Consider the following 143769-nt stretch of genomic DNA (forward strand, 5'->3'; position numbering starts at 1 on the left):
TTTCAGATGTTTTTTTTTTTTTTTTTTTTTTAATTTGCCTAAAAACATTTTTTCAGACTTGTTTTCCAACATTTTTCAAACTTTTTTTTCAGACATTTTTTCAGACTTTTTTTTTTGTTGTTTTTACCTTTTTCAGACATTGTTTAGACTTTTATTTTCCAGACATTTTTCAAACTTTTTTTTTCAGACTTTTTTTCAGACATTTTTATTTATTTTTTTTTTTTTACCTTTTTCAGACATTGTTTAGACTTTTGTTTTTCCAACATTTTTCAAACTTTTTTTCAGACATTTTTCAAACTTTTTGTTTTCAGGCATTTTTCAGTCTTTTATTTATTTATTTTTTTTACCTTTTTCAGACATTTAGACTTTTGTTTTCCAACATTTTTCAAACTTTTTTTTCAGACATTTTTTCAGACTTTTTTTTTTGTTGTTTTTACCTTTTTCAGACATTGTTTAGACTTTTATTTTCCAGACATTTTTCAAACTTTTTTTTCAGACTTTTTTTCAGACATTTTTATTTTTTTTTTTTTTTTACCTTTTTCAGACATTGTTTAGACTTTTGTTTTTCAGACATTTTTTCCAGACTTTTTTTTTTTTTTTTTTTTACCTTTTTCAGACATTGTTTAGACTTGTTTTCCAGACATTTTTCAAACTTTTTTTTTCAGACATTTTTCAGATGTTTTTTTTTTTTTTTTTTTTACTTTGCCTAAAAACATTTTTTCAGACTTGTTTTCCAACATTTTTCAAACTTTTTTTTCAGACATTTTTTCAGACTTTTTTTTGTTGTTTTTACCTTTTTCAGACATTGTTTAGACTTTTATTTTCCAGACATTTTTCAAACTTTTTTTTTCAGACTTTTTTTCAGACATTTTTATTTATTTTTTTTTTTTTTACCTTTTTCAGACATTGTTTAGACTTTTGTTTTTCCAACATTTTTCAAACTTTTTTTCAGACATTTTTCAAACTTTTTGTTTTCAGGCATTTTTCAGTCTTTTATTTATTTATTTTTTTTTACCTTTTTCAGACATTTAGACTTTTGTTTTCCAACATTTTTCAAACTTTTTTTTCAGACATTTTTTCAGACTTTTTTTTTGTTGTTTTTACCTTTTTCAGACATTGTTTAGACTTTTATTTTCCAGACATTTTTCAAACTTTTTTTTTCAGACTTTTTTTCAGACATTTTTATTTTTTTTTTTTTTTTACCTTTTTCAGACATTGTTTAGACTTTTGTTTTTCAGACATTTTTTCCAGATTTTTTTTTTTTTTTTTTTTTTACCTTTTTCAGACATTGTTTAGACTTTTGTTTTCCAGACATTTTTCAAACTTTTTTTTTCAGACATTTTTCAGATGTTTTTTTTTTTTTTTTTTTTTTTACTTTGCCTAAAAACATTTTTTCAGACTTGTTTTCCAACATTTTTCAAACTTTTTTTTCAGACATTTTTTCAGACTTTTTTTTTGTTGTTTTTACCTTTTTCAGACATTGTTTAGACTTTTATTTTCCAGACATTTTTCAAACTTTTTTTTTCAGACTTTTTTTCAGACATTTTTATTTTTTTTTTTTTTTTACCTTTTTCAGACATTGTTTAGACTTTTGTTTTTCCAACATTTTTCAAACTTTTTTTCAGACATTTTTCAAACTTTTTGTTTTCAGGCATTTTTCAGAGTCTTTTATTTATTTATTTTTTTTTACCTTTTTCAGACATTTAGACTTTTGTTTTCCAACATTTTTCAAACTTTTTTTTCAGACATTTTTTCAGACTTTTTTTTTTTGTTGTTTTTACCTTTTTCAGACATTGTTTAGACTTTTATTTTCCAGACATTTTTCAAACTTTTTTTTTCAGACTTTTTTTCAGACATTTTTATTTTTTTTTTTTTTTTACCTTTTTCAGACATTGTTTAGACTTTTGTTTTTCAGACATTTTTTCCAGACTTTTTTTTTTTTTTTTTTTTTACCTTTTTCAGACATTGTTTAGACTTGTTTTCCAGACATTTTTCAAACTTTTTTTTTCAGACATTTTTCAGATGTTTTTTTTTTTTTTTTTTTTTTTTAATTTTCCTAAAAACATTTTTTCAGACTTGTTTTCCAACATTTTTCAAACTTTTTTTTCAGACATTTTTTCAGACTTTTTTTTTTGTTGTTTTTACCTTTTTCAGACATTGTTTAGACTTTTATTTTCCAGACATTTTTCAAACTTTTTTTTTCAGACTTTTTTTCAGACATTTTTATTTTTTTTTTTACCTTTTTCAGACATTGTTTAGACTTTTGTTTTTCCAACATTTTTCAAACTTTTTTTCAGACATTTTTCAAACTTTTTGTTTTCAGGCATTTTTCAGAGTCTTTTATTTATTTATTTTTTTTACCTTTTTCAGACATTTAGACTTTTGTTTTCCAGACATTTTTCAAACTTTTTTTTTCAGACTTTTTTTTCAGCATTTTTCCAGCATTTTTCAAACTTAGTTTTTCAGACATTTTTTGCAGACTTTTTTTTTTTTTTTTTTTTTTTAACTTTTCAGACATTGTTTAAACTTTTGGTTTCCAACATTTTTCAAACTTTTTTCAGACATTTTTTTTTTTTTTTTTTCTACTTTTCCTAAAAACCTTTCAGGTTCTTGTTAAAAATTTGACTCAAAAGAGCAACAGCAGTTACTCTGACAAATACAGTTCTACCAACGTTTCAGGGTTTTTAACCCTCTAGTTATATCATGCTGCATACGAGTTGTTCCAGGTCCAGATACATATGATGGTGATGAAGCTGACAAGGATGAAGACAATGTACCAGCCGAACAGCAGGCGGTCGATGACTATCCCGATCATTTGCCATTCCTGCGAAGTTTTGCTCCCCTGGAAATGTTTGTCCATCTGGAGGCGGATGGCTATGAGATCTCTGCTCAGTTTCCTCAGTTCCTCCAGGGCCGGCTCCGGAGGGGTCGGAGAGGGTTTCTCAGGAGGTGTATCACCAGTGACGCGCTGAAGATCAATCGCTGAGATGTTGGTGATGCTCAAAATTTTTGCTGTTTCTGTCAAAAACAAAGAACAGCTTGTTTGAATTCTAATGTATTTAAAATAGCTAAATACCAATCATATAAAACTTCAAAATCTTCAAATTCAATTCAAAATATATATCAGAATCAGAATTGTGTTTATTGCCAGGTGTAAGAGATTTACACTAAGAATTTGCTTTGGTTATGTTGGTGCAAGTCAAACAGTATAATAACAAAATAGATAAAAACGTTAGAATAAAATAGAATTAAAAAAAATTTAAATTTTAAGAATATACAATATACAAAATAAGCTTTAAACAAAAATATTTCACCTATATTAGGTTATCCAATAGAGTATTACCCATAGTGTCCACTAGAGAGCGGAGCCAGTGTGAGTTAGAATGTGTAACCTTTCAGGTCCACTGTGCAGGACATACCTCAAGTTCCCACCAACGTGAGTCAGGTGCCAACAAGTATTGTGATAGACAGGACTTAATAATAATACAAATAATAATATACCTGTAGCAGATGGGTTGAGGAAGACAGTTTTTCGGTTGCTCTTTGTCTTTCGAGGGAGACAAACTACAACAGCTAGATATCGTAGCACGAGGACACTGAGCCAGTGAGGCACCGCACTGTACTGGCTGGAGCTGTACTGGATATTAGTGATAAACACGGTCTCCAACAGGCTGGCCACCATCAGAGCGAGACTGATGGAGAAGAAAACGTCTGCAGGAAAGAGAACAGGGAGGATTCAGTACACTTTTTCTTTAAGTAGGCAACCTTTTTAACCAACTTCAGTCATATCCCGGTTATGATCTCATTTGGGAAATGCTCTTTACATTAAAACTTAAGAGACCTGTTATTCATTCTGGTGGAGGATGTTGAACCCATCACCCCCCCGGGCAAAAATGTGCAAACTTAAATTGACATTGTTTACTCTTTAGTCTGTATGTATAGGTTTCCTACACAGGGTAAATATCAGTGTCACACTAAGCCTCAGTAATTGTCCTACTTCCGTTGCGGATAATCATCTCAAAACTTGAAGCTTTTGCCACTACAGTTCCCATTCATTGGGGGCTTTGGGGTATGTAAACAGGAAGTACAAGTAGTGAGTTAGCTGTGGGTGACAACTTGAACCCTTTCTTTTTTTAGCCCATTTTTTTTTTTACATTTTGGCAAATTAGCACTATGAAAAGTCTGACGAATTAGCTTTTAGCAGAGTTATGATAAGCGTCTTTTTTCTATGATTTCTGAGCCGATTTTTGGGCATTTATTCGCGATGGACATCGGGATAATGACATCCCCACTGAGCATAAGTCTCACTGAATCTAAACATATACTGGAAAAACAAAGTTCGGAAACTTGTGTTTGGTGGATTATTTCTCTGTTGTTACAATGCTAGTTGGCATTGTATTTTACATCGTTGGAAAGCCTGTTTATTTACCTTCACAATGATGTCCAACTTGTAAGGATCATGCATTTGTGGGATGAGCAGCACAGCTGATTATGTGGGTAGTGCCCAAAATAAATTTGCCAAAATGCTCTGTGTATTCTCATAAGACTACCAGGAAGCCTGCAATGACTGCCCTTCACCGTCAGGCCCATTTGCGCTGGTGTCGACAACACAGAGAATGGAACCTGAACATGTAGGGGAATGTCATGTTCAGTGATGAGTCCAGGTTCTGTCTGCGAAAGTTGGATGGCAGGGTCAAAGTATGGAGACGACGTGGAGAACGCTATGCTGATTGTTGAACCGATGGAGTAACAGCTTTTGGTGGGGGCAGTGTCATGGTGTGGGGCGGCATCTCCCTTACTGGCAAAACAAGGCTTGTCATCATTGAAGGCCATCTCAATGCAGTGAGATATTGATGAGATTCTGCAGCCAGTGGCGATCCCATGTCTCTACAATCTGGGACCTAACTTCATCCTCCAAGATGACAACGCTCGCCCCCACAGAGCCAGGGTTATCACAGACTACCTCCACAATGTGGGAGTAGAGAGAATGGAACGGCCTGCCAAGAGTCCACACCTCAACCCAATTCAACACTTGTGGGATCAGCTTAGGCGTGCTGTACGTGTTAGAGTGATCAACACAACCACGCTGGCTGACCTGCAATGAATCCTGGTTGAGGAATGGAACGCCATCCCACAGCAACGTGTGACCAGGTTGGTGACCAGCATGAGGAGGAGGTGCCAGGCTGTTGTGGCTGCGTATGGATCTTCCACCCGCTACTGAGGCTCCTGACATATTGTATTAAATGAATAAAGTGTAAAATTGCAAATATGTCTCGTTTGTTCCTTGTTACTGATAAAGAGTTCATTCCTTCCAATCCACCAAACAACTCAAAACAAGAGTCAATACCAACAGGAGAATACACTGTTTACCATTGACGGAGCATTTTGGCAAATTTTTCTTGGGCGCTCCCCACATAATCAGCTGTGCTGCTCATCCCACAAATGCATGATCCTTACAAGTTGGACATCATTGTGAAGGTAAATAAACAGGCTTTCCAACGATGTAAAATACAATGACCATTAGCATTGTAACAACAGAGAAATAATCCACCAAACACAAGTTTCCGAACTTTGTTTTTCCAGTTTACATAAAAAAAAATCAATATTTTAGACAAAACAAATGTGGACAACAATAAGCCCCCTCGCTCCACCCAGAAGCTGGGAAACCAGACACAGGAAACGTATCTTGGTCTTGAGGAACTTCAGTATATTTATGCACAAACCGCTATCCTCACTGACTGTATAGTACCACCAGATAACTTTACCGTTAAACTCCCCTCTGCTCCAATCACTAACATTTGTCCACTTACACTGCATTCGCCGTCACTCTCTTGCTCGACCAAACACTTGCTACGTACACACACTACGTACTGCTTACGCACTGAGCTGTTCTCCAAATGAGCGACACTGCTCTGACAACACAAGGCTGCAGCCCAGAAGACAGAACATAACCAAGGTTGCAGAGTAAACAGGATAAAAGAGGTTGCCATGCAATTCAGCAGCACATAACAAACTTCAGGACAGATTGCACAATACACACACACAATTGGATTATAGAATATTATCAATATAATTATTTTAGACTCCAAAAAGTAGTACAAACTTTAATGCAACTTGAGGCAATAGTCCATATTCAGAAACTTCATAATAAACACTTTCCTCCCTTGTTGACATTGCCACTGAGTTGTTCACTTGCCTGCAGTAAGAGACGGAGCTCAATTAAGTCCCACCCACACCGGAGGGGAAAACAATTCATCGCTCTCCATTGACTTTGTATTGTGTGAAGGTGCCTCCTTTCAATTCTGTCAGCTTACAAACAACAGAAAAATGCATAAAAGCTGCTGTGTGGTGGGATGTACTACCAACAGGGTAAAGAACCCAGAACTCAGAAGTTTTTAGAAGCTGCCGAATGGAAAAATAGAGCTATTAAGAAGACAAAAGCGGAGAGGAAGGAAGATGTGACGCATCAGCAGGAGGAATGGGAAAACCTGATCCCGATGCTCAGTATGCCTACATGTGCAGCAAGCATTTTGTCCAAATTTCAGTTTTAGGCCAACTATATTTCTATAAGTTAAGCTAAAGCATTTAGACAGTATGCAACTTGTCAGTGGCGAACTCCATAGGAACTTTCATAGGAATGAACGAGGCCCCGCCTCCAACGCTGTATCAAGTTCTCTTTATACATCCATGTTTTGAAGGTCGGCATTTTGGAGTTCGTCATTTTGGCTGTTTTTTGGCTGATCTTGGTTTTTGGCAGTCGCTATTTTGTTTTTTTGCAACCAGAAGTGACACCTGAGGGTGGAACTAAGTACAACCGAACGCTGAATAAGGCATATTTAGGCAACCAAGAAGGTTATTATTAACTTTAATGAACTGAAAACACACTGTGAAAAGGTTAAAGTTCTAAGATGAAAACACATACAACTCCCAGACCGGACAACGCCGTGGTAGCGACCTGTCAGCCACAAAGTAGACACACTCTAAAGCATACCCTGCTTTATCGTTTATTCTACTCTAAATGGGACCATAATTCACTAAATGAACATCATGCTGTATTGAAGAAGACTTGAAACTAGTGATTGAGACCATAAACTCATGTTTACAATGTTTACTGAGGTAATAAATCAAGTGAGAAGTAGAGTCATTTTCTCATAGACTTCTATACAATCAGACTTCTTTTTGCAACCAGAGGAGTCGCCCCCTGCTGGCTTTTAGAAAGAATACAAGTTTAAAGCACTTCCGCATTTGCTTCACTTTTCAGACCCGGAGGTTGTTGCCTGAGTACAAGTGTGTGGCTAAACTAAGCAGCTCTTAGCTTTAAAATCACATGCAGCAATGAATTTCATAAAGAATGAGTATGTATGTTCTTCAACCTTCTCAGGAATAAAATAAGTAACACTATCACAGGTGTCACTCACTGATGAGAGGTGTTGTCTCCCCAGTGACAGGCAGCAAATCGTTCATGATGAGCAGGAAGACGGTGTAGCCCAGGATGAGGGTCATCTTGAAGGAGGAACGGTCCACGCTATGGGGAGGCAGCATGAAGCTGAAGAGGTCCACTGTGACGAGGAAGCAGCTAGGGATCAGGAGGTTCACCACGTAGAGGAGTGGCCTACGTCTCAGAAGGATCTTGGGAAGAGATGGGTACAACGCCTCAACATCACATTTTGAACATTTAGCTTCATTTCTTTCTGAATTTGGATGCAACATGATTCACCTTAGGTTTCTTGTCACATTGGAAGTGTGTTATGCTATAAATGCTGACATTTTTTTGAAGTGATGTGTATGGCATTTTCACATTTTTACTTTAATAAAACACCACAGAATAAATGTATATATTAGTTATTAGTGTAACTACTATGAACGTTGGCGAACAACAAAATCATGCATTACAACTGGCAAACTACTGAGATGTGGGACAGACAGCCCAGTCACTCCTGTTTGTCTCAGCAGGTTAACACAATGTTCCCCAACTCTGAGGAGTGTTTTTTCCAGCAGGACAGTGCTCCATGCCACACAGCCAGGTCAGTGAAGGTGTGGATGAAGGACCACCAGATCAGGACCCTGTCATGGCCAGCCCAATCTCCAGACCTGAATCCCATTGAAAACCTCTGGAATGTGATCAAGAGGAAGATGGATGGTCATAAGCCCTCAAACAAAGCCCAGCTGCTTGAATTTTTGCGCCAGAAGTGGCATAAAGTCACCCAACAGCAATGTGAAAGCCTGGTGGAGAGCATGCCAAGACGCATGAAAGCTGTGATTGTAAATCAAGGTTATTCCACCAAATATTGATTTCTGAACTCTTCCTAAGTTAAAACATTAGTATTGTGTTGTTTCAAAATTAATATGAACTTGTTTTCTTTGCATTATTCCAGATCTGAAAACACTGCATCTTTTTTGTTATTTTGACCATTTGTCATTTTCTGCAAATAAATGCTCTAAATGACAATATTTTTATTTGAAATTTGGGAGAAATGTTGTCAGTAGTTTATAGAATATAACAAAAAATTTCATTTTACTCAAACACATACCAATAAATAGTAAAACCAGAGAAACTGATAATTTTGAAGTGGTCTCTTAATTTTTTCCAGAGCTGTACATTGTATACTTACGTAGTATTCAATCTCAGAGAAGCTTCCCTCCTCTAAATCCAGGGTAGAAGGAATTACACTGATACCTGCGAGCTCCCACTCCCCGTTGGTCTCCAACACATCTTGGGACTCCTCCAGGATCTCTTCAGATGTGGCGCCTTGAATCATCCTTATGTCTGCAGCTTGAATAACATTTAATTGCAGAGTTTTGTTTTTAGTTATGTTAGAGATGCCACAAGTGAAGTTTTATTTTAAAGGCAGCCAACTCCTTTCCAATGAAAGTAACTAGCAGCTTTAGCTGCTGACTAGCTCCAAAAGTCCCTTAATCTAGAGAGAAAGTCGCCAAGTCAGCAACACTGAAAACCTGCCACTCCAAGCCTCCATCCAAAGCCACTCCCCCACTATTATCATTACCATCGTAAACATATCATAATGAACGTGAACGGCAAACATGGCTATTGTTAGTACTCATAGATTTCAAACTAGCATCTGGTGGAAGACTCCGGTGACACGCAATGAGTTTGTGTGGGCAGAGAGCACGCAGGCAGGCAGACAGGTAGTTCGTCCAATCATTACATTCGGGCTGAATGAAATGATTGGACGGGTTTATTACAGTCCTGCGACAGCCACAGATACCGGATTTTATAATTTATTTTGTCAGAGCATTTGATTTATTGATTGCTGTCAGGATGTAATGAAGCTGTTTCTACAAATCTTTACCAACCCTGCCTTTAATATCCATCCATACACGTTGGAATATTTGAACACTTTAAAGGGCTTTTCACCGTTGAAATTGTCAAATGATCTGAAAAAACTGAGGCCTAGAGTAACCTTGTGTCACACACAATCTCCAGTCAACACTTCAACACTTCAACTCCAATCACTGTCACATCAGACATTATGTAGTATACAAAACTGCATTTTAGCCTGTGGAGATTTAAAAAAAAAAAATGCATTCCCTGTTAAAGTCTGACAAACTCTCCACCCAAGTCATGCAGTTAAAAAGGGACTATTTGTAACTTTCAGAAATGCTTCTTAACAGCGACACCTGTGGCTGTGAAATCAACGAAAGTCAGCGTCGGGCTCGTGCTTGTGCTCGCTCTAAATGGACATGAACGAGCATCGCTCAAAACAGTGAGGCGACACACGTCAGCTAAAAGCACAATATCACTCTATATTTCAGCTGCTTGGCAGTAATGTTAGCTGACCAGACGAAGGTCTCTCCATGAATCAATGCTGATACTGTGTTTGCTTCTCCTGCCTCAGTGCAGGCTCAGGCAGCGGGGCTCCGCAGCGAGAAACTCGTCTCCTTCCGCCCGCAGCCGGAGAGAGCAGGAAGACACCGGCAACCGGTCGGTAACGAGACGGTAACGTTTCTCTCTGCGGAGCCCCGTTACTTCCCAAGACACGGGAAACCTCTGTTGGTCTGGAGGAGCTGCAGCAGTTATTTCTGCACAAACGTCCACTGAACATTCACTAGATATTCTCAGAGCTAAACTAACTCTTCTGCAGTGTGGAGTGAGCGCGCGTTCACGTCTAGAGGTGGAGCGAGTACGCGAGAACGCGCGCGCTGTCTGAGTGAAGGCGAGCAGGCAGAGGAGACGAGACAGTGGCCACACGCGAGCGCACATATGCGAGCGCGCATGTGTGCCGACCCGCTACATTTATACGCTTAGAAAGTTACAAACAGTCCCTTTAAAAGGTCAGACTTTTTAAGAACTGTATTTTATATTTAAGCAAGCTTACCAAAATGTAGATATGATCCAAAGGTCAGAGTGCAGTTTTGGACATCGAAGGGAAAGGTATAGATTACTAATCGGCAGGAGCTGACCACTCTGATCGGCTTATCATCATAAACATGACCTGTGTTGTATAAGTAGACATACGGAGTTTGGGGAGAATTGTCCTCGTCCATGCTGGAATAGAGTGGAGAAAAAAAAACATTTTAATTGTTAATTAACAAATGAATAGATATTTTAAAAGGAGAGAGGAATACAAAGAAATTCAAATTTGTATTATATGTTTAACTAAAATGAGTTGGTCTTTTTATACTTAAAAAAATTATAATTTTTGCATAAAATGAGGAACAAAGTAGATTCCTTTAAGCTCCATTGTACCAAACACCTGTAATACTGTATACCTGCATGGAGGTTTACCTCTCTCCTCTCAGGTTTACAGCATTTAAGTTTGCTTTCCAGCTGCTGATATTTCAGGTTTTTACTTTAAAAAGTTCACAGACTACTGTACATCCTTTTAACGTACAACTCTGCGATATGGACGTCTGGGACCCAAAGCAGTTCTCGAGGGACAGAGACTCTTTTAGTTCCACATTCCTCCTCATCCCAGCTCAGTCCTTCGATATCCCACTCCTACATTAAACAGAGCAACACAGACGGGATGTACAACGAAGAAAATGCCATCCATTTCAGCTGTGTCACTAATGAAATATTAATAAAGATGATGTAATCACATAAAAAATCTGCACATAGTGGATTTAATTGCCCTGAGAACTTACCAGAACTTGCCAAATGAGTGTTGTCATGGTCTGGGATTTTTCATTCTGTGGATGAAACATATGTTTAAATGAATTAGAACCTGTTATACAGGTTAATTATCAATTTGGATCAATGACTGTTAAAAAAAAAGCAAATGAAGTTGTGCATGCTCATGTGCAGGCATGAATAGGTGTTTGTGTAGACTCACCACTCCTATTATTCCCACCACAGTGATACCGATGGTTATGTTAATTGGAATTGAAAAGCTTTTTACAGGTCGTAGTAGTTTTTTAGGGAATAAATTCTTCTCAAGTGCACCGAACAAAGATTCAGGAGTCGGGTTGGTGCAGTTCAATGCTGCTACAAAATCTGAGTTTAAAGAGAAAGTAGAAAACAACATTTGTGAGATAGTTCAACCGTATTACTGCAACCGTGGCCGTTCTCGGTTTCTGCATTATGGTAGGAGAATAATGCACTAATACATAAATGGCTTGTAACTGGTCTATTAGTAAATGACACATTAGTTATGAGTTTTGACCTTTGCTGCATCTCCCTTCTGTCAATAATAAAGACATAAAAATGCCCCCAAAATAGTTAATAAAATAAATGCAATTTAATTTTGTATTTTATTTATAAAGGGTGCTGTATTAGAAGATAGGTAGTACTGCTTTTATAAATCACATATGTGCCTGATAACTCTGATAATCTTTTAATATCCAAAATAAACAGATGAATTCCTTGATTTTCTTTTGGAAAGTAAAAGCTGGAAATATTGAATGACTAATTCATAGAAACAAGGACTGAAATAGTATTAATCAATGTGCCAGGTAGCTGTTATAAACTGATGACATACTGTATATTAATCTGTTTGTTTTCTTGTGTCTCATAACTATATTTATGTATAAAGTGAGAAAAGGCAATCATTTAATTGTATTTGACTTTAGTTTATAGTTTAGTATCTTCTGACAACAAACCTGATGATACATTTTAATAAATCTTTATCATTATTATTTGAAAGAGGTTCCCACTGTACTGTACAGGACCAGAAGTAACTGAAGTGCCCCCTTAACTACCAACTTAACTTTAACAGATTATCTTCTTTGCTCATGGATAGTCAAATGTCTTCCCGTCTTACCGTGAAGCAGCATGAAACAGATGAAGATGAGCACAGCGGGCTTTACATCTGCCATTTTCAGTCTCAGTTTAGCCTTTATCATGACAAGTGCCTCAGATGAGAAAACAAAAGGCAGCAGTCCGCTCCACCAGATTGAGACGATCTGCTGGAGCAACATGAATTTATCAATAATTAAATGAAATGTGTAACCTCTTACAGAAGCTAATATTGACTGTAGAGTATGGTAGACTGCAGCATGACTTACTGTACGCCTTTGGGGTGTTCTCATTTGCTTGGAGACAGACACTCATCCTATGACTGTGTTTGGATAATGAATGTTTGGATTGTACCACAGGTTTTTGAATCACCTTCATGTGGATTTGTATTAGATGTGTCAACAATTCAACAATTATTGGTGTAAGCTGAGGCCAAGGCAAACACAACATTATGCACTTGGCTGTAATCATTGGATGGTTTAGCATGTTAGCATGCACGCATTTGAAATTTAGCACTAAACTCAAAGTACAGCTGAGGCTGATGGGAATGTCATGCAGGATTTTTTAATATAAACTAAAATATTGTGAATCAAAACTTTGACCTGATTATGGTGTTAGGTGAAAAGTTATTACAATTTATCTTAAGGGGGAACATAAATGTCTGCACCAAATATCAAGGCAATCCATCCAATAGTTGTTGAGAGTTGTTGTGTTTCACTCAAAACCACAAATGTGGACCTCATGGTGGCATTAGTGGAAAAATCAGGGAATCACCGAAGTCATGATGATACATTGTCTGGGAACCATGATAGTCTGTACAAAACGTCGTGCCAATACATCCAGTAGATGTTGAGATATTCTGCAGGATAAGGGGATATTTTGACCTGCTGGTGGTGTTAGAGGGGCAGTCAGAGGATCATCAAAGTCATTAGGATTCATCATGGATCATGAATGTCAGCACAAACTTCCATGACAATCTGTCTAATAGTTGAGATATTTCAGCCTGGACCAAAGTTGTGGAGCACCGTCCGACAGACTGACATTGGCATCCCTCAAGCCGCCCTGCTAACAGTCATTTTTAATCAACACTAAGGCTCTGTCAGCCAGCGAAGAAATAAAGTCAGAAAAAAAAGTCTGAATGTCAGATGTAAAAAAAAATGTACATAGAAAAAAAGTCTGAAAAACAGTCTGAAAAATGTCTGACAAAAAAGTCTGAAAGATGTCAAAAAAAAATGTCGGAAAAAATAAAGTCTGAAAAAAGTCTGAAAAAAAAGTCTGAAAAAAAAGTCTGAAAAAAAGTCTGATAAAAAGATCTGAAAAATGTCTGAAAAAAATCTGAAAAAAATATCTGAAAAATGTCGGACAAAAAAGTCTGAAAGATGTCAAAAAAAAGTGACGGAAAAAATAAAGTCTGAAAAAAGTCTGAAAAAAAAGATCTGAAAAATGTCTGAAAAAAATGTCCGAAAAAAAGTCTGAAAAAAAGTCTGAAAAAAAAATCTGAAAAAAAAGATCTGAAAAAAAAATGTTGGAAAAAATAAAGTCTGAAAAAAGTCTGAAAAAAAGATCTGAAAAATGTCTGAAAAAAATGTCCGAAAAAAGTCTGAAAAAAAAATCTGAAAAATGTCTAAAAAAAATCTGAAAAAAAAGATCTGAAAAAAAAATGTTGGAAAAAATAAAGTCTGAAAAAAGTCTGAAAAAAAAATCTGAAAAATGTCTAAAAAAAATCTGAAAAAAAGATCTGAAAAATGTCGGACAAAAAAGTCCGAAAAAATGTCTGACAAAAAAGTCTGAAAAAAAAGTCTGAAAAAAAGATCTGAAAAAAAGTCTGAAAAAAAAGTCTGAAAAAAAGTCTGAAAAAATGTCTAAAAGAAATCTGAAAAAAAGATCTGAAAAATGTCGGACAAAAAAGTCTGAAAAAAAAGTCTGAAAGATGTCAAAAAAAATGTCCGACAAAAAAGTCTGAAAGATGTCAAAAAAAATGATGGAAAAAATGAAGTCTGAAAAAAGTCTGAAAAAAAGATCTGAAAAATGTCTGAAAAAAATGTCCGAAAAAATGTCTGAAAAAAATATCTGAAAAAAAAGTCTGAAAGATGTCAAAAAAAATGTTGGAAAAAATAAAGTCTGAAAAAAGTCTGAAAAAAAATCTGAAAAATGTCTAAAAAAAATCTGAAAAAAAGATCTGAAAAATGTCAAAACAAATGTCTGACAAAAAAAGTCTGAAAGATGTCAAAAAAAAATGACGGAAAAAATAAAGTCTGAAAAAAGTCTGAAAAAAAAGATCTGAAAAATGTCTGAAAAAAATGTCCGAAAAAATATCTGAAAAAAAAGTCCGAAAAAAAAGATCTGAAAAAGTCTGAAAAAAAAGTCAGAAAAAAAGATCTGAAAAAGTCTGAAAAAAAAGTCTGAAAAAAAAGTCTGAAAAAAAGTCTGAAAAAAAAATCTGAAAAATGTCTAAAAAAAATCTGAAAAAAAAGATCTGAAAAAAAAATGTTGGAAAAAATAAAGTCTGAAAAAAGTCTGAAAAAAAGATCTGAAAAATGTCTGAAAAAAGTCTGAAAAAAAAATCTGAAAAATGTCTAAAAAAAAATCTGAAAAAAAGATCTGAAAAAAAAATGTTGGAAAAAATAAAGTCTGAAAAAAGTCTGAAAAAAAAATCTGAAAAATGTCTAAAAAAAAATCTGAAAAAAAGATCTGAAAAAATGTCAAAACAAATGTCTGACAAAAAAGTCTGAAAGATGTCAAAAAAAAATGACGGAAAAAATAAAGTCTGAAAAAAAATTCCGAAAAAAAAGATCTGAAAAAGTCAGAAAAAAAAGTCAGAAAAAAAAGTCAGAAAACAAAGTCAGAAAAAAAATATCTGAAAAAAAAGTCCGAAAAAAAAGATCTGAAAAAGTCTGAAAAAAAAGTCAGAAAAAAAAGATCTGAAAAAGTCTGAAAAAAAAGTCTGAAAAAAAAGTCTGAAAAAAAGTCTGAAAAAAAATCTGAAAAATGTCTAAAAAAAATCTGAACAAAAAGATCTGAAAAAAAAATGTTGGAAAAAATAAAGTCTGAAAAAAGTCTGAAAAAAAGATCTGAAAAATGTCTGAAAAAAATGTCCGAAAAAAAGTCTGAAAAAAAAATCTGAAAAATGTCTAAAAAAAATCTGAAAAAAAAGATCTGAAAAAAAAATGTTGGAAAAAATAAAGTCTGAAAAAAGTCTGAAAAAAAAATCTGAAAAATGTCTAAAAAAAATCTGAAAAAAAGATCTGAAAAAATGTCAAAACAAATGTCTGACAAAAAAGTCTGAAAGATGTCAAAAAAAAATGACGGAAAAAATAAAGTCTGAAAAAAAATTCCGAAAAAAAAGATCTGAAAAAGTCAGAAAAAAAAGTCAGAAAACAAAGTCAGAAAACAAAGTCAGAAAAAAAAGATCTGAAAAAGTCTGAAAAAAAAGTCTGAAAAAAAGTCTGAAAAAATGTCTAAAAGAAATCTGAAAAAAAGATCTGAAAAATGTCGGACAAAAAAGTCTGAAAAAAAAGTCTGAAAGATGTCAAAAAAAATGTCCGACAAAAAAGTCTGAAAGATGTCAAAAAAAATGATGGAAAAAATGAAGTCTGAAAAAAGTCTGAAAAAAAGATCTGAAAAATGTCTGAAAAAAATGTCCGAAAAAATGTCTGAAAAAAATATCTGAAAAAAAAGTCTGAAAGATGTCAAAAAAAATGTTGGAAAAAATAAAGTCTGAAAAAAGTCTGAAAAAAAATCTGAAAAATGTCTAAAAAAAATCTGAAAAAAAGATCTGAAAAATGTCAAAACAAATGTCTGACAAAAAAAGTCTGAAAGATGTCAAAAAAAAATGACGGAAAAAATAAAGTCTGAAAAAAGTCTGAAAAAAAAGATCTGAAAAATGTCTGAAAAAAATGTCCGAAAAAATATCTGAAAAAAAAGTCCGAAAAAAAAGATCTGAAAAAGTCTGAAAAAAAAGTCAGAAAAAAAAGATCTGAAAAAGTCTGAAAAAAAAGTCTGAAAAAAAAGTCTGAAAAAAAGTCTGAAAAAAAATCTGAAAAATGTCTAAAAAAAATCTGAAAAAAAAGATCTGAAAAAAAAATGTTGGAAAAAATAAAGTCTGAAAAAAGTCTGAAAAAAAGATCTGAAAAATGTCTGAAAAAAATGTCCGAAAAAAAGTCTGAAAAAAAAATCTGAAAAATGTCTAAAAAAAATCTGAAAAAAAAGATCTGAAAAAAAAATGTTGGAAAAAATAAAGTCTGAAAAAAGTCTGAAAAAAAAATCTGAAAAATGTCTAAAAAAAATCTGAAAAAAAGATCTGAAAAAATGTCAAAACAAATGTCTGACAAAAAAGTCTGAAAGATGTCAAAAAAAAATGACGGAAAAAATAAAGTCTGAAAAAAAATTCCGAAAAAAAAGATCTGAAAAAGTCAGAAAAAAAAGTCAGAAAACAAAGTCAGAAAACAAAGTCAGAAAAAAAAGATCTGAAAAAGTCTGAAAAAAAAGTCTGAAAAAAAGTCTGAAAAAAAATCTGAAAAATGTCTAAAAAAAATCTGAAAAAAAAGATCTGAAAAAAAAATGTTGGAAAAAATAAAGTCTGAAAAAAGTCTGAAAAAAAAATCTGAAAAATGTCTAAAAAAAATCTGAAAAAAGATCTGAAAAAATGTCAAAACAAATGTCTGACAAAAAAGTCTGAAAGATGTCAAAAAAAAATGACGGAAAAAATAAAGTCTGAAAAAAAATTCCGAAAAAAAAGATCTGAAAAAGTCAGAAAAAAAAGTCAGAAAACAAAGTCAGAAAACAAAGTCAGAAAAAAAAGATCTGAAAAAGTCTGAAAAAAAAGTCTGAAAAAAAGTCTGAAAAAAAATCTGAAAAATGTCTAAAAAAAATCTGAAAAAAAAGATCTGAAAAAAAAATGTTGGAAAAAATAAAGTCTGAAAAAAGTCTGAAAAAAAAATCTGAAAAATGTCTAAAAAAAATCTGAAAAAAAGATCTGAAAAAATGTCAAAACAAATGTTTGACAAAAAAGTCTGAAAGATGTCAAAAAAAAATGACGGAAAAAATAAAGTCTGAAAAAAAATTCCGAAAAAAAAGATCTGAAAAAGTCAGAAAAAAAAGTCAGAAAACAAAGTCAGAAAACAAAGTCAGAAAAAAAAGATCTGAAAAAGTCTGAAAAAAAAGTCTGAAAAAAAGTCTGAAAAAAAAATCTGAAAAATGTCTAAAAAAAAATCTGAAAAAAAAGATCTGAAAAAAAAATGTTGGAAAAAATAAAGTCTGAAAAAAGTCTGAAAAAAGATCTGAAAAATGTCTGAAAAAAATGTCCGAAAAAAAAGATCTGAAAAATGTCTGAAAAAAAAGTCTGAAAAAAAAAGATCTGAAAAAAAGTCTGAAAAAAGAGTCTGAAAAAAAGTCAGAAAAAAAGATCTGAAAAATGTCTAAAAAAAATCTGAAAAAAAAGTCTGAAAGATGTAAAAACAAATGTCTGACAAAAAAGTCTGAAAGATGTCAAAAAAAAATGACGGAAAAAATATAGTCTGAAAAAAGTCTGAAAAAAAGATCTGAAAAAAGTCTGAAAAAAAATCTGAAAAAAAAGATCTGAAAAAAAAATGTTGGAAAAAATAAAGTCTGAAAAAAGTCTGAAAAAAAATTCCGAAAAAAAAGATCTGAAAAAGTCAGAAAAAAAAGTCAGAAAAAAAAGTCAGAAAACAAAGTCAGAAAAAAAAGATCTGAAAAAGTCTGAAAAAAAAGTCTGAAAAAAAGTCTGAAAAAAAAATCTGAAAAATGTCTAAAAAAAATCTGGAAAAAAAGATCTGAAAAAAAAATGTTGGAAAAAATAAAGTCTGAAAAAAGTCTGAAAAAAAGATCTGAAAAATGTCTGAAAAAAATGTCCGAAAAAAAAGATCTGAAAAATGTCTGAAAAAAAAGTCTGAAAAAAAAAGATCTGAAAAAAAGTCTGAAAAAAGAGTCTGAAAAAAAGTCAGAAAAAAAGATCTGAAAAATGTCTAAAATAAATCTGAAAAAAAAGTCTGAAAGATGTAAAAAAAAATGTCTGACAAAAAAGTCTGAAAGATGTCAAAAAAATGTCTGACAAAAATCTAAAAGATGTAAAAAAAAAATGTCGGAAAAAATGAAGTCTGAAAAATGTCTAAAAAAAATCTGAAAAATGTCGGACAAAAAAGTCTGAAAAAAAAGTCTGAAAGATGTCAAAAAAAATGTCTGACAAAAAAGTCTGAAAGATGTCAAAAAAAAATGACGGAAAAAATAAAGTCTGAAAAAAGTCTGAAAAAAAAGATCTGAAAAATAACGGAAAAAAATGTCGGAAAAATGTCTGAAAAAAATGTCCGAAAAAAAAGATCTGAAAAATGTCTGAAAAAAAGTCTGAAAAAAAGTCTGAAAAATGTCTAAAAAAAATCTGAAAAAAAAGATCTGAAAAATGTCGGACAAAAAAGTCTGAAAAAAAAGTCTGAAAAATGTCAAAACAAATGTCTGATAAAAAAGTCTGAAAGATGTCAAAAAAAAATGTCGGAAAAAATAAAGTCTGAAAAAAGTCTGAAAAAAAAGATCTGAAAAATGTCTGAAAAAAATGTCCGAAAAAAAAGATATGAAAAAAAAGATCTGAAAAAAAGATCTGAAAAAAAGTCTGAAAAAAAAGTCTGAAAAAAAGTCTGAAAAAAAATCTGAAAAATGTCTAAAAAAAATCTGAAAAATGTCGGACAAAAAAGTCTGAAAAAAAAGTCTGAAAGATGTCAAAAAAAATGTCTGACAAAAAAGTCTGAAAGATGTCAAAAAAAAATGACGGAAAAAATAAAGTCTGAAAAAAGTCTGAAAAAAAAGATCTGAAAAATGACGGAAAAAAATGTCGGAAAAATATCTGAAAAAAATGTCCGAATAAAAAGATCTGAAAAATGTCTGAAAAAAAGTCTGAAAAAAAAGATCTGAAAAATGTCGGACAAAAAAGTCTGAAAAAAACTCTGAAAAATGTGAAAACAAATGTCTGATAAAAAAGTCTGAAAGATGTCAAAAAAAAATGTCGGAAAAAATAAAGTCTGAAAAAAGTCTGAAAAAAAAGATCTGAAAAATGTCTGAAAAAAATGTCCGAAAAAATGTCTGAAAAAATGTCTGACAAAAAAGTCTGAAAAAAAAGTCTGAAAAAAAAGTCTGAAAAAAAAGTCTGAAAAAAATGTCTGAAAAAAAGTCTGAAAAAAAGATCTGGAAAATGTCTAAAAAAAATCTGAAAAAAAAGATCTGAAAAATGTCAGACAAAAAAGTCTGACAAAAAAGTCTGAAAGATGTAAAAACAAAATGACGGAAAAAATAAAGTCTGAAAAAAAGTCTGAAAAAAAAGATCTGAAAAAAAGATCTGAAAAAAAAGATCTGAAAAATGTATGAAAAAAAGTCTGAAAAAATGGCCGAAAAAAAAGATCTGAAAAATGTCTGACAAAAGTCTGAAAGATGTAAAAAAAAAAATGTCGTAAAAAAAAAAGTCTGAAAAAAAGATCTGAAAAATGTCTGAAAAAAATGTCAGAAAAATAAGTCTGAAAGAAAAGATCAAAAAAATATCGGACAAAAAAAGTCTGAAAAAAAAGATCTGAAAAAAAGATCTGAAAAAAAAGATCTGAAAAATGTCTGAAAAAAATGTCCGAAAAAAAAGTCTAAAAAAAGATCAAAAAAAATATCGGACAAAAAAAGTCTGAAAAAAAATATCTGAAAAAAAAAAAAAAAAATGATCAGAAGAATGTCTGAAAAAAAAAATCTGAAAAATGTCTGAAAAAAAAGATCTGAAACATGTCTGAAAAAAAAGAGAACAGAGAACTATATGAAGATCATGAGAGTACATGATGTTTATGCAAAGATTTACACTAAATGTGTCCTGAAATAAGAAAATTAGTCAATTTAAACTCCATTGCGGTCCTGCATCAGGATGTCTTGGGTGTTACCAATAATGGTGAGAAAGTGTTTAATAACTTAAACATAAATAAATGAAAAATGCAAAAAGCAAAAAACAATGTATTGAGGACAGAATCACACTTTATTTTTGTATTAGATGGGTTTATTCCCCAATTCTTCTTAAAATTATTTTACATAAAACATTTCATGTTATCATCCTGTCGACCCATAACTCATGCCCCTCTCTCTCTTTTATCTCGAAACAAATTAATTCTGGTCAAAATGTCACATGGTTGTCAGCAGTCGGTTTGATCTCATGAAGTTATTGTTGCCTGTCAAGGGAAAAAAGGGACTGGACAGATTGACTTGCAGCCTTTGATTGTAAGATAACAGAAATAACAGAGAAGGTACGTCATATTATCACATAAAACACTAATATTACTGTCATATCAACATTATTTGGCTTTGAACAATAGAGGTTCGTGAATCGAGCCCTGAGGGACTCCACTCCAGAAGAGGTAATGTAGGATTGTGTGATAGGAGTGGTAGAAGATAATCCTACTTTAGAAATATATCTACACAGACGTATCAAAGACTGCACTACCAGTAGCAGTGCCAGAACTAATGTTTTACCTGCACCAATATTCAAATGTGATATTTAATATCTTTATCAGAACGGTCTGGATGCTGTGTTGTGGATGCTGTGATGCACCTCTTCCTATGAATTGTCCCTGAATTGTCCCCTTAGCTGGTCAGTGGCATGTTGATTGTCCATGTGGTCCAAGATAGTGTGGATAATGTTCGAAGAGAGCAGCCGTGTTCTGCGAAAATTCATCTTTATGAAACTCTCCTATCATGTTTTTGTTTCGTATTTGAGAGAGTAGCTTTTGTCTTGCTTATTGATGTATTAATATAAAGTGATAAAAGAAACATTTCACTGCATTCACTTTATTTTTTTTAATACAAATCATCTTTGCATTTCATTTGGTTTCTTCTGCATCAAATAAGTTTGAATCCTCTGCTAAACCAAGAAATACTGCAACATGTTATAATTGATTTCATTTAATCTTTCTAACTGTAAACTGGCTGCCGATCAAACTTTAATTGTGAGATTAAACTCTCCCATCAAGTCAACTCTAGCTCCAGAGACATATGATGATGATAACACAGACTGAGATGAAGACAATATACAAGCCAAACAGCAGACGGTCAATGACTATCCCGATCATTTGCCATTCCTGCGAGGTTTTGCTCCCCTGGACGTGTTTGTCTATCTGGAGGCGGATGGCCGTGAGATTACTCCTCATCTTCCTCAGTTCATCCAGGGCCGTGGGTTTCAACGGTGGTATATCACCAGAAACACTCTTAAGATGCTCGATGATGCTGGTATTCATTGCTGGATATGCAAAAAAAAAAGAGCGGTAGTGTGACATATGGTGTGTCAAGTATATTAAATATTAATTCTGATAATCAAATTATAAACAATTGATAAATCAACAACTTCAGAGATCCTGTCTTAAAATGTAGTGAGAAAAAATGTAAGCAATCTAAGCACCTTATATGATATGTAATAACAAATATAAAACTTTGGCTGAAAATCATGGGTTTAAATGGAGCAGTTACTTCAAGGGCATTCTCTTCCTACTACAAAGCAACGGCCCTCTTAGTTACTGTTGCTATGCCTGTCAAGATTTCCATCCATCCCTGCACTGCAGCTTACAATGACAACAGTGGGAGATTTACCATCGAAATTAACAATAACTTTTGAAACAATCGGTCTTACATTTTACCGACAGAAGTAAAGAAAAGCCTCTCATTTCTAGATGTGAGTGTGGATTCTGTTGGCTGAATTGATGACTGTTGCTGGCAGATTTCATCAGCTGCAGCTAAGTAGTGTAAGCTAATACTGACGATAAAACTCCTGGGGCCAGATTCATAAAACTCGGTGTAAATTCACAATCAAATTAAAACTAAGTTTATAAATGTGCCTTTGATTGATATTTGAAAGAACGCTGTGCAGCCTGCAAAAAAAATAATAAAGCAATCAGTGAAATTGGCAAACAACCAAAAAACAAGGTTACCCGTCTCTCAACTTGTTCTCCTCCTTAACAGATTTTGAAACAGTACCAAACTATACCTCTAGCAGGTGGTCGAAGGCAGACTGTGACGCGGTTGCTCTTCTTTTTTGGAGGGATACAAACGACAACAGCTAGATATCGTAGCACGAGGACACTGAGCCAGTGAGGCGCCGCACTGTACTGGCTGGAGCTGAACTGGATATTAGTGATAAAAATGGTCTCCAACAGGCTGGCCACCATCAGAGCGAGACTGATGCAGAATAAAACGTCTGCAGGAAATAAAAAAAAGAATGGATAAGAAATAAAGAGTTAGTTCATTCAAACTGTATTCATCAAGGGTAACAGATTGACTCACACACATATATATATACTGGAAAAACAAAGTTTGGAAACTTGTGTTTGGTGGATTATTTCTCTGTTGTTACAATGCTAATGGTCATTGTATTTCACATGGTTGGAAAGCCTGTTTATTTACCTTCGCAATGATGTCCAACTTGTAAGGATCATGCATTTGTGGGATGAGCAGCACAGCTGATTATGTGGGGAGCGCCCAAGAAAAATTTTCCAAAATGCTCTGCCAATGGTAAACAGTGTATTCTCATAAGGCTACCAGGAAGCCTGCAATGACTGCCCTTCACCGTCAGGCCCGTTTGCGCTGGTGTCGACAACACAGACAATGGAATCTGAACATGTAGGGGAATGTCATGTTCAGTGATGAGTCCAGGTTCTGTCTGCCAAAGTTGGATGGCAGGGTCAAAGTATGGAGACGACGTGGAGAACGCTATGCTGATTGTTGCACCGATGGAGTAACAGCTTTTGGTGGTGGCAGTGAGATTTGCAGCCAGTGGCAATCCCATACCTCCACAATCTGGGACCTAACTTCATCCTCCAAGATGACAACGCTCGCCCCCACAGAGCCAGGGTTATCACAGACTACCTCCACAATGTGGGAGTAGAGAGAATGGAACGGCCTGCCAAGAGTCCACACCTCAACCCAATTCAACACTTGTAGGATCAGCTTGGGCGTGCTGTACGTGTTAGAGTGACCAACACAACCACGTTGGCTGACCTGCAACCAATCCTGGTTGAGGAATGGAATGCCATCCCACAGCAACGTGTGACCAGGTTGGTGACCAGCATGAGGAGGAGGTGCCAGGCTGTTGTGGCTGCGTATGGATCTTCCATCCGCTACTGAGGCTCCTGACGGTGGATTCAATCAATCAATATGTCTTGTTTGTTCCTTGTTACTGATAGAGAGTTCAATCATCCAATCCACCAAACAACTCAAAACAAGAGTCAACACCAACAGGAGAATACACTGTTTACCATTGACGGAGCATTTTGGCAAATTTTTCTTGGGCGCTACCCACATAATCAGCTGTGCTGCTCATCCCACAAATGCATGATCCTTACAAGTTGGACATCATTGCGAAGGTAAATAAACAAGCTTTCCAACCATGTAAAATACAATGACCATTAGCATTGTAACAACAGAGAAATAATCCACCAAACACAAGTTTCCGATCTTTTTTCCCCCCGGTTTATATAAATATACAGTATATATATATACTAATATACATTTTGTGAAGAACATACAGTAGTATTATTATAAAAGAAATAACATGAGAGCCATAGTTTGTCACATTTTAAATCTACTTATATCAGAGGTGTCACTCACTCATGAGAGGTGTTGCCAGCTCCCCAGTGACAGGCAGCAGGTCGTTCATGATGAGCAGGAAGACGGTGTAGCCCAGGATGAGGGTCATCTTGAAGGAGGAACGGTCCACGCAGTGGGGAGGCAGCAGGAAGCTGAAGAGGTCCATTGTGAGGAGGAAGCAGCTGGGGATCAGGAGGTTCACCACGTAGAGGACTGGCCTGCGTCTCAAAATTATCTTGGGATGAGAATTAAGTAAAAGCCTCAAGGTTTTAGTGAGACTTTAAGGTATCGGTCTAATTACATTAATAAATGAGACCTTTGCCAAGAATATTGACGTCCTCCACCAGCCCCCATAAAATTTCAACTAACTTAACAGTGACGTTAAACAGATAATTATCGGTATTCATCATGTGAATACAAAATACAGCATAAAATAAAATAACTTACATAGTATCTGATCCCAGAGTAGCTGCCAGCATTTATTTCCAGGATATTTGAACCTATTTCGATATCTACAAGCTCCCACTCCCCTCTGGTCTGTAGCGCGTGTCTGGATTCATTCAGGGCCTCTGTAGGTGTCTTGCCTTGAAACAACCTGATGTCGTCCACTGGAATAACATTTAAGGAAAGTTTATCCATATTAGATGCCCAGTCTGTGTGAAGTGTTGTTTGTGGTGCAAATGAGTATAGAGCTAAGTTGTCAACATACAAGTTGAGTGCATGGAAGTTCAGCACAAAATATACTTTTGTCATTTTTGAAAATGCATAACTATTGTAAATTAATTAAATTGTAATTTAAAGGGACTGTTTGTAACTTTTTAAGCGTATAAATGTAGCGGGTCGGCACACATGCGCGCTCGCGTGTAGCCGCTGCCTCTCCTCCTCTGCCTGCTCGCCTTCACTCAGACAGCACGCGCGTTCTCGCTCAGCTCGCTCCACCTCTAGACGTGAACGCGCGCTCACTACACACTGCAGAAGAGTTAGTTTAGCTATGAGAATATCCAGTGAATGTTCAGTGGACGTTTGTGCAGAAATAACTGCTGCAGCTCCTCCAGACCAACAGAGGTTTCCCGTGTCTCGTGAAGTGACGGAGCTCTGCAGAGAGTTACGTTGTCTTCTCGTTACCGACCGGGTGCCGGTGTCTTCCTGCTCTCTCCGGCTGCGGGCGGAGAGAGCAGGGAGACACGCTGCAGAGCCCCGCTGTCTCAGCCTGCACTGAGACAGAAAAAGCCAACACTAGGATCAGATCTAAATCATTTTCATGGAGAGACCTTCGTCTGGTCAGCTAACATTACTGCAAAGCAGCTGAAATATAGAGTGATATTGTGGTTTAAGCTGACGTGTGTCGCCTCACTGTTTTGAGCGATGCTCGTTCAGGTATATTTAGAGTGAGCCCGACGCTGACTTTCGTTGATTTCACGGCCACAGGTGTCTGTTAACAAGCATTTCTGAAAGTTACAAATAGTCCCTTTAACTCAAATGACAATTTTCAGTGTACTCAACTGTAGAAACCTGGCCTAATTATAATGAAAGAAAATGTGAGGAGGACTTTCAGTTCTGAGATCAGAATTTGTTTTATTGTTTTTTTGCGCAAGCTTACCAAAATGTAGATGTGATTCAAAGGTCAGAGAGCAGTTTTGGACATCGAAGGGGAAAGTGTAGATTAGTAATTGGCAGGAGCTGACCACTCTCATCGGGTTATGATCATAAACGTGACCTGTGTTGTATAGGTAGACAAAGGGAGCTTTGGGAGACTTGTCCTCTTCCATGCTGGAAAAGAATGAAATAGAAAAACCTTTTAATTGCACATAAATAACTGAAAAGGATTCATGATTCATGTTCCACTCAGCTGACTCTTTTCCTTGGTTTTGGTAACTAATACTTTATTATAAAACTGAGCACAGTTCTTGTCTTTACTGTTTGTAATATTTCCATATGGCAATATGATCAAAAGAAGTTTAAAAGATGAACCACTCTGTGGCCAAAACAGAACAATAGCTTCAAAGCTGTACAAAAGTGCTGCAATATACTTGTGTTGAAGGACATAAGGTCTATTGGTGGTGTGATTCCTTTTGTTTTCCAATTAATGAACAATTTTACAGACTACTGAACATCCATTTTTACTTACAACTCTGTCATATGGATGTCTGGGTACCAAAGCTTTCCTCGAGGGATAGAGACTCTTGTAGTTCCACATTCCTTCTCATCCCAGCTCAGTCCATCTATACGCCACTCCTACAGTAAACACAACAACAACCACTTTAACTGTGTCACTACACTTAACATACTCTGATTAAAGGTAGGGTCCTTAATGCTGAGAAACCAGAAAGAGTTTACTAGATTTTAAAAATGATCTGACCAAAAAACCCAGCCCAGTGTTGCCAACTCTTTTCCAATAAAAGCAGCTAGCAGCACTAGCTCCAAAAGTCCCTAAATCTAGAGAGAAAGTCACTATGAGCGTAAACATATCATAATGAGCGTAAAAAACGAACTGTTCCAGACGTAATAACGCAAATCCTAAAGATCAATAATCCAGCTTTGGACCATGGTCCGTGTACTCTCCGTCCAAAGCTGTGTTCAACGTGTTTGATTATAGGATAAACAAATATACAATGCATCAGCCTATTTTGTTTTTTCATTTTTTGGTGTGAATTAAAAAATCTGAAATCCGTTTTTGTCTTCAAATCGGCAATTGGAATAGAAATCAAACCAAAACCACAAAACCAAAAAACAACTAGTTTTTCTCTTTTATGGATATATATATAGGCTATATGATAGCCCATACTGCATATAGATTCAACTTGTTTGATTCTTCTTTTCATGTGAATTAAAAAAAACGGAAATCCACTCGGTTCGCATTTTTGTCCTCAAAGACAGACCGACAGACAGACAGCAGTTACAACAAAACCACACACAACACTTTGGGACACGGTCCCAAAGTCTTGTTCATTATTTATCCTACATCACTAGCTCTGAGTGTAGCATATTTACGCAGATGCGTTTGCATTACAGTCAATACAGAATACATGGCGTACAAATGACACGCCAAAAGCGACCGGGCTGTTTATAGATACCACTGATCAAACTATTTCGAACGAATACCAGCCGATAAGGATCGGTGGCCGTTTGATCGGAGCACCCTTAGAACTTGATCATGTAAATAAGCCAAATTTGAGGGCAATCATGCTCTGTGTTGGACAAATACAAACGTGCACATTCCTAAGGTCATGATAGGTGACACTCATTGCCCTTAAGGCCTATATCTGTTTCAAAGTCGGTCATCTAGTCAACAAACTTGTAGCGCCTATTTGAGGACAAGTAACCCTAAAAAGGACAGAAGTGTCAGTCAGATAGACAATGTGAGATATACGACTGTGAGCATGCATGCAAGGGTGTAAATGTCACGAAACGGAGAGACTCAGGGCTCTCAGCCCTGAACATTTATGTTGATGGTTGTTTGCCCACATGCAAGTGCTTATTAAACCTTTAAAAGACTCTCTCTTGATTTTCGAGTCCTTCTTTACAGAAATTGCCTCCACATGCTCATTGTTCTTTGTACCATTTAATCATTACACATTTTGGTATTAATTAATGCATTTAGGCTACAAATTCATGTTTTGTCAGTGCTCTGAAAACTTACCGAGTGTAGCCATAGGAGTGTTGTCAAGGACTGGGCTTTTTCATTCTAGGGATGAGACATATTTATGATCATTCATGACGAATAAAATTCACTTACAGTATACTTAGTTGAAAAAGTTACATGTGTGTGTGCAAACACAAATAGATTTTTGTGCAGCTCATAAACTCACCACTCCTATAATTCCAACCAAAGTCATAGAGATGGTTACGTTCAATGTATCTGAAAAGCTTTTTACAGGTCGCAGTAGTTTTCTAGGAAATAGTTCCTTCTCAAGTGCATCAAACAACGATTTAGGAGTTGGGCTGGAGCAGTTCAATGCTGCAACAAAACCTGAGTTCAAAAAGAGAAAGAAGAAATCGAAATTCATGAGATTGATCAAATAAATGTATTTTTTTTTTATTTGTATTTGCTTCATATCAGCTACACAGTACCTGCACTTATCCATTTTCAAAACTTGCATCCACACATAGCCTACGGCGGGGGTCTCCAACACGTCAATCGCGACCAGTAGCTCGCGGCCCATAGCTCATGACCCGTTTCTGAGTCGCTCGCCAAAGGTACAAAAAATATGTAAAGAAATTTGATAAGACAAAGTCACTTGGTAAACCTACATTTCTGTCAAATCCAATTCACAGACATCCCGCCCCCTTTCTGACACAAACTGATTATTTGCCAATCAGCTGTCAATTAAACGAGTTACGCTGCTGCCAAGTTTGGTTACATCAGTGATGCCGTAACATTAGGTGATGTTAGCAGTCTAGCAAGCGCACACCAGATTTGACAATGACCGCGGAAAAAAGCCAGGCCACACAGAGTTTCTTTCACGAATGTGAATGACAAGTGTATATGTCTCATTTGCGGTGTGAGCGTGTCAGTCGGTAGAAGATGTAACGTTGAGCGCCACTTCAACAAAGTCCACGGCAACTTTTCACGGGACTTTCCGGCTGGTCTGCTACCAGCCGGAAAGTCTTGTGAAAAGTTGTCGTCTTCTCTGTCTATGAACAGAGAAGGTAAAGGAGCTGAAAACAACGCTTGAAAGACAACAGTCTCTGTTTACCAAACAGACGAAGAAGGCCAACGCAGCAACAGAGGCTTCATTTAAAGTGGCGCATATCCTAATGAAGCACAAAAAGCCCTTCATTAATCAAGGGAGGAAGATACCACCCTGATGTCTGATGCTGAGTGGCTACTTGATTTTGCATTCCTGACGGATGTAACTGAGGAACTGAATCACTTGAACCTACAGTGTCAAGGCGTTCAAAGCAAAACTGTCATTTTACATTCAGCAATTGAAAACAAAAAGGTTTCAGCACTTCCCTCAGTGTCAAAGATGTTGGAAAGCCAAGCAGGGGCAGCTGATGTTGTGAACGTGCACAAGTATTGTGACATACTGTCCAAGCTTGGGCAGGAGTTTGCAGACAGATTCAGTGACTTTGAGAAACTAGAGCCCTGTGTGACATTTATTGCCAACCCCTTCATGAAGGTGGCCATAGGTGAGATTTCAGGACAGATGGCTGAACTGTTCTGTGTCAATCCTGTGGAGATGGAGATGGAGGTTATAAACCTCCACAATGATGTCCAGCTAAAATCTCAACAGCATTTCTGGAATACCTCCTACAACCCCACTTCAAAACACTCAAACTATCCCTTTAAATACTGTCAGGTGGTAGTGCATCATTGGGAAAATTCCAGTGTTATGGTCTCCTATTTACCATACTCATAAGCACAAACTTTGCATTCTTACGGCAATTTGCATTTCTACTTGGGAAATCTTCAAACCTCAATGGTGACTGATACATAGCAATATGAGTGCATTAAGAGTGTTACGTGACATGTAATTACCCATTTACTGTAAATATAATTCATAGTATTTTGTTACCATGAATCCAGAATGATATATGTTTTAGTTTTTCAATAAAGTTGAATGTATTCTTGGTTTAATATCACTCTACAGCACTCTACTGTTGATTTTTTTGTATCTTCTAAATTTGGCTGTCTTTTCAGAATGAAATGGTGATCCACTACAGTGGACATGCTGTAAAATAGAAAATAAAAATAAAAATTAAAAAGTCTAAATTGTAAGATTTTCTTTTAACCCTAAATAGGAAGGAAATCACATTTGTTTCACTCGGTCCCCATGAGTTTCTCCCATGGTTCTCACTGAAATTCTTAAGATTTGTAATTCCACTGCTTTTTCACAAACAGCACAACTTCACTAACATGTCATGACAGTAATCATGAATGTTCCACAAAACTGTTATAAAACTCATATTCGGTCATACATTCAGTTCAAGGCAGCTATCATCATATTATGAAAGTCTACTATAATGTATTTGTTTTGTATTTTAACATAACATAACGTAAGATAACATAACATAACATTTCGTTGTATTCACTGTATTGTTTTTTACAAATCATCTTGAAAGTTAAAGTTTCTTAAATCGTTATGGGAATATGTTTCTTCCAGCTGTACTATCTACCAGCTTTTAACAGATCATCTTCCATTAATCTTTTTTATTTTGCTAATTTAGTAGTTTGTAAAAATTCTTTCTTCCTTACCGTGAAGCATTGAAAAACAGATGAAGATGAGGCCGGCTGTCTTTACCTCTGTCATCTTGTCTGTCAGCTCGACTACCTTCATGACTTGTCCCATCGATTTCAAAGCAACATGTCAAACATTCTGAAGAAATGGTGTATCTTGTTTCTGATTGGCTCAACTCAACTCACAGCTTTCCCGTCTGAATAATTTGCATGAACTGAATGTCTTGTTTATCCAAACAACAGTGTTGCTAAATTTAAGTAAAACTAACCAACAAGGATGTCTGCTGTTTATGATATGGTTGTTTTTGAAAGCTATCTCAGGAGTTGGTTTCACTTGTTTAGTCAGTTTAATTTGAAAGTTTGCAAATATTGTTAACACACACTTCAGCATACAATGAGCCTGAAAAAAACGAATTACTTTTTAACTTAATTTATCTGCTCTGTACTCATGTTTACTCATTTGTCTAAATGTAATCAGATGTAAATATAAAAGGACACACACAAGAGATGGTTTTGTATAACATATCAATATGAATTTCAAATTCAAAGGAAGGACAGTTTTTGACTTCTCTTGTGTCTTAGTGCTGCATATTTCAAAGAAGTACCGTCCTGGCCTTCATTTGCTTATACCCTTAAGAAAAAAAGCAAATAGAAGAACACTCCTCCAGGGTAGAGTGATTTTCTCAGACAAAATGGTTTGTTGAAACATGTAAATATTTGTTTCTTGACAGCACATTACTCACGAGGAATATGAGTCAACAAATAAAAGTTAACGAAATCCTCCCAAAATATGCACCCCAGCAGATGTGACGTGTGGTTCAAGTAGATGTAAGAAACATCATAATCCCCACTGGCAGGGTTGGAGATGGAGGAGTCAGGGTGAAATAAAATAAACAGAAACACACTGACATGAAAAAACAAAAAAAACATTGAAAAAAAATCCCCAAACCGGTCTGAGCAGGGATTTACCAGGATCAACTAATCCCTCTGTTATGACGCAACATGAAAATAAGCCTCCTCTTTTCCCAGCTCCAAGAACCACCAGCAGCAATGACTCAAGCTCTCACGTATTAGCTCTCTTAAGTATTAAATCTGCTGTCGGTAACTTTGAGCAAATATGATAACAAATTATTTTTATACAAGAATGGCATTTGCAAGATTTCAACACACCCACAGGAAAACAACCAATCAGAGCTGAGCAGTCTCTAGGCAGCTGTCAATCACTGCTCGATAAACTCGCAAATTCCGATCAAACTGTCAAACTAGGCAGCGCTGAACAAATATGAATCAAGACTGAGTGTGTTCCAATCCACGTACTTCCAGAAGTACACTTCAATGTAGTGCACTGTGTGCACTCTGCACTCACTTGAGTGGTGAGTAAATTTCAACGGGGTAGGGTCGTCTCAAATCGAATACTCTGCGGCGCACTGACCGGAAATGACGATCACAACATTTGACCGCGGCTCGCTACCCGCCAAAATATCTTCTGAAAAAAAATGAAAGCAGAGTGGAAATTACGTTTCCAACGTCGTCGCCTACGCCTACGATGTGTCCTCCTGTTGGCTGAAAATGCACCGGTATGTTTACGTATTGTATTGTTTTATTCTGTTATCTACGTATATTTGAATAGTGGTCGTGGCTCCGCCCCTTCCGCTACGTAGCCAAGATGGCGACAGTTGAGTGTGGAAAGTGTCCAGCGTTCCACACTCAACGATCTGACCGTTTTGAGTACAACATCCGGGTACTTTGAGTGCACTGCATTTTGCCGTACTTCCTAGTGTGAACGCACTTATGCACTCAAAATAGTAAGTGTAAGAACAGAAGTATGCGGATTGGAACACACCGTCTATCACTGTGATGTCTATTTCTTGCCTAAAGTGTCTTCAGAAATATATTTTAGTGTACTGTTTAGCTGTAAAGTGACAGAGTTTGCTCCGGCCGTTGGGCGGTGCTTGGTTTTGGCTCGACTGTTTTCAACATGGCGGCCAGGGCACAGACGTTTTAATTTTACAGCTAAACACTACAAGATGTAAATGGTCAGAATGGTCTTGTTGTTTTGTTGTTTTGTGGCTCGGTCATAAATTAAGCGTCTCACCACTTAGTGCCCTTAGCGCCCTTGAGAGGTCACATGCAGTTTCTGAGAAAGGGGTTTCAAGAATTAAGGAATAGCATTTGTATTTTCATCTTTCGGTATTCTTTGTCTTTTGATTGTCACGCTATAGGTATTAAAATGATGGTTATAACATAATCAATGTGAGCCTTTGAAAAGCCCTGATCTAGATCATAAACACACACACAGGAAATACAGGATTTGTTCAACATAGGGGTGTTGTGCTGCTCATCCCACAAATGCATGATCATACAAGTTGGACATCATTGTGAAGGTAAATAAACAGGCTTTCCAACGATATAAAATACAATGCCCATTAGCATTGTAACAACAGAGAAATAATCCACCAAACACAAGTTTCCAAACTTTTTTTTCCCAGTTTATTTGATGTGTTGAGTCAGCTTCCATTTACCTGCAAGAAACACGCTGACCAGAGTGATTTTTATTCATCACATAAAAAAAGTTGAACAAAGAAATACTACAACATGTTATAATTGATTTCATTTAATCTTTCTAACTGTAAGCTGCCAGCCGATCAAACTTTTGCTGATGATCAATGTAATTGTGCGATTAAACTCTCCCTTCAAGTTAACTCCAGATCCAAAGACATAAGATGGTGAGAAAGCAGACAGAGATGAAGACAATGTAAAAGCCAAACAGCAGACGGTCGATGACTATCCCGATCATTTGCCATTCCTGCGAGGCTTTGCTCCCCTGGAAGTGTTTGTCCATCTGGAGGCGGATGGCCAAGAGATCAATGCTCAGCGCCCTCAGTTCATCCAGGGATGGCTCCGGAGGGGTCAGAGGGGGTTTCACTGGCGGTATCTCACCAGAGACGCTCTGAAGATCTCTTGAAGAGATGATGCTGGTATTCATTGCTGGATATGTAAAAAATCTAGATTAGAGTGATAGTGTGACATATGGTGTGACACACACACACACACACACACACACACACACACACACACACACACTGTTGTGTTTTTTAGTTTAAGAAAGCCTAGAAAAAGACACCATCTTCCAAACTCTATAAAATGCCATGTCACTATTCGCATGACCTCATATAGGTATTAAGCTACAATAGAACAATTGCCTGTCTGTAGTTTCTGTATACTTGGTCCGAAATTACAGTTATTTCCAGAAAACTGTGTGCCGAGATCCTTTTCCCAGAGTTTTAAAGCGCATCTCCATGACAAGTGAAAAAACTCCATTGCTGATGAAGAGCATGGGATGCAGTCAGAAGCTCTGGAAAAAGCTAGTTAGTCGACCTTGTGTTAATTTTATTTTTTCACTATTTCCAAGCTCAAGAATGAAGGGTAAACCCTCACGCTCAGTTTACTTTTCCTATATAGTTATTGTGATTAGAACTTTATTCAAATGAGTTGCATACACAATGATTGCAATAAGATGTATCAGCAGGAGTAGTGACAGAATTAATGATAAAAAATACATGATGATAATGTTATTATACCTCTAGCACTTGCTTGAAGGGAGACTGTGATGTTGGTCTTTTTTGGAGGGATACGAACAACAACAGCTAGATATCGTAACACGAGGACACTGAGCCAGTGAGGAGCCGCACCGTACTGCCTGGAGCTGCACTGGATATTAGTGATAAACACGGTCTCCAACAGGCTGGCCACCATCAGAGCGAGACTGATACAGAATAGAGTGTCTGCAGGAAACAAAAAAAAGGAATGGTTATGAAATGAAGAGACTCCGGCTGCTGGGCGGTGCTTGGTATTTCCTCGACTCGTCTCAACATGGCTGGCGGGTCACAAACTTTCTCATTTCACAGCGAAACAGTACACTACAAGATGTTTCTGAAAACATTTGAGGTGAGAAATAGGCATCACAGTAACAGAGTATTGATTTATTATACCCCCGCGACAATGTATTCGGGGGTATATAGCGCTCCGCGTGTCCTTCCGTCCGTTTGCGTGTCACACTTTCGTTTCCGGAGCAGAACTCGAAAACTATTTAAAGGTACTATTTGTAACTTTCAGAAATGCTTCTTAACAGCGACACCTGTGGCCGTGAAATCAACGAAAGTCAGCGTCGGGCTCGTGCTTGTGCTCACTCTAAATGGACATGAACGAGCATCGCTCAAAACAGTGAGGCGACACACGTCAGCTAAAACCACAATATCACTCTATATTTCACCTGCTTGGCAGTAATGTTAGCTGACCAGACGAAGGTCTCTCCATGAACATGATTTAGATCTGAGCGTGTCTCCCTGCTCTCTCCGCCCGCAGCCGGAGAGAGCAGGGAGACACCGGCACCAAGTCGGTAACGAGATGGTAACGTTTCTTTCTGAAGAGCCCCGTCACTTCACAAGACACGGGAAACCTCTGTTGGTCTGGAGGAGCTGCAGCAGTTATTTCTGCACAAACGTCCACTGTACATTCACTAGATATTCTCAGAGCTAAACTAACTCTTCTGCAGTGTGGAGTGAGCGCGCGTTCACGTCTAGAGGTGGAACGAGCTGAGCGAGAAGCCGCGCGCTGTCTGAGTGAAGGCGAGCAGGCAGAGGAGGAGAGGCATCGGCTACACGCGAACGCGCATGTGTGCCGACCAGGTACATTTATACGCTTAAAAAGTTACAAACAGTCCCTTTAACTTAGGAACTTCAAATTTGGTATGATGGTTGACAGTGTGGTCTAGTTGTGCCTTTTGGGGGTTAAAAGTCCAGGGTGCCCAAAGTTTTTCCAATTTTTACAACAGGGCAAAACCTTTGGCCCTACTTTAGCAGGGGTCAAGCAGTGAGCAGGGGTATATGAGCTATGCTCACTTTTTCCTTGTACAGTATTTGATCAGCGAAGCCTAGTTTGACCGGAGTTATTGAGCCGCGAGTGATTAACTCGCGGCTCTCATAGATGGAAGCTGGACTGCAGACTCCAGATTAGCTCTGACTGGTTGTTTTCCTCCGGTTTGTGAAATCTTGTAGAGACCATTGTGAGCACACCGGAGGACACAGAGGCACATGATTTCTTTCATATTACCTGTTTCATGCACTACTGTCAGGATATAGTGATCGTATTTGCTCCAATTCGACCCACTGCAGCTTTAATTAGCCAACAATGGGATTTTGGTCAGAAAGAAACACTAGTATGAATATAAAAGAAATAGAAATGCCATCCATCTCGATAATAGCTATAGTTTGGCAAATTTTAAATCTACTTATATCAGAGGTGTCACTCACTGATGAGAGGTGTTGTCATCTCCCCAGTGACAGGCAGCAGGTCGTTCATGATGAGCAGAAAGACGGTGTAGCCCAGGATGAGGGTCATCTTGAAGGCACCACGGTCCACGCTATGGGGAGGCAGCAGGAAGCTGAAGAGGTCCAATGTGATGAGGAAGCAGCTGGGGACCAGGAGGTTCACCACGTAGAGGAGTGGCCTACGTTTCAAAATGACCTTGGGATGAGAAACAAGTACAAAGCATGGGCCCGAGCACCGACAACATCGGGCCAGCGAAGGCCCTATTGAAATTGTAGTGTTTATTCTTTTTCACAAAAATGAATCGCCTTTTTGATTACCTTAGCATGCCCCAAAGGTTGTTAAACTTGGCACACTTATCAGACGCGGTGAAAAATTTTATATTTTAAGGGTCTCGGCCTTGAGTGTTGTAAAATGGCTCGCTAGCGCCCCCTAGATAGTTGGAAAAATTGAGCCCCTCGCTCCTGTTACACCTAAATGTATACAATTTTGCAGACAGATGTAACATGTGGAGACGCACAAAAAAGCCTCTTGGAGGTATTCCCAAAACTCAACAGGAAGTCAGCCATTTTTAATTTAATATGCGATTTTCGCACATTTTTGGAGTTTTATAGGCCGTGTACTTTAACAAACTCCTCCTACAGATTTAATCAGAACAACTTGAAATTTGGTCAGGACCATATTTAGACCTTGAGGAAGAAAAGTTATCACTGAATGACCTGACCATGGCGTGGTGGCCGTTTTGAGCCATTCGCCATGAAACAGGAAGTTGTTGTAACTCACCTGTACTTAGTCCGATCTGCCCCAAATTTCTCAGCCATGATGGTGGTCCAGGCCTGAGGTCATTTTCATGTCAATATAGAGTCATGGCCCCGCCCCAAGACGATAGCCATGCCCCCTTTTCATACCTCATGAACCGTTTGTCGTAGAGTCTTGTGGGAGGTGTCATATCACTCAGCAGAGTTCCTGTTTCATTGGTTAAGGTTATCCCCGCCCCCTACACATCAGCCACGCCCCCTTTCATAACTCGTTAACTGTTTGTCGTAGAGTCTTGTGGCAGGCGTCATGGCGCTCGTCAGAGTTCCGGTTTCACCGTGCCCAACAACATTAGTCGCCGTCCCGCCAGTACCCCTGACGCGCGAGGAGGGGCGAGGGCCCGTTCATCGCTGCTCGCAGCTTTAATTTACTTTTGTTATTTTTTTTTTACCAGTGGAACCATTGACACTACCTGCCACTCCAACCTGGCATACTGAGATGACAGGGTTGTAAACATGGACTGCAACAAGTTTTCACTGAAATGTCTAAATTGACTACAAACAAAAATTTAATCAGAATAATTTCATAGATCATTATCATCATAGACAAATAAAATCGACACAGTTTCTTTAAGGTATCACAACTAATTTAACAGTTATGTGAAACAGATAAATACTGGTATTCATCATTTGAATACAAAATGCAGAATAAAATAAAATAGCAAAAATAGCTTACAAAATATCTGATCTCGGAGTAGGTTCCATCGAGTATTTCCAGAGTAATTGGAGCTGTTTCGATATCTACAAGCTCCCACTCCCCTCTGGTCTCTATCACTTGTCTGGATTCCTCCAGGTCTTCTTCAGGTGTTTTACTTGGAAGCATTGTGATGTCTCCAGCTGGAATACAATTTAAGGAAAGGTTGTCCATATTGGATGCCAAGTCTGTGTGAAGTGTTGTTAGTGGTGCAGATGAGTAGAGCTAAGTTGTCAACAATAAAAGTTAAGTTCATGGAAGTTCAGGACAGAAGATATTTAAATGAATCATCTGGAAATGCACAATTAGTGTAAAATTGTAATTAAGCTCAAATGACAATTTTCAGTGTGCTCCAAGTACAAATCTGCCATAATTATAATAAAAGTAAATGTGAGGTGGACTTTCAGTTCTGTGATCAGGTTTTATATTAGATTTATATTATAGTTTTTGCATGGGGCTTACCATAGTGTATATAAGATCCAAAGGTCAGAGTGCAGTTTTGTCTATCGAAGGGGAAAGTGTAGATTTCTAATCGGCAGGAGCTGACCACTCTGATCGGCCTATCATCATATACACGACCTGTGTTGTATAGGTAGACATAGGGAGATTTGGGAGATTTGTCCTCGTCCATGCTGGAAAAGAATAAAATAGAATTAAAAAAAACTATAATTATACATACAAGGATAGGGTTCATGTTCCACTCATTTAACTCTTCTTTGTTTTTTTTAAAGAATATATATTAAATTACCAAATATTTAAAACCGGGCACAGTTCTTTTTAGTGTTTCTAAAATGGTGACAATATGATCAAAAGAAGCGTAAAAAATTAACCAAAATGACACAACAACTATAATGTATACAAAAGTGCTGCTAGATACTGTATGTGTGTGTGAATGAGATAAGGTCTATTGATGGTGTGATTTCTTTTGTTGTCTAATGAATGAATATGTTTACCGACTACTGAGCATGCTTTTTACTTACAACTCAGAGATTTGGACATCTGGGACCCACAGGTTTTTTCGAGGGATAGAGACTCTTTCAGTTCCGCATTCCTTCTCATCCCAGCTCAGTCCGTCTATGTACCACTCCTACAGTAAACAACACCAATGTGATGTACAGCTTAGAACCAACTATTTTAACTCTCACTACATACTTTAAAGGGACTATTTGTAAGATTCAGAAATGCTGCTTAACAGCGACACTATACTTTAAACACATTTCTGAATTAATTCATGTTTTGTCAGTGCTCTAAAAACTTACCAGGACCTGCCATATGAATGTTGTCAAGGACTGCTCTTTTTCATTCTAGGGATGAGACATATTTATGATCATTCATGACGAATAAAATTCACTTACAGTATACTTAGTTGAAAAAGTTACATGTGTGTGTGCAAACACAAATAGATTTTTGTGCAGCTCATAAACTCACCACTCCTATAATTCCAACCAAAGTCATAGAGATGGTTACGTTCAATGTATCTGAAAAGCTTTTTACAGGTCGCAGTAGTTTTGTTGGAAATAGTTCCTTCTCAAGTCCAGCAAACAAAGATTCAGGAGTTGGGCTGGTGCAGTTCAATGCTGCAACAAAACCTGAGTTCAAAAAGAGAAATGTAGGCGGTATCAACATATTAAAACATATCTTATCTATAGGCTATAGATCTACAGGCTATCAGACTTGGCACGGTAAGAGCATTATTATCATACTGTTGGTGACGTGTCAGTGTTTTTGTTCCAGTGCTCTGCACAGAGCTGACAGCAGCGTCGACACGGAGGTCCCTGGGGCCAGGCTAGAAAATAACCTTAGAGTTTTTATTTTAGGGCTGTCAAAGTTAACACAATAATTACACGTTAACGCCACTAATTTCTTTAACGCAATACATTTTTTCAGAGATTGTAGAGGGCTCGGTTTTAAAGCTAGAGTGAAGATACTGGTATCATATGAAACTAGACCTAATGCTAAGGAATCCATTGGTACCAATCACGTCATACTCGCTTGTCAGGAAGGAGGCTGAATAATGCAACAAACTCATGGCCATTTTCAAAGGGGTCCCTTGACCTCTGACCTCCAGATCAGTGAATGTAAATGGGTTCTATGGGTACCCACGAGTCTCCCCTTTACAGACATGCCCACTTTATGATAATCACATGCAGTTTGGGGGCAAGTCATAGTCAAGTCAGCACACTGACACACTGACAGCTGTTGTTGCCTGTTGGGCTGCAGTTTGACATGTTATGATTTGAGCATATTGTTTTATGCTAAATGCAGTACCTGTGAGGGTTTCTGGACAATAGTTGTCATATGTTTCATTTCACCTAAGTAATCCATTGGTACCAACCATGTCATAGTAGCTTATCAGGAAGGAGGTTAAATAATGCTCCAAACGTGCGCAAAATTTTGGCGACCTCAAGATATGTGAATGGAAATGGGTTTTCTCTTGGTTGTACCTTATTTATACAGCTCATGACAGCACACTTTCATCATTTAAAATACAGTTTTACAGCCATCTTCCAGCTTTTAACAGATCATCTTTATTTTTATCATCTTTTTCATCTTCTTTTCTTATTTTGCTAATTTAGTGTATGGTCAAAAATATTATTTCCTTACCGTGAAGCAGTGGAAAACAGATGAAGATGAGCCCGGCTGTCTTTACCTCTCTCATCTTGTCGGTCAGATCAACTAATAACTTGTCCCATCGATTTTAAAGCGAAATGTCAACGTTCTGAAATTCTGACCCGCCAGTCTGAACAGATGTTGTATTTTGGTTATGTTGTGTTTGTCTTGTTGCTGATTGGCTCAGTCTCAACTCACACCTTTTTTTCCTGGATGTGTCTTATTTGTCAAAGCAACATGTTGTTACGATATTGTTGTTTTGAAGTTCGTCTTAGGAGTTGATTTCACTTGTTGTGTACAAAGAGCCTGAATCAGAACTCAAATCTGTAGCAAACGCAATGGCTACATAAGGGTCAAAACAAAGCTATAGAAGTCATATAGAAAAACTTTAATGTGTGATGGTTGAAACATGGTGGTGCACAACATTCTCTCCAATGAGAGTTTATACAGTCTATCAACAGTTTCTAAGTTAGTGTCCAGTGTGAAGCATTACTAAGCTCACTCATACTCACTCATTTATCTGAACATAATCATATATTTAAAAAAAACACACACAAGACATGTTTTTTGTAACTGCATTACGACATTTGCTTATAGAAGAACAAATAGAAGAACTTTAAAGACACGTGTTGTCTCAGTTACCTCAGAAACCTCCAGGGTAGAGCCATTCTGTTCAGATGGTTTGTTGAAACATGCAAATATTTGTTGTTTAACGAACTGACAATGCAACAGAAAGGTTAGCAGGACATTCTCCAGGAGATCCTGTAGAACTGGTTATATGTTGCAAACATTGTGTGGTAGAAAGTTATTAGACATGAGGGAATGTATGATTTGTTCATTGTCAAGGTTTGGTATTTTGAGAGGCCTCAGAGTCCTTCACTCTTGGCGTACTTTATGTGATGAGGCTCTGGGTGTCCAGGAGGTAAAGATAAGATGAAGACATAAGCAGCTTGTAGTTTTATGGGTCTCTGTTCAGTGTCCGATGTTACTGGTGTATCCAGCTCACCACTCCCATTTGAACGTAACAGATTCTGTATTTAAAGGGACTATTTGTAACTTTCAGAAATGCTTGTTAACAGCGACACCTGTGGCCGTGAAATCAACGAAAGTCAGCGTCGGGCTCGCGCTTGCTCGCTCTAAATATACCTGAACGACCATCGTTCAAAACAGTGAGGCGACACACGTCAGCTAAAACCACAATATCACTCTATATTTCACCTGCTTCGCAGTAATGTTAGCTGACCAGACAAAGGTCTCTCCATGAATCACTGCTGATCCTAGTGTTGGCTTTTCCTGCCTCAGCGCAGGCTCAGGCAGCGGGGCTCAACGAGTTACGTTATCGCCTCCCGACCGCAGCTGGCAGCCACAGGGAGACACCGGCACCCGGTCGGTAACGAGACGACAACGTAACAAGTGGAAGAGCCCCGTCACTTCACAAGACACTGAAAACCTCTGTTGGTCTGGAGGAGCTGCAGCATTTATTTTTGCACAAACGTCCACCCATTCACTAGATATTCTCAGAGCTAAACTAACTCTTCTGCAGTGTGGAGTGAGCGCGCGTTCACGTGTAGTAGAGGTGGGGCGAGTACGCGAGAACGTGCGCTCTGTCTGAGTGAAGGTAAGCAGGCAGCGGAGACGAGGCTCCGGCCACACGCGAGCGCGCACATGCAACGCGCATGTGTGGCGACCCGCTACATTTATACGCTTAAAAAGTTACAAACAGTCCCTTTAATGGACAGCAATAAGTATTTTGTGTCTCTAATTTTTCTCAGCTGCTCAGTAAACTGTGGACAAAACTGAAAGTAAAAGCCACTAGCCGCTGCTCCATGAAAACTGTTTTACTTTTATAAATCTCCATTAAAGCATCATGTTTCGATCGCATCCAGTAATCACCTGACCTTCCCCAACCACATACTCCCCTGCATCCCATTTCCCTTATCAGCCTTTCAGTATTATACCATCACTTCTCCACAATTTCCTGCCAGATTTTCAATGATGCTTATGCCTTTGCTTTCCAGCCTTTGAAATTGAATCCTAGCCTTAACCTCCTTCTGTTCATACTGACCATTTTCTGCATTTAATTTGGTTTCTTCTGCATCAAAAAAGTCAAAATTTGAATCTTTTACTAGAGGAGAAAACCAAGATATACTACAATATGTCATTATTAATTTCATAATCTGCCAACCGATCAAACTTTTGCTTATGATTAATATAATCCTGTGATTAAACACTCCCATGAAGACAACCTATGTACGCGTTACTGCAGATCCAGAGACTTACGATGGTGATTATGCAGACAAAGACGAAGACAATGTACAAGCCGAACAGCAGACGGTCAATGACTATCCCTATCATTTGCCATTCTTGCGAGGTTTTACTCCCCTGGAAGTGTTTGTCCATCTGGAGGCGGATGGCTTTGAGATCGCTGCTCAGCTTCCTCAGTTCTTCCAGGGCCGGCTCCGGAGGGGGTGTCACTGGCGGTGTATCACCAGCGACGCGCTCAAGATCTCTTAAAAGGATGATGCTGGTATTCATTGCTGGATATGTAAAAAATCAAGAGTGGAGTGATAGTGTGATATATGGTGTGATGCATTTTTTAAAAAGCCAGATGCTGATATTGATTCTGATAATCACAATATAAATAATTCAGCCGTCTCATAAAAGTGACATTCCCATACAACAAAACTGCATTGTGTAATACGTTTCGAAGGGAATCATATTTTGTTGCGTATTATGTTTTTGACGTATCACACATATGTTTGTAATGATAGTCCACAGAAGTCTGCGTAGGAGTGTAGTAGTGAAACCAAAAGTCAACAATGTTTTTTTACTAAACCTAACCAAGTAGTTTTGTTGAATTTTTTGTTTTGTTCTGTTTCAATTTACAAAGCTAACCACGGGTTTAACACAACCGTAATCCGGGAGAAAATAGGTTTCCCTCGAAACGTAATTGAGAATGCAATTCTGTCGTATGGGAATGTCATTTTGTAGGAGACAGGATTGAAATAAATATGCTTTTGACTGTATAAACAATGTAGAGTCCAGAGAGAGACACTTTCAATTCATTCCAAGCTTACAATTCAACAAATAAACAAATACAATCTTTCATAAATGAATAATGCTGATGCTAGGTCATGACTAGAAAGTAAGTTAGTTAGACAGGCATGCTAAAATTTGCAGCAACGTTTTTTTTTTTTTATTGCATTTCTTATTTTTGCTGTTATTTTTTTGGTTTTGGAAATTCCAGAAAACAGACACCATCCTTTATAAAATAAAGTATAACTCTTCCTGCAACCTCCTATGCACCGCTTCACTGTGTAGACAGTTGCTGTTCAGTCAATTAAACACAATTGTCTCTGGTTTCTGTATACTCAATCTGAAATTACATAGTTCTTCCCAGGAAATGTCCTAGAAAATTTGTTTGCCAAGATTATTTTACCAGCATTTTCCAGAGCTTTAAAGTGCATCTCCAGGGCAACTGAACAAACTCCATTGCTGATGAAGAGCATGCTCATCACCTTCATGCTCAATTTTCTTATACACCGTAGTTAATGTCATTAGAACTTTTTTTCAAACACATTGCTTACAAAATTATATTTTCCAAAAAATAAATTGGAATGTTATTATACCTCTATCAGTTGGTTGAAGGGAGACTGTGACGCGGTTGCTCTTCTTTACTGGAGGGATACGAACAACAACAGCTAGATATCGTAGCACGAGGACACTGAGCCAGTGAGGAGCCGCACCGTACTGGCTGGAAGTGAACTGGATATTAGTGATAAACACTGTCTCCAACAGGCTGACCACCATCAGAGCGAGACTGATGCAGAATAACACGTCTGCAGGAAACAGAAAAAATTGATGGTTAAGATATAAAGAGACATTTTTCATTCAAACTGTATTCATCAAGGGTGGGTAACATTTATAGACATGTATATTGAAGAGCTGCAATGAGGCTAGATGTACTCTCATTGGTTAAGTTAAACTTGAGAGCAGGAGAACCATCAGAGGACAAGGAATTAATTGACCGATGTGTTGGAAAAATACAAACGTGCACATTTCTAAGGTCATGACAGGTGACACTCATTGCCCTTAAGGCCTATTTCTGTTTCGGTGTCGGTCACCTAGTCAACGAACTTGTAGCGCCTATTTGAGGACAAGTAACCCTAAAAAGGACAGAAGTGTCAGTCAGATAGACAATGTGAGATATACGACTGTGAGCCTGCACGCAAGGGTATAAATGTCATGAAACGGAGAACTTCAGGGCTCTCAGCCCTGACCATTTATGTTGATGGTTGTTTGCCCACTTGCAAGTGTTTATTAAACCTTTAAAAGACTCTCTCTTGATTTTCGAGTCCTTCTTTACAGAAATTGCCTCCACAGCCGACAATGGCATTTGATAAATAAGTAAAACTAGTATAAATATAAAAGAAATAGCATGACCTCTGTCTCGATAGAGAAGCGCCAGAGTTTGGCAATTTTTTTTATATTAGAGGAGTCACTCACTGATGAGAGGTGTTGACTCCCCAGTGACAGGCAGCAGGTCGTTCATGATGAGCAGGAAAACGGTGTAGCCCAGGATGAGGGTCATCTTAAAGGCACCACGGTCCACGCTATGGGGAGGCAGCAGGAAGCTGAAGAGGTCCAATGCGAGGAGGAAGATGCTGGGGATCAGGAGGTTCACCACGTAGAGGCTTGGCCTGCGTCTCAAAATTATCTTGGGATGAGAATTAAGTAAAAAGCCTCAAGGTTTTAGTGAGACTTTAAGGTATCGCTCTAATTACATTAATAAATGAGACCTTTGCCAAGAATATTGACGTCCTCCACCAGCCTCACACCAGATAATTACCAGTATTCATCATGTGAATACAAAACACAGAATAAAATAAAATTAGCTTACATAGTATCTGATCTCAGAGTAGCTGCCATCATCTATGTCCAGGGAAGTTGAAGATGCTTTGATATCTACAAGCTCCCACTCCCCTCTGGTGGTTATCACTTGTCTCGACTCCTCCAGTATCTCTGCAACTGTGACGCTTTGAAACACCGCTATGTCTTCAACTGGAATACAATTTAAAGAAAGTTTGTCCTTAGATGCCCAGTCTGTGTGAAGTATTGTTAGCGGTGCAAGTTAGTTCATGGACGTTCAGGACCGAAGATATTTTAATTAATTTATATTTATGGGGGTAAATGGGTAAAGTATTTACTTTTCATTTTTGAAAATGCTTAATTATCGCAAAAAAGTAATTAAACTAAACTAAATAAAACAAGTGACAATTTCAATTGTAGTCCAAGTACAAACCTGCCAAATAATGAAACTGAATGTGAAATGGACAGATTTTATTTATTTTTTCTTATTGTTTTTTGTGCATGCTTACCATAGTGTAGATATGATCCAAAGGTCAGCGAGCAATTTTGGATATCAAAGGGGAAATTGTAGATTTCTAATTGGCAGGAGCTGACCACTCTGATCGGCTTATCATCATATACAAAACCTGTGTTGTATAGGTAGACATAGGGAGATTTGGGAGACATTTCCTCTTCCATGCTGGAATAGAATAGAATAGAATTAAAAATAAGTAATTATTATTATTATTAGATAAATTATGTTCCTCTCAGCTGACTCTTTTCCTTGGGTTTACTAACTAACAATCAACACCAGCCGTCAGTGGATTAGGATCAACAAATCTCTCCATTATGTCAGATAGTGATTGAAAAATGTTTTGCCAATATGTTGTCATACTTGGACAGTGCCAGAACATATCAGTACAAATATATTTGTGTGACTTACAGAACATAACTTACAACTCTGAGATTTGGATGTCGGGGATCCAAAGCTTTTCTCGACGAACAGAGACTCTTGTAGTTCCACATTCCTCCTCATCCCAGCTCAGTCCCTCTATATGCCACTCCTACATTAAACAGAACAACCACCATTATAACTGTGTCACTCACTACATACTTTATCGACTGTAATTTAAAGGATAAGTCTTGTGATATTCTATATTTTTCTTCTTGTCAACAAATCCCATGGAAAGACCACAACCAACAATACGGCCGACTGTTCTCAGGCCATTAAATAGGCGTTATCAGTTGCTATAAGCACCATATATGGGTGATTAGGGGCCTACTATGCCTAATACGTTGTAAAAGTGAAAGTGAAACTTAAAAGCAACACGTTCTAACATAAAACTGAATGAAACGTCACGTTTTGAACACAAACAAAAAGGCTTCTTTAGGTTTATACAACAAAACTACAACTTGGTTAAAGATGGGGTCGACGATGTTGGAAAGCTAGCAGAATTTGAAAGTAGCATCGCCTCAGGAGCTCCGTCTAAACCCCCCTCCCTCCTCGCTCCTTCCAATGCAATGCCCCCCACACACATGCACGAGCAGCGCCGCGTCGTAACTACTTCACAGACACAGAGCGGAGAGAGGACCTCAACTCAACAACATTACCTCATGACAAGTAACCGAGGCACTGCTACTTTTGGCTGAGCTTTCTCTTCCATTCTCCAGTAATCTTGCGGCAGCGACACACTTTGAGTTCTGGCTGGTGCACGCCAAGGGTAGAGTACGAGCAAGGAGGCAGGGAGGCATCTGATTGGTTCTTTCCAAGCAGACCGCGAAGCAGTGATTGGTAGACGTTTTTACAGGATTATAGCAGTTAGAGTTAAGCCGTGGGCACACTACCCGCATCAGGCGTCTGCGTCGCGTGGTGGCTGCGTGTTGGCTGCGTGTTGGCTGCGTGTCGGCTGCCTGTCAGCTGTGTTTCTGCTGCTGCTGTCAGCCCTTTCTTTCTGCATAGAGTTTGCCTTTTAATGGCCATTTAACTTCATGATAAATATAATTTATATTTATTTTAGACAGAGAAAGGTTTAGAAATGTGTGGTAATTAGTAAATAATAGTAATAATCCACAATTAAAACTCCGTTCTGTATTCATTTATTGTGCTTTCCAAGTCACTGCTTGTTCCACATCACTGTCCGGCACATATTTCAGAATAAAAGCCTTGTGTTAACAAATGAAGGGATTCTGTCTATAGAAAAACGCCTGAGGGCTTTTATTTTGAAATGAAAGCAGGAAGTGTTGATTTAAAAACAAGTTTACTTAACTTTACTTTTTTTCATCTCCGTAACATATTCTACAGATAAACCTCGAAACTGTAGTAAAGTCTTGCTGGTATGACGTTAATATACAGTCACTAGATCACTTTCACTGTCTGTGACATATTCTACAGATGTCTAGACATGTAAACTGTATTATGTAGCTGATATGATGTCCATATACTGTCAATAGTAGACGCGCGTCTCATGCGGGCAGTGTGTCCACTCTAACCTGTTAACACGGATGCCGAAATAAAAAACAAGCCGCCATGCGAGCCTCACGCGAGCCTCATGCGGGCAGTGTGTCCACCACTTTACAGAAGCTAGTGGGCTAGCCCGGACATGACTGCACTTTCTGTTTAGACTATTTAAATATCTGGCATATGGGAAAAAGATCATTTCTGTGTTTGAGTTGGCTTGTTATTGTACATCTTCTCAGCATGTTGTCATTTTCAGAATGAAACTCTTCACTCTTCACGTCAGTGCTCTGAGAACTTACCAGGACCTGCCATATAAATGTTGTCAAGGACTGTTCTTTTTCATTCTAGGGATGAGACATATTTATGATTATTAATGAATGAAATCCACTTAACTTAGCACAAAAAGTTCTGCATGTTTATGTGTAGGCATAAATATATGTTGCAGCTCATAAACTCACCACTCCTATAATTCCCACCACAGTTATTTCGATGGATACGTTCATTGTATCTGAGAAGCTTTTTACAGGTCGGTGTAGTGTTCTAGGAAGTAGTTCCTTCTCAAGTGCATCAAAAAAGGATTCAGGAGTTGGGCTGGAGCAGTTTAATGCTGCAACAAAACCTGAGTACAAAAAGAGAAAGAATTCATCTTAATTCATGAGATTGATCAAATAAATGTGTATTTTCTTGTGTTCGTATTTTCTCAAAGGCCGATTTTTTGTGAGCTGTACAGAATGGGCTGAGACTTCAGGAACTGTTCAACAAAATTCTTCATATCAGATACACAGTACAAACATTGATCCGTTTAAAATTCAAGGCTACTATCATCATACAATTAAAGGGACTGTTTGTAACTTTTTAAGCGTATAAATGTAGCGGGTCGGCACACATGCGTGCTCGCATATGCGCGTTCGCGTGTAGCCGCTGCCTCTCCTCCTCTGCCTGCTCGCCTTCACTCAGACAGCGCGCGCGTTCTCGCTCAGCTCGCTCCACCTCTAGATGTGAACGCGCGCTCACTACACACTGCAGAAGAGTTAGTTTAGCTCTGAGAATATCTAGTGAATGTTCAGTGGACGTTTATGCAGAAATAACTGCTGAAGCTCCTCCAGACCAACAGAGGTTTCCCGTGTCTTGTGAAGTGAAGGGACTCTGCAGAGAGTTACATTGTCTTCTTGTTACCGACCGGATGCCGGTGTCTTCCTGCTCTCTCTGGCTGCGGGTGGAGAGAGCAGGGAGACATGCTGCAGAGCCCCACTACCTCAGCCTGCACTTAGGCAGGAAAAGCCAACACTAGGATCAGATCTAAATCATGTTCATGGAGAGATCTTCGTCTGGTCAGCTAACATTACTGCCAAGCAGCTGAAATATAGAGTGATATTGTGCTTTTAGCTGACGTGTGTCGCCTCACTGTTTTGAGCGATGCTCGTTCAGGTATATTTAGAGCGAGCAAGCGCGAGCCCGACGCTGACTTTCGTTGATTTCATGGCCACAGGTGTCGCTGTTAACAAGCATTTATGAAAGTTACAAATAGTCCCTTTTAAAGGCTGCTATTGTGTATTTTTTTTTTATTTTATACAGTATATTTTCTTGTGCTTATTTCTGTATGAACATAAAGCTAGAAAAGACAGAAATATATATATAAATTAATATATATAATTTAGCTTGTATTGTCTTACAAATAATCTTGAAATAAATTTTTTTTTAATCATGACTATGGGAATATGTTTCTTCCAGCTGACTATCTACCAACTTTTAACAGATCACCTTCTATCAATCTTCTTGCATTTTGCTAATTTAGTAGATTGTCAAAATTCTTTCTTCCTTACCGTGAAGCATTGAAAAACAGATGAAGATGAGCCCGGCTGTCTTTACCTCTCTCATCTTGTCGGTCAGATCAAGTAATAACTTGTCCCATTAATTTTAAAGCGAAATGTCAACGTTCTGAAATTCTGACCTGCCAGTCTGAACAGATGTTGTATTTTGGTTATGTTGTGTTTGTCTTGTTGCTGATTGGCTCAGTCTCAACTCACACCTTTTTTTCCTGGATGTGTCTTATTTGTCAAAGCAACATGTTGTGACGATATTGTTGTTTTGAAGTTCATCTTGGGAGTTGATTTCACTTGTTGTGTACAAAGAGCCTGAATCAGAAATCAAATCTGTAGCAAACGCAATAGCTACATAAGGGTCAAAACAAAGCTATAGAAGTCATATAGAATATGTTTCTTCAAGCCGACTATCTACCAACTTTTAACAGATCATCTTCTATCAATCTTTTTTCATTTTGCTAATTTAGTAGATTGTCAAAATTCTTTCTTCCTTACCGTGAAGCATTGAAAAACAGATGAAGATGAGCCCGGCTGTCTTTACCTCTGTCATCTTGTCTGTCAGCTCAACTACCTTCATGACTTGTCCCATCGATTTAAAAGCAAAGTGTCTGTAGAAATGGTGTATCTTGTTTCTGATTGGCTCAACTCAACTCAAAGATTGCACCTCTGAATTACTTTGCGTGCATTTCCTGTTTGTCAAAATAACTGATGCCAACTGAAAGATAAAAAACTGGTTTGACCTCTTAGGGCTGTTTAATTTAACAGTTTGTCCATCCTGAACAAATATTAAAAAACACACCTCAGCATCCAATGTATATGGAGGCCTGAATCAGCACTCACATTTGCATCAAACACAAGACAAAAGCTTTAATGTATGCTGGTTAAGGTATGAAATTCTCTGCAGCGTAAAGTTCTTTAAGTTTAATCAGCTGGTTTTAAACGTTTCAGTGTAAAGTGCTCTGCACACAAAGTCACTCATTTATCTGAACGTAATCATATATAAAGATAAAAAGACACACACAAGATGATTTTCAGAAAGACCATGACAGATAGTTTTATTACTCTCAAAATTAATGTTTTTCTACAATGGCAGACACAGTTGAACTGCCTTATTACATATTAATATGAATATTAAATGCAAAGGAGTAAATGGGAGAGTTTATATTCAGAAAGTCCTGGACCCCGTTTCCCAAGTTATAAGAGTTTTTTCCACTTCTGCGAGTTGGTACAAGACACTTGTTGATCTACGATCATCAGTGTCATCAAGAGTATGCAAATATCTGTTTGACTGCTTGACTGTCAATGCAAGAGAAGATGTGCTTCAAAATCTCTCAGATGTTTGTTTCAGAGCTTCAAGGCCCTAAAACATAACTATTAACAAGAACATTTTCAATAAAAGAAAATAAAAACATTAAAATGAATTGTGAAAGTGGGACGGTTCAGTGGAGATGTGTGATGTAACATATTACTTTCAAATGCAAAAATTCAACCAACCTTAATGTTCCCTCAGTAATTGACAAGGAATATGAGAAAGCATGAATAAATAAATATTTAAATAATAATTCAGAAAATCCCCCAAAGTATGAAAACACCAAACTCAAGAGCAAAATCAGTATGACTGCACCCAGATAACGCTGATGGTAATGAAGCTGACTGATATGAAGAGGATGTAGAAGCAAAACAGCAGGCGGTCTATGATGAAGCCCACCTGGATCCACTCCTCAGAGCTTTGACTTCTGCCCAGCCGCTGCTCCACCTGAAGGTGGATGGCCTGGAGATCCTTACCCAGGCTCCTCAGCTCCTCCAGGGCCTTGTCCTCATCCAGCGGCCCCTTCTGTTCTGGACCCTCGCTGTCCTCGGCCACCAGAGAGGAGACTTTCATTTCTGTTGCAGAGGATATGAGGGGGAAGGTAATGGCAACTGTGACTGTTTATATGGACTTGTGCATAATGATAGCATGAATAGTTTCACCAGTGTAAAAACCACATCCCAGGTCTCACATACTACCTTGTGCGGCAGGATTTTGGATGACTGTGTCCTCCAAGTCTCTGGGCTTTGGAGGAAGCCGTACCAGGCGGCCCAGGATGTGAAGGACAAACACTCGGATACAGCGAGGGACTGGAGAGTAGTGAGCGGAGCCACACAGCAGGTTGGTGATGACGATAGTCTCCAGTAGACTAGCCACCATCAGAGCCAGACACAGACACAGGAACACATCTGGCAGAATAAGAATAACTTAAAAATAAATTAAATAAATAATACATTTTTCTTCTTTTTTTTTACAAAGCTGCTCCACAGACAATACAAGTTAAATCCAGGCAGAATAATCCAAGAATTAAAGGCCATTGACATTATCACCTTTTAAGTTGATATGGCGAATGTGCCAGCAAACAACTGCTTTTTACTCATCAGGCAGCCACGGAGTAACCTAAGCATTCATTTAGAGTAGTGTTTCGATCCTTCTGATGAATGTAAGTCCAATATTCACTTGCCTTTCAGCTCTGTTTCGATCAAGACCAAGGGAAATATTTGTTTCTTGTGTTGGAAAAATACAAACATGTGCACAATCCTAAGGTCATGACAGGTGACACTCATTGCCCTTAAGGCCTATTTCTGTTTCGGTGTTGCATACCTAGTCAACGAACTTGTAGCGCCTATTTGAGGACAAGTAACCCTAAAAAGGACAGAAGTGTCAGTCAGATAGACAATGTGAGATATACGACTGTGAGCATGCACGCAAGGGTATAAATGTCACGAAACGGAGAGCTTCAGGGCTCTCAGCCCTGAACATTTATGTTGATGGTTGTTTGCCCACTTGCAAGTGTTTATTAAACCTTTAAAAGACTCTCTCTTGATTTTCGAGTCCTTCTTTACAGAAATTGCCTCCACATTTCTTCAGTTGCTAAATGCTCCACTATATTCACCAGCTAGTTGCTAGTTTTTTTTTTTTTTTTGCTTTTTCACTGAAAACAGCTTCCTGTTATGGCTGAAAACAACACAACGAGAGCGTTGAGAATGAACCAAAATGGTAAAGTTGAAGGCTGTAAAACCAAAACAAAGAACTGAGATGTACTAAAACGCTCCGGGAAACTGCAGAGTTTATGATTATAATGTATAATTGCTTTAGGAGCAAGAGGGTTGCAGATTCAAACCCGGCTTGGCACTCTTCTGTGTGGAGTTTGCATGTTCTCCTCCGTTTACTCCGGCTACTCCGGTTTCCTCCCACAGTCCAAAGACATGCAGGTTAGGTTAATTGTTGACTGTAAATGGATGGATGGAATTCTTTTAGGAGGATACTCCCAATATAAACCCAAACGTGAGACTGGGACCCAACATTGCATTTACTCAGTGATCATTATAAAACATAATAGCCTACATTTCATTTTCAGATTCTTTTGGTAAATGGACTTGCTTTTATATGGCGCTTTTCTAGTCTTCCGACCACTCAACGCACTTTACACTACAGGTTAGTATTCACCCATTCACACACACATTCACACACTGATGGCAGAGGCTACCAAGGTGCCAACTTTGCCCATCAGAATCTAATCTAAACACTCATTCACACACACCGATGGCTATGCCTTCGGGAGCAATTTGGGGTTAAGTGTCTTGCTCAAGGACACATCGACATGTGAGCCGGGGATCGAACCACCGACCTTACGATTGGTGGACAACCTGCTCTACCCTCTGAGCCACAGCCGCCACTTTTGCTCTTGTAGAAGGTATTGTCAACTGACTTATGAGAGGTATGGTGTTTCCGGTGGTAGGCAGCAGGTCGTTCATGATGAGCAGGAAGACGGTGTAGCCCAGGATGAGGGTCATCTTGAACAAGGAACGGTCCACATTCTGGGGAGGCAGCAGGAAGCTGAAGAGGTCAACTGTGATGAGGAAGCAGCTGGGGATCAGCAGGTTCACCACATAGAGGGTGGCCCGACGCCTCACCGACACCTGTAGCAGTGTCAACAGCGGGTATTTAGCTCTCTTTTGATTAAAGAATTAACAATTAAAAAAAGCTGCACATGCCTGTACAAAATCATCACAATAAAGAACATCTAGTTAGTGAAAGTTACTACGGTACATCCTAAAACACAGGGACATGTCAACACAGCATACACAACTGTACTGCCAATTTATGACGTAAAAAACATTTGGAGTGCCTCGAGTATAATGGTTTTACAGAGAGTATTTATGTTATATATGACTGTGTATGATGATGGTCATGCATACCCTCATTAGGGTAACTGTTATTATACGCTGTGATGCATTCATATTTTCATTGTTTTATTTAACCTTAAAGGGACTGTTTGTAACTTTTTAAGCGTATAAATGTAGCGGGTCGGCACACATGCGCGCTCGCATATGCGCGTTCACGTGCAGCCGCTGCCTCTCCTCCTCTGCCTGCTCGCCTTCACTTAAACAGCGCGCGCGTTCTCACTCAGCTCGCTCCACCTCTAGACGTGAACGTGCGCTCACTCCACACTGCAGAAGAGTTAGTTTAGCTCTGAGAATATCTAGTGAATGTACAGTGGACGTAAGAAATAAAAGCTGCAGCTCCTCCAGACCAACAGAGGTTTCCCGTGTCTTGTGAAGTGACGGGGCTCCTCAGAGAGAAACGTTACCGTCTCGTTACCGACCGGGTGCCGGTGTCTCCCTGCTCTCTCCGGCTGCGGGCGGAGAGAGCAGGAAGACACGCTGCAGAGCCCCGCTGCCTCAGCCTGCACTGAGGCAGGAAAAGCCAACACTAGGATCAGATCTAAATCATGTTCATGGAGAGACCTTGGTCTGGTCAGCTAACATTACTGCCAAGCAGGTGAAATATAGAGTGATATTGTGCTTTTAGCTGACGTGTGTCGCCTCACTGTTTTGAACGATGCTCGTTCAGGTATATTTAGAGCGAGCAACCGCGAGCCCGACCCTGACTTTCGTTGATTTCACGGCCACAGGTGTCGCTGTTAAGCAGCATTTCTGAATCTTACAAATAGTCCCTTTAAAGGGAGATTTGTCAAGTTTGTAATACTCTTATCAATGTGGGAGTGGGTAAATATCCTTGCTTTATGCAAATGTATGTATATAATTATTACTGGAAATCAATGTTTCAGTGTGCTGTCTTGACTATGACTTGCCACAAACTGCATGTGATTATCATAAAGTGGGCATGTCTGTAAAGGGGAGACTCGTGGGTACCCATAGAACCCATTTTCATTCACTGATCTGGAGGTCAGAGGTCAAAGGACCCCTTTGAAAATGGCCATGGCAGTTTTAACTCTGTTATTCATCCTCCTTCCTGACAGGCTAGTATGACATGTACCAATGGATTACTTAGGTTTTTTTAGTTCCATATGGTACCAGTATCTTCTCTCTAGCTTTATTCTGCTACAACGTCTGAAAGATCGATTGCGTTAATGTGTTAAATAAATTAGTGCCGTTCAGATTAATTTGCGTTACTATCGCGTTAACTTTGACAGCCCTAAATAAAATATTTGGTAGACTAAAACACTTCCTAAACAACTTTTCAATCCTGTTCATCCTTAGGTATATTCCTCAAATCTTTATTGTGTAAATTAAATAAAACATTACAATAAGGTTACTGTCTAGAGTACTTTCTTACAAAGAATCGAAGCTCTTGGTACGTTTCACCTTGCGCAGCAGATGGTAGTAGGAATATCTTCGCTGTGAGTCCGACTAGTTCCCACTCACCCATAGTTGTCATCACTTCTCTAGAGTTTTTTAATATTTCCTCTGCAGGTATTGAGAGGTTAAGCTGCAGATCTCTAACTGAAATGAAAATATAATATAGTCAATGCTTTTGTGAGATTTATTATAAAAGTATAATGACATTAATTACAAAAATCTATCTGTACCATTCAATTAACAGATTTTGTATTAATAAATACGAAACAAACATATCAATCTGTATATCTCAAGTATATTACAAAGATAAGATTGGGTCAGTTTCCACTTACAAAGGTGTAAGAAGGAGTTGAAGCTTAAAGTGCAGTTCTGGATGTCAAATGGAAATGTGTAGATGTCGAGCCTGCAGGAGCTGATCACTTTGACGGGCCGTTTATCGAGCACGGTGCCGTCAGAAAACAGATAGGTGTATGGGACGAATGGAGCTGAGTTCTTATCCATACTACAGGACAAGAAAGGACAAAGAAGCCAGTAAATATGATTAGTAATATCTGATTTCTGTGTAAGAACACGAATGGCTATATTTGTAAAATATATTCTTCTTATTAAAGGCCCTCTCAGTAAAAATCACAAATAACATATATACAGCTTTTAGTAGCCTAAATTACAAAAGAATACAAAAGGAATGAAAAGTTAAAAGTATAATATTCAAGAATTAAAGGGACTGTTTGTAACTTTTTAAATGTACCGGGTCGGGACACATGCGCGCTCGCGTGTAGCTGCTGCCTCTCCTCCTCTGCCTGCTCGCCTTCACTCAGACAGCGCGCGCGTTCTCGCTCAGCTCGCTCCACCTCTAGACGTGAACGCGCGCTCACTCCACACTGCAGAAGAGTGAGTTTAGCTCTGAGAATATCTAGTGAATGTACAGTGGACGTTTGTGCAGAAATAACTGCTGCAGCTCCTCCAGACCAACAGAGGTTTTCCGTGTCTTGTGAAGTGACGGAGCTCCGCAGAGAGACACGTTGTCGTCTCGTTACCGACCGGGTGCCGGTGTCTCCCTGCTCTCTCCGGCTGCGGAGCCCTGCTGCCTCAGCCTGCGCTGAGGCAGGAAAAGCCAACACTAGGATCAGATCTAAATCATGTTCATGGAGAGACCTTCGTCTGGTCAGCTAACATTACTGCCAAGCAGCTGAAATATAGAGTGATATTGTGGTTTTAGCTGACGTGTGTCGCCTCAATGTGTTGAGCGATGCTCGTTCATGTCTATTTAGAGCGAGCAACCGCGAGCCCGACCCTGACTTTCGTTGATTTCACGGCCACAGGTGTCACTGTTAACAAGCATTTCTGAAAGTTACAAATAGTCCCTTTAACTAAAAAACAATGTATGCTCGGGACGCTTCAGTTTATCTGCAAACAGAATTTCGGTACCACCTGGGGGTGTAACCCCGGGCCAATAACAGCCCGCAGGGTGTGCACCCCGTTCAGGTGGTCAAATATCGCCGCTTTGTCACGCCCAACAACTTCTGATAGAAGCGGCCGTATTTGTCATGGATGAGAACGGGTTGTGTTGCGTGTATGTGTTTCAATGATCCCCCTGCTCCTCTCTGTGCTGTGAGTGCAGCTATGATCGGTGTGTGTCTGTAGTTTGACGAGAGCAGCGCTGAGCCACAGCCAGGAGACGGGAAGCCTGCATTCATTCAAAATCCGGCAACTCGGCACCTTCCCGCAGGATTATGGGGAGTTGTGCGGAGTTAGTTGCGTGATTATTTGTGTTTTCGAATGTAACAGCTGGGAAACAATCAGAAAATAAAATGTGATATCTCCAATTTGCTGCTTTGTTCTCATTAACGCCGCTCTCTCTCTTCAGTCATTCTCTAGCTTGCTTGACCATCGCTGAGCTTTGGAGGTGTGGCCAACTTTGAATACGGTGTGTTTACAAACAGCAACCGCAAACTGTTACATATTATACCTTTAAACACGAGTTTGTGAAGTTTGTGTTTAGCCCTAAAAGAAGACCAAATTTGTCAGTCGAGGTCAGGAGTGTATAAATTCATTCCACAAATACGGCTGGACTGTGGTGGTACTTACAATTCATTGATGACCACATCTGGTACCCAGAGCAGTTTCCTTGGAATTGTAATCAAATTAGAACCGCACTGTTCTGGGTCCCAGCTGACAAACTCATTTCTCCATTCCTGCAACACGAATCAGACAGATGCAACACATATACGTACCTGATAACATACAGCTTTCAGGTGATGTCTGGTGGAAATATCGGGCTCTTTAGATGTGACCAGCAGGTAAAAGGTATCGCATTTTTACAGTACTAAGCAACAGTAGTATTATTTTCGACTGAACGCTTTTCATTTTGCCAACAATTAGTTACACAACTTTTTTTTGGTAGATTATATCATGTAGTATCTAGTTATGTTGCTGAAGGATAGAAGGTATCTGCCCAAAAACTACACTATGATCCAAACTGACAACTTCTCAAGCATGAAACAAAGAAGTTGATTGTAAAGGAAGTACTTACTAAATTTTGCCAGATAAACGTTTTCAGGATTTGGGCCTTTTCATCCTGAAAAAGAACAAACCATCAGTCGTATCGTTACTTCCACACACATTTTCTTTTAAGGAAAGACCATAAAGACCATAGGCATATGGAAACTCAAGAAGATGAAATCCAGTGTAATTGTCCTGTTGGCTGACATAAACACAGAACAGTTGTAGGCAGAATAACAACAAGTTGTTGAATGAACATTTTTATCTGCTTTATAAGTTGATATAAGTAGATTACACTTAGAAGTAATTGAACAAAATAGTGAGTTGGTTTTAGGTTAAAGGGACTGTTTGTAACTTTCTAAGCTTATAAATGTACCGGGTCGGCTCGCATATGTGCGCTCGCGTGTGGCCGCTGTCTCTCCTCCTCTGCCTGCTCTCCTTCACTCAGACAGCGCGCGCGTTCTCGCTCCACCTCTAGACGTGAACGCGCGCTCACTCCACACTGCAGAAGAGTTAGTTTAGCTCTGAGAATATCTAGTGAATGTACAGTGGACGTTTGTGCAGAAATAAATGCTGCAGCTCCTCCAGACCAACAGAGGTTTCCCGTGTCTTGTGAAGTGACGTTGTCGTCTCGTTACCGACTGGGTGCCGGTAGCTCCCCTGCTCTCTCCGGCTGCGGGCGGAGACGACAAGTTACTCTGCGGAGCCCCCTGCGCTGAGGCAGGAAAAGCCAACACTAGGATCAGCATTGATTCATGGAGAGACCTTCGCCTGGTCAGCTAACATTACTGCCAAGCAGCTGAAATATAGAGTGATATTGTGGTTTTAGCTGACGTGTGTCGCCTCACTGTTTTGAACGATGCTCGTTCATGTCTATTTAGAGCGAGCAAGCGCGAGCCCGACGCTGACTTTCGTTGACTTCACAGCCACAGATGTCACTGTTAACAAGCATTTCTGAAAGTTACAAATAGTCCCTTTAATGTAGTCTCACTTACCACCCCCAAAATGCCAAACAGGGTGAAGTCAATGCTGACGTTGGTGGGGGTTGACATATTCACGACAGGTCGAATGGAGCTCAGATTGAAGACCGGTTTGAGAGCCTCCAGCAGGGAAGGTGGGTCAGGCCGAGAGCAGTTGAGCATGAAGGAACCGCACGGAGCTATGGAGGAAAAAAGAAATGTGTCATTATGATTGTTATAAAGTAGATTAGCTTCACAATATTTCCCAACTGTATAATTAAAAAATTGTATAGTAACATAAATAACCCGCGCAAAGAAGCCGTTCTTAAAGGTGCTAAATTTGAAATTCAGAGAGCCCCAACATGGCGACGGCTGAATCGGCGGCTCGCAGCCAACAGTGCAGAGCATACAGTGAAAACAACGGCAACAGTGCTGACAGAGTTAACAGTGTTTACCTGGGAAGAACCGGAGGGTGGGCGCTAAGCTTCCGCGTATGATTACAATGATAACTGTGAGATATAATATATATATATATTTTAATACATTAAACAGTATGAGTTGTACTTACCATGCATGAGCACAGAGATGAAGATGAATAGAAGCTTAGAAGGCTTGACTTTCAGCGGGCAGCACTAAAAACATTAACATTGGGTCAAAAGCGGTTGTTAGTTTGCGTGGTGTGCTGGTGGTTAGGGCTGTCCTGTAAAGTTGTCTACACACATTTTAGGTGGCAAATACAGACATGATCTAGATAAGTGGAAATTAAAAAAAATATATAATTGTATTTGTTAATGTGAGTGCACTTTAAGACCTACATCTACAGGTGAGTTCATTTAAAATTGTGGCATGCCTGAAAAGCCCTGAATCCCACAACATCCCTACAGTAGGAAACAGAGTATTTTTTACTTAAAGGGACTGTTTGTAACTTTCTAAGCGTATAAATGTAGCGGGTCAGCACACATGCGCGCTCGCATAAGCGCGTTCGCGTGTGGCCGCTGCCTCTCCTCCTCTGCCTGCTTTCCTTCACTCAGACAGCACGCGTGTTCTCGCTCAGCTCGCTCCACCTCTAGACGTGAATGCGCACTCACTCCACACTGCAGAAGAGTTAGTTTAGCTCTGAGAATATCTAGTGAATGTTCAGTGGACGTTTGTGCAGAAATAACTGCTGCAGCTCCTCCAGACCAACAGAGGTTTCCCGTGTCTTGTGAAGTGACGGAGCTCCTCAGCGAGTAACGTTATCGTCTCGTTACCGACCGGGTGCCGGTGTCTCCCTGCTCTCTCCGGCTGCGGGCGGAGAGAGCAGGGAGACACACTGCAGAGCCCCGCTGCCTCAGCCTGCGCTGAGGCAGGAAAAGCCAACACTAGGATCAGATCTAAATCATGTTCATGGAGAGACTTTCGTCTGGTCAGCTAACATTACTGCCAAGCAGCTGAAATATAGAGTGATATTGTGCTTTTAGCTGACGTGTGTCGTCTCACTGTTTTGAACGATGCTCGTTCAGGTATATTTAGAGCGAGCAAGCGCGAGCCCGACGCTGACTTTCGTTGATTTCACGGCCACAGGTGTCGCTGTTGACAAGCATTTCTGAAAGTTACAAATAGTCCCTTTAACATCCAAAAGGGAAAGTGTGAGTTTTCAAGGTTGCCAACATTAATGGAAAATCATATTAGCAGATTTATGTTTAACAAAACACTTAAATGTGATCAACAGCAGACGAAGATGCTGTTTAGGTAAATGATTTCATCCTCCTGCTTACATCCTGGTGAGTTCTTCATATTCAGATAGTTGAATGCAAAATATTTAGGCTACTTTAAAACTAACTACGTGTAGCATTAATCTTCAAGATGAAAACATTATTTTTTTTTATGTAGAATTGGCTTATAATATTATGGCAAATGGGTAGATATAATTTATAGAGTTTGGATACAAATTACACTATATTGCCGAAAGTATGGAGATGTAAGTTGGGCTAGGCCCCTTGGTTTTAATAGACATCTTGATGGAACAGCATTCAATGATATTGTGGACAACAATGTGCTTCCAGCTAACCTCAACCCATCCAAAACCTTTACAATGACTGTGAGTCGAGCTTTATTGCCCAACATCAGTGCCTGACCTCACTAATCCCTGTTCCCAAATCTTTTGATTGGATGTCCACATACTTTTGGCCATGTAGTGTACCCTTTTTGTTCACTCTATGTGTGACTAGACAAATATTTAAAAATGGTCTTTAGTTACTTATTTCATAATTTAAGATTCCGTTCGTGTAATACGAATCTATTAAATAAAAATATAGGAATCAAAACTGGCATTAAAATGAATGAATAAATAGGAAAACAATTATGATGATTATGTTTTAAATGAATGTCAATCGAATACCGAATGAAATTTTTCAAGTAATTTTATTTAGTATACAATGGTTTCCTCCATTTTAGAATGGCACAATATAACACAAAAGGCTTAGAGCTACATCTATTTAATGTAGTAGAGTTAATATAATGTCCAATAGTGATAGTAGGACCATTTGTTATTATTAACAATAGTACAATAACTTTAGAGTATGTATAAATGTCTTGGCTCCAAACAAAACAACAAAACGATCATGTATTGAGTTACTAGCTACATAAATGGAGCCCCTTAAAACAGACAGCAGTTGTCTACTGACTGTATGCGTTGGACCAGATAATGATGATGGTAATGAAGCTGACTGTTACGAAGAGGATGTAGAAGCCGAACAGCAGGCGGTCTATGATGAAACCCACCTGGATCCACTCCTCCGAGCTCTGGCTTCTGCCCAGCTGCTGCTCCACCTGGAGGCGGATGGCTTGGAGGTCCTTACCCAGGCTCCTCAGCTCCTGAAGGGCCTTGCCCTCAACCGCTGGCCCACTCTCCTCTGGAAGCTGTGCCAACCCCGCCATGGGTTTCATGTCTAGTTTTCAAGGAAAAAAAGGTGTAAATTTTAAAGAAATGATCATTATTTACTTCTTCAATGCGGTGTATGTGTATAAACAATCATGTTGATCCATCTGATGTATTCAGTGGGCAACCTCGGGGTCTGAGAAGTGAAGCCGAAGTGCCTTAAACTTGCATTCTTTCTAACAGCCAGCAGGGGGCGACTCCTCTGGTTGCAAAAATAAGTCTGATTGTATAGAAGTCTATGAGAAAATGAGCCTACTTCTCACTTGATTTATTATCTCAGAGCATCTTTTGAAGTTATACTTTAGTATAGATTTCACAAATAACTAAATACTCAAATCTTTTGGCACATCAGCACCACATTATCATACGTTTCAGGACCTTGAAAAGATTGTGTAAGAAACTGCGTTCATTCTGAAGAAAGAACCACAAAGGACCTGGGGGAAATTGCCCCTTTTGTGGAGGAGGAAATTACTTTTTTTCTCATAAAGTTATGACTTTATTCTAGGGATATTACGACTTCTTTTTCTTTAAATAGTATGACTTTATTCTCATTAAATTACGACTTTTTTCTCGTAATATTATGACTTCATTCTCAAAATCTCAAATTTTTTTCCCCCTCATTGTGGCCCTAATACTCCGTCTTACAATCACTAGTTTCAAGTCTTCTTCAATACAGCATGATGTTCATTTAGTAAATTATGGTCCCATTTAGAGTCAAATAGACCATAAAGCAGGGGATGATTTAGGGGCGGGGCTACCTTGTGATTGACAGGTCACTATTGTCTGGTCTGGGAGTTGTCTGTGTTTTCATTGTAGGGACCTGCCATTTCTGGTGGCAGAGACAGTGTCGCAGGATCCGTGAGGTATGCTACCATTGGCCGTGAGCCAAGCTCACTCTCCATTGGCCACTCTAACATTCACACTATGTGAAATTCACACAGAACAAAACCAGAGGAATTTCTTTGTTCCTCCTCTTTCCTCTTCATCTTCTCATCTTTCCTGACATGCGAGAGGTGAGCTGCTGCGCTCTTCCTGCTCTTCATCTCCTCACCTCCTGACCGGCTCGAGGTGAGCGGCTCTCAAGTCCAGAACTTGCAAAGCAGTTCTGCTTCTGATCTATGGTCTGTTAGGAAACAGACATAGCAACACAAGGAACCAAAAGGCGGAAGACGCGAGTGCCTGCCTTCTCACAGTTAGCACCAAGCTAACCAATCTGCACAGCAAAGATGACATCTTTGATTTGGAACCACAACTTCAATACATGGAATCACAAACCCTGTTCTTCCATGGTAACGTACTGTGCTTACCTTAGCATTAGCAATCGCAAATGGCTGAGCAAGACTGTTCAACTTTGATTTCTAGAATGTACTGATATTGATTTGGTTTAATGTTATTCATTGAGTTTGACTGTGTTGATTTATCTGTATTTGATATCTGGGTAACTGGCTTTGCCACATCTGATGTGTTTAGTTTATGCTTCACATAGACAAGGTCTTGCATGCAAACTAACCATCTTTTCTAACCCACTGCATATCTAACACACATAAAGATCACATACAGAAACTGTGAATTAGTTAAACATAAACATACAGCTTCAGATAATCTTAACCCCACATCACCCCCCCCTCTCTGTCCTTCTTGAGCACATGTGCTCAGAAGAACAAAGAGGTCACGTGATGACATGCTGGCGGCCATCTTTGATTCCGCCATCTTTGTAGTTTTACAGTGCTCGCCATTTTGTTTGTAGGCCATACAGACATTTTGAGACAAGAACCCATCTTGTTCCCCCCCCCCCTCTCTCTCTCTCACACACACACACACACACACACACTGTGTTTGGTTTGTTTAGTTTAGTTATTTAGTTAGATTAATATTGTGTTTTGAACCTTTATTATCTTGTAAATAAATGATTGTGGAATATACATGCTGGTCTCTTTAATGTTGCACAAGAGTGAATAATGCCAACCTCTGCTATGTCAAGAACTCCGATATCCTTCAACCTTTACTATCTATTTTGGTTATAGTTATTAATTTAATTATTAATCAACGTTCCAAATTGATAGTTTAGCATATATAATGAGACTATATTAACGTTTTGGTCATTGATCCCTGATCCCAGGGTGGTGCCCCGTTTATTATTAATGTTTATTGATAATCTTTATTAATATTAATAATTCTATTATTATTTATTAATTATTTTGCTAATAACCAAAACCTATACAGTAGAATCCCTACATCATCTTACAACTTTAACCCTTTCACAATGTGTTTTCAGTTCACGGAAGTTAATTATAACCTTTTTGGTCGCCCCTAAAAATGTCTTATTCAGCATTCGGTTGTCACTTCTGGTTGCAAAAAAACAAGATGACGATGGCCAAAAAACAAGATGGCCAAATGCCAAACTCTAAGCTTCAAAACGGCAGTCCACAAACCAATGGGTGACGTCATGGTGACTATTTCTACTTTTTACATATAGTCTATGGATTTACTCTACTGTATATTCATATTTAACTACCTGAATCCCTCGGTTCTTTAGTCTTCAGAGGCATGAAAACGAGACGACCCAGAATTTGCAGAACAAGCACTCGGATCCATTGTGGGACGGGAGAGAAGTCAGCGGAGCCACACAGCAGGTTGGTGATGAAGATAGTCTCCAGTAGACTGGTCACCATCAGAGCCAGGCAGAGAGAGAAGAACACATCTGACAGAGAGAGACAGGAGAGAGGTCTGCACTGTCACAATGTGTTTTACTATTTACTGTATCTTCAACGGGCGGACAGCTGGTCAATAATGAAAACCTCTGTGTCCTCCTTCTGGACATGCATATGTAAATCACACGCAAATCTGAACATAGTTTGCCCACAGTATCTATTTATGGAATGAGGCATGGAAATCAAGGTTGCAGCCAATTTTAACACTTGTCCACACTACCTGCCTCTTTAAATATAATGGCAAAAGGTTGACTGAGGACCACAGATCCACATCTCCCCTGCAGGCTGAAATGAACTGAACAGGTGAAATGAATGAAGGAAGATAGCTTTTCAGCAAAACAGCAGTTTGTTTAAGATACTCTACATTGGCTTTGCTAATGACATAGTTCTCTCATTCGTTGATTTGTGTACAATAGTGTCAAGAGAGAAGGCTAAAACAAGATACAGACGCAGCGTGTTTCAGTAAATACAGAGAACCTTTGCCGAGTCTGAATAACACTGACTCATGAGCGGTATGGTGTTTCCGGTGATAGGCAGCAGGTCGTTCATGATGAGCAGGAAGACGGTGTAGCCCAGGATGAGGGTCATCTTGAAGGAGGAACGGTCCACATTCTGGGGAGGCAGCAGGAAGCTGAAGAGGTCCACTGTGATGAGGAAGCAGCTGGGGATCAGGAGGTTCACCACATAGAGGGTAGGCCGGCGCCTCACTCTGATCTGCAGAGGGAAGAAACAAAACACACTCGGTCCACCAACACGTTCTCATCCCAACTTGTCACATAATGCTTTGTCAGACCTCTCGGCGCCACGTGCTTAATGTTGTGAATTAAACAAAAACACTTGCTTAGGTTCAGGCGACAAAACCTTTTAGTTAGGCTTAGGACAGAACAACATGGTTGGCCTTAATACTACTACGTTTGTACAGTGAAAATAACACGAACCAACGGCTGATTGTAACGTGAAAGTGAAACAACACACGGGACACGAACAGCGGTCTCCTGGAAGCCTTGTGTTTGTTAGACCCATCCACCACCTGTCCACCCGCCCGCTGTGTCTCTTTCGCTTTCTAAACTACGACACCACAGCACTTTCCCTGTGCTTTTACTGGTTTACATTGTAGTTAATGGAAAACCCGGTGCGTCTCATACCAGCACTAAAGGGTGTCTTGTGCCGTGGTATCGAACGCAGACGGCTGTGACAAAGCACCGGTATTTGACGCCCTGGGACCACATACGGTATCCTTACTGCAGCTGCACAATTAAGGATTTGAATAGGACTGATATTTCTAAATGTGTTGGATAAATCGCAAGTCGAGCGTTACGGATAGAATGATAAAGTAATATAAGAAATTTCACAACAAATGCTTTCTTGCTTCCAACCCAAATATACACTCTATTACTCTATACACTTTACAGACTCTCAACCTACATGAAATTTAAGCTCATCAATGTAAAATCCATTGTTAACTTCCTCGGTGTATTTGTGGGCGGTGATATCCAGCAGCTGCCACTCCCCCATGGTGGTCATCACATTCTTAGAGTGCTCTGTGATTTTATCGGCACGCTTCCCCAGGAAAATCTTTATGTCCATCGCTGGGAGGGAGAAGAACAGATAAATATATAATCCTGTAAAGTCAAGGCCACATTACTATCCACATTACACAAATATAGGAATTCAATTTGTTTTAACCAGTTCTTTTTAACGCAAATTGGGAGCTAGAGTGTAGATACTGGTATCATATGAAACCAGTAACCCTAAGAAATCCATTGGTATCAACAATGTCATACTAGCTTGTCACTAAGGAGGTTAAATAGCTATTCCTCCCTCCCACATGTTCATTAATCATCCCAACTGTGAGGTCATAAGGTCACTCCATTTTCAATCATGGTGCATCAACAATAAAACATTGTCCAGCACACATATACACAACACACAGTATTCTTGTTACAGTATAACTTTGGGTTACTTCACAACAAACACATTTTATTAAATACATTGTTTAAGAGTTTCTTTCGTCTTTTGGTAAGTGGCTAAACTTTTAGGTGTCCCTAAATAGAAGCTTAACATGCATTATTTCTTACTTACTGCCTCTCACATTTACATTTCTTGGACGTTTTTGTCAAAACCGGCATACAGAAGTCTTTAAAGACAGGAAATGAGACATTTGATGAAGTGCCTTACCAAAGTGGATGTAGGAGTTGAATGTGAAAGTGCAGTTCTGTATATCGAAGGGGAAGGTGTAGATATCGAGGTTACAGGAGCTGACAACTTTGACTGGATGAGAATCGTGCACACTGCCATCGTTATACACGTACATATACGGGACAGAGGGGGCCGTGTTTTCATCCATACTGCAAGACAGGAACAAGCAGAGGAGTTTAGATGTGTCACCACTTTCTTATTGTCATCAAATCCCATGAAAAGACAAAGACAAATTAAACAACAGCAACAAATTGATCATTCTAAGAAGTATTGCCTGTTTAGCCAAAACCTGAAAACACATAAATGAGTCACCTCGTTGTGTGACGTCTTCCTTCATTACAACAAACCCGGGGAATGCAGTTTATTTGATGTCAATCTCACATCAAACGTTGCATCTTTAACATGGTTTATATATACGTATGTATACTCACAATTCGTTGATCACAATATCTGGCACCCAAAACTTTTTTACAGGAAGAGAGATCCTGCTGGTGCCGCACTGGACTGGGTCCCAGCTGATAAACTCGTTCATCCACCACTAAAACAAGAAAACTGGTGTCAGTGCACAGAGCAGGTGGTATAAGTAATAATCACATCATTCACAAAAAATAATCCCACAATTATCCCAACATCACTGACTGAGAAATATGATGGTGGATGATTGCAGTACATACATAATGTAGCCAAAGGTAAGTTGACAACAGTTGAGCCTTTTCATCCTAGAAGACAAGAAGAAAAACAGTGACAGAAGGGGAGCGTTTCTTGTGACTTATTATTTATTAAATATATAATATTAAAGGGACTGTTTGTAACTTTTTAAGCGTATAAATGTAGCGGGTCAACACACATGCTGCTCGCATATGTGCGTTCGCGTGTAGCCGCTGTACCCTCCTCCTCTGCCTGCTCGCCTTCACTCAGACAGCGCGCGCGTTCCCGCTCAGCTCGCTCCACCTCTAGACGTGAACGCGCGCTCACTACACACTGCAGAAGAGTTAGTTTAGCTCTCCGGGTGCCGGTGTCTCCTCTGCTCTCTCCGGCTGCTGGCGGAGAGAGCAGGGAGACATGCTGCAGAGCCCCACTGCCTCAGCCTGCACTTAGGCAGGAAAAGCCAACACTAGGATCAGATCTAAATCATGTTCATGGAGAGACCTTCGTCTGGTCAGCTAACATTACTGCCAAGCAGCTGAAATATAGAGTGATATTGTGCTTTTAGCTGACGTGTGTCGCCTCACTGTTTTGAGCGATGCTCGTTCAGGTATATTTAGAGCGAGAGCCCGACGCTGACTTTCGTTGATTTCACAGCCAGAGGTGTCGCTTAACAAGCATTTCTGAAAGTTACAAATAGTCCCTTTAAATGATAAATTTATAAAGCTCCTCCTGGTGTAGAAATTACTTGTTGTTAGTGATTTCCCTATGGCACAATACACACGCAGTATACGGTATAATGCTGCTGAAACATACCACTCCTAGTATCCCGTACAAGGTGAAGAATATGCTGACGTTGGTGGGGGTTGTCATGTTCATGACGGGTCGTATGGCGCTCAGGTTAAAGACTGGAGTCAGAGCCTCCAGCAGGGCGGGTTGGGTCGGCTGAGAGCAGTTCACCTCGATGGCACTGCACGCAGCTGACGAGAAGATTAAAAAACAAAAATGTCATAGGGTTAGGGTTAGTTAGTCATAATTATTACCAATAAAACAGCAGACCTGCAACTAAGGGACTGTCTCAGCTTTAGTTCCCAATAATCACCAGGATTTCAATTCATTTATTTCCAATTGAATGCAGAATACAAAGGGTTTTAAATCGTCTGGTATTTGGCTTACATACATTATACATTGTATAATTGTACATGCAGTACCCATTATCCTGCACTTTTTCATTCTATGCAACCTTGGTGTTTTTTTTTTTGAGTAAAACATTTGATGCCTAATGCTCAATATTGTGCTTACTATAAGCTTACCTGGTATAAGGATGATAAACATGACCACAGTGGGCCTGACTGATGGAGGGAGACACTAGAATAAAACAATTACAATAACCGTGTCAATTTAAGCAACTAAAACAATAAAACAATTAATTATTAATTATTTAAGAAAAGGTTATCAGTTACAGAGAAGATGCCTTAGAAATAACACTCCATAACAGACAAGGAGAAGATACTTTACCTTCAGCGTAGTACCCTTTGGTGTCATGATGTCACGAGTGAAATCTTTATCTTGCTACAGATGAAAGTAGTTTCTTCTGGAGAGCACACAGAATAATCATCATAGTTGTCAATGAACAGGAGAGTCGTCTATCCATAAATAACCATTGCCAGACAGCAAAGACCTACCCACCACTTACCTGGCACACTCACTCTTGCAAGACTAAATTCAGCCTCAGTGGCTAAGATATACATAGTGCCAGTGTGGCGTGATGTGGACAAACCCCTGGCAAATGATGTGGGAAATGGAAAACTCTGCACGGCAGCTTCTTTCCCTGTCGGTGGTTTCATACAAAGCGAAGAGAAGCCACAGTTAATGTTTTGTACCGCAGTGTGTGACTTCCAGATGGTGAAGACTGACCACAGCGGCATCAGCGTCACACCTGCACGCAAATAAACAGTGGATGGCCTTTGAGAAACATGTGTCCTCTGGTGTCCTACCAAAACCTCCAGCTAACCAACCTCTTTGCATTTTATATGAATGTGAAAATGAACCAGGTTGCACAACTTTGCTCCAACACAATGCTTCTGCAAACCTTTCTTTATATTATATTAGTTGCTGTTCAACAATGTGGTACTCTAATGAACATAGTGTTGGCTATATGTACAGAAATAGTCAATGTAAGCCTCGTACATTGAAAATATATCTATTATGAAGGACACTGTTGAATTTGTGGAAACCTTGAGGAGTGATGGTCCCAGGGCTTGCTCTAGTCCTTTTAGTGCCCTAAGCCCCGACCCCCCAGAACCCTAACCCATACCCCCGTAAACCACAACACACATTAGACATCACAATGGTTTAAATAACTGTATTTATTATAATATGAATAAAGAATTGGTGCTTGATATTTTGGACTTAAAAGTGTTTAATCAGTTTCACTACAATTTATACTTTTATTAACAAATAAGTGTGGCCAGGCAGATGAAAAAGTGTGAGAAAGAGAGCCATTTCTTTCTTTCTTTCTTTCTTTCTTTCTTTCTTTCTTTCTTACTTCATTCTCAATGCAGAAAATGAGAAAGGGCGCCCACCGTCATTTTTTTTATTTTTAATATTTAAAGGGACTGTTTGTGACTTTTTAAGCGTATAAATATAGCGGGTCGGCACACATGCGCGTTCGCATATGCGCGCTCGCGTGTGGCCGGAGCCTCGTCTCCGCTGCATGCTCTCCTTCACTCAGACAGCGCGCGCGTCCTCGCTGTCTCGCTCCACCTCTAGACGTGAACGCGCGCTCACTCCACACTGCAGAAGAGTTAGTTTAGCTCTGAGAATATCTAGTGAATGTACAGTGGACGTTTGTGCAGAAATAACTGCTGCAGCTCCTCCAGACCAACAGAGGTTTCCCGTGTCTTGTGAAGTGACGGGGCTCCTCAACGAGTTACGTTATCGTCTCGTTACCGACCGGGTGCCGGTGTCTTCGGCTGCCGGCTGCGGTCGGGAGGCGATAACGTAACTCGTTGGGGAGCACCGCTGCTGAAGCCTGCGCTAAGCAGGAAAAGCCAACACTAGGATCAGCATTGATTCATGGAGAGACCTTCGTCTGGTCAGCTAACATTACTGCCAAGCAGCTGAAATATAGAGTGATATTGTGGTTTAAGCTGACGTGTGTCGCCTCACTGTTTTGAGCGATGCTCGTTCATGTCTATGTAGAGCGAGCAAGCGCGAGCTCGACGCTGACTTTCGTTGATTTCAAGGCCACAGGTGTCGCTGTTAAGAAGCATTTCTGAATCTTGCAAGTAGTCCCTTTAATTTTCTTTAACGGGTGACCGGCGCCCCCCAGAAGGTATCGCCCTCGGCGACCACCTATATGGCCTATGCCTTAAGCCAGTCTTGGGTGTTCCTGTCAGTCACATGCAGGTGTGGGTGACACTCTTTCTTCATTTATTCTGATGTAGTACATCACTTCCTGTGTGCTATAGACACTTTACCACCTAGCTGATAGCATGCATAAAAAAGAAGAAACCTACTGTATGCATTACATCCTTTTTTCTAAAATTCCTACCTGCACATGTCCAAATATTATATTTGATATTTAAGTATTTTACTCATTACAGATCAATTTACCTCAGTGACTCCGTTATACATAGTTTAAGTGTCAAAATGAATTGACAGGCCTTCATCCTCTCATTTAGTACCATATTTACACATTAAATAATGAATAAATCAGACTACTTTTTTTGAAAACAGAAAATATCCACACTTCAAATCACAAAGACATAGATAGACATAGACACAGATTATTGTTTGCATAAGCTTTATTTATCGATCATATTTCTGATCGTACCAGCAAGAATAAATATGAAAGCTTACATGCACTTGACTACTCAGAATGACTTATTCAATAAATGCTTTGCTATTATGAGTAAAAGACAGAGATAAATATTATTATTCTTTTAAATTAACAGAGAGGCTGGCTTAAAAGCAACACAAGCTCAGTTCTGAGTACAGATGCCTGCCAAACAGGCCTCACAATGAGTAGGCTCATGGGGACTTTTGACATCCAGGCTCACAAAAGGCCTGTGTGGTTTGCCCAGGTCTTCATGGTAGCATTTGATTCTGATCTTCTCCACCAGATTCTCCAGGAGGATGTCGATGTTCTCAGAGGTGATGCTGGGCTTCTCCATCGGAGCGTCGCTGCACATCTTGCAGTTCTGACGGAAGGCCCTCACCTTGACCACGCCCTTCCCGTCCATCAAGCGCATGTGGAAGACCACCATCACCCGGTTGGAAGGCCAGCTTCTTCCACACTTGGTGCATTTGAACCTTGAAAATCACAGAGGACCCAAGTTAAAGAAAGTCTGAACTGGCCCTTTAAATGATACTCTTTCTCTGCTGTTCAGGTGTTGCCAGTCAGCCGGCTCTCATTCACAGCCAGCTTCGGCATTAGGGGCGGGCCATGGGGGTCCAAGCCCGTCCAAAAAGGTCACCGTGCCCCCTCAGCTGAATTCTCTCCTGACAAAAAACTAAACTGAAATAACAGCTAGGCTATAAGTAAAATTAAGTCATTCAGTTTGGTAATGGAAGGACTTAACACTGCAATGCAAAATAAAGCACAAAACAGTGATAGTTTTGCATTTAGGAAACAACTAGGACATGTACTTGGGCTTGATTACATTGTTTTCTATTGGAGTGTCCTAACTGGCTGCGAGCAACATGGTGCTGCACAGCGCGGCGTGACGTTTTTACTGAACTTCTATCGGATACCTTGTTCCTATTTTCTCCTGTCACTCATATTGAGAGGAAGGGCTGATTAGTTTAGATAAAATGAGCCGAGAAAACCGGGTCAGTTGTCCTGGATGTAGATGAAAATATTAACTTGATTACTGACACTTTCAGCACAGGCATTGACGCTTGCCGTTATATGTAATAAAGTTCACTAGTGAAACTTTATTACGAGCTACCTGTCAAAAAATATAACAGCCACCTCACTAATGGTTCAAATAAAACACGAACACAGCGCAAAGATACAACTATGGAAACTCTGGGAAATATGAACCGTCACGACAATATTTCAGTAAGAAGCCTTTATTAACTTAAATTATAGTTATGAAGAAATCAGTCAGACTGTTAGATTAATGTGTTGTTTAACTGCCTGTTTATCTCGGCACCTACGTATCTGCACATTTGGACCCTGGCATGAGCAAGACGCAGGACGGGCCTGAGGAGTTATCTGTTGCCCACAGTACCTCCTCGTTTCAAAACAGAGACCATATAAGGTGGCAGCTGGCTGGAGAAGATCACTAGATAACAACCTACTTGCTCTCTGCTATATCGTAAGTTATTTCCAGTAAATATCACAAATAAAACGTGTGTTTTCTGATAAAAAAAAAAGTACGAACGTAGGAAGATAACAAGGCTTTCATCCAAGTGGTTTTGTTGCCTTAACCTAAAGACACCAAAGGGCGTGACAAAGTGGCAGTATGTGACGAGTTTGGATGAGAACGGGTTGAACAAGTCTAAAACCTATAGCCTAACCTATTTGTATTTTAAAAATAAAAATTAAGATATTTATTTCCATAGATAACTTTATTTATTATATTATAAATAAACAATTGGTCCCTGATATTGTTGGCTTAAAAAGTGTTTAGTCAGTTTCACTACAATGACAGTTATAAGGGGTGGGAAATGTATTTCTTTCATTCTTTATTTCTTTATTCATTTTTTACCTCAATGCAGAAAATGAGGAAGGGCATTTTTTAATAAAAACCTTAATAAACCAAATGCATTCACTAAAATGTAATTGATATTAACCTAAAGTATACCAAGCTGTATATACACAACACCTACAGTGACTAACACTGGTCCGGCACACTGACCTTGCACATGAGTTCCTGATGTACTGCTGCCAGCCCGGGTTCGGGCTGTTAGGCACAAGACTTTCATCAAACTCCAGACGCCAGGGGTCTCCTTGTTTAAGATCATTTGTTTTCGTCAGGAAGATTTGCGTCCACTCCGGCTGTGCCATCCTGTCAGTGCCAGTGGTGCCTGTGGCTGAAAATGAGACTAAACGATGACAGCTGATTTATACTGTACAAACAGCTGATGTGACCAGTAGGGAAAATGAAACTTAAAAGTGGAAACCTGGTTTCCTTAAGTTTCAGGTTTAGAATGGGGAACGACAAGCATGTTTTGATGGGGCAAAATTAAGCAAACACAAAATATTAATCATCCAATTACTGGATAGTGTAAATGAAGAGAAGGGAAATCCCATGTAATAGAAGTAACTGATTTGTGCACGTTTGGGTGTCTTATGATTATCTTGCACTCACTAGTGAAGGACTTCAAGAGAAATGAAACTGAAGCGTTCCCTTGTTGTATTCATGCAACACTGCCACTTGCTGGTGTTATGCTGCATTGTCTTCTATGCATGTATGTACAATATCCCATTTTATGAAAGTCTTACTTACATATGTCCAAATATTATTTCAAATATTTACGTATTATACTGTTCACAGATTGTTTTACCTGAGTGACTCCTTCATACAAAAAATAAATATATTGGACCAATTGATTTGAAAAACAGAAAATACTCACACTACAGATCACAGTAGCATTTAGTTTATTGCATGTATGAACAAGAAACCAACAAGAATACATATGAAAGTTTACATGCAACACTATGTAACAGAATGACAGGTGGGAAATATGAGCTGATATGAGCTTAAGCATAAAACATTACTGCATTTATTATTATAAAAATATGCTCCAATCATAACAAGACAAACTGCAGCCCAACAGGCAACAACAGCTGTCAGTGTGTCAGTCTGCTGACTGACTGTGACTTGCCCCAAACTGCATGTGATTATCATAAAGTGGTCATGTCTGTAAAGGGGAGACTTGTGGGTACCCATAGAACCCATTTACTTTCACATATCTGGAGGTCAGAGGTCAAGGGACCCCTTTGAAAATGGCCATGACAGTTTTGTCATGTAACAGTGTAACACAATGTAACAGAATGACAGGTGGGAAATATGAGCTAATATGAGCTTAAGCATAAAACATATATATATATATATATATGTAAAAAGCTGACTTACTGTATAAGCAACACAAGCTCAACGCTTTGGACAGATGCCTTGCATACAGGCCTCACAGTGAGCAGGCTCATGGGGACGTTTGCCATCGAAGCTTCTAAAATGCTCCTTCTTTCTGCCCAGGTCTTCATTGTAGCATTTCATTCTTATCTTCTCCACCAGATTCTTCAGGAGGGTTTCGATGTTCTCGGACGTGATGCTGGGCTCCTCCATTGGACCTTCCTCGCACACCTTGCAGTTCTGACGGGAGGGCCTCACTTTGACCACGCCCTTCCCGTACGCCAGGCGCATGTGGCAGACCACCCTCACCATGTTAGAAGACCAGCCTCTTCCACACTCGGTGCAACGGAACCTTGAAAACAACAGAGACCCTTTGACAAAATGACAACCAACCAAAGTTACACTGGAAATTCAAGTTTTAGCTAAGGAAGCATTTGGAAGCAGTGATGCTCTGGAAGAAGAACTTATATAATTGGGTTTAAACGTCAGTAACTTAAGTAACTAAATAATGTTATTTGACTGCCAGTGCAAAAGTAAAATAGCAGAGAGAGAGAACCATTCTTAATGCATAATGCATCCACTATACTGTATATTCACACCAACTACAGTATTTAACAGTAGTCCAACACACTGACCTTGCACTGGTGTTCACCATACACTTCTTCCAGCCCGGTTTTTGTCTGTTATGCAGAAGATTTTCATCAAACTCCAGAAGCCAGGAGTCTCCTTGTTTGAGATTCTTTGTTGTAATCTGGAAGAGACGTGTCCAGTCCGGGTGTGCCATCCTGTCAGTGATAGTGGTGCTGGAGGCTGAGAAAGCAAGCTGATCTGCACTGTTTACAAACAAGTTGTGAGAATGACTCATCCAGCCCAGGTAGAGAGACTTTGACTCTCCCAATAGAGAGTTTGAGGAAATGAAACTTAAAAGTGGAGACCTGGTTTCCTTAAGTTTCGTTTTTCTGTACTATGTCTTCTGTCTTGCAGGATATGAAAACATACCCTCATATTTACAATATCTCTATTCAAATAGATGGCATAAGTTGGCAGAAGTAGTTTTTATTTTACTGTAATTGATCCCCTGTCATCATCATTTACAAATAGAGAAAGTAGTCCCTCAAACATTTCAACCTACTTCTCTTGTGCATGGTTCCATTTCAACTTAAAGTCCAATTTTAACTTCTGTACTTTATGAAAAGCCATCATTAAAAAGAAGAGATTAAAAGTGTTTATCAGGCTTGATTGTGCAATGAATCATTCTTAGGGGAGACCGGGGAGTGTTGTAACGCTGGGTGATGGTATTGTAAAACTGTCAGTTTGACAAATCAGGAAAGAGATGTTGATGTCATCGACCTGCAGTAGGCAGAATGTTTTTGGCATCATTGGGCAAAATTACATAACAACCTTTCAGCATATTGTTATTCAAGTGTTCTGAGAGAAAACTAGACTTCTGCTCCTCCTCATGTCTCTGTTTTCAGTGTTCCTATTGGCTGTGTTCTGGCTGGTGGTCTCCTTGTTTAAGATTCTTTGTTGTAACCTGGAAGAGACGTGTCCACTCCGGCTGTGCCATCCTGTCAGTGCCAGTGGGGCTGGAGGCTGAGAAAGCCAGCTGATCTGCACTGTTTACAAACAAGTTGTGGGAATGACTCATCCAGCAGGTAGAGAGGTAGAGAGGTAGAGAGACTTTGACTCGCCCAATAGAGAGAGTGAGGAAAATGAAACTTAAAAGACGAGACCTGGTTTCCTTAAGTTTCGTTTTTGTACTATGTCAGCCGGCTCTCATAGACGGCAGACTCCAGATCAGCTCTGATTGGTTGTTTTCCTCCGCTCTGTAAAATCTTGCAGATGCCATTCGGAGCACCGGAGGACACAGAGGCACATGATTTTTTTTCAGATTACCTGTCAGGATATAGTGACCGTTTTATAAAAAATATTTTTTTTAATCAGATTTTCTTCATTTATACCCACTGCTGCTTTAACTCACATGATGTGTGATTGTGTAGCTGTCCAAGTGAGTTTTATTTGTGTACCGTGTATCATAGTTTGAGTTACTGAGGCTCAAACAAAAGGTGTTACTATCATCCCCAGTCTCCCCTATGTGATGCCAAATATCATGGCCGCTTTGTCTGTTTACACATTATCCTGAGTCACATTAGTAATCACTGTAGGAACAAGAAGAGTAAATGATGCTTAACATTACACCATAAACTTCAGCGTATACGTCAGCGGCTCATTGTAACAAACCAATAAAAACATTAAGATCTAATGGCTCATTTGACCTCATTTGCAGGTTTAATGTTAGAATAGAGAGTCATTCCGTTACAGCTATTTGTAATTAGTGCCTCATCATAGGTCTGTAGATAATGATGATCAATGCTGGATGTAATGAATCACACCATGTTCAACCATTAGCCGCAATATTATTAGACAATTAAACTGTGCACAGTGTTTACCCCTCTGGCTTTCTGACAGGAGCACAATTGATCTGGAATTCAAAATGAGTCCCTTAAATTATTCTAATATAATAAACTTTCATGTAGATTTTAAATAGAATTGTTGCTTGTGTTGTTTGCTCCAAATCCGAACTTCGACAAAAGGTCTAGCCTTGTTTGTTTTGCCTGGCCTTGCCTGTCTTCTGTCTTCCTCAAAGTTGCTGTGTTGCTTTGCTGTTTCCTGCTCTTCAGTTCTTCGCTTTCGAGCCTCTGATATCTGTATGCTGTTATCTTGTTACCTGGAACCCGTGCCTGCCTGCATGCCCGACCTTCTGTTTTGCCTGATTTTGGACTCTGGATTTCATGCCTGCCTCTTTGGATTTGTTTGCCTGCACCTGCCTGCTTGTAAGCCAATTACATATACCTTCACTTTGTCATCAAACCATTGAACTGTTCCTGTCTACCTCGACTGTCTGCATTTAAGTCCTTCTCCCTCTGCCGCCCAAATTCATCCCTGCGACACCAACTGCTCAAGCTCAGGGCCAACAGATCAGTCTTCAAAAGATTAGATGGAATATAATCAATTATATGGAAAGAGCAATGAGAACATTTCTCTAGCATATTTCAAAACAAGACACCACTGCAGCACTGAAACAAGGGATTTAAAAAAAATTGAGGATGAAATGTATATATATTATATAGCTAAACGTAAAACAAATACTCAACAAATGACTGGTTAGAGTAGGCTTCGCCATGAAAGCTGTACAAACGTAGTTACCGTACTTAAGATCTTGCTAATTACATAAAAGGCACTACATGACCTCGCCCCCAGTTACATTGCTGATCTCCTTGTTCCATATTGGACCTGTCTAACACTTCAATCCTCTAATCTTGGTCTTTTATCCATCCCCCGCTCAAACTGCAAAACAAAAGGTGATCGGGCCTTTTCTGTCTTAGCCCCAACTCTCTGGAATCACCTCCCTCAATCTATTAGAGCTGCTGAATATCTGGACTGTTTTAAGCGGCTTCTAAAAACCCATCTCTATAGGCAATCCTTTCTATAGGCCTCATCCACATGTGTGTTTGTTTGTTTTTGTTTGATCTGCTTCTCATTGTTTCTGTGTGTCATATTGTAATTTCTCCTTGTTTTTTTTCCTTGTTTGATGTTTCTTCTTGTGTGTGAAGCACTTTGTAGCGGTGGGTTTTAAAAGGTGCACCTCCTCATGGCTCTATATATAGGAAGAATAGCTGCTGCTATGCAAAAGCTGATGGGGATCTAAATAAACAAACAAACAAACAAACAAACAGCTGAGTCAAAAAATTAAATCGCCTTGCATTTATAGGTTATTCCGCTTTCATTAAAAGAGACTACAGTATATGCCATTGAAAGCTCTGGAAAATGCAAATAAAGGGTCAAATCTCTAAAATCAAGAATTTTCACATTTTCTTTTTACATTTCATCCTACATTTTTTTTAATCCCTTGTTTCAGTGCTGCAGTGGTGTCTTATTTTGAAATATGCTAGAGAAATGTTCCCATTGCTCTTTCCAATTGATTATACAAAGCTTTACTTACTTACTCTTATTCTGAAACCGGAAGGAAGCAAAATGCGTCGCCATGGTAACGGATGAAACGCTGCAGCTGCAGAGATTAGCTTGTTAGCATCTGTGTGACTTCTTGTGTTTCCTCTTCCCTGTTAGCGTGATATTATATAATATAATATTACATTATTGACCTGCGATGGAGGGCTCCGATACGTACCTCATACGACCTAATCATCAGTACAAGTGAGTTGGTTAAAGTGGTTAAATATAATGTGTTGTTAGCTTTTAGCTAGCTCATTGCTAACGAGATGTGTTTACTTAGCCGCTGACTTTAGCTGTTTCCATGGTAACGTTAACTAGCATCCAACTAGAAGTACCAAGTTACTAAATAACTAGTAGATGGTTTAAATGAGGTTGTTACAGCATGTTTGGCGTCAATACTGTAATGTTAGTGAGCTAATGTAACGTTAACTTGTCTCCAGTCAGCAGATCAATGCTGCTGAATGATGGGGTGAAGCACTCTGCACTGTTCACCTGGGTCAGGGGTCTGTTACCTAGCAACCTGCGGCTCTTCAGCTCCTCTCCAGAGGCTCCCTGTAGATTTATACAAATGGAAATGAATGACTGTTTTTTGTTTACATTTTTATTTTTAACTGTCATTGTTGCAGGTCTATGGTACGACGAAAATACATCTGAGTAATATACATATATAAAATAATATTACGAGAAAAAAAGTCGTAGTATTATGAGAATAAAGTCATAATATTAGTATATATATGTATAGTAATATAGTAGTAGTAATTTTACATGTTATTTTCTTTTTTTCTCGTAAAGTTATGACTTTATTCTGGTAATATTACAACTTTTTTCTTGTAATATTATGACTTTATTCTCGTAATATTACGACTTTTTTTCTTGTAAAGTTATGACTTTATTCTGGTAATATTACAACTTTTTTCTTGTAATATTATGACTTTATTCTCGTAATATTACAACTTTTTTTCTTGTAATATTATGACTTTATTCTTGTAATATTATAACTTTTTTCTTGTAATATTATGACTTTATTCCTGTAATATTATAACTTTTTTCTTGTAATATTATGACTTTATTCCCGTAATATTAAGATTTTTTTTTTGGTGAGTTATGACTTTATTCTCGTAATATTATGACTTTTTTTCTCATAAAGTTATGACTTTATTCTGGTAATATTATGATTTCTTTTCTCGTAAAGTTATGACTTTATTCTGGTAATATTACGACTTTTTTCTTGTAATATTATGACTTTATTCTCGTAATACTACGACTTTTTTTCTTGTAAAGTTATGACTTTATTCTGGTAATATTATAACTTTTTTCTTGTAATATTATGACTTTATTCCCATAATATTAAGAATTTTTTTTTGGTGAGTTATGACTTTATTCTCATAATATTACGTCTTTTTTTCTCATAAAGTTATGACTTTATTCTGGTAATATTATGATTTCTTTTCTCGTAAAGTTATGATTTTATTCTGGTAATATTATGATTTTTTTTTTCTCGTAAAGTTATGACTTTATTCTTGAAATCTCAGATTTTCTTTCCGTCAATATGGCCAGTTTGGTTTTCATGGTGGAAAACTGGCCCTGAGCACTTGTACATTTTGTTTTGTATGCTTATAAACCTGTGCAAGAATGCAATAAAGACTAAGCATATAAAATATAGGCTACAGTATGTAGCTAATACAAATGTAGCCATCATTTATAAAGAGACTTCTACAGCTCTGTGACCCTTACTGAGAGAGGATGATCAGTTGTGGACTCTGCGACCTTTGGAAGCTGATTTAATTTCCTGCCTTTTTGCTCACTTGTTCAATCTTCCAGGTTTAAGCCTGCCATTGTGAAGGAGTGCATTCGTGAAATTGTGAGGGAGCGACTGTCTGGGATGCAGTACGACCCAGAGGAAGTCCCAGAGCTGTCCCGTTCACTAGCAGACTGCATTAAGGACAAAGTGAAGAGTGAGCGATGCTTTCTCCCTCTCTTGTTATAACTCAGAAAGACAGAGCATCCAAGTACTGTTGTAAATTGAAAGTGCTGAATACGAAATGTATCCAGAAGATTTAAGCTGAATAAAACGCCATAAAAGTACATGTATGAGTACAAGTACAAGTCCTACTTAGTAAAATGTTTTACCCAAATTCTACTTAGTAAATGCAGCATATTGGCACCCATTCCTATATTGTCCCTGCAAAAATGTTGCACAATTACTGATGTACACTATTACAGACAATTTCACGTCTTCAACAGGTGCGGGGTTTGACAGATATAAGCTGGTCGTGCAGGTGGTCATTGGAGAACAACGAGGACAAGGAGTCAAGTGAGTAATCATTTGGTAGTGGTAAACAAAAAGCTGTTACAGCTGTTACAATTTTTAAAAATACTATATTTTAGTGGGATGCTCTCTCTAACGTTAGCCCAAAATTAGAGGATGTGTGTAATATGTATTGAACAATTTATGGATGCTCAAGCTGCAATACAAGCCAAAAGAGCAGCAATGCAATAACAGTACTATACATAATCTCTAATAGTATTACAGTACAGGCTTCCCATGGTCATGAAACTCTTGGAAAAGTTATGAAATTGATTACCAGGCCCAGAATGTTTTTTAAACATTTTGAATATACATTGTTTTGGCTGATGTTCATAAAAATCTCCAAACATGTCTAATGTTACACGAAATACGTTCCTTGTATTACTAATTCAAAATCTAGTGGTGCGCTGGCTGCGTGACCGTTGAAATGTCACTAGCATCCCATCATACTCATTGGTGTACGCAGCCATTTGGCAGCGGGAATGTCTATCGAGCAAATGCAGTTAGCGAACACTGGCAGTTTGCTTTGCCGTAAATGCCTGGGAAGTGCGTTTTTAATAATGTACGACTTTTGAATGACAAATATAATACATGGCTCAAGAGAGAGGCAGACCCTAGCCGTGCTGGATGTAGGCTCTGCATCAAAACGTTTTGACGTTGGCAAGCGGCTCTGGTCCGCCGTGCTAAAGGGAAAAAGCATCAAGACAACCAACAGACAGCTCAACAGGCTGTCAGCGTTGGCACATATTTCATGCTTGCCGTAGCCAGGCCAGATAACGTTAGTGCAGCCAAGGCAACAAGGATCAGACCTTCAAAATGTAATCCATGACCTTCTCATGTGTTTTACCAGGATGTCTTCAAGGTGTTTGTGGGATGCTGACACAGACAACTATGCAGAAGATGTGTTCATGAATGTAGGTGCCTTTGTTCTGTTCACTCAGATCGGAGAGGGGGTGGGGGGGGCAGACTTCTCAAATACGGTATTTGTTTTCAATTAACTGTGTTTTACCTCTGGGTACAGGACAGCTTGTTCTGCGCGGTGGCAGTTTTCGGAAGCTATTACTACTGAGGACATACGGATGGATGACAGAATTCATTCAGATGACGATGATGAAGATGTGAGGTGAACATTCAAACGAGACCGCTCACCGCCAGCACTTCGGGCCCACGGTGCGTTGATGTGCAGTAACTGTATGTAACCGCTGCCTCTTGACATCAAGAAAGATGACATTCAGCGCAGAAGTTCTGGATATCTGGAGTGATACTGTAGGGATTTTAAAATGAAGGATCAAACCTGGATTTCCTGACTTGTCAGGATGGTTATTATAACATGGTTATTGAAGACAGTAAAGTGACCAGTCGTTGTGGGTTTTTGTTTTTTTACATTTGATTGTGTATTCAGCGCGCTTTGAGTGCTTGTCTTAGCACAGCAGATACAGTAGAGGTCAGTATTTGTCTCTGATTGTCAACATCATGACAGATTGGCCAGCTTCTGTAATTGTCTGTTCAGTGCCTCACCACCTGTATGATCATAAACTTAATTCTGCTCTCCTTTTCACACACTGATGCCTCCCTGTTCTGCTAATGTATGATTGAAGTCCTTTTAAATATTAAATCAACCCTTAGTTTGAGTTTGACACTTTGTTATCTCTCAATGTTGGCGTCCTATTCATCACAGAAGTGATATAGCCTGGCATTTTGAAGACTATCAAAACATTTAGAAAAATTTACTTCAATATCCGATTTAAAAAAAAAAAAAATGTCACCTACTGTTATCGTAAACATTGCTTATTATATACACTGCATATACTGTAACGCTATAAAATACATTATTATCACAATGAGCATTTGTAGATCTACAAATAAACAAATAAAATCATAATTGAAAAGATGTTGAACCTTTACTCTGCCTCCCCACACATTTCTAGCCACACAGAATTTCATGGTTTGAGTCATATTTGTGATGTTGGGTTGTGTTTTCGTCTGGTCAGAATTCACATGTGATGCAGATTTGTTTTTGTTGTTTTCCTTTCACACGTCCATTATATTTCACCAGTCATGGTGTGCTGGAGGAGTTGTGCCTGGCCTGAAAATGAAGATGGATATCTGTCACATATACATGGAACATATTTGTTTAATGGTTTTATCCCTTAACAATATCAAATTGTAATGAAAGATTTTCTTTTTGAAGCAGTAGTTTGAGAAGTTAGAAGCATTCTTTTAATCGGACGATTGTATAACAATAGCAAGCTTTTATATATGGTGATGGTTTTTGCTTTAAACATGTATTGGACTCATTTAGGATTTAGGATTAGGACACAGTTTCACAAACACAGATGATTCCCCCGGAGCAAAAATGGTGTGAACAGCCTGTTTAGTGAGAGTTGTGTTTCTTTTAGACTGACATCTCACCAAACATAATATATATTTGCGGGCTGAGTTTTCAGGCTAGAGTGAAGCTACATTTTGGCATGGCAACTTTCAAAGGGGTCCCTCAAGATATATGACTGAAAATGGGTTCTATGGATTTATCACTTTATGATTATCACATGCAGTTCAGGGCAGTAGAAATGTCATTTTCACCTATTCTAATCACTGGTAATACATGTGCATAGTTAGATGTCAAACTATATTCCAGTTTGGATAAACTTTGTATTTAAATTTGGTAAAGCTAGGTTTTAACTGCTTAGAAAATGTAAGGGTTGGCTGCTATTTGCACATTCTGCACAGCCCTCATCGGCCTCATCCTGAGGGCTTCTTGGTGAAGGCTGGCTGAAGTGTCAACTAAATTGTAGCGATCAAGTTGTTGCTGCGTTGCTTCACTTTACTGTAGCTGAATCACTCTAGAGTGGTCATGCTCCCGAGACTCTCAAAAATCTATCTTGGGAGCTTCCTTTTTATCCTCTGCCTGACTGCTCAGCCAGCTCTGCTCTCACTGAGCCTTTCGACCTTCTCCAATCAGTCTCTACAGTATGTCTCTCTGTGTGTCTTCCTCCTCAGGCAATCTGTCATCTCTTGGGGTTTCAGTCAGAGATTGATTTGGAAGCTGTTAGTCACTGATAGCTGATTAGCTGATGCAAGCACAACTTCTGCCACCACTAACACAATTCTCTATTCCCTATTCCCGGTCATGCCCTTGGCCAGGACTGGCACACAATGGAGTCCGTCTTCGGTGGCGTAATTAGTCCAAAACATACTCGGACAATTAAGTAGCTCTAATTCAAGGTGAAAAGAAATGCGCAAAAAAAATAATAACACAGATTAGCTGAATACAACCACTATCCAAACACAAGACGAGCATTTATGTTTGTTTCATGTATTAAGATTGGTCTCCTCATCGCTCCACACAGATCTGATGCTTTTGTCCGCCCTAAATTTTTCAGCTCTTCAGTGGATCAGAAGCTTGAGTGACGTTTAGGTTACATGCTTCATGTGCGTCGTGATCTATTTGTCCGTTTGCATCACTTTTCTTTCAATTTTTCCACATCAGTCGAGCGCAAAAAATCTTCTTTTTGTGTTGATTTGACTTTTTTCCGAAGCGCATAAAAACACTGGTGAATGGACACACACTTATTGTCTGCTGTGCAACACCCACAAGTGATGGTGGCTTCATTGAGACAGCGGCGGCATAACTTGTTGTCTGATTTGTCAGTACATGGTTTGTAAGATCAAATAAAATATCCTCTACCCATCTGACAGGAGACATAACTGAAACTCTCTGTTTAAAAACGACTGCAACTGTAATGCCTAGCCAAACCAACTTGAAATCAGATATACTCAGTCTAAAACTAACTGCGATGACATGCTGGGGAGGTTTGATTGCATTTCAAACTGTTTGCAAAGACTGAAATGAGAGCTGTCAAAGCACTGCCAGAGAGGCACCTCCTCAGAGGAAATGGATTTAAGCTACTTTCTCTCAAGCATTAAAATTAATTCTTTGACTATTTCGCCCACTGAGGCTTTATGTATTATACTCTTCACTTGTTTTACATGATTACCATAAATTTATTCCCCCAGCTTCCGCTGCAATTTGGTCTATTTATACAGATTATAGAGTGAAGAGGCGCTTCACATCAGTGGATCTTTGGAGCCCACCAGGCGTCCAGTAACACAGCCTGTCAAACTGTTTGTCATCACAAAAAACCGAAAGATGAAAAGACAGAGTTTGACTAAACAAATTGCAGTAATTATTTCACAACAAAGCGAGTGACGAAGAAGCACATTTACAATCATTTTGAATAACTGAATAATAAATCACTCGCACAGCTGCTAGGTTTTTCACATTTGTATGTTTGCGCCAAAACAATTTTGAAATGCAACTGAACATTTCTATTGACTTGTTGGCATAGATACAAGTTAATTTCACTTTTGTTTTGGTGGTGATGTTGAGAATGCTGTTCCATGCTGCACCTGATTGGACTGTTATCAGGCCATTAAATAGGCATTATCAGTCGCTATAAGCACCATAGATGTGGGTCATTAGGGGCCTACTACGCCTGCTATGTTGTAAAAGTGAAACTTAAAAGCAACACGGTCTAAAGTTAATGAAACATCACGTTTTGAACACAAACAAAAATACCTCTTTGGGTTTAGGCAACAAAAACAGTCAAGTTTAGGGAAAAACATTGTGTTTTGGGTTAAAATAACTATGAACACAAAGACCACTACACATTGTTGGTTTGACACGGAATTCAAACTCCTGTCTCCTGGGTGAAAGTCCTGTGTTTTGTGTCCCATTCACCGTCGCTGACCTCCAGTCCTCCAGTTTGACGCTGTCTATATTGCAGCGCCTGACTTAACACTTCTGCTCTTTTGTCATAATTACTACGGTCCCTAAAGGTTGCTGTCGTGTTCTTTTATACCTTCTTTCAATGATCTACCATGTCAATAGATAATAAAACCTACTAGCGGGTGTAGTAGGCCCCTATTGACCCACATCTATGGGGCTTATAGCAACTCATAACGCCTATTTAATAGCCTGACAACAGTCTAATCGGCTGCATTAAGAAGATATTAGGACTGAAAGAGTTCTAATGTGGCATGTTTGCCTCATTAAAAAGTGTCTATTGCATTGTGTTGAAGGTTCGCCAGCTTTTGCACATTTCACTTCAGATTTATGACTCCTTAAAGCCTGACTATGAACCTCAATATAATAGACACACTTTCCATTTATCTACAGTATTTGCAACTATTGCCAGTTATCTGCCTCACAAAGATAATTGAGTCCCACAGTGAAATGTTTGCCAACTCTTCTTCCGTGTAATTTGTTGTTGAAATTGAGACGTCTTCAATTAGACGAGAGGTCGTTTTCAGATTTCTGTTTTTGTAATTACTCTTGGGTCTCATCAGCCCCCAGCTGGAAAACTAGATGCTTTTCACACTATAAAGACTAATGACATTGAAGTGAGCAGTTGAAGTGATCAAGCTTACCTGAATCAATTAGTCAAATGACTCTTGCTCTGATTACATATACATGCCAAAGTGGGTTTTGCCCCTCTATTTCTGGTTACAAAGAACAGCTGAGTTGTGAATGAACTTCTAGAAGCTAAAAAACATCACAAAAATGCTTTGCTATGGTAATTCCTACTCAAATATTCTAATAGTTTTGCAACAATTTGTAGTAATTAGTGCAATACAAAATATTATCAACTGCTGCAAAACCACATCCAGATTATTTCCCCAAAATGTTACACTTTACACTTTAATGACTCAAACTAAAACATATGTTTTCATGTTCTCTTCAGTGTCTTTAATTTGATCTCAGTCTTTTTCATTTCAAAGTTTGAGCAATTTTGAAGGCTGACCACTTTGACAAATAGTTTCTCTTGAGGGGCTCGAGGTGCAAGCTCTTCCAAATAAGATGAAATACAACAACTAGACAACAATCCGACTGTCACCTTGAAAAAACGTTTATTTTCCAATATCACCTTCCCTAGAGCAGTTTTTGATATTGTGCAAACTGTGGCTGTAAATATGTACTGATATATAGAAGGCAATGCCATCAACATAAATCAAAAGTATTAATATGTGTTATACCTTGTTCATTTAAAGGGACTATTTGTAACTTTCAGAAATGCTTCTTAACAGCGACACCTGTGGCCGTGAAATCAACGAAAGTCAGCGTCGGGCTCGCGCAAAATTTTGCACAAACGTCCACTGTACATTCACTAAATATTCTCAGAGCTAAACTAACTCTTCTGCAGTGTGGAGTGAGCGCGCGTTCACGTCTAGAGGTGGAGCGAGCTGAGCGAGAACGCACGCTCTGTCTGAGTGAAGGCGAGCAGGCAGAGGAGGAGAGGCAGCGGCTACACGCAAACGCGCATATGCGAGCGCGCATGTGTGCCGACCCGCTACATACGCTTAGAAAGTTACAAACAGTCCCTTTAAGTGGCTTGGATTAGATGCTACAGTCAAAGTGGAATTTGTTTTGTTGGCAGAATTTAAAGTTATTGCTTTTGCAATAATCCTGCCCACTAAACACATTATAACAGGGCATAATGGATGAACAGTTAGTGGAATTCTTCAAATCTGGTCAATTTGCAGAAACTAAACTAACTGTCCACTCAGCACATTTACCTCAGCTGAATGAGAGGATGTGTTGGCTGGTGATATTTTATATTTTTCATATTGTCAACATATCCATTTAAAAGACCTAAACAAACAATAAATGTATCCCACTATGACAAGTATTGTTGTGTATCCAAAGCCTGATATAGCTTATTCCTCTGTGCCATAGAGCTATTAGCCAAAAAGCATTAAAAATGCATTATAAAGTTACGCCTTTTGTTTGTTTCTTCATCACAATGAACATGGGCACTAGTCTCTTGTAATTCAACCCCAAATACATGACCTGCTGCCTTAAATAGCACACTAAATCTGCAGCTGAAAACAGTCCCCAATAAATACACTATTTACTCCTGTTTGAGTAACATTTATTTAAAGCAACAAAAAACTGTTGATGTTGAGGATTTTGCTTTCTTTTTTTTTCTTTTCTTTACAAAATTCAACTATATATATTTTATATTTTTCAGTTTTTAAAGATTTACATCTTCATTAGGGTAGAGAAGTTTGAAAGGCTGACATGCTTAAATTATTACAGTATACATATGCTTCATTTATTACAGTAAAACAGCTTTGGAAATACTTTTAAGTTGGTTTAAATATTATATATTAACAACACATGCATGTAGCTTGCTAGCTACCCATTTAATAAAGTGCAACAGCGTTTCATTCACAGTGGAGGTGAGAGAAAAATTGATAATTGTTATTACGATAATTATAAAAATGCTTAATATCGGAGACGATAATCTGTCGACCCATAATTGAAATCTTATATCTTTAGTCCACAGTTGTCCATTGACTATTCCCATGAGCCCATGTAGCGATTAAGCAGGTCTATTGATTTTTCTCCTGAGCCTTAATTGCTTTTCGTAATTCGTAAACGTAATCAACTGCTCTGGATGGACATGCCCTTTACTAGCTAAATGTGAAATTAAGGGAAATATTCACTTGAGCCAACCATGACTAAATTAATTTAATGGATGAGCTGATGAGACATGGTGACATTCACGGTCTTATTCGATGTATCACTTTTATCACTTTAAAACCATACACCTGTTTGTACCAAAGTGCCACATTACTCTCACAGGACCCTCCTGGATGCCTTCACAGCTACCTTTTCTAATTGACTCCCACTGAGATTGAATATCAATGTGTTATCAAAGATGGTTATTCCTTTTATCAACATTTAAAGGGTCTTCCGGATATATGGCGCTGCAGTAATTGTGTACTTAATCAAAGCTATAACCTGCTAAATTCATAGGAGTGTTTTCTAATTTAGAGTTGATTTTATGACTTGTTATGTTTGTAGCATACGGTTGTAGGAGAAATTTGGTGTCGTCTACATAGAGTACAACATCACTCATAGCCTCCTCAAAGTTATGTGTGCGTCTAATGTGCCACTTTTAATTCAAAGAGTTATTAAGATTAACAGGCAGGTGTTCTTTAAAGCAGCAGTGGGTGCAATTGGAGCAAATGTGATTATAAAAAGTTATTTTTATGAAACAGTCACTATATCCTGACAGTGGTGCATGAGACAGGTAATCTGAAACAAAATCATGTGTCCTCCGGTGTCCTCCGGAATTTTAAAATACTGATCAGCGCAACTGAGATGTTGCTTATTCTTTTCAGCTTCTTTGTCATTGTCAGAAGTATTTTTTAAATAGGCAACATGTAATTAGCATAACAATGGTTCCTTTTCATTGCTCAGAACAGTGCAATGATAAACTCCTTCTCAGTAGATTTATTTATAAATCAGCTCTAATTACTGGTCTGCGTGGATTTGCATGAATGCATTCAATGTAGCGATTAGCATCATTTACAGCCTTGCTATTAAGAACCGGTAGTTAGTTTAATTAGGGATGCTTGAAAGGTGAAAAATACTAATTTGTTGCTGTTGGGGTGCTCTCCTCTTAGTCCTTATAAAGCACTTTTCTTTGCCAGTAATTACAAAGGATAATCTTGCCAGGACGGAGAAAAAGTGCTCTTAATTTTTGTCGCTCACCGATTGCTGAAAGCCCAAGGGTGAAATGATACTTGTGTATCACGGTGTACGCACCCCTCGTAGGAATTCATTTATCATTCTATGTCAGATTTCACCAATGGATAGCACTACTGCAACACTATATGGATATCATGCTTTAATTACATACTATACAGTAATTATTGACTTGTGTGGAGTGAAGAAGGGAAAGGCTTGCTCCTGAATAGTGTTGTGCATATGTTCTTTTGCCCTTCATTTTAAGATTGCAATCACCTTATTATACCAGCCACGACAGCGTACGGCTGGTATTATTTTCATCGTGGCAAAACGTGGTCCTGGAGACACCTACTGTAGCGGGAACTACCACAGAGGTGGTTTTGAATACTTACCAATAATAAAAGGAAACTTTTCTGTATCTTTATACTGTATGCCAGTCTTCATTTAGTAAGAACAAACATATTTTTGTTCAATAAGTAATAATAGATCATGTTTCTCAGGCGGCGTCCTCAGGTAGCCTGCTTGTCACTTAATGAGTCACCAGATGAAGCATTTTGATTTCTCATTTATGCTGGTTGATGTTTTGCACAATGCCAGTTGAATGAAACTGAATGTGCTTTTCATTTATATAAGTGTCTCTTTAGGACATTAGGCTAGTCCAGAAAACTCAATTACTTGTTGGGGATTTTGAACCAATACTAATTTGTTGATCACCATGCTGGTGTGTCCAGGATGCCAATTATGGCCTTTGAATTGAAACAAGCAGACAAAGGTGGAAAACTTTTGCATGAGTGTTTTATCACCTCTGCTTTGCAGGATTGGATGCCAATTCACTTAACATTCTCTCAGAGCATAATGTGACGAGGCACGTTGTTGTTATCGATCGACCTGTGGAGGACACGGGGGACAGCGCATGCTGTTTGCCGTCACCTATAGAGTTCATTTGAGACATGATCTAGTTTCTATAGCAACATCTTTTGATGACCACCGAGAGCTATGCTGTGTAAACTGATGAGCTCTCCAATAGTGCTCTTGGGTTGCAAGGCAGTTGATAGTGTGATGATGACAGACAAATCCTAAACGTTTTTTAAAAAAAGCTGCAGTGATCATGTAGAACCTTGTATTCCTGCATTTAGTCGTTAGGGTATGTTTTGGTTTTTATTTTGTTGTTGCTGCAGATCACTGACAAACTACAATTGAGTTTGCTAAAGATTTTCAGCTATAAAATAAAGGACATCTTTATAGAGCTGTGTTTTGCGCTAACTCTGAATAATCATGGAGATCAACAGAAATTATAATCAAGAGAAATTCACATTGTTTGAGTCTATTCAGTGTCCAAGTGTTAGGCCCTACAGAAGCAAAATCATCACCATACTGCCGTAGAGAATTTAGGTGTAATTCCCGATAGCAATACCTCTGACGTGGCCAAGCTTTCCACCAAACACAATTAGCTCTGTTTGTGAGGTGCTGTCTGTTCGTCGCTGCTCTACTGTAATTACTCCTATGATAGGTGGAGTGCCTCATGTCCACTACAACGCTCTGTTGAATTACAGTTGCGCCACGGCTTCATCACATCTCTGTCGTTGTTCAAATATCGACTAGAAATGTTTCGGAAGTGGAACACCTTCAAGCAGTCTGCTCCTCCTCAACAGCAGCGTATCCAATCTTGTTTAGAGTTATTATATTTTTTATACTGTGCTGTACTGGTTTTAATTCTGCCACCACATTTTGCATTCCGGCAAAAATAGGCCCAAGGCATTAAAATAACAGAGAGAAAAAGCCATAGCAACAAAACATAATTGTCAGACAGTAATGGTGAAATTTACCTTATATTAATTAAACAGATTCAATAGCTGCTTTTCCACTAGCTTGTGCGTGCCAAGGACATTTTTGCTTCCATTATTACTTCCGGTCTTAGATCACGGCTTGGGGGGGTTATGTTGGGGCGTGTTTCCAGTCCAGGTGCTAATGGTCCACCGATTTCCAATGAGCCAAGCAGGACTAACCATGGCCTGAGGCGGAGTCAAGGGTCATACGGTACCTGGCTTGGGCGGGGAGACGGGTGCAGCAGTAGAAATCTCAGCACAGCAGCACATTTCTCATCAACCCGGTCTTACGTATCGCTGAAGAATAACTTCAAAACGAAAAATGGACAACAGGGCTCTGCTCACTATCATGTGCAGAGGATAAATAAATCAGCTATATCATTTATAAAAATGTGTAAACTGCGTCGTTAAGGCAGCCAAGCTTTATCTGGGAAACATCATGTCTGTTCACTTTACATGGAGCTAAAATTAATACTGAATTATGTTAAATCGTGTTCGCCGGATGAGTGTTTCAGGATGTCAAATAGTAACATTACATATCTTCTTTACGTTTATTTAACTTCAAGTTCACAGAAGAGCTGTTAAAGTTAAATATCAACTGAAATGAAAAGCCTTTCTTTAGGAGCGATACAAAGTCATTTGTTATGATTTAGGAGTATAATATGTGTAACGGGAAACCCAGATCTGTTAAATTGAGCCTGAGACATCGCCCCGCAGACAGCGGAAAGACTACCCGGGACACCATGGTCCGGTCGCCGGAGGTTTTTGGTATTAATTAATTTTGCTAAACAGAAAAAAGTGATTCAACAGAACACATCTTACTTGTGTTATGGATTGCTCAATGGCTCCAACTATAATTCCAGTATGGTTATTTTAAGTTAGAGGAGTCTGTTTCTGTTATCTGCATTATGGGATGGGTGACTTACCATCTAGACTGCAAGTTATGGGCGGGTTTTAGGGCAAAACTTTGGGGCTATCGGCGCGATAGTAGAAACGAAGCTAGTTTTTGTTTTCATGACTTGAGGCCCGAGGCCATTAACACCATCTGGCTCGACGATAACTCTAGCTTGCAATGGCACGATAGTGGAAATGCGGCGAGTGTCTGCTTTTGTCCTTTTATGATGTAATGATTATGATTTCCATTATTTCAGCAGATGAACTGTTGATAAATTGTTTGTTTCTGTCAGGGGCGGTTTCAGTTGTTTGCTCTTGAACAATTCGACAAGACACAGTGTTGAAGGACATAACTTGAAAGTATGACAGAACAAATTGGCTCATTTCATACACGATTCAAAGAGTTCTCCATTGTTTTGCGCCAGACATTATCATGGCATCCAATATAATGTCCGTAGTTTAGCTTTAGTCTGCCTTTCTCTTGCATCTGTCTTTTTTCTCTCAATTACTCCCACCCACTGAGTTCCAGCTTAGTTGAAAAACTCTGTTGAGAGTGACGTCTTACAAAAAATATAGCGACTTTGGTGCCCAAAAATATACAACTTGCACAGTCGAGATATTGTCCACTTTGCTTTCATTTGAAAACTCAGCCAGGATGAACAGGCTTGGTTAATCTATCCGAGGTTAATACTCTTTTTATGTGACAACATAAGACATCACCTCAGAGTTAAGCTTTAGTTGCCCTCTTCCAGATGGGTCCAAGTGAAGGCTGTGTGTCTGCATTCAAAATCTACCGATGGCCTCTGCTGAGAGTTGTGCCTGTGCATTGATGAGGCCTTATTTTCTGATCTTCATCTCCTCAAGAGCGAGTTGGCTACGAGGTGAACACTGGCTATTATTTACAAGAGGAGTATTTCAGTGGTGAACCAATATTGCTCCCAGAGTTTTAGCGATTTCTAATCTATCTTTTCAAGTGGTCCAAGGGTTTCAAGCATCTGGCACAATTCAAGTCTTCATGGCCTGGGGTTTCATTTCAAACTGTTTATAGGCATTTCAGAGAACATATATATACAGTGTATATATATATTGTGTATTGATTAATGTAAAAAACCCTGCTTATTTCTTACAACCTTTGAAAGGCCTTTACTTGTACAGTAGGTTTGAGCCTTATTCCGGCAAGGATTTTGTCAGTGCAGATGTCACATATTTATGAGTTTGACATTTTGCAATTTTACCCATGGTTATGTGCCAGACTATTTGAAATGTTTTTTTACACTTTGGTTTTCGTACTGACTGAACAAGATATAATGTGTTACTTAGTGAGCTTTAGAAGTGCTGATAGTTAGGTAGGTTGATTTTTTTTACCGTTTGACAGAGCCACACTAGCTGTTTCCCCGTATCCAGTCTTTGTGCTAAGCTAAGCTAACTGGCTGCTGGCTGTAGCTTTATATTTACAAAAGAGAGTGGTATTGATCTTCTTTGCTGACTCCCCGCCAAAAAGCAAATACACATATTTCCCAAAATGTCAAACTATTCCATTAAATTGAAGTGTGAAATTTGCTAATTAAAGCAATACATTAAAGGAGCAGTGTGTAGGATCTGGCGGTATGTAGTAGTGAGGTTGTAGATTAACCAACTGAAGCCTCTCCCATGTGCCAAGCGTGTAGAAGAACTATGGTGGCTGACGCGAAAACGCAACTGGCCCTATCTAGAGCCAGTTGTAGGTCATTTGGAACAGAGACAGTGCGTAGAGTGAGTGTCAAGTGAGTGGTGAGTGATGAAGCAAGAGAGAGAGTGGCGGTGATGGCAGTGAGTAACACTATTGACTCCACCCCTAGCAGGAAAAGTTAACAGTGTTTGTTTTGTCTGTTCTGGGCTACTGTAGAAACATGGCGGTGCAACATGGCGGACTCGCACGCTAACGAAAACATGATTCTTATTTTCAGGTGATTATACACTAAAGAAAACATACTTATTAATATTATATTCCATATCTGCCAATAGATCCCCCCTAATTGATACACACTGGTCCTTTAAGTGAATTTTATTTGTAAGTAACTCTGCAATATGCAAATTTAGAGATCAGCGCAAATACGACTTTTACTTCTGTTAACTCCGTCGGAGTTTTTCGCTCATTTGCATATTGTCTGACTGCTGCAGGGGACTGAGACAGAGCCTGCCACTGAGTGTGTGTGTGTTAACTCATATTCTCTGACTGCTGCAGGGGACTGAGACAGAGCCTGCCACTGAGTGTGTGTGTGTTAACTCATATTCTCTGACTGCTGCAGGGGACTGAGACAGAGCCTGCCACTGAGTGTGTGTGTGTGTTAACTCATATTGTCTGACTGCTGCAGGGGACTGAGACAGAGCCTGCCACTGAATGTGTGTGTGTGTTAACTCATATTCTCTGACTGCTGCAGGGGACTGAGAAAGAGCCTGCCACTGAGTGTGTGTGTGTTGACTGTGCCCTGTGCTGCTCCTTATAGGTGCGTTATGATGTTTAATTGTTGTTTGTATATTTTTCCTGTATAGTTAGGATGGACTGCATTAGTTGAGTAGATTAATATGAAGATAAGTTCATTATTTACAGTGCACTTTTATTTTATTTTACGAAGGAATGCTTCTATTTACATGTAAACTGGAGGGTTAGAAACCTGTTAGAAGTATTACATTTAATTTCAGGTGCTATACATTTTATTTATTGACTTTTGTTGTATTTACTGATTTAAATACATTTGTAGCTTTTGTATTTTTTATGTTTACATATTATATTTATAACTACTCTGTTATATGTGTAATGTACAAACCACACATAGGCCAAAGCATGGACAGCTTGTGCACTGGGGACTGAGACAGAGCCTGCCACTGAGTGTGTGTGTGTTGACTGTGCCCTGTGCTGCTCCTTATAGGAAAATAAATGTGCAGATCCTGATTCCTGGTCTGAGTGGTGTCTTACAATCTACAAGCGACCATTCTACAGCTGCTACACTAAGGCAGTTGGATTATAGTCATGGCAAGTTAATTGTGCAAGGTGAATAAAAGAATGGGGAAGATTAATGGTTTCCTTTGATCTTCAAGAAGCGTATTGTCAGTCGACCTCTAACCACTTTGTAATTTCACATTCAAGGTAGGTTGAGAGGAAGTTGAACCTCTCACATAGACAAAAGGTGTAATTTGAGGCCTTGACAAGCTTCTAAGGAAATCACACTAAGCTACAGCCTCCGGTGAAGTGCCCTCATTTGGGGGCAAGAAGACAATGCATGTTGCATCTAAGATGGATTTTTGTGCCATGCAAATGTCCTAAAAGTGCAATCAATTCTGTTGGTGGGTGTGGGTGTGTGGCCTTGTGCAATAGTACCCTGAATGAAATATTCATAAGAAGAAGACAGGCACCACAATAAGGGAAAAAGGTAGATAAATCAGCAGTGTTTGTTAGTAGAAGTTTATTAGCATCATTCTGTAATTACTGCACATACTGTACATGCGACCCCCTCATACATTTCCTTTGTAAGACAGGATGGCTTATATTGTTCACTTAAAATGTATAGCATTTTAGTTAATGGTCTAGCTGTAACCTTTTTACTGAATATCATGTACTATATAGTCCATATTGTGACATTAAAGTGATGATCTAAAGCAGTCTCTGCTACATCTTGCATGAATTCCTAATGAAGGCAACTACCGTTCCCAAAAAGCACTAGGTGAGATGGATTACAAGGTTAAGATCCTGGCATTTTTGGGTTCAGTTCACAAATTCAGCAAGTGTTTAGTTTAGTTCTGTTCAACTGCAGCAGCTAACTCTGGGGCAGCTTGTAATTGTGTCAAAAGATTTTATTCAAATCTTGTTTTTTATCAATCACAGTCTCTGGTGATTTGTTTTAATGTTTTTTTTTATTTTTGTTTTGGGGATCAGCCATATTGATGATACTCTACATTTTCTGCGTAGGCTTCATGTTTATTCCCACAATTATTTTCTTCATTCGGGGGAAAGGCCGGGCTAGGACTAACTCTAGTGTGACTACAGAATGAACACACTGACTAAAAACCACACAATTAATGCTTCACACCCACAGTAGTGTAGCAGCAGCTACAAAACAAAACAAAGAAAACGTGGTTGCACCAAATCATGAATGGGTTAGTTGTAATATCCAGTAAGTAAAGCACTATGCTTATTATAATTTATGTATCACACAACCTATTTATGTAGACGAGGCTCCTGAAGATGCCTTGTCTACTGAATATTATATAGTTGTGCAGCATGCTCCTGTCAATCTCCTGTTCCCTCAAATGAAGCTCTGGCATTAGATATGGCATGAAATAGTATTGCAGTGGTCTGTATTTACGGAGAGTGTTTGCTGTCAAACCATTTCTACTGTCACAAAAGATCCCAGGGCATTGATGCAGGCACTTATTTTCTGGTTCAGTGTGCTTTACCTGGGTTTACACCATGGAGAGAATAGAACTCAATGTCAGCGCCTTCCTCGGGACTGTAGACCAACATCAACCTCCTAACCACCTGCTCTGGTTTTCTTCCTCACTACTGTGGCAGTCCACAAAAACAAGATGGGTTTAGGGCTGTTAAACATGGCACTGTGGGGCCTCATGGCACTTTTGTGAGGCCACAGAACAAGAGCTATGTTTCTGTCCAAACTGTTATTTTTCACAAACATGAAAGTGCTGTGTGGTTGCGTCCTGGCTGATAAGCTTGTCTGATGTCTTTTTAACCTTGAACACCAGTTAAAATCAACCAGGTAACTTTATTTATCACACAAGATTTATCACATAAGACAACGTTGCGTACAGCATTGCATTTGCTACAAAACTGTGACAGCTGCGAATCCCCTACAGTGAAAGAGTAAGTCTGTATTGGTATGGTGAATGAGTTCTTCCCCTTTTTCAATAGTCAATAGTCATATGTCAAGGAGGTAGACATGAAAAATGCTTTCGTTCCAGAGCACGTTGTGTCCAATAGTACATACTGGTAATGACGGTGATAATGCCTCTGGTCCAACAGAGCACTAGAGAACAGGTGCATCCATTACATTCTGCCTGAAGTGCAGATTACGTATTAAAGCAGCTAAAACTAACTTGTACTGCTTTCAGCATTTCTGAGGTTGTCAGCTCTGAATGATTTGGTAGTTTTTAAATTGCTCCAAAAGACATTCCCCTTGGGATTATTCCATTAAAAAGGCAGCATCCTCAGTTAATAGCCTACCGATGAATACAAGTGAGAAACGGCTTCTGTGGACGTCTTACCCTTCCACATGAGTAGCTTTGAATAGGTCTGGAGGATGATTCCAATTGTATTGTTTCGTTAAACAAGTAGTAGGAAGTGGTGACGGCAACCCACTTTACGCCCCTGGCATGATTTGGCGTTGCGGCTAGTGTGATCCAATCACAAGATGGTCTCTAGTTTAAAATATAATTTTTGTAGTTTTTGCTATCCCACAGGTCATGGTAACATTTCATTCACCAATTTACTTGCAGAGATGTGGGATGTTATGACATTGCAAAGTAAAACTCTTGGTCTCAAAGTGAATGAATATGAAAAGGTAACACAACATGCAGCATGAAACCTGTCAGAGCTGGAACAATATGAGAAACTGTCTTCTAAAGCAGTCCGACAAACATTGACTGCTATTTACATACATAATAGCAGCACTAATATCCTGCACAGCGCCAGGATCAGCTGGTTATAATAGTCATGGTGACTGGTCAGAATGTCTTGCTATGTTTGTTTCATTATGTGTTCAAGCAATATGATATCATAACAGATTGTCTGTCTGAGTGTGGCCATTCAAAACGTGTGTTAATACAATATTTCTTCATCCAAAACACACAACGGAGGCTCATTTGGTTAGTTACACTATTACACAGTCCTGTTTTCCATGACGTGCTTAATTATTGTGCAACAAGCTATTCCAAAATATATCATCATTAAAATATATATTATTATACATTTCATATTGGGGTGAAAATGAGTTTTAATTCATGTGAAAGAATCAGATTCCAGACCAACAAAGTAAAAATCATCTGCTTTAGTGATTGCTTGCATGAACGTTTTCACCATTCAACTGCTACTACAACACAAAGTAAGTTTAGCTAATCGTAAACTAGTTAACGGCCAACGCAACTTTTTAATTCGATGTCTGTGGAGGATGTTGTTATGTCAGGTTATATGACTGACATCAAAAATGTGGACACGTTCCCAACTTTAAGAAATATATAGCAGCAATTGTGAACTAATCAGGACTGTGACTTTTTATATGAATTTACTCGCCAGCAATAGCAACCAGGAGTTAAGAGACACATATGTCCGTGCTGCATAAGGTCAATAATTATATGATTTCTTTTTTCCGTCTCTCGGTCTCCCTGCTGTCAAACATGTTGGGCAATGCAGCCTCTAGAGGTTGCTAATGGGCTTTCAGTAATCTTGTTAAAGCATGGGTAATGCCACAGCTGATCTAAACTGTAAATCAATGTTCAGTATAGCAGGACAGACTTTTTAATGTTTTTTTTTTTTAAGCATAAAAAACTGTCCGATCTTCACATCGTATGATAGTATTTGAAAATGATATTTGTCATACTTTACTTACTCTTTCGGCAGCATTTCCCACATCATACGAAACTCAATGCAATCTAGACAAATGCTACACATTTTTGGCTGGAAAAAGAAGCATATGTATTTTTTGTGCAGTGACAAGTTTGTAACAACAAAAATCCAGAAGCAGCTTCATATTAGAAATTTATTTCAACTCATATTCTTTTCCATAGCGATGGATAATATCTCAGCACAAAGTACACTTTGAACAATATAAAGCATTAACACATTTTGCATAAATTACTTTAACACACAAATACTACTGTAAACAGTACACAGGGCTGAACACGGCAATACACTATACAGTATATATCCTTACAGAACAAAGCAGGTGATCTGACATTTATAATACGAATGATTTAATATAAATAATTACATACAGTTTGGCTCACCCCTTACATCATGGACGATGATATTCACTTTTGCATGATCTAATATCCATCCGTCAATTTTTTGCCCTTTTTAACGTTCTTTTATAATCCTCAGTATTTTTTTCCTACTCTCTAGTTTACCCAGAAACTTCAGTTTATTGTTACTTTACACCATTATGTTTCACACATCCTTCCTGTATTTATAATACAAGTATATAAATGCTTTCAATCTCTTTCTGGCTTTGGGCAACTTTTTTATTCATTGGTCCACCCCGTTGTCTCAACTCAAGTGGTGGACACACTGCCTGCATGAGATGCGCGTGGCGGCTGCGTGGCGGCTGCGTGGCGGCTGCGTGGCGTGTTGTTTCGGCGTCCATGTTTACAGGTTAGAGTGGACACACTGCCCGCATGAGACGTGCGTCTATTTTATAGAATAGAAGGCTCGCGTCTCAGCTGCGAGTCCCAGCAGCAACAGACAGTGAAGGTGATCTATTGACAGTATGGACATCATATCAGCTACATAATACAGTTTACATGTCTAGACATCTGTAGAATATGTCACAGACAGTGGAGGTGATCTAGTGACTGTATATTAACTTCATACCAGCAAGACTTTACTACAGTTTCGATGTCTATCTGTAGAATATGTTACGGAGATGAAAAAAAGTAAAGACTTATTTTTAAATCAACACTTCCTGCTTTCATTTCAAAATAAAAGCCCTCAGGCGTTTTTTCTATAGACAGAATCCCTTCATTTGTTAACACAAGGCTTTTATTCTGAAATATGAGCAGTCAGTGCTGTGGAACACACAGTCACTTTGAGAGCTCCAAGAATTGATAAAATTTGGGGTTTAAATCAACACTTCCTGCTTTCATTTCGAAATAAAAGCCCTAAAGCGGGTTTTCTTTGCACAGAATTCCTTCATTTGTTAACACGAGGCTTTTATTCTGAAATATGTGCCGGACAGTGATGTGGAAAAAGCAGTGACTTGGAAAGCATCATAAATGAATACTGTACGGAGTTTTAATTGTGGATTATTACTATTATTTACTAATTACCACGTTACTGAATCTTTCTCTGTCTAAAATAAATATAAATTATATTTATCATGAAGTTAAATGGCCATTAAAAGGCAAACTCTATGCAGAAAGAAATGGCTGACAGCAGCAGCAGAAACACAGCAGAAACGCAGCCGACACGCAGCCAACACGCGTCTAGTGTGAACACCAGACTCCTGCATCACGCAGCCACCACGCGACGCAGACGCCACGCGCTCCTGACGTTGGTAGTGAGCCCATGGCTTTATGCTGCGTTCACACCAGTGAATTTTTGCCTCGCCTTTCTTCCGTGAGTTTGACCGCAGGATCATTTGTGTTCATTTTCATGCATTACTCGCGCTAGACACTTACCTCCATGTAGACACCAGCACTGTTTCATCAACCATGGCCGAAATAACCAATATTGCTGTTTTGTACATGTTGTGGAAGTCCCAGATACATCGGAAAACCAAACGCTGTCGTGTCTCGGTTCATAACAGAGAGCCTTAATCACTGTATCTAGCAAGCCACATGTCGGCTAGATTATTCTGGTTTACCATAAAAATAAACAGATTGTACTGTTTTTTAATTGCAATAAACAGATCAATATTATGTCCAAATAACTGCATAATGATGTAAATTTGTAAAAAGTGCTTTGTCAGATCTGTCCGCGAGACGACAAGCAAACATTTGCATTTCTGAATGGAGTTCGAATCGATCAGTGCTAGGCTATGCTAACATTGTATAACGTCATCTAGGCATAAATACGACAGTGACGTTGTTGTTTATACCATACAGTCTGTGGATTATACACATTAATTAATACACGTAGAGTTTCGTCTGGAAATATATATCTGAGAAATATGAGGTACTATCGTAGCTCTGGGTGCTCACAGACAGCTACAATATTTGTTTCCTCCATTTCTGATTCAACAGCATCAGGACATCAGTGACGGCAGGAGGTGAATCTAAACGCTGATAGACTTTCAGCGTCGCGCATATTTATCTCTCAAGTTGAAATACTTAGACTTGCGCGAATGACGCAAATTTCACGCATTTGCGTCCTTTGCGCCTTTTGCATCTGTTTGCCTCTTTGCATCGACTTTGTATGCAATCACACCGTGCAAAAAGTTCGCTTCGCATTTGGTGTGAATGCAGCATTAAGGCACGGTCACACATTCGCAAATGCAGGCGAGTGACTATCGTCTGCCGAGGAGATATTCGCCTGAAAGTTCACCAAAGTCAAACGACATTTCGAAAGCAAAGATGCAAACTTGCTTCGCCTCCAGAAGCAAATGCATTTTCGCCTCTTGGCTCGCATAGAATGGAAGTGAACGGGAGGTGAATGTTAATTTTGCATGTGTGTGTGTGACCGTACCTACGTTATAAATGCCAGGATTTTTGTAAACTTACAAAAAGTGGGTTTTCATTTAAATCCATACACTGAACATTGGATGTTATCTATGCTGGTAAATTTAAGATGACAAGTGTGCATTCCTGCATCATTTCCTCGGGTTTGAGCGTGAATCTAAGCATGCCCAGGCGTGTTTGAATAAAAGTATGTGATTTGCTGATTTACTTATAAAGTTTTCAAAAGCAGCATAGTAGCACTTTTTCTGCAGATCTCCCACTCAGACTATTTTAGGTAGCCTATTTAGCTAATGCACCAGAAGTGGATGTTGACGACAGTTGATGGATGCAGTGAATCAGAATGGAACACCAAGACATCCTACTAACATTTCCCCCCTTAGATACCCTTTATGTTGTTTCTAACACGAAAAACAGGTTTCATCTCTCATCTTCACTTCATCTTCTGCCTCTGTTTCAACAACAGCGGCTCCATTGCTGGGTGGCGCATCACTCAGGGTGCTGCGGAGCGTCACCCGGGTAACACTGAGCGAGTGTTTTCTTGGAGCGATGTGATGTGGCCGATGGCACATGACCTCCTTGAACATTTCTCTAAAGCGTGTGGACATGAGGTTGTACAGGATTGGGTTGACTGCTGAGCTTAGATAGAAAAACACTCCGGAGATGATGTGCACGTACTGGAAGATTTCTATGTGGTTGTCAGTCCAGTCATTGATGAAACTCCACATGAGGCGGTCAGTGTGAAACGGGGCCCAGCAGATCGCGAAAACCACCACTAAAACGACTGGAAAAACAGTAAGACACATGGGTAGAGCAGATTTTAATAGCAGTATATCAATTGATGTTTTCAACATGCTCTCTCTGCTCTCAATTAAATTGTCCCTCTGGGGGCTGTGTGTCAATGATGCGGAGAATATCAGTCATGGTTGCACAGCCTTTGATTTAGTCCTTTAAATCAGTGTTTAATAAATCTTTACATTCATAATCAAAAAATGCTTCTTTGAAATCTGTGTTTTATATCATTGGTATGCCTCCCAATACGCATCCTTAACATCCCTCCTGTTTTGGAGTGGCCCTCATAAAAGAGCTTGACTGCAAGATTAAACACTAGACATGACTTGAATGCATCATCAGAAACCAAAAGCAGAATAAAAACTATGCATAAAGATTGAAGGGGGTGAACCGTCACAGTGCCAATGGAACTTTTTGTTTGTGATATTTTGCAACCGATTGCAGTAACGTTGAAACACATCAAGGCTGTACTGCTCCCTGCAACCTCTTTAAGAGTTTTTAGTTTTTAGTTTTCAGCTTCAGATTGCCTATAAAAAATAGATCATTGTAAGATCTTAAAGGATAGCTTTGGTATTTTTCAACCTGGACCCTATTTTCCCATTGTTCTGTGTCTAAATGACTAATGGGGACACCACTTTTGATATTGGTCCAGTATTGAGGGAGTACGCTGCAGTCGCCAGCCGCCAAACAAGCTGTATTGTAATAATTTGGGGCAACCTGGCACTGTCAGTTTATGTCCACTAAAAGTGCTTGTTTTTGCAACTGACAGGCTCAGATTGTTATGTAAGTGTCTGACAACATTACGGAAAGGACCGTACAGAGAAAGGAAACATTTTTCTTACCTTCTGTTTGTTATTGTGTGTCTCACTATGAGAAGTCTTGCTCTGAAATTTCCCATTGCATCCACTCTTTTAGATAACACTAAGCTAAGCCTTCTGTACTCCAACACAACAAACTCTGACAACACTTTTAGTGGACGTAAACTGACGGTACCAGGTGGACCCAAATGATTACAATACAGCTTGTTTAGCGGCTGGCGGCTACAGCGTACTCCCTCAATACTGGACCAAGTTCAACAATTGTTGTCCCCATTAGTCACTTAGACACAAAAACATGGTAAAATAGGATCCAGGTTGAAAAATTCCAAAGTTATCCTTTAATTGGTGCAGCTTGTTACGGCTGAATGCCGACTTCAGCAATCGTGCCTAACAAGCAAATGTTGATGGATGCATTTCCAATTACAAAAAAAGTTGAGGTTTGATTTTTATTTGAACAAGGCATGTTACAGCCATGGGTATTTAATTTGTAAACTATAAAACAAGAAGGAAGCATCCTTTGACCATTTTTGTGGTAATATTATAAGTATGGGACAAAATTAGATAATTGGTTGAAATAGCAAACATTTTTGCAATCACAATATAACGAACGCCTGGAGGGACTTTACCCTTCTGACAGATATAAACATGATCCCTGCCCTGTACCTGATTGGACAAACGCACCACACATTGGGGTCTCGTCTTTCAGTTTGTAAAACTGGAGCATCACCGCAGCTGACATGAGGGAAATCTATCTCACTGAAATTAGTTAGCCATGCTGTTGCTGAATCATGCTTTACTCTATATCATGTAACCATCTTCAGTAAGCATCCAGTCTAATACAATACGTGGCATGACTTTGAATATTAAGTGTGTTATGAGAGCGTTTGCCTGTTTAAAAAATGTATAAGATATGTTAATTTCCGCAGACCTATTTTCCTGTATTTACCTGTATTTGTTCTGAAAAAATTGTTTAATTGAACATTCAAATTCATGCAGTTCTACATGTTTTCGCCCCTACTGCTCATCAGCAGCTGGAGCTGTTTATCATGTCATCATCAAAACTGTTTTTGAGCAGCCCCCTCTGTGCTTTTCTGATCATTAGGCCTCAAGTCTTCTTGCCGTATTGATGACAACCTTCATGGATTACTCTGACCATTTTAAAAGTAGAAACCAAAACTCTTGCACTGTCTTGACTAAATGTTGCTCAAAATAAGGATGTGATAACCCCAGAGGTCTGTTGATATCTCTGAGGAGAAGTCAGGGCACAACTGTAAGTAGACTTATCTCTGCCCCTGTGCAGCCAGGCATCTGAGAGCATAGAAATCAACATCATAGCACTATCTAAAGATAAGGTAGAAATTAATAACCTTTACACAGCCCATGCTCATGGACCATGAAAGACGTTCACCTCTACATCTGCTTTCACCTTCACCTCTGAGCAATATAAAAGCACATGTGGGCTACGTCATTAAGCTTATATGACAGTCTATGACAAACCCCGTTATATCTGAACGTGTCTGTGTGTCATACCAGATAATATATGCATGGTTGGTGTCACCTTTCATGATCATATCATATTTATTCATGTACATGAGTAGCTTTCAAGCGTCACTAAGATATGTTGCGGGGAAATCTAATGCCACATGGATTACACTTTTATCAACATATCAGACACACAGAAAATATCTACAAAATGTTCACATCTAAAATGTTGAATTAATTATTTCTAAATGATACAAATTGATGCAGCAGCTGCATCTGATTGAAGTGTTATTTCCGGATTTTGACTGTAATAAGCTTCATTTACATTTATTTTCATTAAATAGACTTAGATTTAGATATTCCTCTCCTTCTAGGTCAGTTTATATATTATTGTTTGATTGACACTATTTTTTGATTAATAAATGTTTTTGTCCGTTTTTGTCGATATCATTTTTGTAAACCGTGCCCTTTGATTTAGTTTTTTTACACAGCATTCATATGCACATGCACGCATTCCCCTTGGAGCATTCTGATGGCAACCGAATCCGCCACTTAAATGTAAAGAATTGGAAAAAAACACACACAATGTATTACAATTTGCAGAATGTCATCTCAATGCCTTCAGTTTCTTTCATAAATTAAACTCCCAGTGATTTATAAGTATCCAGGACCTGCTTTCCAAAAATTTAGTCGCGAAAGACAAGCATTGCAATGAAAAAATTAAAGCAAAGCGGAGAGCAAGGCAGCGAAGCGTCTGCACAGGAGGATAAAGAGGACGTTTTTGTCATAACTGAATGGATCATTGGGTCCCTGGAACATTATTTAGGCTGTGTCCGAAATCACTTCCCTACTCCCTACTCACTAACTAGGGACTATGTAGAGGACGTGTGGACAGTGAGCTCATCTACAAAATTAAAAAACACTTTCAGACACTTCTCAGGTCATTTGCCCTGCACCAGTAATTACGTCTCTGCTGTCGCACAATTAAAACACTAGATCAACGTCCGCTGGTGAACCATCCATCATAAATTCCGACATCATTTTTTGTAATAAATACATACGGGAAGCTATTTTGTTTAGTTGCCTCTTAGCAAAATGCTCTGAGTGAATTTAAGTTCCCCTGGTAAGTAGTGATGCAGAGTATATGTGTAGGGCTTTTATTTTGAAAGGTAGGAACGGAAGGAGTAAAGCAGTTGTCAATGTGGGGGCAATTAGTGTATTTTCCAGTGGGCTACTTCCGGGTCTGAGTAGTGAAGTCAGTGAGGAAGTGCCTTAAACTTGACATTTATCTAACAGCCAGCAGGGGGCGACTCCTCTGGTTGCAAAAAGAAGTCTGATTGTATAGAAGTCTGTGAGAAAATGAGCCTACTTCTCTCTTGATTTATTACCTCAGTAAACATTGTAAACATGAGTTTATGGTTTCAATCGCTACTTTCAAGTCTTGTTCAATACAGCATGATGATCATTTAGTAAATTATGGTCCCATTTATGGTAAAAAAGACCTTTAAGCAGGGTATGCTTTAGGGCGTGGCTACCTCGTGATTGACAGGTCGTGCCACGGTGTTGTCCAGTCTGGGAGTTGTCTGTGATTTGTCTTACAACGTTAACCTTTTCACAGTGCGTTTTCTGTCACTGAAAGTTAATTGTAACATTTTGGTTGCCTAAGAGTGCCTTGTTCAGAGTTAGGTTGTACTTAGCTCCACCGTCTTGTGTCACGTCTGGTTGCAAAAAAGCCAAAATGCCAAACTCAAGGCTGCAAAAGGCAGTCCACAAACCAATGGATGACTTCACGGTGACTACGTCCTCTTCTTATGCAGTCTATAGTATTTTCTCAAATGAATGAATACAAAGTACTTTGTGGCCGTTTGTGTTGTGTTTTGTTGCTCTGACCCAACTCATGAATTTGCCTTAATCATGCTGCTCTCTCTCCTCTCATTCATCTGACATTTTTCCTTCAGCGCAATGCATGATGGTATATAGTGCTTGGTTAGTGACCATCGATCGTACACTTCTTTTCACAATGCATTGTGGGATACTTTGAGTCCACTATATGGGGATACGTTCGGACAGTAGGCTATTACAAAATGGCGAACTCTCTATAGAGTCTACTATATAGTGAGTCACTATGCAGGTATAGTCTACTATATAGTGAGTAATGAGTGGTTTCGGACACAGCCCAAGTTTTTTTTTCTACTATGTGACCCCAGAGGGCCTCCGTACTTGTTTGATACTCACACAACATTTTCGTGACCTGCCGGCGCCGTGCCTTCTGCTGCTGTGTTCGGATGTTACAGAAGCTATCCTGTCCAAAGCCCGTCTTCGCCTCCAGTGTCTGACGCATCTTCTCCTGCTTCAGCTGCAACCCAATGAGCAGGTAGAGAGCGCTGATGGTGAACATGGGCAGCATGAAAAATAGCAAGGTGGTCACCTGGATAGTCAGGTTGTAAATCCAGTGCGGTTTTACCAGCATACAGATCGCTGAGTCAGGGATCTCCACGGTTATGTTCCCAGCAGGGCCGGTGGAGCGATTGTGAAGGACGGCAATGCCATGCAGACTTGTGTTTGGCAAAGCACACAACACCGACACACCCCACACCGTAAGGATGACCCGCTTAGCATGGGTGCGCGTTACGACATACTTTGCGCGTAGCGGGTGCACCACAGCGATGTAACGCTCCACACTCAGCGCTGTCACGTTGAGGATAGACGCCAAGCAAACAGTCTCAAATATGAACGTTTTAAAGTAGCAGCCGCCCTTCCCCAGGAGGAAAGGGTAGTTCTGCCACAGCTCATACAGCTCTAATGGCATGCCGAGCAGCAGCACCAGCAGGTCAGACACCGCCAGGCTGAACAAGTAGTAGTTTGTTGGCGTCCACATCACTTTGTTGCGTGCAATGACAGTGCACGTCAGCGCATTCCCCACCACTCCTACCAGGAAGATGACCAGGTAGTTGAGGCAGACGGGAAGGAACCAAGGAGATCGACGAGGCCCCAGATATTTCTCCAGGTACTCTTCCTCTGTCAGACATGCGTCATTCAGATCAATGTGGCTTCCGTTCACCACCGAGGTCAGATTGATACACTTTTCCCCCGGAGGACAAAGCCAACCACCTTTTTCAGCCATTAGATCAAAAGAGCAGTTATAAGCTGACATCCTGCTGAAGTGATCAGACTCGCTCTCTGAGAAAAAAAAAGATGAAACAGACATCAGTATTAAATGCCATTTTAGAGCAAAGGTTGTGAACACACATGAGAAAAATGTAAAGGTAATGAAATTTATAATCAAAATAGATTTCTAATCATGGTTGAGCAGATGAGCACAAATGAGTAAGGAATTGTTTCACATCTTGACATTATGTTTACTGACCAGTTTCGAAAAATCAGAATTAGATTAGCTATGACTGCTGTTTCTGCTAATGAGTTTTGAATTGACAATTTTGACAGTAAACAATAGGCTGAGTGATTGATTAAGGTTGAATTGCCATCTGTTTCCTGCCATTGTAGTAGAACTCAAAAACTTTCCTTCGGTGCTTCATTGAACACAAATATGCAGAATATTCTTGAAACTAATTGCAAAGTAACCATCAGAGGCATAACTTTGTTGATGCCAGTCAGCAGTCAGACACTCTGTAAAATACAGTAAATATTGTTATGTTATCATTAAATCAATTTGTTTGATGAGAAAGGGGTCATTTGCAGGGCTAGTACTCGAGTCCGGTCTTGGTCTTGAGATCACTTTTTTGAAATCTTGCGCTTGTCTTGGATTTGTGCCTTGTTGGACTAGGACATGTCTTGGTCTCTGGCTTGGCTATTGAGAACTGGTCAAATTGTTTCTGGCTGCTGATTCAGGATCAGTTGTACAGACCTTTGCCTGATTTAACCAACATGATGCGTGAAAAAATAATACATCTCCGCCTCCTCCTCAACAAACCTGTAGAAACCTGTAACAGTCCTCAAACCTAAATTTTATGTATCGACTAGTTTGATGTTAGAAGATCGATTATTTCTGTAACTTCTTAATCACTATGTTTGCATTGGAAATACACTATTGCCTATTATGGTCTTGAACAGGACTCGGTCTCGACTTGGTCTCGACTTGGTCTCGACTGCCTTGGGACTTGGTCTTGATTGGACTTGGACTCGATTAACTTGGTCTTGACTACAGCCCTGGTCATCCATAGCGAGAAACTCACAGATAACACCTGACTGCAGTTTTCCTCCGCTCTAGAGCGTTTTAGAGTCTTTCAGCTCATTGTTTTGTTTTTACAGCCAACAGCTTTACTGTTCTGGTTTTGTGTTACAGCTCTAATTAAAATCATTTCATCAAAAAAAGCTCTAAAAAACAACTGTAAACTACCTGCTTGACACCAAACGGCAGACAGACAGGGTTAGCGAACTAGCTGGTGAACACTGAGGAGCATTTAGCTGCTAAAGAACCAGGTATTTTCCCCTGGAGTTGGTGGAGACCAAAAAGGAGAATGATTATTGGACTCACATTTGCCTGAAACAAGAATTCTATTTTTTCTATTTTTGAGAAAAGGGGGTTGGCAATTTCTTAAAACAGCTGGGTACTGTAGGTTTTTAGCAAACATTACTCAAACAGGAGTAAATAGCGCATGTTTTAGGGACTATTTACGGCTACAGTCTGTCTTTATGGTAACGAAGGAACATGTCACCAGTGCTTCACATGTTGCTCATTGATGTGTTTTTAGTAATTTTGCACAACAATGGAGTACTATGACACAGAGGAATGAGCTATTGTATATCAGGCTTCATGTACAATTTATTGTTAGTTTTGGTCTTTTCATGGGATTTATTGACAATGAAAAAAATATATTATTAAATGCATCATTTCACTTTAGCATTTCTTCAAACTGTCCAATAAGTAGAAATGTTTCACTGGCAAGAGGACGGGGAAATTGCAGTCAGAGGCTTTGTAGTAAGAGCACTTATAAAGACATGCAATACAAGGTCTTATGTGAGTCTTTATTCCATTACCTTGACAATGTAAAGCTCAGTGGGTGGTGAGCGGCCGTGGCGGGGGCTCTTTTCCTTCTGTGAGTCAGGTACATAATGAATGACAGCGTTCTGAGTTTGTCTCCCTTCTGGGAGACCCTTTCTATTAACTGTACAGTGTGTACTCAAAGCACTGAGTCACTCGGTTATAGTGGCCCATCATTGTAGATGTAATAGTATTATATCACTTCCTGCGAGGACACTACTTCTTCAGTTCGTTATATATCCAGAGCAGATTCACTGAGCCACGCATTGACACCTGGAGGTTATCCAGTACAAAGTCTGATCAGTTAACAGCTGGACTGCAATCTGTTTAATAGTACATTTTGGGAAATGGGTGGAATCTGTGTAAAAAGGACAATTAGCTTTTTGGGGGGTCAGGGTTGAGGGGGTGTTATGTGCCAGACTATTTCTTCGCAAGGACCGGTTGCCAAGCAACCAGTAGAGACCCCAAATTACCATTCCCAGCCCAGATGTTTTCGGCACATAACGGAAAAAAAATGTAGTTATGCACACTTTGGTCAAATACAGATTAAACACGTGAGATATAATATGTTATTTAGTGAACTTTAGAGCTGTCGGTGGGTGGATTTTTTAGATTTCCCTTTAGAGAGAACCAGACTAGCTTTCTTTAACCTTTAGGCCACTGCTTGTGCATTACAGTGGCATATCAGCAAATTTTCATCGTCAGCAGTATGTCCTTGAGGTGTACTGTACCTGCTGTTCAAAGGAACACACATCAGAAAGCAGTGATATATTACATCTATGGAGGCTTTTGAAGTTCCAGTTGGAGGAAAGTAATTTGGTAATAATTATATTCCAGCGTGAAGGGCTTTATAGGAACTTGGAGAAGATTAAAGTTAAAAACATCCGTCATGTTGATAATTCCATCATTAAATGGAAAGGATTTTTGATATATTATTGATTTGTAAGTTAATAACATAAGAATGTTTGATGAAATGCTTACAGTGGCGCTTCTGTTGCTTCTGGCAAACTTGAGCTGATGTAGGAGAAAAAGGAACTAGTCAGTTAGCTGAATATTAATTTCTAACTTCAAGGTAAAATATAACGATATTTACATTTTTCCAAGTGAGCGCTGCATAATGAGAAAGACAGGAAAACGCTTTCCTGACAGTTTAATGAATGACCATCGAGGATAAGCAGACTTTTCCATACATTTACATATATCAGTCAGAGGTCTTTCCTATCTCCGGCAGAGAGTTACTGTGTTGTGTATTTCATCAGGATGCATTTTGTGTCTAGACAGATGGTTTTAATGGGGTCTGAGCCATTTTGTTCTATTATTGTGGCCTCTATTCTCTTAACATATAAACATGTACAGACGTAGGCAAAATTGTTGGTACTCTTCCGTTAAAGAAAGAAAACCCCACAATGGTCACTGAAATAACTTGAAACTGACAAAAGTAATAATAAATAAAAAATTACTGAAAATTAACTAATGAAAATCAGCTGTTGCTTTTGAATTGTGGTTCAACAGAATCATTTTAAAAAACAAACTGATGAAACTGGCCTAGACAAAAATGATGGTAGCCCTAGAAAAGATTGAAAATAATTTGACCATAGGGACATGTTAAACTAAGGTGTGTCCTGTAATTAGCATCACAGGTGTCTTCAAACTTGTAATCAGTCAGTCTGCCTATTTAAAGGGTGAAAAGTAGTCACTGTGCTGTTTGGTGTCATGGTGTGTACCACACTGAACATGGACCACAGAAAGCTAAGGAGAGAGTTGTCTCAGGAGATCAGAAAGAACATTATAGACCTTCATGTTAAAGGTAAAGGCTATAAGACCATCTCCAAGCAGCTTGATGTTCCTGTGACTACAGCTGCACATATTATTCAGAAGTTTAAGGTCCATGGGACTGTAGCCAACCTCCCTGGACGTGGCCGCAAGAGGAAAATTGATGACAAATTGAAGAGACGGATAATACGAATGGTAACCAAAGAGCCCAGAACAACTTCCAAAGAGATTAGAGGTGAACTCCAAGGTCAAGGTACATCAGTGTCAGATCGCACCATCCGTCACTGTTTGAGCCAAAGTGGACTTAATGGAAGACAACCGAGGAGGACACCAAATCATAAAAAAGCGAGACTGGAATTTTCCGAAATGCATATTGACAAGCCACAAAGCTTCTGGGAGAATGTCCTTTGGACAGATGAGACAAAACTGGAGCTTTTTGGCAAGTCACATCAGCTCTATGTTCACAGACGCAAAAATGAAGCATCCAAAGAAAAGAACACTGTACCTAATGTGAAACATGGAGGAGGCTCGGTTATGTTATGGGGCTGCTTTGCTGCATCTGGCACAGGGTGTCTTGAATCTGTGCAGGGTGCAATGAAATCTCAAGACTATTAAGGCATTCTGGAGCGAAATGTGCTGCCCAGTGTCAGAAAGCTTGGTCTCAGTTGCAGGTCATGGGTCCTCCAACAGGATAATGACCCAAAACACAGCTAAAAACACCCAAGAATGGCTAAGAACTAAACATTGGACTATTCTGAAGTGGCCTTCTATGAGCCCTGATCTAAATCCTATTGAACATCTGTGGAAGGAGCTGAAACATGCAGTCTGGAGAAGGCACCCTTCAAACCTGAGACAGCTGGAGCAGTTTGCTCACGAGGAGTGGGCCAACATACCTGTCGACAGGTGCAGAAGTCTCATTGAGAGTTACAGAAATCACTTGATTGAAGTGATTGCCTCAAAAGGTTGTGCAACTAAATATTAAGTTAAGAGTACCATCATTTTTGTCTAGGCCAGTTTCATTAGTTTGTTTTTTAAAATGATTCTGTTGAACCAAAATTCAAAAGCAATGTCTCATTTTCATTAGTTAATTTTCAATACATTTTTATTTATTATTACTTTTCTCAGTTTCAAGTTATTTCAGTGACCTTTGTGGGTTTTTCTTTCTTTAACGGAAGAGTACCAACAATTTTGCCTACGTCTGTATAAATTCAGTACTGTAAGGCACAAGCAAGTATTTTTTTTGAGCACAACATTGGCTATTTGAGTATGTACAGTGATATCACATGATATTGTAAAATGGTATAAGGTCAAGAAGTCAGAAGAAAAAGAAAAACAGAATTTGAATGTTTAAAGATTTCAATCATTTTCTATTACACAGACAAACAGAACTGTTTACATTTTTATCTATCCATCTATTTTATCTATCATTTATGTCTATTCACTCTCTGAAGGTCACATGATGTAGTAGATTTCATAATGCTCAGCTTACACCATAGATCTCTCCAATCGCTTTTATAAATCGTCGATGTGCCATTTTGCAACCGTTATTGCCGTAGTGCTTTGTACACTGAGTCAATATGTCTGCCAGAAATATTATTCATCAAAGCAGTAACGTTAAAGAGTTGTTTGTGTAGTCAGCATTAGATAAATAAATACATATAACATCGGATTATCGCTTTTATTATTTTCTGAAAATAACACAGTGTTTCCTTGATGGATTACCAAGCCTCTGGATGGATTATAATCCTGTGTTCACACTACGGGCGACACCGCGACATTACAAGTCATTTTCAATTGAAGCCGGTGACATGAAGCTACAAACTGACGCCCGACATTGTCGCTGCCTGACGCGCTACAAATAAAGTTGAGCTGGTCTCAACTCTTTACCAGTGCTCCAATTACTCAGTAAATCGTCAACCAATCATATGTTTTTGTTTCACCCTGTTCCGTTCCATCAAAAAAAAAAAAAAATGCCGTTAACCAGTCCCCAGTGCAATTTAACAACATAACTACATCAACGAGCTCTTGAGCAACACTTCAACAGCGAACTGGCCACACTGACCGTTTTGTTGCTTTTGCCACTGGTAGTGTGAACATAACATGAGAACAAGTGACGGATTGTTGTAACGGCGCAGGCTGTTCTCATACACCGTTCATAGCAGTACCTACTGTACGAAAAGTAAATGCACTGTAATTCGTATACATCCCACAAAATCAATTCATATGTAATCCACGTAATTGTGAACAAGTTTAAATAGCTGCGAAAGCCGTGTAGGGAGGAGGTCGTGGTGGATGGGTCAGTCAAAAAACACCAGACTTTTTCCCAGGAGACTGCGGTTCGTGTCCTGTGTGAAACCAGAAGTCAACGTTGATGTATTTGTCACGTAACTTCCGTACTTAAATTACGGCACTTCCGAGGTTATTTTAACTCAAACCACGATATTTTCCTAAACCCAACTGAGTATTTTTTGTCACAGAACTTCCATACTTAGGTTATGCCACTTCTGGTGCGGCGTAACCACTTCTGGTTTGTCGTAACTTAACCACAATCTTTTCCTAATCCTAACTAAGTAGTTTGTCCTGTAAATATGGAAGTTTATTTTGAAAAGACTGGAGTGGAGTATGCTGAACATTTGTAAGAAAACGCACAAAAAAGGAGAAATAACTTTTCGTAAGATACCAAACATATCGTTGCATGAGAACACTTTGAACGGCGGAACGGTGCACTGCAGGACAATTTTTAAATTAAGTCGCTAAATGCATCCCTTACAGAAATGTTATTAAAAGTCTGGAGTGCTTTTGTAATCACGGGAGACTTCCACGACCCCAGAGTTAAACCCAATCAGTGGTAAGGCATGTTGTCAGCATACAGTGGAAGCACATCCACTGCATTATAACGAGCTGCATACCATAAACCATTTCCCTGTGGCTTTAGAGTGCAGCCACTACTATGCCATCCACTACTTCTTTTATCAATTGGATTTTCATACTATAGCCCCAGGAGGCTGAACATCTTTTAGAAACTATATTAGCATCTTCTGCAGATGGAAAGCTCATAGACAGGCTTGGGGTGTAGCATATTGGTACTCTGTCCAATGCATATTCCAAATAATAACATAGTATGCTTCATAAAATAGATATACTGTAATGAATATTTAAGTTCTGCAGGATCCAGGATCAGCAGTGGCTTTGATATATTTATGGATGATGCATCATATCTTCCTCATGAGCATTCTGCAAGTCATGTATATCTAATAGTCTAGTTAAAATGTCTACCTAACTCTACATCGTTTTGGATTCATTGCAATATTTTATGCTAAGCACATCTCAAGTTGATTGCCGTGCCCATCTGAGAGTCATGACTTGTTTTCACCCAAAATTAGTGAAAACGCACTTTGTCCCAAAACTAATTAAAGAAAGTGTCTGTCAGGTAAAGGATTTCACACTGCATTTGATCACCTGTTGGCCACATATGGACATTTCTCAGGTTATGTGGTAAATTATAGTCTGGTCTCATATGAAGACGTATAAGTAGCACAACATTACAAGGACATTCCGCGTGTCATGAGGATTTTAGGCTTTTTGCGTGTCTTTTGTACACCGCCCTCCGCGTGCCATTTGTACACCACGCAACAAAAGTGCGGTAAGGTACACAGTTAGGTTTAGGCAACAAAACCACTTAGTTAGGTTTATGAATAGGTGTCATAATTGGGCTTAAAATAAGTACGTAAACTAAGTAAAATATGTATGGAAAACACATCACACACGTCATTAAAAAACGTGCCAAACCTAACCTAGTAACATAACTTACAAAACAAAACACTGGTCTTGAACACCGGTCTCCTGGTTAAAAGTTCTGTGTCTGTCGGACCCATACACCTCCCCACCCGCCTGCCATGTGTTTACGTTGCAGTCAGTACAGACTACATAAACCAAAAGCAAGAAAGGCGTTCTTATTGCACGCTAAATGCTTTGTGTATTATTGTGTCATTCATCCGCCTTTTCGTGCGAACGGGCTGTATAGTCAATCAGTAAAGATCTCCAGTGGGAAATGTATCTGCTTTTGAAGGCAATGATTAAAGGCCGTTGTCCGGCTTCCTCCCACAGTCCAAAGACATGCAGGTTAGGTTAATTGTTGTCTTTAAATTCCCAGTAGGTGTGAATGTGAGTGTGAATTGTTGTCTGTCTCTATGTGTCAGCCCTGTGATAGTCTGGCGACCTGTCCAGGGTGTAAACATACAATACAAATCCATTTATTGAACACAACTGTGCTGCAGTTGTTGACTATTACTTGCAGTGGATGCAATAAGATGCAGAACTTTTTCAATGGTTCTGTCTTTATAAGGGTTGCCTAGATTATACAGCTCATTACAAACAGTACAGCTTGCCAATCCAGTGACTAGAAGCAGCTTTGGCTCTGGGCTAACTACAAAACTCATCAGCATCCATGAAAGCAGCTTTCACTCCAACACCAAATTCATATCTAGTCTACAACTGTTAACCCACTCACATGAGACTCTAAGAAACTATCCATCCCCTTGCCTAGAAGGCAAGACATCTTTCGGTTTCCCTGGGAGCCAAGGGAGTATCTGACAAATGGCTGAATAGTGTGTTGCTTAACTAAAGTGGAAAAAAGGAGCAGCAGATGGAGAGCGAGGGCAAGTCTGCCATAGTTCTCGTCTCTGGAGAGCAGACATCGTTATGTTTTTCTCTCTCTTCAGAATTGTGCCATGAATAATCCACATCACAAGTTCAAATCATGTGCCTTGAGAAAAGTGAACAGACCAAAAATAACAACCATCTTTTGCACCAAAGTCAACGTGATACTGCTAATGATGAGTCAAAAATTGCTGAATTTAAAAGTGTATGAATGCCAGCTGCTTACTTTTACTCAGTTATGTTTCTATGCAGTCTGTAGAAATCGTGCAAAACCTGAAAGTGGAATTTCTCAGATGCTCCTCTCTGCCCTCAAGTCATGTTAAGCTAAAACTTTAATAACACCGCAGACATCCATCACTTGATGCACTGAGACAAGCCATCTCTGTGTCTCTATTCTGTATGAGCATGCAGCACCTTTTATGACTTCATTTGATATTTATGCTCCCTCTTCACAATTATGACTCCAATGATGAGCTTTTCTGGTCACTGTCATTTTCTTTTTATTTGTACAGTTATACTTATTTATTCATATTTGGTATGTTACAACGTTAAAAGCAGAAGGAGGAAAGAGAGTCTAGGAGAGAGATGACCTATTTGTGTTTAAACTCAGCATATCCTATTTACATTGTATGATTTTTGGCTGGATGAGCCACCAGGGCACTGAGCAAGTTTGCATTTCGTAAGCCAGGATCAAATATTTGTATTTCTTGGGTAGATTCTGTACTCCAATGACATTTCAGGGTTTTACTTCGATTACTTTTCCTCCCACAATCCTGTTACGCTAATCTTGGCAGTGGCTTTAACAGACAGACACCACTTTGGTAATGACAGACTAGACACAAATTAAATTATAGCCTCGGTGTTGTAGCCTAAGCAAATTTTATTTTGTTGGTTTCACACGCAAATATTACAGAGATAAACAGAATGAACGAAAAAGTCCAATAATGTGCATTGTCCCTGTTATTTATTAACAAAATGTTAAAATATCAGTATTCACATACAGGAGATTGTATCTGTTTAGTGAAGCCCCGGCATGCTCATTTTATTATATTAGCTTCTAATAATAAAAGGATATGAAGTGATTTTAATATGTGATATCTATTATTCCATGTTGTAAAAACAATCCCAGCATTGAAACAAAAGTTAAAAAAAAGGTGAATTGCAAAAGTATAGACTGGTTGATTACATGAGAATACCCACCAGGATGCTCTATATGTTTGAGGCACTGGATCATGAAGTGATTTTTATAGTAGATACACATTACAGTGATTTATCCCTAAACTCATGATAAATAGCTTTTTCAAAGAGCATAAATCTTCTTACCTGTGATGTGTTCCCTCGCTGTTATTCCCCGGTGTAAACAATGTGCTGCTCTCTCCGTCCACTCTCCTCCTGGTCTGTCGCTCACTCCTCAAGCCTCACTGACGATCACACACATACAGTACACACACACGCACACGCTCTATCACTCTGTCATTCTCCCTCACCTCCACCCTCTCTATACCACCCATTCAAACCTACATTTATAATTCTGCCCACACTTACTAGTATAATTACTGTAATGTTGATATGATAACGACATGAGTGAGTTTCACAGAACAACACACTAATGCATGAGTACTGAGCTTCAGATCTTACAGTCTGAACTACTTACAGACTTTTTGCAGTCAATTAGTGCTCAGGTCTATTCATCTCTTCATGAGGCTGGCTTACCTATCTCCTGACTGAAAAGTAGTTGTATTACTGCGCTGGCATATATCTTTTCCCTGTGTCCTGTATGTGTGCTTCTGCAACCCGAAGATGACGGGGAGTCTTGTCAGCCAGGATGGCGGTGGTTCTGGGCAGGGGTGGGCTCAGGCACAGAAATACTCTCCAGTTCTGATATAACTGATGTCATTGCAGCATCCACGCTAACCTCTTAGGAGCCGTCATTGTTGTTTAGAACGAATGAATCCTCATGCTAAAACCGACTGTAACTTCACATTTTAAAGCTGATATTTAAAAAAGACCCAGAACCCTCTAGGGGGTTCGCATCTTTGTCACCTTTTTCACCCCTGATGAGTTTGCACTCCTGTTTATAAATCAGAATTGAATACTACCTTATTAATCCCCATGGGGAAATTAATCCAATCCAACACAGTCTCACGGCAGTTCCTGAAATAGTCACGAAATTTAGTCTATTTGATTCATGTACATACAGTATGTGTCGCTCAGCACGACTTTCAACAATGTTTTCATGCGTTTTCCTAAGAATGTCCAGCAACACTCCAGTCTTTTAAAAAATAAAACCACTTAGGTTTAGGAATAGATCTGTCACAGTTCTGCATGCCCAGTCACTCCCATTCAGTGATTTTCCATTCACCCTGGCTTTCCTGCTCCTCAGCTTCAGCCACGCCCTCCTCATCAAGGCAACTCTGTTCACCCTCATTGCTCACTGCCAGTATATAACCAGCCTCACAGACACTTTTTGCCTGATTGTTCTCCGCCCTTCGTGCAAGACTCTCCAGCACTTTATTCCGGACTGATTTCCTGTTGCCGACCCTGCCTGCCTCTGACTTACCTGTTTCGTCTGATTCCCAGTAAAGCCGCCAGTCTTCTATCCCCGACCCTGAGAACTGCTTCTGAGTTCTTGGTTCCTGTTTGCCTGTCGCTGCTTGGTGTTTTCCTCCTCTGACGACGCTACAGTGTGAGTTTTCCCGTCTACTTACCTGTGGTCTCCAGTGGTCCAGAGACTCTCATCGTGTCACCGCACTCGTCCTCGTGTGTGTGTGATCTTTGAGTACCTACCTGCTAGCTTCCCGATCTTCTGCCTGGCTTCGACTTACCTTCCCATACTGGTTCATCTGCTTGGACTGTTTGCTTACCTGGTTTCAGATCCTCTGCCTCCCCGACTACGTCTCCTGCCTACTCCTCTACGGTACCGTTGCCTTTTCCTGAACTGAACTGTGTGTGTGTTAGGGCAACCGTCACCGCCCACTCGCCTGTTTCTCGGTCTGGTTCGGCCTGCCGAACGCACCGGGTATTCAGAGACTTTGTGGAGACACGGACACCAGTCTCCTGGGCAAAAGTCCTGTGTTTTTTGACCCACCCATCGACCTCGACCTCCTCCCTATGCAGCATTTATCGCTCTCTATATTTCCCAGTTCACAATTATGTGGATTACATACAAATTGGTTTTGTGCTGATCATCACGAAAAAAAAAGAAATTTGTGTCTATGTACACGAATCAATACATTAAATGTTGTGACTACTTCCCAGCCTGTAGTGCAGGCAGATGCAGGAGATGGACTGGCAGCCATCACCATCATATGGCTCTAGAGCATTCCATCTTGCTGCAGGAAGCCTAATACTTTACACTAATGTACGTAGGTGCTCCAGGCATAGAGAGAAGAAGACTTGGCAGCCTTGCAACAAGCTTGCCAGGCAGACTGTACGACTGGTTAGAAGCTGCTGGACCAAACTGGTCTCTCCTTCACCCATCAACCATGCACATCACCCGAAGAAAAGGATAGACACAGATGACTTAAAGACGTCCCTTGAGGTGTGAGAAGGTAATGACACCTTGTGGATGGGACGTGCGCCTCCTTCTCCTGAACTTACTTCTTTCGGCACGGCTAGCATTCAAAAGTCGAAGAAATCCTGGACCACCGAGGCTGCACACCATCCAGACCACCTGTCTCTCCCTCCTCTGCATCTTCACGTTCAAACTGCAGCAATCCAGTAGTGATTGTGGTGTGCAAGACGGGCACCACAGGAAATAGTATCTATTGATAGAGGTGCAGAAATGGACCTACTGAGTGCCAGTGAGGATTTAATGGGACGTATTAGGCTTTGACAGATTCTGGCTAAATGCAATCGATGATTCATTAATGCCCTGTACAACACATTGTTGGAAGCTATGTGCCCACATATTCACGCACAAACTCTGGCGACCTTAAATATTAAATATGCATGTATTACATGCTGCAGGCATAGAGCACGGTTAGCTTTGCGCACCCTCTAATTTAGGCCTCATTGATTGGCTTCTAGGGGGTAATGGGCCATAAAGAGGAAGCACAGTCACAACAGGTGGGCAATTGTGTATGTGCTGTGCCCACTGGTGACACACAGCAGGCTGATGCTGCTCCTGTGTGGGGAGTGGAAAGGGACCGAGGTATTGACATATTGTCCTCATGTGCCTAATTTTCCCCAAAGGAAGATTTTGGTCCATGGTTGCCTCAGTTTTGCTGAACTGGGCAGTGGAACAATTGCTATGTTTTCCTATTCACTGTAATTGTGGACGTCTTTGATACCACTCACAACCTTCTCCGTGGTGTTTTGTTCCATGTCTTTCCATGTTGAGGTTGGTCTCCTCTCTGCAATGACATCCTCTGTTGCTTGTCGTCTGCCGCATTGTTATGTAATTCTTCATCTGTGACTGCTTCCTCTACTTTAACTCCACTCTGCAATGACATCTTCTATTGTCCGTCTTCTGGCTCATTCTCTAATGGGTACTCATCTGATACTGGTTCGATATTGTGAGTCGTGCTCAGAAGCAGGTGCCTTTGTCTTGCATACCGATGGCTCCTCAGTCTGACAATCAGATTTGTTTCTCTCCATTACTTGAGTTTCATTCGTCTCTAATTATGTTTCCTGTTGTTTACTAATCAAATCTCTCACTCCATTTTGATTTCCACAGCCAATGATGTTTTTTTTCTTATGATCTTCTTGACCAAATAGGGTTATAGAGAGTTCAGACCAGATTTCTGGAGAATAACTTGTGTCTCTGTTTTTAATGTTCACCCTCTTCATTGTTCTCGAGATTGGATGTTTGGAGATGGAGATTTTCAAAGGGGATCCTTTACCTCTCACTTCAAGATGTTTTTTTCAGTTCCACAAATTTTGCAGCAAACCTTTTTGTTTCCTTTTTTTGGCTTGACTTCATGCTTGTTTTGACAAACGTGAGTTTGACTTGACTCTGTTTGACATCACTTGTGGCTGCATTTTCCCTGTGGCTAAATTCTCCAGATCTAAACCCTCCTATCTTTGACAAGGGTTAGCCAAATGCACCTACAGCCTCTTTAGTTAGGGCTGTTACACAACACACAATACCAAGGGTTATGTTTGTTTGGTATTTGTGCTGCTGTCATTCCAAGGGCACTGCCTGTGAAACCATCTTGTACGTTCCACACTAAAACATGGTGCTAAATACGTTAAACATTAAGAAAATGTAAACTTTAGGAAACCTATAATACATTAAAGTATAGCATATTTGATCAATTTAATGTTATCTCTGGAATCTCACTTCATACTATCTACAGATTATCCACTATTCAGATAATCTATTGATGTTTATAACGGATATCTTAACCAGGGTGTCTCCCACTGGCTCCCTTTTCCTTTTAAAGAAGCATTTTGCACTGCAGTAAGGGAATGTACAAATTACACTGATGTTTAAATGAGGACCATTTATTTTCCAGCTGTGAGGATTTTTGATATGCTGGCTCTTGAGGTCAGGATACAGCAGGGATTTTTCATTCAGATACTGTTGTACAACACGTTGGTCCACGGTTGCCTCAGTTTTGCTGAACCGGGCGGAGAAGTTGTTTGCTATTTCTTTCTATTCATTGTAATTGTGAACCTCTTTGATACCAACGGCAACTTTCTTCATGGTATTTTGTTCCATGTCTTTCCATGTTGAGGTTGGTCTCCGTTGCTTGTCGTCTGCCGCATTGTTATGTAATTCTTCACCTGTGACTGCTTCCTCTTGAACTCCACTCTGCAATGACATCTTCTATTGTCCGTCTTCTGGCTCATTCTCTAATGGGTACTCATCTGATACTGGTTTAATATTGTGAATCGTGCTCAGAAGCAGGTGCCTTTGTCTTGCATACCGATGACTCCTCAGTCTGACAATCAGCTTTGTTTCTCTCCATTACTTGAGCTTCATTCATCTCTAATTACTTTCCCTGTTTACTACTGAAATCTCTCACTCCATTTGGATTTCTGGTCCATATGACCCACAGCCAATGACTTGTGGATTTTTTCATATGATCTTCTTGACCAAATAGAGTTATGGAAAGTTCAGACCAGATTTCTAAAGAATAACTCGTATCTCTGTTTTTAATGTTCACACTCTTCATTGGAGTTCAAGTACCTCGGGGTCTTGTTCGCGAGTGAGGTGACTATGGAGCGTGAGATTGGTCGGAGAATTGGAGCAGCGGGGGCGGTATTGCATTCGCTTTACCGCACCGTTGTGACGAAAAGAGAGCTGAGCCGGAAGGCAAAGCTCTTGATCTACCGGTCAATCTTCGTTCCTACTCTCACCTATGGTCATGAGGGTTGGGTCATGACCGAAAGAACGAGATCGCGGGTACAAGCGGCCGAAATGGGTTTCCTCAGGAGGGTGGCTGGCGTCTCCCTTAGAGATAGGGTGAGAAGCTCAGTCATCCGTGAGGGACTCGGAGTAGAGTCCCTCACTCCTTTGTGTATTGAGCAATCGCGTTCAAGCAGGCTTTGGTTGAATGCAGGTAAACAGTCCGTGTGGAGAGCAAAAGGGGCAGAACGCATTGGCCGAAATGCAATCTCAGAACCCACCAGCTATCACCTGACGATGATTTAGCTTTTTATTGGTTTAACAAAAGCTTGTGAACTGGCTACTTGTGAAACAATACGGTTGCACAGGTCATCTCTCAATTGCAACTCCAGTCTCGCATCTCAAGTTGCTAATCGCACTGTAAATAATGAGCTGCTCACGGAAAAGGAAGGAAAAGATCGTGGTTTGGGCTAAATTAACTCCAGAAGTGGCGTTACTTAAGTACAGAAGTTGAGTGACAAAAAAATCAATGTTGACTTCTGGTTTCACATGGGGTACAAATACCATTCTCCTGGGCGAAAGTCTGGTGTTTTTGACCCACCCATCCCCCCAAACGTCTTCACTACGTGGCGTTTGTCGCTCTTGATAGTTCCTGGTTCCCAATTATGTGGATTACATACAAATTGATATGAGGGATGTATATGAATTGCAGTGCATTACTTTTACAAGAAAAACAAGATGGCGAAGCCAAAATGCTGAACTCGAGTCTTCAAAACCATAGTCCACAAACCAGTAGATGACATCACGGTGACTATACAGTGCGGTCTGGAGCTTTTTTCCCTTCTGACCACGCACACCGGTAATATGTCCCCTGGGCCAGAAAAGGAGTGACCCCAGTGATTGTTTCATTTCTTTCCCAGCTTGAGTTAATTGCATTTATTTCAGTTCCTTATTAACATGCCATGCACACAACTCATTACCTGTGTCCACAGAACACAGGAACAATGAATATACAACCAAGGCTGGGGTTTTAGGATGTTGAAGCTACATTATCTGTTGTACACTAATTGGTGGGTGCAGCAAGGTTTCGATTATTTGGATGGATTGAAATCTATAAACTATTAAACTTGACCTTTTTGCAGAACAACTCATTATTGCAGCACTGATGTTTACAGTGCATGTTGCTTCTGATGCAGCTAGGCTAGCAGTTTTCCCACAGTCTTTGATTTAATAACTGCACTGGAGCCACTGTATCTCTGTAGCTTACTGAATGCACAGAGATGAAATATAGTTCTACTCAATGCTTTTAGAAAACCTCAGCTGTGGCGTTATGCACTGTAGATTCATTTTGGTTGGTTGGGACAGTAAGTGGACGGGGCAGGTTTGTGGGATGTTCAGCAGTTCCAAGCAGTGTTTTTGTTTTATTTGAATTAAAGGTGACATGTGGAGTTGGAGAGACAAAGCTTGTTTTCATTTTCATTTCAATTCTGTGTTTTTTTTCCAAAGTTTATGTTTATCTTTAAGACCTGACAAAACATGTTGAGTGAATTTCCTTCCTCAAAAAACTTTTGGAAGCTGATTTTGTGAATATTTTGAAACTGGCATTGTTTACTTCCATGTTATTACTAGTGGTCAAAAACTCCACAGGGTACCTTTAGTTTCACAGCATCATATTCGTATAACTGTAGTGTAACATTCACTAAAGCTAGAAGTCACTGGAGACTTTCAGAGAGAATCAACGCAGGTAAACTCACTGAATAATGTTCCCACTGTATCACTATATGAATGATGAAAGGGGCACTAAACCTCTCTTTAGTGTAACTGCTCAGTAGTTAGCAGCTGATTGTACTGGGCAGCTTTTTGGAGTGGACCACTATTTTTAATTGTACTTGCCTTGAATGACAGTGGAATTGATTAGATAACTCATGTCTACTCCCTGTTCCAGCAGTAAATCATAAGTTGAAGACTTCTAGGCTGCAGAAGGGAGAGGTGTACTGTAAGCACTTAATCAAAGTTAGATTTTATATAGAAATGATATTATTGCCTGGAAGCTGTCATTTCCCAACCCTCAGGTTTAACTCATTAACATAAAATCAATCTGTTTTTCACTTTTCTTTGATGGTTCATGTTATTAAAAAACCCGTACAATTCATCATTAACTACAATTTTACTGCAATCATGTACAAAATCCGTTGGGTAGGGAAATTATTTAATTTCCAGTCCATACCGTTAATTAAGACAGAAAAAATAACCTCCAGTCTCTAAATAATAAAAACACAGAAGCCTGAGGCAAGATGATTTCATGAGAGATCTATTCCAGTAGTCACACAGCGTCATTCAGCCTTATTGCCTATTCAGTTAACAGTTTGACATTAGTAAGTCATTTTATTACCTGGCATGTTTCATGAACTAAAAATTAATAATTTAACAGCACGCGCAGGTATCACATAGCATTTCTGTTTTTCATGAATGATAAATCTCTGCACAGCAGATGTTTACCTGACAAGACTGATGCATGTTAATAAGTGATCACACACACACACACACACACACACGCACACACACATCTATCACTTACTCTCTTCATGTAAAATCTGCAAAGCAAGATAACTTAAATTTTCATTGGCACTGCATTGTTCGCTAGATCTAAGATAGGATACGATAAGATAAACATTTATTGATCGCCAGAGAGGAAATTCGGTTGTTGCAGCGGCACAAGGACATCAATACAGATAAATAGAGAAAGTGAAATAAATGAATAATAAGATGTGTATAAAACTAAACTAAGAATAGAACAGTGGTGTGGTTAAGGTGACAGTGGTTGTGATGCAAAAGATCAGTGTAACGTGTTACGTAACAATAAAGTATGAAATGATATCTAGTGTTAAAGAGGAAAAGAAGACAATCTTGTATGAGTATCATTTTGAATAATGCCGCCAACTGAGCTAGATAAAAGAAAAAAGGAGCTTACATGGCTTATAGTGACAGGAACATGAAGTCGTTAGCACAAATGCCATTGTCGGAAGTGCCAACGCTGCTGCTGACTGCTAATCGGTGACCAGCAGCCGCAGGTGCATTTTAATCCTGACGTTCACATTTCTGGATGCAGACTGAGGACAATGCTAAAATCACTCATAGTGCGGCACTAAGAGGGTTTCTGAGCTGGATTGTCTGATTTCTTGCTTTGCTGTGGTTCCACTTATCGCTGTGACAGTCTGACAGCTTGTCCTTTCAGTGAAATCCATTATTACTGACATCGATGACACCAAAACGGCTGGCTGAGATGCCTGGAGGTTAGATGTTATAAAGCCAATCTCAACAGCTGATGTGTCTGTGAAATGTCTTTAATGTCGCATGAAGCAGGTTCACACATTGGTGGCACTTACAGCAATGGCAAAAGCGACAAATACACATGTATCAGAAATATACTTCAGATTCCACAAATAATGTAACATGCCAGTTAAAGAATAAATGTCTAATTACTTTATAGACATACTTGCCAAACAGACCTATTTTTCCTCAAGGGTGGTAGCTATTTTCACTGTAACCAAAACATTATCACAGTTAGAGTCAATGAAATCAATACAATAATCAGCCAACCACATGTAACTATGGTTGGTTGCTTGAAGGGGTTCATTCACTGTACTTCGATGTCTCTGCTTAATCTGTCATGCACTTGTACTGGTGGGATGCTCACTACGCTATTTCAAGACTTTTGTGGATCCTAAAGCATCAGGAAAATAATAATTTATTTCACTTTGATACAAAGGAATTAGACTTTCAGTGAATATTTAAGCTTAAAAGTCCTAATTCAATATGTCTGCCAATTATGAGGAATATGTACCAATAAGAAAATACTCATAAATGGATAAAAGAATATAAATAAACAAAAGACCTACAGATTAAAAGAGTTGTCAACATCTTTCCGATGCTGCTCCATGATGTCTGTGAAGCATGGACGTGTTTTCATCCCAACTCGTCACATACTAACGCTTTGTCAGACCCCTCTGTGTCACTTTTCGTTCGCAGTAAACACATGCTTAACATTCCCTGGGCGTCACTTCGCTCGGAGTAAACACACGTTTAATGTTGTGAATTAAAGTACACTTGTTTAGGATCAGGCAACAAAACCACTTAGTTAGGTTGAGGAAAAAACAACATGGTTGGGTTTAAAACTACTACGTTTGTATAGTGAAAATATGACTTGACTTTGTGAACACGGCACACGAATGAAAAGCTAATTGTAAAATGAAAGTGAATTATAACCCACGGGACACGAACAGCCGTCTCCTGGAGGAAAGCTCTCTGTTGTTGGACCCATCCACCTCCCCTCCGTCCAGCCCTGTGTGTCTCTTTCGCTCTTTAAACTACGTCACCACAGCACTTTACCTGAGCGCTTACTGTTGCAGCAGATGGGTTCACATTATAGTTAAAGGGACTATTTGTAACTTTCAGAATCGCTTGTTAACAGCAACACCTGTGGCCGTTAAGTCAACGAAAGTCAGCGTCGTGCTCGCGCTTGCTCGATCTAAATAGACCTAAACGAGCATCGCTCAAAACAGTGAGGCGACACACGTCAGCTAAAACCACAATATCACTCTATATTTCAGCTGCTTGGCAGTAATGTTAGCTGACCAGACGAAGGTCTCTCCATGAATCAATGCTGATCCTAGTGTTGGCTTTTCCTGTTTCAGCAAAAGCGGGTCGGTGCTGGGGCTGAAACAGGAAGAGAAACGTTATCGCCTCCCGACTGCGCCCACAGGAAGACACCGGCACCCGGTCGGAGACGATAACGTTTCTCTCTGCGAAGCCCCGTCACTTCAAAAGACACGGAAAACCTCTGTTGGTCTGGAGGAGCTGCAGCAGTTATTTCTGCACAAACGTCCACTGTTCATTCACTAGATATTCTCAGAGCTAAACTAACTTCCTCTGAAGTGTGGAGTAAGCGTGCGTTCACGTCTAGAGGTGGAGCGAGATAGCGAGAACGCGCACTGTGTGAGTGAAGGCAAGCAGGCAGAGAAGCAGTGACTCCGGTCACACGCGAGCGCGCATATGCGAGTGCGTATGGGATCCCGACCCGGTACATTTATACGCTTAAAAAGTTAACAACAGTCCCTTTAATGGAAAGCCTGATGCGTTTCATACCAGGGTGCCTTGTGCGGCGGGACCGAATCGACAAAGAGTCGGTATTTGACACCCTGGGAATGACAACGGGCTTTGTTGCTGTTCCTCACCCTAAGTAACCACATAGTGCTCATCCACTTACTAACAAGGAATTGATTAACTAACAAGTTAATTACCGAAGTTAAATGATCTTGTTACTAGATGAAAAACAAAATGTTGTTAACTTGGGAGAATAACATAATTAGCCTGTTATCATGAGAATTTACTATTGTGATGTTAAAGGTACAGGATTTTAAAAATGACTGTTCAAAATGTCTTCTGTAAAAAAGGCCTATGTGATGTATTTTCTTTTATTTGTTTTTTAGGAGGACGATATAGTACAAGGAAACTGTGTGTGGACATGCAGTGGAATGAGACAGTTAGATTTTTATCCGAGGATGTGTGTTTTATAGATGCAGTATGTTGCAGCTGTCGGCTGTATGAGAGAAGGCAGATTGATGTTGATCTCAGGGGATTGTTGTCTGCCGACCAGCAATTAGTGGTTACTGGAATTACTGGTGTTACTGTGAAAGACTTAATTTCTACGTGTGTGGATGAGGGAAAGAGAAGAAGAATGTTTTCTGAGGCATAATACTACCCGTCTTTACTGAAGCACACACGTCAGTCCAGTGTTCAAATATAGAATCATCGACATGATTGTATGAAAGCCGCTTCAACAAAGCAGTCATATCATTCATAGCTTACTGATGGATAATATGTCTGTTCTCAAAATTACACACAATGTACAGGTACTATATATATATATATAGTATATATATATATAGTACTGAGACATTGCCGTACCAGCAGGTAGTATTTCAATTCACAAAAGCAACTGACCACATGCTGTGAATGTACGTATGTATGCCTGTGAATTTCATGAAAAAGCCCTATTCAATAAGAATATTAAGAAACATTAAAGGAATCAGTGTGGATAGGAAAGTGCTACTCATAATGCCATTGCAAATAAAAAGTCTGTTATTCACTCAGTAAGGTCAAAAATGTCTCCAAACGATTTCTTAAGAAATGGCTGATTTGATTTCTGGGAAAGAGCGCAGCTAGGGAACATTTGACTTGAGACATAATCAGTCCAGATGTAGTGGATGAATGGACACTAATTTGTGCAATTGAATAGAAGTAATTTTCATAATTGTGAAATTATAAGGACAAACAGTGGCACAGCAGGAAGAACTTAATGAAAGTGGGATGAGTTTGACGGGTATGATGTGAGCAATTTGGGTGGCTGAAAAAGAGTGGATGATGTGAATATGGCTGCTACTTAAAACACCTCGTAAAATTATTGCTTAGACATACTGTAAATCCTCATAAAAGTTACATCTGTTTTCCTTTCAGACTGATTTAAACCAGTCTGTAACGCCGGGGTCTGAAAATTCCCTGCACCATTAATTACGTCTCTGCTGTCGCACAATTAAAACACTAGATCAACGTCCGCTGGTGAACCAGCCATCATACATTCCGCCATCATTTTTTGTAATAAATACATACGGGAAGCTATTTTGTTCAGTTGCCTCTTAGCAAAATGCTCTGAGTGAATTTAAGTTCCCCTGGTAAGTAGTGATGCAGCGTATATGTATAGGGCTTTTATTGTGAAAGGTAAGAATGGAAGGAGTAAAGCAGTTATCAATGTGGGGGCAATTAGTGTATTTTCCAGTGGGCTACTTCCGGGTCTGAGTAGTGAAGTCAGTGAGGAAGTGCCTTAAACTTGACATTTATCTAACAGCCAGCAGGGGGCGACTCCTCTGGTTGCAAAAAGAAGTCTGATTGTATAGAAGTCTGTGAGAAAATGAGCCTACTTCTCACTTGATTTATTACCTCAGTAAACATTGTAAACATGAGTTTATGGTCTCAAGCACTAGTTTCAAGTCTTCTTCAATACAGCATGATGTTCATTTAGTAAATTATGGTCCCTTTTAGAGTCAAATAGACCATAAAGCAGGGGATGCTTTAGGGAGTGGCTACCTTGAGATTGGCAGGTTGCTACCACGGCGTTGTCCGTGTTTTCGTCTTACAACTTTAACCCCTTCACGCTGTGTTTTCAGTTCATAAAAGATCATTTTAACATTTTGGTCGCCTAAAAATGTCTTATTCAGCGTTCAGTTGTACTTAGCTCCACCCTCTCGTGTCACTTTTGCTTCCAAAAAAACAAGATTGTGACGGCCAAAATGCCAAACTTCAGGCTTCAAAATGACAGTCCACAAACAAATAGGTGACATCATGATGACTAACGTCCACTTCTTATATACAGTCTATGATTTAAACTCTTATTTCTTATGTAGCTCCCCAATAGTTGACAATGATGTATTTATTTATTTTGCATCAGTTATTCTCCTATTAGTAATGATGATAAGTGATCATTAGTAGTAGTATTTATCATAATTGTTGGTAAAAGCATGATGGTCTTGGTAATTCTTGCTCTGTGCCAGTACTTGTAAGTTGAACATTGGCATTCAACGGTCTTCAGCCTCTGTCAGTCATGAGAGCACAGTGGAGCCTTGTGCCATCCTTCCTGAGCTTTCGCTGCATAGGTAACATGAGGTAGGTAGCAATTTATGCATATTTCTCAAATGACACCACCAACCTAGACGCTTGTTATGCACTGTTTATGGGTTTCTAAGGCACAACATGAGATGAACCTTTCCTAAATCTCAGGTTAAAGCCACAGAGAGCAACTGTTATTAGTCAATGACTAAATAGTTTTACTACAGTTCTCCAAATGATGGAGCTAAATGATTGACATCAGGGTGGGACATGTTAACAAACAAAGTTCTAAACTTCTAACTAGGAGTTTGCGGGTGATTGACAGCTGCTCAGACACGGCTCTGACTGGTTGTTTTCCTCCAGTCTGTGAAATCTTGCAGATGCCATTAGGAGCACCGGAGAACACAGACGCACATGATTTTTTTTTTCAGATTACCTGTCTCATGCACTACTGTCAGGATATAGTGACCGTTTTATAAAAATAACTTGTTAATCATATTTGCTCCAATTCTACCCACTGCTGCTTTAAGGCCCTGACACACCAAGCCGATGGTTGGCCATTGGCCAGTTTTGGGCTGAGGGTGAGCGTCTGTCGCTCTAGTTTTTGTGGTGTATCCCACACTGTTGGCTCTAGTCTGCCACCGACGGAAGCTTTTGGGCCGATGAATCGGCTGCGGAGTGAAGCTAAGCGGTGAGTGAGAGTGGTGTTTCATGTATGTATCATAACAACGGCTTGTATATCCTCCGTCCTAGGTCTTCCGGTTTCCTTTTTTGAATACACACTACCGCTACCTGCTGGTATGGAAAGTTATTACACGGCTGTGTTGAATACTCAAATCTGATTGGTCAATCACGGCGTTCTGCGGTCTGTTATTTCTGTATAACAGACCGTTACTTTGGGCGCAGCTCTGATGTCGGACTCTGGCGGACCGTTTTGGTATCAAAATATTGATTTCTTCAGTAAGGTTATGGACATCTCTTTCTCAATGTAAGTGTATGGGAAAAAGTCTTTTTGGGCCCAAAGGCATCATGCGACGGAAAGGAAGTTGTACTACCTACAAAATTTTGCTTCAAAACCTGGAGCTCTTCCTGGGGGCTTGATATTCACCAATAAACACTTTGCTCAGTGGGAAAGTACAGCTGCTCGGAATGTTATTAGTTTTTCACGAAAAAACTAAAATGTCAACCAGCCAATGGTGGCAGAGGAAAAGTCAGAGGATCACTTAAATCAGTAGGCTTCATTCTCTGTAGACCATGAATGTCAAAACGTCTGCTGTATGTTAATCTGGATTAGAGTGGTTGCTATCCCTAGAGCCTTGCTGCCAGTGTGGTTACAAATAAACAGACGAGAACATTAAGCCCACCCCAACACCTTCCACAAGGAATGCCATCAGCATGTTTCTATTCAGCCTGCAAATCACAAAGTGGCTAAAAAAGGTGGCTGAGTTGGGAGAAGCAGCAGACGAGTTTTACCCTGCAGGCCTGGCTGACGTAGATATGCTGATGTCACTCTGGATGAGCCAATTGCCTGCAAATGCCTTCAGCCACAGGAACAATCACCACCTCGGTTAGACAGGTCCCATTAGTATACACATGCAGCCATCCTTTCACACCTCAAGCCATTTCCATTCAGATAAGACTCAGCACACAACAGATTTAACCACACACTCATACACATTACAACACAAGTGATGGAGATTGTGACTCTGTGAAGAGATGTTAAAGGTGACGATCCAGTGTGTAGCATTAAGGGGAATTAATTAGCAGAAATGGAATATAATAATCGTTGTGTTTTTATTAGCTTAGAATGAGACGTTTAAATCCACATAGGGAGCGGGTCCTCTTCACGGAGTCCGCCGTGTTGCACCGCCATGTTTCTACAGTAGCCCAGAACGGACAAACCAAACACTGGCTCTCACTGCAACCTTACCACTAGATGCCACTAAATCGTACACACTGGTCCTTTAAGGTCTAACAAACATGTTGAATGCATTTCCTTCCTTATAAAACATTTACAAACATGAAATCCAACATTGTTTACATTTATGATTACTAGCTTGCAGTCTTCTTCTTCCCTATATCTTGACATGTTACCGCCGTCTGTTGATCAGTGGAATAGTGGGACACCATTGGCAGGACTGTGTATCGCGTCACACCTCCCACTGAGCAATAGATGTCTTTTCAACATCACCTCTATGCTTCAGCTCTGATATAGACCACAGGATGTATTGGCTACATATAGCCCGGTTTTAGACCATATTTAAAATCATCATTACTTATTTATACCCCCGCGACAACGTAGTCGGGGGTATATAGCTCTCCGTGTGTCCGTCCTTCTGTCCTTCTGTCCGTCCATCTGTCCTTCCATCCGTTCGCGTGTCACACTTTCGTTTCCGGAGCAGAACTCGGAAACTATTTAACTTAGGAACTTCAAATTTGGCATGATGGTAGACAGTGTGGTGTAGTTGTGCCTTTTGGGGGTTAGAAGTCCAGGGTGCCCATTAGTTAATTAGTTAATGCCCCATTAATTCCATTAGTTCCAAAAGGGCAAAACCTTTGGCCCTACTTTTTTAAGTTTGTGATTCCCATTCCCATGCTCTGTTATGTCTCTTAATTTGCTGCAGCAATTTTTGGGTTGCAGCAAATTTAACTATTTTTTACAGTTTGAGAATTGATTAAAATGATCAATAATCCCTTTCAAAATACCACATTGAGACACTAAGACCTTGTGGAACACCATAGAAAAAGCCATGCTGTGATTTGGTTTAAAAAGCTTTTGACATTTAGAGATTTATGCAAGAATTGCATTTTTCAGGTTTCATGAGGCTATGATTATTTAAGAGGTCACCACAGGTCATTTTATTCAGTGAGGTCAAGAATCCACAAGAGTTTCAGCTTTACAGTGATACCCAATTAATGTAAGTCCAAGACAGTTTAGGGACCCCAGTATGCAGAAATATTAAAATACACCATTTTAGTATAGGCGAAAATATCACCTTTATACTACATTCAAAAAACTGCATGGTTTTTGCCCTGAACTGCATGTGATTATCATAAAGTAGGTATGTCTGTAAAGGGGAGACACGTGGGTACCCTTAGAACCCATTTTCATTCACATATCTTGAGGTCAGAGGTCAAGGGACCCCTTTAAAATTCACCATGCCAATTTTTCCTCGCCAAAATTTAACGTAACTTCATAGCCTTATTTAGCGATTTTCCAGTATCTTCACCTAGTCCTGGGTCTTCCCCGTGGTCTCCTCCCAGCTGGTCGTGCCTGGAACACCTCCCAAGGGAGGCGCCCAGGGGGCATCCTTACTAGATACCCGAACCACCTCAACTGGCTCCTTTCGACGCAAAGAAGCAGCGGCTCTACTCCGAGTCCCTCACGGATGACTGAGCTTCTCACCCTATCTCTAAGGGAGACGCCAGCCACCCTCCTGAGGAAACCCATTTTGGCCGCTTGTACCCGCGATCTCGTTCTTTCGGTCATGACCCAACCCTCATGACCATAGGTGAGAGTAGGAACGAAGATTGACCGGTAGATTGAGAGCTTTGCCTTCCGGCTCAGTTCTCTTTTCGTCACAACGGTGCGGTAAAGCGAATGAAATACCCCCCCCCGCTGCTCCGATTCTCCGACCAATCTCACGCTCCATAGTCCCCTCACTCGCGAACAAGACCCCGAGGTACTTGAACTCCTTCACTTGGGGTAAGGACTCATTCCCTACCCGGAGTAAGCAATCCATCGGTTTCCTGCTGAGAACCAGACAGCAAACCAATTTTGTTTATAATAAATGCAGTGGGACATATACTGAACCTTTTACAGATATGTGTGGGGAAACAGAAAAATGAGCATGCTTTTTAATAAAATAGTTGATTATGTTTGAGAGTTTAATAAGCCTGTTGATATATAGATATATGCCTGGTAATGGAACATGATCCATGGTGTTCACTATCTTTCATTACTGGAGGATATTCATATGCAGTGCTAAGGCTGACTGTCCACAGCGTCTGTTTCACAGCTGCCATCTCAGACATGTGTTTCTCATGGGACATTGTCTCAAGTCATAGGCAAGTGAGGGCAGATTGTGTGATGACCGGACAAGCTAAAGGCCATATTATAAATATGAGCAGGATGGCAGATGGAGGCTACAAATACAATGCATTTTAATTCTGACCTTTTTTCCCCCTGTGAGGACCTGTTGTGTACAAGGGAGGTGAAATGCAGGGAATGTTTTCCTTTGTATAAAAATAATCATATTTTAGATTTAAAGCTGCATAGAGAGGCGAAGTCCCTTCCCTTCCGATGGACCTCATGGGACCTTATTTCAGAAAAATTATGTACGATAGTCAATGGAGAGAGACAAATGTTTTTTTTATCCCGTTTGAATTGTGCTATAAATTACACATATGATGTTTTAATTTAAAACATAATTTTGCAAGTCAAGAAAGTTGCAGTTTGTCGTAGTATCATTTAGTTTTGTGTGAAACCGCTCAGTGAACTACATTTCTCGTCTCGCACAATATACGTCAACAACACTACCTAGCTAACTTAGCTATGCTCCACGCACAGATGAAACGTTATCTTACCTGATGTGTTTTATCAGAGACTCCTGGTCTTTTAATCAGCCGGGAAGAGAAAGAACGAGTGAGACCCGTTGCTGGTGTGAGTTCATCCCAGTACGGAACACAGAGGCATCGTAGCTACAGAGAGAGAGACGTCACTGATGCGACTTTTGGGTGTGCAGTCTTTCTAGTTATGTATTTTTCACAATCTTATACTTCAACAGTCTTGACTTGCAAAATTATGTTTTAAATTGACAAACATCATATGTGTGATTCATGGTGCAAAACTATTTCTCTCTCTCTGTTGACTACCGTACATATATCTTCCAAAATAAGGTCCCACGGTGGTCGACCGGAAGGGGCGGGACTTCAGCTCCCTATTACAGTAATATATTTTTATGCCACTTAGGAGCAGTGTGCCATGCTGTAAACACAACTCTTTGTCAACAGTTTGGTGCTGGGCAGGTAATCTGCAGTGGGATTATGACGGCTTTCTGAAAATAACATTGTTGAGGCCAAATCAAAGAGAAAATGAAAACAATGAGCTGATGCTAAATTACTCTGCAGCGCTGAAGGGGGCTGAATAATAACTCTCTGTGGGTTCATCACTATTAGCGACCCCTTTCACATTACACATGGTCTTTTGAGCCATTGTTAATACTAGAAAATATTGATTAATGCTGCTTTAAGGTATTGATCCTAAAGATGTTATGATGGTCACATTAATAAGTATGTTTTTCATAATAACGGTCCCAGAATTCCATTAAAAAAAACACAATCACGATCACGTATGATCGTGGGACAAATGCAAGCCGACAGCTGAGGTGGGGCTACATTTTGGGTGGACCCTCAAAATATTGAAGTTCTTTTGACATCTACATTATCACCGCGTACCATAGTTAAGGGGTGGAAGCAATGCACTACCAATTCATTGTTTTTTTTTCATAAATCACACCTGGTATGAATAATGCGGGGCGGCTGTGGCTCAGGAGGGCGAGTGGGTTGTCCACTAATCTGTTGAAGTACCTTGGGCAAGATACTGAGCTCCAAATCGCTGCCAAAGGCTGTGCCATCGGTGTGTGAATGTATGTGAATGATTAGATTAGTATCGGAGTTTGGCACCCTGCATGGCAGCCTCTGCCATCAGTGTATGAATGTGTGTGGGAATGGGTGAATGTTGACATGCAGTGTAGAGCAACTAGAAAGAAGCTGTATAAATGCCAAAGTCCAATTACCTGTTTTTTTCACGTCTATAAGTAACCATTGGAATCCAGCATCTTGACATCCTACTGCCAAGAGAATAAAAAAGGATTACAATTTATTCATGTATATAACGAGCAGCTACTCCTCATTCATGTCAATATACTTAACCTTGAGCTCAGATTTATTCCACACAATGTGGCCTGTCTGTTTATTGATTCCTGCCGCAGGTTTCATTTGACCATAACATGGCTTAAGTCAGTGAATCACAACCTTTTTCCTCAAAGCAGTCGTGGGTAGAAATGGAGCAAATATGATTAAAAAAAGTTTTATAAAACATTCACTATATCCTGACAGTAGTGCATGAGATAGGTAATCTGATCTGTGTCCTCCGGTGCTCCTAATGGCATCTACAAGATTTCACAGACCGGAGGAAAACAAGCAGTCAGAGCCGAGTTGGAATCTGCCGTCTCTGAGCAGCTGTCAATCACTTGGGAAGTCCAATCAAATGGTCAAACTAGGCAGCGCTGATCAAATATGAATTAAGATTTTGTTACTGTAATGTATATTTCTTGCCTCAAATGTCTCTCAAATTTCTCATTTTACAGCTAAACAGTACACTACAAGATGTTTCTGAAAACATTTGAGGCATTTATTACACCTAGGTGATGTTTAGAGCACAACTGCTGAGCCAACTGAGCCACAGAGCATTTCAGTGTAAAGGATACACATCTTAAAAAAGGTCAGCCTTAACCAAGGAACCAAGAGTTGATCACATGATTTTTTTCCGATTACATGTCTCATGCACTACTGTCAGGATATAGTAACCGTTTTACAAAAATAACTTTTTTTAATCATATTTGCTCCGTTTCTACCCACTGCAGCTTTAAGTAATAAGTTTAAGACTGATGGTGACAGCGTATTGATTTAGGATGTCTCGCTGCAACTCTTGGTTCCTTGGTGCAGACTGACCTTTGTTAAGATGTGTAGCTTTCACACTGAAATGCTCTGTGGCTCAGTTGGTTCAGTAGTTGTGCTCTAAACATCCCCTAGGTGTAATAAACAAAGTGGACATTGGAGCCCTGCAGTGTGCGAGCTATGCATTTGTTTATTTCAGTTCGATGTCTAAGAACATACTGCAGTTTAGTTTAGGTATGATGTTATAGCTCTTTAAGTACAGCAGATGACATTGCTAAAACATCAAGTCTTAATTCTTTCCTTCATTATGTGATTATATAATGCAGAATCCCTACTTAAAAAAATAAATACTTGATATGTAATTAAACTAAGTGCCTTTTAGATAATCAAATAAAGCATATAATATAAGGCATATCAGTTATTTTTCTTCAAAAACTGAATTATTCATAATATACCTCATAAATCATGTTGAGGGTTTAAGAAAAGATAATTGAGCACCCCAACATCACAACCTTGACATTTTAAAAAAATGTGCATTGATATGAGATGATGTACAGCTTCACCTTGGCTTCTAACAGTAATCATTCATGTCATCACTCATGCTGCATAGTAATGTAAACTGCATGCAAAATGTATTTGACATATTGGAATGGGTTTAAAGGCATGCTCTGCCTGTCATGATAAATAACACGCAGGAAGCAAAATAATTAACCCCCAAACCCCAACATACATCCGATCCATACATACTGTAAAGGTACTGAGTGTGTGAGATGAATCTATAAGCATCTCACTCATGTCTCATCCTTCAGTTCTATTGCTGCAGGGAAGTAACTGAGTTTCCTTTAGAGAATAAAAACGTTGCTTCCTCTGGTTTGCATTGACAGCTATAGTTGCGTGCAAAGGCAATATACTATTTCTGTATCACAGTGCGTACAAAACATTCTACCTGTACAAACAGCTGTCTGGAAAACAAGACACATTGTTCCGCTGATTGCCTCTCAGACTACTGCACATCACCACGGAAGAACACCACAATCTAAATTGACAATTATGTGAGAATGTGCCACCGGAAGCTATTCTTTCCTAAGGTACAACAATTAGTGTCGCAGTAATTTTGCAAATGTCATGCCTGATGGATATCAAAGTAGGAGATCTGTGGAGAGGGAAGAAAACATTCATACATTCAGATGAATGTATTATTTATTTTTTTGCCAAACATTTGTAAGGCTATAACAAAAACTCTGCAGCAAGCTTGTAACTTAGTGGAAGAGACAGCCAGCAGCAAGTCAGTATCATTACCCATCTGAAAATGTTAGTTCTGTTTACCCATGCTCAGATTGCATGCTTTGAGCCAAAGGGAACTCAATCCAAGCGGTAGGCCACAGTACATTGCTCTGTTTTGACGAGTTGCATGTATGGAGAATATTGTGTCATGATATCACCTTGGCAGCCTAGTTTTCCTTGTGTTTCCTCTGTTTCCCTGCCCTTTTGTCTCCTGTGTGTTTTTCCCTGTTTTGTCTAGTCTGTCAGTGTGTTGGGAGGTGTGGCCTTCCTCCTCCTCCTCCTTCTCCTGGGCGGGCACTGCTGGAGCAGCTGACAGCAATCCACCTATCATCACACACACCTGCAGTATATCTACCCCGGCCTTCCTGCCAGTCATCGCCAGATCGTTCCGTCGCCCTCGGTGGTATTAAACACATTCAGGCTCTCTTAGTTATTTACTCTTGTCTTTGCTCATTCTCGTGTTTTTGGAGTTTTTGGACTTACCTTGTTGTTTGTTCTCTGCTCTGGTCTGTTCACCTGCCAGCTGTTGCTGCTGTAGGGACCCAGCATCTGGCTGGTTTCAAGTGACCTCATGACCTCAGTAACCTGATCCTTGACCACAGGACTCATCTCAGTCCTCATTGGCTACAGTAACATTTCACCCAGAGGTGTGAAATTCACACAGAATAAAACCAGAGGAATGTTCTTTGTTCCTCCTCTTTCGTCTCTTTCTTCTCATCTGCTCATCTCTCCTGACGTGCCAGAGGTGAGCTGCTGCGCTCTCTCTGCTCTTCATCTCCTCAACCCAGGCTGACCTGGTTGAGGTGAACGGCTCTCAAGTCCAGAACTTGCAAAACAGTTCTGGTTCTGATCAATGGCATGTTAGGAAACAGCCATTGCAACCAAGGAACCAAACGGCAGACGACGCGAGTGCTCTGCCCTTTCCACCAGCTAACTTCAAGCTATCAAGCAAAGAAGTTAGCACCAAACTAACAGCAAAGACGACATCTTTGATTGGGAACCACAACTTCAACACATGGAATCACAAACCCTTTTCTTCCATGGATTGGTAACGTACTGGGCTTAACTTAGCATTAGCAATCGCACAGGGCTGAGCAAGACTGTCCAACTTTGATTTCTAGGATGTACTTGTATTGATTTGGTTTAATGTTATTCATTGAGTTTGACTGTTGATTTATCTGTATTTGATATCTGGGTAACTGGCTTCGCCACATCTGATGTGTTTAGTTTATGCTTCACATAGACAAGGTCTTGCATGCAACTAACCATCTTTTCTAACCCACTGCATATCTAACACACATTAAGATCACATACAGAAACTGTGAATTAGTTAACCATAAACATACAGCTTCAGATAATCTTAACCCCACATCACCCCCCCCCCCTCTTTGTCCTTCTTCTCAGAAGAACAAAGAGGTCATGTGGTGACATGCTGATGGCCATCTTTGATTCCGCCATCTTTGATTCAGCCATCTTTGTAGTTTTACAGTGCCCGCCATTTTGTTTGTAGGCCATACAAACATTTTGAGACAAGAACCCATCTTGTTTCCCCCCCCCCCCCCATCTCTCTCTCTCTCTCTCTCACACACACACACACACACTGTGTTTGGTTTGTTTAGTTTAGTTATTTAGTTAGATTAATATTGTGTTTTGAACCTTTATTATCTTGTAAATAAATGACTGTGGAATATACATGCTGGTCTCTTTAATGTTGCACAAGAGTGAATAATGCCAACCTCTGCTATGTCAAGAACTCCGATATCCTTCAACCTTTACTATCTATTTTGGTTATAGTTATTAATTTAATTATTAATCAACATTCCAAATTGATAGTTTAGCCTATATAATGAGACTATATTAACGTTTTGGTCATTGGTCCCTGATTCCAGGGTGGTGCCCCGTTTATTATTAATGTTTATTGATAATCTTTATTAATATTAATAATTATATTATTATTTATTAATTAATTTGCTAATAACCAAAACCTACCAAAGTAGAACCCCTACACTGCTTCCTGATTCCAGCCTGCCTGCTCACTCCTACACTCTGCTCCTCCTCGACCTGGATCCTTACCTTTGTTACTTCACTGCCTGTTCACTCTCCGACGCCATTCCACCGCCCGGAGCTCAAGTGGATTCATCTGTTCCTCCGGAAGGATTCCTGGACACCCCCTCCCCGTGCCCCCCGTTCCGTGAATTAAGTAGTGACATTATTACTGCCACGTTTCGGACCTCCAGGAACCCCAGCCCTGTTCACTGTTCATTTAATATTTGTGTAATAAATTATCTTTGTTACACCTTTAAAAGACTTGAGTCTGTGTCTGCATTTGAGTCCAAGCTATTGTTGAAACCAGAACATAACATATTGATTGTAATTGTATTGGTTATTGTCTGCATTGCGTGGTTATGCCTGTTTGTACTGTCCTCTCAGTCAGGTCTCACTTTTGCAAATATGGTTTTAAATCTCTGTGAAACTTGACCTGGTTAAATACAGGTAAAATAAAGTAGAAATGTGCAAATATGAATTTCACAATACTGTCTCTTGGTATCTCAGTAATTACCCAAAGTAGGATTAAATCCTCAAAAACGATTAAAGCTTTTTACTCACTTCAACAAAATCTCATTAAAATGTTATGACTGTTAAACCAAGACTAATACCTGTTTATTTTTGTGGTATTTTTTTGACAGTTTTAACAACATCATCGTTCTGTCCAACACATTCTCACTCCCAACTCGTCAAATACTGCCGCTTGGTCAGTGCCCCCGGCATCGGAGACCGACACACGGGGTACCCCTCTTGAGTTACTTTTGGACGGACTGGGGACAGCGTGTCAAGGTATGCTCATTACATGCAGAGAATCCTTTCAAAATAAACTTCTGTTTTCACAGGAAGTTAGGTTTAGGCAACACAACCACTTACTTAAAGGGACTGTTTATAACTTTCTAAGCGTATAAATGTAGCGGGTCGGCACACAAGCAGCTGAAATATAGATTGATATTGTAAATTTAGCTGACGTGTGTCGCCTCACTGTTTTGAGCAATGCTCGTTCATGTCCATTTAGAGCGAGCACAAACACAAGCCCGACGCTGACTTTCGTTGATTTCACGGCCAAAGGTGTCGCTGCTAAGAAGCATTTCTGAAAGTTACAAATAGTCCCTTTAAGGTTAGAATAGGCTTACAATGGAGTTATGGTACATGTCCACTTGTCCGTGCGTTGATTTACAATTGCAGAGGGGCGCTGCCCAATCGGCGGTGTTTAACGAGTTTGGAGTGAGATCGGGTTGTTCTGTCTTTGTTATTTTGTCTATAAATTAACTGTAAATACCGTCCAGGAATCTTTGCACTTCAATACAGGTATACTCAAAATGTCCACTTTTCAGGTATTACATTTGGGGCACAATATGAAATCAAAAACATGAAATGCTTAAAACCTACAATTCACGTCCTTCCTTAAGGCCAAGTTTATTGATTTCTGCTTTTCAGCCCTGGTGCTGCACCTGATTAGCTGCATATTGCCAACAAGATTCAGTCATCATCTAGACTTCCTATCTATTAGGGATCCCCATGAAGCCTTTCACGCCTTTTACTGGTTTTAAAGTAAGCTTGCACATTTTTTCCCCCCAAGTCTGAGTTCTTGTTGTTGAGTCTTGTAGTTGTAAATATACTTATCTTTTTTGAGGACTGGCTGTGTGGTATGTAGTAATTTGGAATCCACAACCTTATATGATGGGCTGGCTCCATCTGTGGCTGCCTGCAACCCTGTCTCCGTAACAAAAGCAGGTCCATTATTGGTTGACCAGCTGATATTTTTCCTTTGCTTATCCCGTTGGCCTTGTGGGAATGCTTTGTGACAGGTGGCGTACACAATGACTGCCACTGAACCTGCCACTGAACCTCAGGCTCCAGCTGCACAAGCAGTCAGCACCATGTGGGAGCCGTGATAAGAAAGTGAAGATCAGTGGAATACGCTCGACATCAATGCATACACACACTCCTAGACAGATGCACACACATCTGCCCAAGATGAAAAACATCCCCATTCAGCTCATAAGATGCAGACGCACGCAAAAAAAAAACATATTTATTAATTGTGCCAAAGGATCACGGATAAATGGATAATCCATCTCGTAATATGTTGACAATAAGCAAACACGCTCACACCAGCGCACTAAGTGGGTGATAAGCTGTCTGTGTGTTGAGAATAAGAAAAGAAACAACAGACTGTTGTTTGTTCATTATGTTTAGTGCCAAAGCGAAAAGCAGTGTTGGTTTCACTTTTACCATAAAAACAAGCATTCCCTAACCTTAACAAAGTACTAGTTGCCTATATTTAAAAGCATAACAATAAATCATTTTAAACAATGGTTCAAATGATTATGTATAATTCACAGAGAATTGTCACCCAACTCTGTAGTTCCACTTAGCTCTACAGAGTTTTTTCCATCAGTTCATTGTTTTGGTTTCACAGCCCGCAACTGTACTGTTTTGATCCAGTCTCACCTCCCACATCGGCATCATTTCAAGCCAGAGCAGACAGCTGTTTTAGCCAAAAGCAGGGGCGGCTCTCGCCCCTTTGGTGGCCTAGGCGGGAGATTTAGATTTGGAGCCCCCCATGCTCGCTGTAGGGTTAGGGTTAAACCCACCAGAACCCTAATCCATAGCCCTGTAAACCACAACACACATCAGACATCACACTGGTTTTAAGACAAAAATTAAGATTTATGTTTTCATAAATAACTACATTTATTATAATATAAATAAAATATAAATATGTATTTATTTATTATTATTATTCGTTTTTTTAGGGGGCTTCCATCCCCCTAAAAAAAGGTGGCGCACTAGGCAACCGCCTATATGGCCTATGCCTTAAGCCCTGGCCAAAAGGCACACTGATAAAACACTGAATGCTACCTGTTCAGCATCAAATGACAGAGAGGCAAAGTTAGCAACTAGCTGGTGAACATAGTGAGGCATTCAGCAGCTACACAGCATGATTGTTTTTCTCCGGCGTAGGTGGAGACCAAAAGCAGAGCTAAAAGGATGGTGAACGTACAGAGTACTGTTGTTGAGTATAGGACTGTGATCAAATGTCCGAATACTGACTGCAACTCCCATTGTTTGTTAAATGATCCATGCAAGATGGAGGAGCTATTGAGAAATAAACTAGAAAGATGCAGCCCAAAAGACAGACGTGAATGGAAGTGATTTACGAGTTGGAAATGTTACCGTTTGGCTGGCCTGTCTGCACAAAATCTGAGCCAACTGATGCACTTTGTTTTGGTCAACAATCTGCCATTCTGCCTGTGTGAACATGCCGATTTTATTTGGAGAATACTGCCAGCAGTCATTGTTATCGGGGACAAAGGAGAGCAGGATCACAGCTTCACTGATCGAAGCATTGTGACTGGCGTTGTTACTTCTGTATTGCTAATTTGCTCTTTAGATGAAGAGGGGAAAAAAGCACCGACTAACCTGTTTGCATTCCAGGTCAGCATGAGAGGCTCATGTATCTGTAGACGGTCCTTTTAAAATAGTGAATATCTGTTATCAAATGCCTCACCAAAGATGCTCTATAACAAAGATGATGCATTACAACCTCCGTCAATGGTTTGAAATGGTACACACTTCCTGTCTGCTAAGTGGTGTGGCCATGGCATATATTTTATTTTACTAACATTTGATATTTACACAGCTAACAGCAATATTTAGCATTGCAAAAATTAAGGCGTTAGCGAACGTTAGTTGCCAGATCTCGCCAGAGTGTGATACTGAGACAGAGAAAGGTCTCAAACAAAGTTGACTTTCTCCTGATTTGTCCGTCTGAAAAATTTAATTTGAGTGTGAGAATGTTGGGAAGATATGTGGCTCTTGAAAAATGGGTCCAATATTTACTTTGGTGACTATGGGGCGAAAGAATCAGTCGTAATCTGTGTTCATGTTCACTTCTCCCATTGGAGATAATAGATTCAGGTGTCGTAAAGGAGCGCGGCAGTGGCGAAACCCACATGACCCCTACAGGAAACTCAGTGCGCCGTCTCCTTTCTGAACTGTCTCTAGCCTCACGTACTACAAAAGATAAGTAAATATATGAAAATGTGTTGTTTGTAGTTATTTGAAAAAACAATAGGCTACATATAAACTAGACAGAAAGAAAGAAAACAGATGTAAAGAAACAATCTCCTTACACTGTTTTTTTTTGCTTCGCTTTGTGCATTTAAAGAACCCGATGCTAGTTTCATCTACATCCCTTTTGTTTTTAACACTGTAAACTGTAACATTTAGTACAGTAAGTGCATTTTCAAGTTGCAGTCCACAACCTTCTGCATGTTCAAACTATAGAAAAAAAACAGTGAAGAATATAGTGTCATATTGTGGATTTTGTCTTGTTTCTCTTGTTTTGTATTTGCAGTGAAAATGTCATCACCGCAGCCGGTAACTTGAACACAAATTGCTGAAGTGAAAAGCAGGTATAGACGAAGGATGGATGAAGTTAACCAGACAGGTGAGACCCAACGTTTCTGAATACCACAGTCAATGTTTTGTTTTCAGTGTCTCACCACATCAAAGAATTATGTCACATCAAAGAATTGTCCCAGTAAGCTTCACAGTGCATGTACCAGACACTGTGCAAGATGAGAAGCAGAAAAAATGTCAAAAGGTTTGTGAAATAACCTGCTGTGTTTCGCTGTTCTTTACAAATGGCAGGCAGGCTGTATCGGGGTAAGGGGTCTATTCAAAATCTTGCACCGGGGCCCATCATTGTCAGCTGTTGCCATGGACACAATAGTTTTGGGGAAAACGAGCGAGGTATATCTTAAGGGTGCCTGAAGTCCGTTAGGTATGTAGTTGTCTTTAAAGGCAAGAATAGAGAGGTTTTGATAACATGAAGCATAAAAGGCACTAACAATACTTCAGGAATAAGATCTAAATGCAGTTTGTAGGTTTTAAGGGGCAAATTGTACAAAAAAATGCTAGTTTCATATATATCCCTTTATATATATATTTTTTTTAAAAACAGTGAAGTCCTTCCTTGTTTTATTATCATTATTATTATTATTATTATTATTATTATTATTATTATTATTACTATATATTTCCAAGCAGATTTAAGAGAAATGTGGATTAGAAATCAGAATAATACATGACT

General features: G+C 39.5%; 9 protein-coding genes across 9 annotated transcripts; 1 reads left to right on the top strand and 8 right to left on the bottom strand.

The window, feature by feature from the left end:
* Window positions 1-2591: 2591 nt before the first annotated feature.
* On the bottom strand, window positions 2592-12276 carry LOC119488742 (5-hydroxytryptamine receptor 3A-like). The gene is made up of 9 exons (XM_037770627.1): window positions 12222-12276; window positions 11295-11455; window positions 11107-11151; window positions 10854-10960; window positions 10338-10507; window positions 8613-8773; window positions 7419-7629; window positions 3502-3711; window positions 2592-3018 (listed from the first exon to the last, which is right to left on the bottom strand). The coding sequence occupies exons 1-9, from the start codon at window positions 12274-12276 to the stop codon at window positions 2702-2704; spliced, it is 1437 nt and encodes a 478-aa protein (XP_037626555.1). The 3' UTR covers window positions 2592-2701.
* An 8925-nt stretch (window positions 12277-21201) lies between these two features.
* On the bottom strand, window positions 21202-30054 carry LOC119488466 (5-hydroxytryptamine receptor 3A-like). Its single transcript, XM_037770172.1, has 9 exons — window positions 30000-30054; window positions 27610-27770; window positions 27441-27485; window positions 25929-26035; window positions 25401-25570; window positions 24248-24408; window positions 23822-24035; window positions 22203-22412; window positions 21202-21461 (listed from the first exon to the last, which is right to left on the bottom strand). The coding sequence occupies exons 1-9, from the start codon at window positions 30052-30054 to the stop codon at window positions 21202-21204; spliced, it is 1383 nt and encodes a 460-aa protein (XP_037626100.1).
* A 2625-nt stretch (window positions 30055-32679) lies between these two features.
* Window positions 32680-39477, bottom strand: LOC119488467 (5-hydroxytryptamine receptor 3A-like). Its single transcript, XM_037770173.1, has 9 exons — window positions 39423-39477; window positions 38247-38407; window positions 38078-38122; window positions 37799-37905; window positions 37281-37450; window positions 36801-36961; window positions 35294-35507; window positions 33563-33766; window positions 32680-32969 (listed from the first exon to the last, which is right to left on the bottom strand). Exons 1-9 carry the CDS (start codon window positions 39475-39477, stop codon window positions 32680-32682), a joined length of 1407 nt encoding a protein of 468 aa, XP_037626101.1.
* A 2174-nt stretch (window positions 39478-41651) lies between these two features.
* Window positions 41652-48612, bottom strand: LOC119488468 (5-hydroxytryptamine receptor 3A-like). The gene is made up of 9 exons (XM_037770174.1): window positions 48558-48612; window positions 47193-47353; window positions 47034-47078; window positions 45234-45340; window positions 44807-44976; window positions 44329-44489; window positions 43935-44145; window positions 43058-43267; window positions 41652-41965 (listed from the first exon to the last, which is right to left on the bottom strand). Exons 1-9 carry the CDS (start codon window positions 48610-48612, stop codon window positions 41652-41654), a joined length of 1434 nt encoding a protein of 477 aa, XP_037626102.1.
* Window positions 48613-49601: 989 nt separating this feature from the next.
* LOC119488741 (5-hydroxytryptamine receptor 3A-like) lies at window positions 49602-68024 on the bottom strand. The gene is made up of 19 exons (XM_037770626.1): window positions 67646-68024; window positions 67441-67495; window positions 66944-67107; window positions 66157-66201; window positions 65914-66020; window positions 65462-65631; window positions 64709-64872; window positions 63787-63997; window positions 63088-63273; window positions 60416-60582; window positions 58221-58284; window positions 57689-57852; window positions 56725-56769; window positions 56280-56386; window positions 54524-54693; window positions 54169-54335; window positions 52298-52508; window positions 50565-50774; window positions 49602-50441 (listed from the first exon to the last, which is right to left on the bottom strand). The coding sequence occupies exons 1-19, from the start codon at window positions 67670-67672 to the stop codon at window positions 50167-50169; spliced, it is 2709 nt and encodes a 902-aa protein (XP_037626554.1). The 5' UTR covers window positions 67673-68024; the 3' UTR covers window positions 49602-50166.
* Window positions 68025-69918: 1894 nt separating this feature from the next.
* On the bottom strand, window positions 69919-72195 carry LOC119488744 (receptor-transporting protein 3-like). The gene is made up of 2 exons (XM_037770630.1): window positions 71998-72195; window positions 69919-70444 (listed from the first exon to the last, which is right to left on the bottom strand). The coding sequence occupies exons 1-2, from the start codon at window positions 72144-72146 to the stop codon at window positions 70114-70116; spliced, it is 480 nt and encodes a 159-aa protein (XP_037626558.1). The 5' UTR covers window positions 72147-72195; the 3' UTR covers window positions 69919-70113.
* Window positions 72196-72717: 522 nt separating this feature from the next.
* On the bottom strand, window positions 72718-74048 carry LOC119488743 (receptor-transporting protein 3-like). The gene is made up of 2 exons (XM_037770629.1): window positions 73851-74048; window positions 72718-73567 (listed from the first exon to the last, which is right to left on the bottom strand). Exons 1-2 carry the CDS (start codon window positions 73997-73999, stop codon window positions 73237-73239), a joined length of 480 nt encoding a protein of 159 aa, XP_037626557.1. The 5' UTR covers window positions 74000-74048; the 3' UTR covers window positions 72718-73236.
* A 3206-nt stretch (window positions 74049-77254) lies between these two features.
* On the top strand, window positions 77255-81428 carry dynlt2b (dynein light chain Tctex-type 2B). Its single transcript, XM_037770631.1, has 5 exons — window positions 77255-77430; window positions 79051-79184; window positions 79474-79543; window positions 80388-80451; window positions 80559-81428. The coding sequence occupies exons 1-5, from the start codon at window positions 77384-77386 to the stop codon at window positions 80604-80606; spliced, it is 363 nt and encodes a 120-aa protein (XP_037626559.1). The 5' UTR covers window positions 77255-77383; the 3' UTR covers window positions 80607-81428.
* Window positions 81429-98982: 17554 nt separating this feature from the next.
* On the bottom strand, window positions 98983-116104 carry nmur1a (neuromedin U receptor 1a). The gene is made up of 3 exons (XM_037768936.1): window positions 116024-116104; window positions 105502-106446; window positions 98983-100958 (listed from the first exon to the last, which is right to left on the bottom strand). The coding sequence occupies exons 2-3, from the start codon at window positions 106418-106420 to the stop codon at window positions 100576-100578; spliced, it is 1302 nt and encodes a 433-aa protein (XP_037624864.1). The 5' UTR covers window positions 106421-106446; window positions 116024-116104; the 3' UTR covers window positions 98983-100575.
* Window positions 116105-143769: the final 27665 nt, after the last annotated feature.

Source organism: Sebastes umbrosus, chromosome 5 (genome assembly GCF_015220745.1).
Source record: "Sebastes umbrosus isolate fSebUmb1 chromosome 5, fSebUmb1.pri, whole genome shotgun sequence".
NCBI lineage: Eukaryota > Metazoa > Chordata > Actinopteri > Perciformes > Sebastidae > Sebastes > Sebastes umbrosus.

Coding starts and splice junctions, on each gene's coding strand:
- LOC119488742 (XM_037770627.1), bottom strand. CDS start 12,276: ATGGCAGATGTAAAGCCCGCTGTGCTCATCTTCATCTGTTTCATGCTG. Junction 11,456..12,221: donor CTGTTTCATGCTGCTTCACG/GTAAGACGGGAA, acceptor CTTTAAACTCAG/ATTTTGTAGCAGCATTGAAC. Junction 11,152..11,294: donor TGGTGGGAATAATAGGAGTG/GTGAGTCTACAC, acceptor TTTCATCCACAG/AATGAAAAATCCCAGACCAT.
- LOC119488466 (XM_037770172.1), bottom strand. CDS start 30,054: ATGACAGAGGTAAAGACAGCCGGCCTCATCTTCATCTGTTTTTCAATG. Junction 24,036..24,247: donor ACTCTGGGATCAGATACTAT/GTAAGTTATTTT, acceptor TCTCATCCCAAG/ATAATTTTGAGACGCAGGCC. Junction 21,462..22,202: donor CCTTCGACCACCTGCTAGAG/GTATAGTTTGGT, acceptor TTGCATATCCAG/CAATGAATACCAGCATCATC.
- LOC119488467 (XM_037770173.1), bottom strand. CDS start 39,477: ATGAGAGAGGTAAAGACAGCCGGGCTCATCTTCATCTGTTTTCCACTG. Junction 37,451..37,798: donor GATGTCCAAATCTCTGAGTT/GTAAGTAAAAAG, acceptor ATTCTTTTCCAG/CATGGACGAGGACAAATCTC. Junction 33,767..35,293: donor GATGACAACACCTCTCATCA/GTGAGTGACACC, acceptor TGTTTCCTGCAG/ACACTCTATTCTGTATCAGT.
- LOC119488468 (XM_037770174.1), bottom strand. CDS start 48,612: ATGAGAGAGGTAAAGACAGCCGGGCTCATCTTCATCTGTTTTTCAATG. Junction 47,079..47,192: donor TGGTGGGAATTATAGGAGTG/GTGAGTTTATGA, acceptor TCTCATCCCTAG/AATGAAAAAGAACAGTCCTT. Junction 43,268..43,934: donor GGAGTCAACACCTCTCATCA/GTGAGTGACTCC, acceptor TGTTTCCTGCAG/ACGTGTTATTCTGCATCAGT.
- LOC119488741 (XM_037770626.1), bottom strand. CDS start 67,672: ATGACACCAAAGGGTACTACGCTGAAG. Junction 63,274..63,786: donor AAACACCATACCGCTCATGA/GTCAGTGTTATT, acceptor TCTCTCTGTCAG/ATGTGTTCTTCTCTCTCTGC. Junction 60,583..63,087: donor TAAAGAACCGAGGGATTCAG/GTAGTTAAATAT, acceptor CTTGAAAACTAG/ACATGAAACCCATGGCGGGG.
- LOC119488744 (XM_037770630.1), bottom strand. CDS start 72,146: ATGGCACAGCCGGAGTGGACGCAAATCTTCCTGACGAAAACAAATGAT. Junction 70,445..71,997: donor ATCAGGAACTCATGTGCAAG/GTCAGTGTGCCG, acceptor GTGATTTTCAAG/GTTCAAATGCACCAAGTGTG.
- LOC119488743 (XM_037770629.1), bottom strand. CDS start 73,999: ATGGCACACCCGGACTGGACACGTCTCTTCCAGATTACAACAAAGAAT. Junction 73,568..73,850: donor ATGGTGAACACCAGTGCAAG/GTCAGTGTGTTG, acceptor GTTGTTTTCAAG/GTTCCGTTGCACCGAGTGTG.
- dynlt2b (XM_037770631.1), top strand. CDS start 77,384: ATGGAGGGCTCCGATACGTACCTCATACGACCTAATCATCAGTACAA. Junction 77,431..79,050: donor CGACCTAATCATCAGTACAA/GTGAGTTGGTTA, acceptor TCAATCTTCCAG/GTTTAAGCCTGCCATTGTGA. Junction 79,544..80,387: donor CAACGAGGACAAGGAGTCAA/GTGAGTAATCAT, acceptor GTGTTTTACCAG/GATGTCTTCAAGGTGTTTGT.
- nmur1a (XM_037768936.1), bottom strand. CDS start 106,420: ATGTCAGCTTATAACTGCTCTTTTGATCTAATGGCTGAAAAAGGTGGT. Junction 100,959..105,501: donor GCAGGTCACGAAAATGTTGT/GTGAGTATCAAA, acceptor CTGTTTTTCCAG/TCGTTTTAGTGGTGGTTTTC.